At 44.2% G+C, this 144,179-nt stretch overlaps 2 protein-coding genes across 3 annotated transcripts; both read left to right on the forward strand.

Annotated features, from left to right (window-relative positions):
* Positions 1-14,785: 14,785 nt before the first annotated feature.
* ppcdc (phosphopantothenoylcysteine decarboxylase) lies at positions 14,786-104,850 on the forward strand. Of its 2 annotated transcripts, none has more exons than XM_043680630.2 (5): positions 14,786-15,040; positions 30,966-31,061; positions 33,368-33,496; positions 53,554-53,722; positions 104,647-104,850. In XM_043680630.2, exons 1-5 carry the CDS (start codon positions 14,933-14,935, stop codon positions 104,715-104,717), a joined length of 573 nt encoding a protein of 190 aa, XP_043536565.1. In that variant the 5' UTR covers positions 14,786-14,932; the 3' UTR covers positions 104,718-104,850. The 2 variants fall into 2 exon arrangements, with proteins under 2 accessions (XP_043536565.1, XP_087838166.1); XM_087982040.1 differs by lacking the exon at positions 14,786-15,040 and adding an exon at positions 30,725-30,836.
* LOC148137559 (uncharacterized) lies at positions 16,317-24,601 on the forward strand (the record flags this gene model as incomplete). Its single annotated transcript, XM_087982011.1, has 3 exons — positions 16,317-16,659; positions 17,481-17,889; positions 24,493-24,601. Coding segments are annotated over 3 exons (861 nt in total), but the record flags the coding sequence as incomplete, so codon positions are not given.
* Positions 104,851-144,179: the final 39,329 nt, after the last annotated feature.

Genomic DNA, 144,179 nt, shown 5'->3' on the forward strand with positions numbered 1-144,179 from the left:
GTTTTGGGCATGAGCCCTTCTTCAGGAATCAGGAATTCCTGAAGAAGGGCTCATGCCCGAAACGTCGATTCTCCTGCTCCTTGGATGCTGCCTGACCTGCTGCCCTTTTCCAGCAACACATTTTCAGCTCTGATCTCCAGCATATGCAGTCCTCACTTTCTCCTCACTAGAGAGATAAAAGGAAGGGTGGTGAGACTGGGGGTGGAAGGTAGCTGACAGTGCAATAGGTAGATGAAGGTGTGGGTAATGGTGATAGGTCAGAGAGGATGGCAGAGCGGATAGGTGGGAAGGGAAATGGACAGGTCATGAGGCCGGTGCAGAGTTGGAAGGTTGAAGCTGGGATAAGGTGGGGGAGGAGAAATGAGGAAACTGGTGAAATCCACATTGATCCTGTGTTTTTGGAGGGTCCCAAAGCAGAAGATGAGGTGTTCTTCCTCCAGGCATCAGGTGGTTAGGGTTTGACAATGGAAGAGGCCGAAGAATGAGAGGTGATCTTGTCAACATACAGGATCTTAGGGAACTGGATAAGGTGAATACCTGGAGGATGTTTTCACTTGTGGGGAGATACAAACTAGGGGCCATGGTTTAAGAATGATAGATTTCCCTTCTAAGACAGTGATGAGATTATTTTCTCTGAGGGTCTTTATCTTCCCTAAAAGTTGGTGGAGTCTGCATCATTAAATTTATTCAAAGCTAAGTTAGAATTTTGAGGGACAAAGGGAGTGGAGGGTGATGGGGTGTAGAAAGTGGAGTTGAGACCCCATCCTGATCAGTGTTGACCTTATTTGAATGGTGGAGTAATCTCAAAGGGTTGAATGACCCAGCCCTGATCTTAAATCCTATGTAACCCCTGCGAATCTCCATGATAGAAATTATGAAGGCAAAAAGCTTGGGAAATTCTGACAGCAGCTAATGGTCCTGCACCTCCATTATTATTCTAGCTGTCTCTCAGTTTTGACTGACAGCTGACAGTTTGCTATCACCTCAGGGATTTGGGTCTACAGTTGGGATTGGTGCTGTCATATACTGTTGCAAGCTATTCTTCCTCGGTCATCACCTGATGTAACTAAACACATCCTAGCCTATTTTCCCATCCTTTAGATGCTAAACTGTGGTGCCAGTGCTTTGTATTCCCCTTGTTCCTGTGCTCCCAACTCCTTCAGTTAGACCTGCAGTCCAGTTCTCCAGATCTTCAAGCTTTTGTACTCTCCTAGCCGAATGAGGGAGTAATTCCAGTCTCCCAAAAAGCCAGAAAATTGATTTCAAAGGGCAAATGGGATACTGGCTTTTATCTGCAAGGAGTTTAGTAAAGTGCAAGAAAATTATACTTCATTTTGGCACAGTTTTATTCAAATCTCATCTGGAATGTTGCATTTAATTTTGAGAACTGCAATTCAAAAGTATACAACAGCATAGGGCAAGGCGCAGTGCAGATTCACATAAAGATGCTGAGGATACATTGAAGAAATGTGGTTTATATCCCCTTTAGAAGGTTAAGGGGCAATGTAATCAAGACAGTTATAAATGATAAATGAATTCAAAACAAAGAAAATAAATGTGAGAGTTTTCACCTGAAGTCATTGCATGATGAAGTGTTTACAGTATTTCTGCATCACAGTAGCTGTTCAAATGGAACCCATTTCGCATGTTTTATGACCTCAGGACAAAAAGGCAATGTTCCAGCTTAACATCTATCTTCACCTCCTGGTGGTTCCGTGGATAAATGCATCCTTTTAGTATCTCGCCAAGTGTCACTGAAACATGACAGTTCAAGAGAATTGAATCTAACACTAATTTGGAGCCCCATGTTATGCCTTTATCAGAGTTTTTAACTGCAACCATTTAGAATTTACTTCTCAAGGGATGGAATTAAAAAAACAGACATTCCAAAATGAATTTCAGATCTCCCATCCACACTAAGGTTGGACATATTTGAAATAAACATTCAAGACTAGTGTTTTTTTTTCATTCGTTCACAGGATGTGGGCACCTCTGATTAGGGATAAGCAATCAAAACTGGCCTAATTACCCAGAGGACAGTTAAGAGACGCCTACATTGCTGTGCATTTGTAGGCCAGACGAAGTAAGAAAGGCTGATTTCCTTCTCTGAAGGGGACAAGTGAAGCAGGTGGATATTTCCCCAAGAATCGTCAATGGTCATGATCATCATTACACCCCCTAATTCCAGTTGAAATTATTGAACCCAAATCCCACTATCTGCCATCGCAGGATTTGAACGATGACCTTGGAATATTTGCTGAGTTTTTGAACGTATTGTCTGGTGCTGATAACAATAGGCCACTGATAAGTGTCTTCTATTGAAGTGAAGTAATAATTGGTGAGTTATTTGGAAGGTATTTCTATCATATGTTTTTATAAGTGTTATTTGAGCAATGAAAAACTATCGGCAAGCCAAGATCAAATGGTGGAGCAGACTCGATGGGCTGAATGGCCCAACTCTGCTCCTAAATTTTATGGTCTAAGTAACACTATTATGAACGTGTGGCTAGAAAGAGTAACTAATACAGACAGAATTCATATACAGATAACCAGAATTTCATGCAATATTCCAACAGTGGCCTAACCAATGTCCTGTAGAGCCACAACATGTTCTCCCAACTCCTGTACTCAATACTCTGACCAATAAAGGAAAGCATACCAAACGCCTTCTTCACTATCCTATCTACCCATGACTCCACTTTCAAGGAGCTATGAACCTGCACTCCAAGGTCTCTTTGTTCAGCAACACTCCCTAGGACCTTATCATTAAGTTTATAAGTCCTGCTAAGATTTGTTTTCCCAAAATGCAGCACCTTGCATTTATCTGAATTAAACTCCATCTGCCACTTCTCAGCTCATTGGCCCATCTGGTCCAGATCCTGTTGTAATCTGAGGTAACCCTCTTCACTGTCCATTACACCTCCAATTTTGGTGTCATCTGCAAACTTACTAACTGTACCTCCTTCCTATTGGAAAGATGTTGTGAAACTTGAAAGGGTTCAGAAAAGACTTACAAGGATGTTGTTAGGGTTGGAGGATCTGAGCTGCAGGGAGAGGCTGAACAGGCTGGGGCTGTTTTCCCTGGAGCATCGGAGGCTGAGGGGTGACCTTATAGAGATTTACAAAATTATGAGGGGCATGGATGGATAAATAGACAAAGTCTTTTCGCTGGGATGGGGGAGTCCAGAACTAGAGGGCATAGGTTTAGGGTGAGAGGGGAAAGATGTAAAAGAGACCTAAGGGGCACCTTTTTCACATAGAGGGTGATACGTGTATGGAATGAGCTGCCAGAGGATGTGGTGGAGGCTGGTACAATTGCAACATTTAAGAGCCATTTGGATGGGTATATGAATAGGAAGGGTTTGAAAGGATACAGGCCGGGTGCTGGTAGGTGGAACTAGATTGGGTTGGGATATCTGGTCGGCATGGATGGCTTGGACCGAAGGGTCTGTTTCCATGCTTACATCTCTATGACTCTATGTTATGGGGATAAGCTACCTTTGATAAGATTTTGTAACTTGTGGTTCATTTCCAAATCAGTTCAAACTGCACTCAAACGTAATGCAAAGTAAAAGAGAACATAGCACCAAGAACGGTGCAGCACAAGATTAAGCCCTTCAGCCTGTCATGTGTGTGGGGACCATGATGCCATTCTAAACTAATTCCATCTGCCTGCACATGATCCATCTCCCACTATTCCCTGCCTGTTCATGCATTTGTCTAAATGCTTATTTATCATTGCTAATTACCTGCTTCTACCACTTCCCTGGCAGCACATTCCAGTCACCTATCACTTTCTGTTGTTATGGACCAGACCAAACTGCCTCGAAATGTGTTAAGATTGTCTAGACCCCAACTTTTCCTTATTTTAAAAGGTAGCTGTAAGGTGTTGTGTTCCGGATACAAATCCATTGGTCAAACTATCTGGTTGAAAGCAAAACAAATTTTCTTCTTATAAAGTTAAAAATCACACAACACGAGGTTACAGTTTATTTGGAAGCACTAGCTTTCGGAGCGCTGCTCCTTCATCAGGTGATTGTGGAGTATAAGATCGTACCACACAATTTATAGCAAAGATTTACAGTGTGATGCAACTGAAATGATACAAAAAACACCTGGATTGTTTGTAAAGTCTCTCATCTTTTGGAATGACCAAGTTGGTTTCAGTTCTTTCTTATGTAAATCCCAGAACAATTTTTAAAGTTACATTCTCAAAAAAACTTTGACAATAAGTGCCAAGTCAGCTCAGATAATGCATTGAAGGTGTAAGGTTAAAGTCTGTCTGTCTGTGCCCTAATGTTCAGATCAATTCTATTTCTAAAAAAATGGATTTACAGAATTTTGCAGTATGGATTCATGCAGTTTTTGAGCAAAATAAAATGTAATTCTACAAGTACAAATTCACCCCTGTGGTGTAAAATTATGTCCCAATACATGTGTGAATCATAATGTAACACATGTATTGGGCCAAGCAGTGGAATGTGGTGTAAAATTCCAAGCAGTGGAATGTGGTGAAACGGTTAAAAATTATGTCCCAATACATGTGTGAATCTAACCGGAATGGAGGTGTTGCTTAGTCCCGTGTGAATCTTCTTATCTGTATGTAACCAGAATGGAATGTGTTTTTTAGCCTTGCTCTGCTGTTCACATGAATGTTTATATCTGGAAAAGAGTATATCAGGCGGAAAAGTCTCCAGTTCGGTGAGTCTGCTCCGGGGTTACGTTTAACCGCCGAGCGTGGGTTGTTGGCAACCGCTCTACGAGAACTGACGGCTCCCAGTTCCGGTAACATGTAGAGTGAGTATAAGCCAGACCCGGGAGTCTGCTCCGGGGTTACGTTTAACCGCCGAGCGTGGGTTGTTGGCAACCGCTCTACGAGAACTGACGGCTCCCAGTTCCGGTAACATGTAGAGTGAGTATAAGCCAGACCCGTTGTAAGATGAGACCTGGTTTTGGCGACGCTGCGGGGAATAAAATGCTCATATTCTAGCAGACTCGCCTCTTGGTCGTTTGTTCTGTGTCAGACTACTCTCCTACGAACCTGACCTTGAGAATTTTTTAAAACAACCCCCACAAACTAAAATGTTTGCGTGCATGTGGGTATGTGTTTGTGAGGGGGATGTGTGTCTGTGAGAGAGTGTGTATGTGTATGTGCAAGTGCAAGAGTGTAAAGGGGTTTAATTCTGTGAGAGGGTGTGTGTATGGGTGTGAGTGTGGGGGGTGTGTCTGTGTCAGCATGTGAGAGAGCTTGTGTATGGGTCTGTAAGAGTGAGTGTGCACTTGTGTGCACATGTGTGAAAGTGTGTAATCCAGTGGTTTCACCTGTAGTGTGACATGAACCCAAGTTCCAGTTGAGGCCATCCTCATGGGTATCGAACTTGGCTATCAGCCTCTGCTCAGCCACTTTGTGTTGTTGCCAATCCTGAAGTCCGCCTTGGAGGATGGTCACCCGAAGGTCCGAGGCCGAATGTCCCGGACTGCTGAAGTGTTCCCCAACTGGGAGGAAACACAACTGGCTGATGATTGTTGTGTGGTATCTATTAATCCATTGCTGTAGCCTCTGCTCAGTCTTGCCAATGTACCATGCCTCAGGGCATCCTTGCCTGCAGCGTGTGAAATAGACAATGCTGGCCGAGTCACATGAATACCTGCTGCATGCATAGTGGATGATGTCCCCACTTGTAATCTGTGTCAACACTGTGTTTTTAATTTTAGTTAAAATACAAACAAAAGAAAGAAGAATTGGAGTAACAACTCTATTGGAAAACTTAATAAAATAATAGATGATTTAACTACAAAACAGCAACTGTTCTAATATAGTAACATCCCATAAACACAGTCTTGGCAAAAGGCAAAATCAATAAAATAGATTGTCTCACATGTAATTCTCCAGTCCAGGAGGAAGGTTCAAGAGAAAGAACTCAGGCATTTTGCTGGAGCAGGAAGAGATTTATAGCAGCTTTCAAACCCTAACAGCTACTGAAAGTTAAACTAAACTCTTGGTTCTGTGGGAGCCTGACTCACTCCTTCATGTTCCTTCTATTGTTACAACTTTAAAAAATAAACCCGAGGGCTCACGAGCTGTTTACTTTATAGGTTGGGAACAGACCACTCATCATCTTTGTCATGATTTGGAGATGCCGGTGTTGGACTGGGGTGGACAAAGTTAAAAATCACACAACACCAAGTTATAGTCCAACAGGTTTATTTGGAAGCACGAGCTTTCGGAGTGCTCACCTGATCAAACATCTGATGAAGGAGCAGCGCTCCAAAAGCTAGTGCTTCCAAATAAACCTGTTGGACTATAACCTGGTGTTGTGTGATTTTTAACAATAGACAATAGGTGCAGGAGTAGGCCATTCTGCCCTTCGAGCCTGCACCACCATTCAATATGATCATGGCTGATCATCCTTAATCAGTATCCTGTTCCTGCCTTATCTCCATAACCCTTGATTCCACTATCCTTGAGAGCTCTATCCAACTCTTTCTTAAATGAATCCAGAGACTGGGCCTCCACTGCCCTCTGGGGCAGAGCATTCCACACAGCCACCACTCTCTGGGTGAAGAAGTTTCTCCTCATCTCTGTCCTAAATGGTCTACCCGTATTTTTAAACTGTGTCCTCTGGTTCGGATTGTACATCTATGTCTCAGCCTCTTCATAAAAAAAAGCCAGGACAAAATACACCTCTTAAAACCATACTATCATCACATGGCGCAAAAGAAACATTCCTCGCACATCTCCATTAAATTTTGAGTCCCTTGCTGAGACCCCAGCAGCTTCTTCCATTGCGTCAACCTTCACAGCGTTTGTAACTAGGATACACTTCAGGTAAATATGACATGAGTGGTTTGTGAAAATCCAGTTTGAAACTGAATGTGTTTTCTGCTCATGTTGGAAGCAGTGCTGCACACAAGTGAGAATGTGGCATTCTCACAGATTTAAGTAAAACTGCTAACCTGGCCTGTAGCAGATTACTTAGCAAACAAAGTACTGGGATTCTTTGGATCAATGCTTCAAGCAGCCTCTATTTGCACAATCTTATACTCATCACTCCAAAAGACTTTTCCAGCAATTCAGAGTTTCAAGCAGTATCTATACCATTATAATTGTATTACAACCATAGCACCGCCTCCAACAGTACTGATACTAGAAAGAAGAACTGCAATTAAGGACATCAAAACAACACTGCAGGATAATCATCATTAATTAAGAAATAGAGGAAGTCAGTGTCACAAATAAATGGCTCCACAGAACATTCATTCCCCCCTGTCACTGAGGGAGAGAAATCCTCCACATAAAGATCAGTCTTGGAGACAGGGTTAGGGTTAGCTTCCATGACTTTCAGTGGTAAAATAACATGAGCACTGTGTGTCTGCCCAGAACAGATTAGCAGGACCAAAGAGGATGCTAAGCACCAATCATCGTTCAGGATGTCCTCAGGTGATGTTTATGGCATTGTTTACTGGAACACACAGTATGACTCACCAGTCTGCAATAAAGTTGCTTTGCACTTTTTGTACCTTGTAAACTTAGCGCTCAAGAATCATTTTACCTCCATAACTGCTGTACAGCTCAGAAGCCCTACTTCACACACAAATGTTAAAACTGTCTAATTTCACTTCCATAGCTTTACCCAACTCCATCCCTGCCTTAGCTCATTTATGATTAAAATGTTCATCCACATCTTTGCTTGTTCTGGATTGGACCATTTCAATGTAGTCATGGGACTTACATTATACCATCCGGAAACTTGATGCCATCCAAATCTTTATTCCTCATCTCCCGGCTCACACAAGTCTCTGTTTCTCTAGGATCTCTGTGCTACTTGACTGCAATTAACTCCGAGTTAGTAAACATCTTGACAACGCATTCCTCATGCTCGTCTTCAAATCCCCTCACAGCCTCACTCCCTACCTTTCTTTTTAGTCTCTTCCACATTCATAACCCTCTGAGATATCTGTGTTTCTCTCGTTATGACATTTCCAATCTTAGTCATTCCACCATTGTTGGCCCTGTCTTCAACTGTTTAGCCCATGAACTCTGGAAATCCCTGCTAAAATTTCTATGCACCTTTATCCGACTTCCCTCCTTGCAGAGATTACTTGACCAAGCTTTTGACCTAACTTAGGAAAGGATGGTAGCATAGTCACTGGATGAGAAAATGTAGAGACCCACATGATGCTCTGGGGGCATGGGTTTAATGTTCTCTCAGCATTATTATAATTTCAATATGGTAATGGTGACTGTAAAACTGTCATTGAATGTTGTACAAAGCTGTCTGTTTCATTGATGTACTTTGGGAAAAGAAATAGAACATAGAACATTACAGCATGATACAGGCCCTTCAGCCCTCGATGTTGCGCCGACCTGTGCAACCAATCTGAAGCCTATCTATCCTACACTGTTCCATTTTTATCCATATGTTTATCCAATGACCATTTAAATGCCCTTAAAGTTGGTGAGTCTATTACTGTTGCAGGCAATGCGTTCCACGCCCCTACTACTCTCTGAGTAAAGGAACTACCTCTGACATCTGTCCTATATCTATCACCCCTCAATTTAAAGCTTTGTCCCCTCATGCTAGCCATCACCATCAGAGAAAAAGGGCTCTTACAGTCCACCCTATCTAACCCTCTGATTATCTTGTATGTCTCAATTAAGTTACCTTTCAACTTACTTCTAACGAAAACAGCTTCAAGTCCCTCAGCCTTTCCTCATATAAACCTCCCTCCATACCAGGCAACATCCTAGTAAATCTCCTCTGAACCCTCTCCAAAGCTTCCACATCCTTCCCATAATGCGGTGACCAGAACTGTATGCAATAAGTCTGCCATACTTACTTGTTCTGGCCTATGCATGACTCCAGATCCACAGCAATGTGATGACTCAACTGCTATCTCAAGGTTAATTAAGGATTAACAGCAAATACTGCCATAGCAGTGACACAAAAGTAAGCATCGAAAAAAAAACATTTCCACTGTTAATTCCCCAGTCACGATTTGGCTCTCCAACCTGATCTCACACAGAGGAATGCGAAGTTTCTGATAATCTATTCCACAAATTATCACACTCTCGGTTGGCATTGTCAGAAAGAGAGCAAATACGTTCATCTCTTACTATTAGAGACTGACCAGAACCCATATCTCTTAAGATTAAAACCTCTTTCCCTTCTCCCCCTGTTCTTCCTGAGTAAACTTTGCCCACTAAAGTGAAGTATTTTTTGAGATCAGGCATGAATTCAATACCCAGTTGCTGCCTAGGCTGTGCACATTCCTGCAGCTCCCCTTGATTTTTCTTCGGGTTTCCTTTACTACTTTCACTAATCCCACTGGTTTAGCCTCTTTTACCACACCTTTTCCCAAAGTGCCTTTCTTCAATGACCAGCACTGTGACCTTACCACAATGGAAACACCTGAGGCCTCTCACCTCCTTTCACCCCATTGGACTTCTTTTTTTCCCCCTGTGGTAAACTATTTCTGAGATGATTTTTTTTTGTTTTGTCGTGAAGGATCTCCCCTTCTCCCGATTTCTATCCCTCCTGTCTGAAACTAAATTTTGCCTTATGCCCCAATGCATGTTCATTTGACATCTTTGTCGCTCCTATTATTTCTTGAACTTTATGTTTATCCACATAAGTTCTTAGCATCTCTGGAAGTGAGTTTTTAAACTCCAGGAGAGTAATCTCTTTTCCAGCCTCCTATGTCTTATCTATTTTTAAGGCCCACATGCATCCATTAAAATTGCTATGTTTAAACATAAGTCTAACCTGGTTCCTTGTTTATGTTTCTGAACTGTTTAACAGACTACAATCAAGAGAGGTAGTATTATTGCTGGACTATTAATCCAGAAGCCCAGGTAATCTTCTGGGTACCTGTGTTCAAATCCCAATGTGGTAGATGTGGGATTTGAATTCAATGGAAATCTAGAATTAAGAGACTGATGACTGTCAGGAAAAACCTATCCAGTTTACTCATACTCTCTGGGGAAAGAAACTGCCCTCTTTACCCCGTCTGGCCTAAACATGACTCCTGACCCACAATAACGTGGTTGGTTCTCAACTACCCTTCTCAACTGAAATTAGAGATGGATAATAAATGTTGATCTAATCAACAATGCCCACAACCTGTGAATGAATTAAAAATAAACTTTTTAATATAGATGGTGCTCCTCTATATTTCCCATATTAGTTATGGGAAAGTTTTGAGTGTCAGACAGCAGCCATTTAAGAGGGGGTGGGGTTTGTCTGCTCCTTTCCGTTTTCTTTCTCTGTTTGTTTTACCCCTTTTTGTTTTTGTTTTCTGTTTTTCCTTTGCTTTGGGCCTCCAGTGGCAGTGGCGGCAGCGGTAGTGCTGGGACAGGCAGGACCCGGCTCCACCTCACCCCGGGTTCCCCCAGCGAGCGAGGAACAGGTCCTGAGCTGACTCTCCCAGCCTAGTCTCGAAGGCTAGGCCAAGACTCCAGGTCCACAGCTAGGCCCGGGTGCCTGAAGGAGGAGAAGGCAACTTCTAGGTGTGGCAGTCTCTAGCTGCAATGGTCTTGTCCCAGTGTGGATGTCTCTTTCGCACGTGAAGGTTGTCTGTGTTTTCAGGATCCATCTTTACCAGCAGCCCGGTAGATGTACTCGTACAGGAGTCACAATCTCGACCTGGCATGGTGATCTTCTTTGATGGAGGCTTTTGGCCCAGTAGCCCAGCATGGCGGTCTCATCCTGGCTAGGTTATCAGGATATTCCATCATTCCTAAATCAGTTTTCCCCGAGCCCAGGAGCCATTACCTGAACTGTGATGATTCTTGTCTTAATTTTTTTTATATTATGTATGACTTCTTTTGTTGATGTAGGCATTGACGTGGGGTGACTTATGAAACCTTTTTCTTTTAAAAGGATATGTGACAATAGATTTCTATTCTCTTCTATTCCAGTCTATTCTGTTCCAATCAACCCCATCCTCATTAGAACAGAATAGAATAGAAGTAGGACTTGTGGTAACCCTTCCAGGAATAGGACCAACCCAAGTTGGCAATGGGAGTCTCAAAATCAGAGAGAGCCAGAATGAAATCAGAAGGTTTTGTAGATCTGCTACAGGTGAGTGTGTTGTGTTGGAAGATTTCACAACGATGAGGAAATGTTTGTCTCCAATGTCAGATAGATTAAATAAAACTAGCACTGGAAAGCAATTTTAATCCTCTGTATTTTTTAAAACTGCCTGATATTCTTTATTTCCAATTTAACCCCCACCTTCAAATTCCCTTTCCCTTCTCCTGACACTATCAACTGAAACTGGGAGAATGGTGAGGACCCACATGAAGATCTATTTTACAAGTTCATGTTGGCCATTGAACCTGGTCATTAAAGTCAGTGGAAGCTCTTGACGTTGACACTTTGCATTGTAATTTAATGCTGGTGGTATCAGGGCTGGGCTATTGCTTGACTTGCTTGTCAGAGTTGGTCATGCAGTTTCAAGGATGACATATGATTGTGGTCAGAGACTTGAAACCTGATGAGTCCAATTGTCTTGTGAACATCCTCCCAAAATCACGACCCATAAACTTAAGTTCACCTAAAATTCATCTAATTCTAACATGCACCAAGTCCTGTTCATCTGTCACTCTTGTTCTCACTGGTCTATCTTGGTTCCTGATCAGCCATATTTTCAAATTTCTCCCTGGTCTTGCCCACCTATCTATCTCTGAACCCCCCCCCCCCCCCCCCCAAGTTCTCCTCTAAGTCTGACTACTTGGGAGTGTCCAATTTCAATCTCTCTCTTGTTTGTGGTTCGAGAATTTCTCCCAGCCCCTCTCTATATCATAAACACTCCTTATACCCGATCTATTTGGCCTAACCTTTATTCAGTTCACCTCATTATAGAGTGTGGCTTAGTATCAAGTTTTGTTTGATAAACAACAAAAACATGCATTCATAGTGTATAATTGTCAGACAACAGCAGGTCCTGTAGCATCAATGAAAAGAAAACGGAGTTAACATTTAGAGATCCTTCTGCAGAACTGGATGTGGATTGACTTGAAGCTACCTCACTGAGATGGAAGCTCTTCATAAAATTAAGTATTTTGTAGCTTTAATTACATCAGCCAAGCTTGTTACTGGGACAAAAGACCACTCTGTGAAATGCACAAATGTTATAAAGTAGTTTACCATTGAATTAATACTCTCTGATGGAAGTGCACATATTTCTGAGTTGTGTCTTCTTCACTTGTTTCTAAGAAAACAAACCTTGCAGCTTCAATCTAATCCTCTATTTTATTCTAAACAAAGTATCAAATATGTTCTGGATGTAAGTTTGCTCACTAAGCTGGAAGTTCATTTTCAGACGTTTTGTCACCATACTAGGTAACATCATCAATGTGCCACTGGTAAAGTACTGGTGTTACGTCCTACTTTCTATTTATGTGTTTAGGTTTCCTTGGGTTGGTGATGTCATTTCCTGTTCTATTTCTCAGAGGGTAATAGATGTGTTTGTTGATAGACTTCTGGTTGGAATGCCATGCTTGAAGTAATTCTCGTGCGACTCTCTGTTTGGTTTGTCTTAGGATGCATGTGTTGTCTCAATCAAAGCGGTGTCTTTCCTCATCTGTATGTAAGGATACTAGTGATAGTGAGTCATGTCTTTTTGTGGCTAGTTGATGTTCACGTATCCTTTGGCTAGTTTCCGCCTGTTAATCCAACATAGTGCTTGTTACAATTCTTGCAAGGTATTTTGTAAATTATGAGGAGAAAGTGAGGTCTGCAGATGCTGGAGATCAGAGCTGAAAATGTGTTGCTGGAAAAGCGCAGCAGGTTAGGCAGCATCCAGGGAACAGGAGAATCGACGTTTCGGGCATAAGCCCTTCTTCAGGAATGAGGAAAGTTTGTCCAGCAGGCTAAGATAAAAGATAGGGAGGAGGGACTTGGGGGAGGGGCGTCGGAAATGCGATAGGTGGAAAGAGGTCAAGGTGAGGGTGATAGGTCAGACTGGGGTGGGGGCAGAGAGGTCAGGAAGAAGATTGCAGGTTAGGAAGGCAGTGCTGAGTTCGATGGATTTGAGTGAGACAAGGTGGGGGGAGGGGAAATGAGGAAACTGGTGAAATCCGAGTTCATCCCTTGTGGTTGGAGGGTTCCTAGGCGGAAGATGAGGCGCTCTTCCTCCAACCGTCGTGTAGTTGTGGTCTGGCGATGGAGGAGTCCAAAGACCTGCATATCCTTGGTGGAATGGGAGGGGGAGTTGAAGTGTTGAGCCACAGGGTGGTTGGGTTGGTTGGTCCGGGTGTCCCAGAGGTGTTCTCTGAAACGCTCCGCAAGTAGGCAGCCTGTCTCCCCAATATAGAGGAGGCCACATCGGGTGCAGAGGATGCAATAGATGTGTGTGGAGGTGCAGGTGAATCTGTGGCGGATATGGAAGTTTCCTTTGGGGCCTTGGAGGGAGGTGTGGGCGCAAGTCTTGCACCTCCTGCGGTTGCAGGGGAAGGTGCCGGGAGTGGAGGTTGGGTTGGTGGGGGGTGTGGATCTGACGAGGGAGTCACAGAGGGAGTGGTCTTTATAGAATGCTGATAGGGGACGGAAATATATCCTTGGTGGTGGGGTCCGTTTGGAGGTGGCGGAAATGACGGCGGATGATGCGCTGTACATGGAGATTGGTGGGGTGGTAGGTGAGGACCACTCGAGGACAAACCAAACAGAGACACACACAATTTCTAGAAGCATGGCATTGCAACCGGAACTCTACCAAAGAACAGATTGACTTGAACCCCATCTACCACCCTCTGAGAAAAAGAACAAGAAATGGCATCACAAGAGGAAGTGACATCACCTCTTGATGATGTCCTCCTTCTTCAGTGAAGGTGCTTTGTAAATGCAAGTTGGTTTTTGTGAGCTATTGTGCTTGTGGCCCAAGTAAAAAGTAGTATTCTGTAGATGACCAAATCCTTTCAATGACTCCTTGTGTATTTATCTCTCATTACACACAGCCTGAATAATCTGAGGGTTTTTTTCTTCCAGGCTTCAAGTTATATTTATTACATTCCTCTACATTACAAGGCAACAATCTGTAAATATTTAAGGGGAACCCTCCCCCAAAAAAATTTCCATTGCCAATTTATACAGAAAGCAGAGCATACACAAATGAATATTTCATTCGTTGAGGCTGCATTGAAGTTTTCTCAGCATGTCTGGCTGCCTTTTTAATCTTTAAAGGATAATTATGGTATTTGAGCTAACCTTCCAATTTATTCGATTGGGCAGGGATTAATTAAAATCTAATGCTGGATAAACTGAAGTGTATTGACTCTTTTAAACCTTAGTTGAAGCCAAAAAATTACTATTGTTCTTTGCTGTGCTCTGCACGCATTAATACCCTAATTTTCGCAAACCAAATCAAGCTTCCACATTAGGATAGCAACCTGGCGATTATAATAGAGGGATTTCACGGAGCGCATTGCACGTCGGGATAATCCAGGCGCCATTGCAGGTGGTTGTTCCTTCACGTTGAGAGGCGACGAACAGTTAAGGAAGTAGTATTTGGACACGGTCAGATTAGGAGGGACATTAGCAATCACCGCTTACTCCCTCACCCCACTTGCCCTGTCTTTATGCCACCTTTGCAAAGGAGGCGGGGTGAGGAATGGCGATTGGCGACTCTACCACATGACAGTGCGGTAGGGAATGTCGCATGCGCCTGGTGTTGCGCAAGGAATGCCGGGTAGTGCAGTTCACTCGGGGAGGGTACAAACTCAATTTCCCAAAAGGCCAAGGGTGTAAAGTTGAAGGTGATACCAAGTGCGGGGGGAACAACAATATCCATTTACTTAAGGAAATCCATCTTACTGAACTAGGACGCTGCTATTGCCTGTATTACTACTTGACTAACTTAAAAAAAGAAGGGGACGATGGGGTGGGTGTGGTGATCACGTCAGTTTCCCACCAGTGATCATTCTGTGCTGATGGAATACCCCGGGGTCGCCATGCGGCGCGTGCTGCTGGCGGTTAGTGGGAGCGTGGCGGCGGTTAAACTGCCGGAGTTGGCGGCGGGAATCGCCTGTCTGCCCGAGGTGAGGCCTTCGCATTGTTATGGGGGAGGGGCTCCTACCAGCCGTACACAAATGCACAGTGACCGGCACTATCCGGGTCTCAGTCTCTTCCGTCCGAAGGCGGAAACGCTCAGAACTGAACCTGAGTGCAGTGCTGAGGGAGTGAGGCACTGTCGGAGGGTCGGCGCTCAGGGAGTGAGGCACTGTCGGAGGGTCAGTGCTGAGGGAGTGGGCACTGTCGGAGGGTCAGTGCTCAGGGAGTGCCGCATTGTCGGAGGGTCAGTGCTGAAGGAGTGAGGCACTGTCGGAGGGTCAGTGCTGAGGGAGCGCCGCTCTGTCGGAGGGTCAGTGCTGAGGGAGTGGGCACTGTCGGAGGGTCAGTGCTGAGGGAGCGCCGCACTGTCGGAGGGTCAGTGCTGAGGGAGCGCCGCACTGTCGGAGGGTCAGTGCTGAGGGAGCGCCGCACTGTCGGAGGGTCAGTGCTGAGGGAGCGCCGCACTGTCGGAGGGTCAGTGCTGAGGGAGCGCCGCACTGTCGGAGGGTCAGTGCTGAGGGAGCGCCGCACTGTCGGAGGGTCAGTGCTGAGGGAGTGGGCACTGTCGGAGGGTCAGTGCTGAGGGAGCGCCGCTCTGTCGGAGGGTCAGTGCTGAGGGAGCGCCGCACTGTCGGAGGGTCAGTGCTGAGGGAGTGGGCACTGTCGGAGGGTCAGCGCTGAGGGAGTGCCGCACTGTCGGAGGGTCAGCGCTGAGGGAGTGGGCACTGTCGGAGGGTCAGTGCTGAGGGAGTGGGCACTGTCGGAGGGTCAGTGCTGAGGGAGCGGGCACTGTCGGAGGGTCAGTGCTGAGGGAGTGCCGCACTGTCGGAGGGTCAGTGCAGAAGGAGTGAGGCACTGTCAGAGGGTCAGTGCTGAGGGACCGCCGCACTGTCGGAGGGTCAGTGCTGAGGGAGTGGGCACTGTCGGAGGGTCAGTGCTGAGGGACCGCCGCACTGTCGGAGGGTCAGTGCTGAGGGAGTGGGCACTGTCGGAGGGTCAGTGCTGAGGGAGTGGGCACTGTCGGAGGGTCAGTGCTGAGGTAGTGGGCCCTGTCGGAGGGTCAGTGCTGAGGGAGTGGGGCACTGTCGGAGGGTCAGTGCTGAGGGAGTGGGCACTGTCGGAGGGTCAGTGCTGAGGGAGCGCCGCACTGTCGGAGGGTCGGCGCTGAGGGAGTGAGGCACTGTCGGAGGGTCGGCGCTGAGGGAGTGAGGCACTGTCGGAGGGTCGGCGCTGAGGGAGTGAGGCACTGTCGGAGGGTCAGTGCTGAGGGAGCGCCGCACTGTCGGAGGGTCAGTGCTGAGGGAGCGCCGCACTGTCGGAGGGTCAGTGCTGAGGGAGCGCCGCACTGTCGGAGGGTCAGTGCTGAGGGAGCGCCGCACTGTCGGAGGGTCAGTGCTGAGGGAGCGCCGCACTGTCGGAGGGTCAGTGCTGAGGGAGCGCCGCACTGTCGGAGGGTCAGTGCTGAGGGAGCGCCGCACTGTCGGAGGGTCAGTGCTGAGGGAGCGCCGCACTGTCGGAGGGTCAGTGCTGAGGGAGCGCCGCACTGTCGGAGGGTCAGTGCTGAGGGAGCGCCGCACTGTCGGAGGGTCAGTGCTGAGGGAGCGCCGCACTGTCGGAGGGTCAGTGCTGAGGGAGCGCCGCACTGTCGGAGGGTCAGTGCTGAGGGAGCGCCGCACTGTCGGAGGGTCGGCGCTGAGGGAGTGAGGCACTGTCGGAGGGTCAGCGCTGAGGGAGCGCCGCACTGTCGGAGGGTCAGTGCTGAGGGAGCGCCGCACTGTCGGAGGGTCAGTGCTGAAGGAGTGAGGCACTGTCGGAGGGTCAGTGCTGAAGGAGTGAGGCACTGTCGGAGGGTCAGTGCTGAGGGAGTGGGCACTGTCGGAGGGTCAGTGCTGAGGGAGCGTCGCACTGTCGGAGGGTCGGCGCTGAATGAGTGAGGCACTGTCGGAGGGTCAGTGCTGAGGGAGTGGGCCCTGTCGGAGGGTCAGTGCTGAAGGAGTGAGGCACTGTCGGAGGGTCAGTGCTGAGGGAGTGAGGCACTGTCGGAGGGTCGGTGCTGAGGGAGTGAGGCACTGTCGGAGGGTCAGTGCTGAGGGAGTGAGGCACTGTCGGAGGGTCGGTGCTGAAGGAGTGAGGCACTGTCGGAGGGTCGGTGCTGAAGGAGTGAGGCACTGTCGGAGGGTCGGTGCTGAAGGAGTGAGGCACTGTCGGAGGGTCAGTGCTGAGGGAGCGTCGCTCTGTCGGAGGGTCGGTGCTGAGGGAGTGAGGCACTGTCGGAGGGTCAGTGCTGAAGGAGTGAGGCACTGTCGGAGGGTCAGTGCTGAGGGAGTGGGCACTGTCGGAGGGTCAGTGCTGAGGGAGTGGGCACTGTCGGAAGGTCAGTGCTGAGGGAGTGAGGCACTGTCGGAGGGTCAGTGCTGAAGGAGTGAGGCACTGTCGGAGGGTCGGTGCTGAGGGAGCGCCGCACTGTCGGAGGGTCGGTGCTGAGGGAGCGCCGCACTGTCGGAGGGTCGGTGCTGAGGGAGCGCCGCTCTGTCGGAGGGTCGGTGCTGAGGGAGCGCCGCTCTGTCGGAGGGTCGGTGCTGAGGGAGCGCCGCTCTGTCGGAGGGTCGGTGCTGAGGGAGCGCCGCTCTGTCGGAGGGTCGGCGCTGAGGGAGCGCCGCTCTGTCGGAGGGTCGGCGCTGAGGGAGCGCCGCTCTGTCGGAGGGTCGGCGCTGAGGGAGCGCCGCACTGTCGGAGGGTCGGCGCTGAGGGAGCGCCGCTCTGTCGGAGTATTGGCGCTGAAGGGGCGCCGCTCTGTCGGAGGTTCGGCGCTGAGGGAGAGCCGCACTGTCGGAAGGTACGGCGCTGAGGGAGCGCCGCACTGTCGGAGGGTCGGCGCTGAGGGAGCGCCGCACTGTCGGAGGGTCGGCGCTGAGGGAGCGCCGCTCTGTCGGATGGTCGGCGTTGAGGGAGAGCCGCACTGTCGGAGGGTACGGCGCTGAGGGAGCGCCGCACTGTCGGAGGGTCGGCGCTGAGGGAGCGCCGCACTGTCGGAGGGTCGGCGCTGAGGGAGCGCCGCACTGTCGGAGGGTCGGCGCTGAGGGAGCGCCGCACTGTCGGAGGGTCGGCGCTGAGGGAGCGCCGCACTGTCGGAGGGTCGGCGCTGAGGGAGCGCCGCACTGTCGGAGGGTCGGCGCTGAGGGAGCGCCGCACTGTCGGAGGGTCGGCGCTGAGGGAGCGCCGCACTGTCGGAGGGTCGGCGCTGAGGGAGCGCCGCTCTGTCGGAGGGTCGGCGCTGAGGGAGCGCCGCTCTGTCGGAGGGTCGACGCTGAAGGGGCGCCGCTCTGTCGGAGGGTACGGCGCTGAAGGGGCGCCGCTCTGTCGGAGGGTACGGCGCTGAAGGAGTGAGGCACTGTCGGAGGGTCAGTGCTGAATGAGTGAGGCACTGTCGGAGGGTCAGTGCTGAGGGAGTGGGCACTGTCGGAGGGTCAGTGCTGAGGGAGTGAGGCACTGTCGGAGGGTCAGTGCTGAGGGAGTGAGGCACTGTCGGAGGGTCAGTGCTGAATGAGTGAGGCACTGTCGGAGGGTCAGTGCTGAGGGAGTGGGCACTGTCGGAGGGTCAGTGCTGAGGGAGTGAGGCACTGTCGGAGGGTCAGTGCTGAAGGAGTGAGGCACTGTCGGAGGGTCAGTGCTGAGGGAGCGCCGCACTGTCGGAGGGTCAGTGCTGAGAGAGCGCCGCACTGTCGGAGGTTCAGTGCTGAGCGGGCGCCGCACTGTCGGAGGGTCAGTGCTGAAGGAGTGAGGCACTGTCGGAGGGTCAGTGCTGAGGGAGTGGGCACTGTCGGAGGGTCAGTGCTGAGGGAGCGTCGCACTGTCGGAGGGTCGGCGCTGAATGAGTGAGGCACTGTCGGAGGGTCAGTGCTGAATGAGTGAGGCACTGTCGGAGGGTCAGTGCTGAGGGAGTGGGCACTGTCGGAAGGTCAGTGCTGAGGGAGTGAGGCACTGTCGGAGGGTCAGTGCTGAAGGAGTGAGGCACTGTCGGAGGGTCAGTGCTGAGGGAGCGCCGCATTGTCGGAGGTTCAGTGCTGAGGGAGCGCCGCTCTGTCGGAGGGTCGGTGCTGAGGGAGCGCCGCTCTGTCGGGGGGTCGGTGCTGAGGGAGCGCCGCTCTGTCGGAGGGTCGGCGCTGAGGGAGCGCCGCACTGTCGGAGGGTCGGCGCTGAGGGAGCGTCGCTCTGTCGGAGTATTGGCGCTGAAGGGGCGCCGCTCTGTCGGAGGTTCGGCGTTGAGGGAGAGCCGCACTGTCGGAGGGTACGGCGCTGAAGGAGCGCCGCATTGTCGGAGGGTCGGCGCTGAGGGAGCGCCGCACTGTCGGAGGGTCGGCGCTGAGGGAGCGCCGCTCTGTCGGAGGGTCGTCACTGAAGGGGCGCCGCTCTGTCGGTGGGTCGGCGCTGAAGGGGCGCCGCTCTGTCGGAGGGTCGGCGTTGAGGGAGCGCCGCACTGTCGGAGGGCCGGCGCTGAGGGAGCGCCGCACTGTCGGAGGGCCGGCGCTGAGGGAGCGCCGCACTGTCGGAGGGCCGGCGCTGAGGGAGCGCCGCACTGTCGGAGGGCCGGCGCTGAGGGAGCGCCGCACTGTCGGAGGGCCGGCGCTGAGGGAGCGCCGCACTGTCGGAGGGCCGGCGCTGAGGGAGCGCCGCACTGTCGGAGGGCCGGCGCTGAGGGAGCGCCGCACTGTCGGAGGGCCGGCGCTGAGGGAGCGCCGCACTGTCGGAGGGCCGGCGCTGAGGGAGCGCCGCACTGTCGGAGGGCCGGCGCTGAGGGAGCGCCGCACTGTCGGAGGGCCGGCGCTGAGGGAGCGCCGCACTGTCGGAGGGCCGGCGCTGAGGGAGCGCCGCACTGTCGGAGGGCCGGCGCTGAGGGAGCGCCGCACTGTCGGAGGGCCGGCGCTGAGGGAGCGCCGCACTGTCGGAGGGCCGGCGCTGAGGGAGCGCCGCACTGTCGGAGGGCCGGCGCTGAGGGAGCGCCGCACTGTCGGAGGGCCGGCGCTGAGGGAGCGCCGCACTGTCGGAGGGCCGGCGCTGAGGGAGCGCCGCACTGTCGGAGGGCCGGCGCTGAGGGAGCGCCGCACTGTCGGAGGGCCGGCGCTGAGGGAGCGCCGCACTGTCGGAGGGCCGGCGCTGAGGGAGCGCCGCACTGTCGGAGGGCCGGCGCTGAGGGAGCGCCGCACTGTCGGAGGGCCGGCGCTGAGGGAGCGCCGCACTGTCGGAGGGCCGGCGCTGAGGGAGCGCCGCACTGTCGGAGGGCCGGCGCTGAGGGAGCGCCGCACTGTCGGAGGGCCGGCGCTGAGGGAGCGCCGCACTGTCGGAGGGCCGGCGCTGAGGGAGCGCCGCACTGTCGGAGGGCCGGCGCTGAGGGAGCGCCGCACTGTCGGAGGGCCGGCGCTGAGGGAGCGCCGCACTGTCGGAGGGCCGGCGCTGAGGGAGCGCCGCACTGTCGGAGGGCCGGCGCTGAGGGAGCGCCGCACTGTCGGAGGGCCGGCGCTGAGGGAGCGCCGCACTGTCGGAGGGCCGGCGCTGAGGGAGCGCCGCACTGTCGGAGGGCCGGCGCTGAGGGAGCGCCGCACTGTCGGAGGGCCGGCGCTGAGGGAGCGCCGCACTGTCGGAGGGCCGGCGCTGAGGGAGCGCCGCACTGTCGGAGGGCCGGCGCTGAGGGAGCGCCGCACTGTCGGAGGGCCGGCGCTGAGGGAGCGCCGCACTGTCGGAGGGCCGGCGCTGAGGGAGCGCCGCACTGTCGGAGGGCCGGCGCTGAGGGAGCGCCGCACTGTCGGAGGGCCGGCGCTGAGGGAGCGCCGCACTGTCGGAGGGCCGGCGCTGAGGGAGCGCCGCTCTGTCGGAGGGCCGGCGCTGAAGGAGAGCCGCACTGTCGGAGGGTACGGCGCTGAAGGAGCGCCGCACTGTCGGAGGGCCGGCGCTGAGGGAGCGCCGCACTGTCGGAGGGTCGGCGCTGAGGGAGCGCCGCACTGTCGGAGGGTCGGCGCTGAGGGAGCGCCGCACTGTCGGAGGGTCGGCGCTGAGGGAGCGCCGCACTGTCGGAGGGTCGGCGCTGAGGGAGCGCCGCACTGTCGGAGGGTCGGCGCTGAGGGAGCGCCGCACTGTCGGAGGGTCAGCGCTGAGGGAGCGCCGCACTGTCGGAGGGTCAGCGCTGAGGGAGCGCCGCACTGTCGCAGGGTCGGTGCCGAGGGTATGCAATGTCCCGGGAATGGGTGGCTGAATTGCTCCGAGGGAGCGCTGCATCTTGCCGCCAGGGGGTTTGCACCGAGCCAGCACTGCTTTTCATGTTGTGTCTACAAAATATACCATAAGTGGTCTTCTGGCAATTGTGTTTTCACTTTTCTATTGTCCTTGTTTTTCTGTCAATGGATGCTGCCAGACCTGCTGTGTTTCTGCAGCACTCTGTTTTTGTTTAAGATTTCCATGCAATTATTTGCTTATCTTCAGATTAGAAATTTGTTTTACTATCAGTCAATAGACTTTTGTGCCTGGTGATTTTATCTTAGGAATGGCATTGGTGGAATGATAATATCACTAGACTAATAATCCGGAGGCCTTGGTCGATACTGTCGAGGCATGGCTTGACGTCCCATCACCACAAATGGTACAATTTAGATTCACAGCTAGCCTCTGCATTATCCTAGCAAGCCCCTCCGTTCAAAGGCAATCAGGGATGGGTAATAGATGCTTGTCTTACCAGTGATCATCCCAATCCATGAAAGAATTAACAAAAGAAAATATACAGTTAGATGCAAAAGATCAATTGACGTTTTAAGACAAACCGAAGAGTTTTCTTTGATATCCTGGCCAGTTTTTACCCCTCAATCAACATGACTGAAAGAGATTTCGTGGTCACTTTAACATTGCTGCTCCTGCGTGTTTGCTTCGCACCAACTATCACATTTCCTTGTAACAACGGTGACTACACTTTAAAAAGGACTTCATTGTCTGTAAAATATTTTGGGATGTCCTAAGGTTAGGTCAGCCCCTATGAAAATAAAGCTTTTTGTTTTCATTGAGAGAAAGTGAGGGCTGCAGATGCTGGAGATCAGAGCTGAAAATGTGACCTGTTGTGCTTTTCCAGCAACACATTTTCAGTTTTTGTTTTCATTACCTAGAGGTAAAGTCAATGAGCATTGCGGGTGGTGATGCTTTTCTGTATGTTGCATTGAGGATTTTGTCAAAGGTTTGTGTCAGATTGGAACTTGAGGATGGAATGAAGTTCTGTAAGGGAGGGCTGTAGTGATTGTTTTATTTTGTCTCCTAAGGTTATTGAGCCAGGACTGGGCTAGCTGTCTGCTTTGTTGAATCGCCATCCAAGAAGTAAGCACTAGATGGTGCTATATACAAACAGATAATATACAGAAACAATATGAATCAAATATAATTTTCTTCCTCAACATTGGTTCTGGTTATGGCTTCTTGACAGTCCTGATTTTCCACACACTACAGGTGATTGTGTTGTTGTCATAGTCTAGACCATTTGCTCTGCAATTTCCTCCTTTAAAAATCTTTCTTTTTACTGCCCAATAACCTAGTGTTATGAAACAGACCAAATGGTCTCAAAATATTCAAAAGATAGTCTAGGCCATAACTACTTTTTAATTTAAAGGTGTTGCATTCCAGATGCAATTCGATTGATTAAACTACTGAATTTAAAGCATAATACTTTTCTACTATATTTAAAATACAACAAAAGAAAGAAGGAATTAGAAGAACTCTGTTGGGAAACTTAACAGGATAATAGATACAGTAAGTATTACTAATAACTGTTCCAGTATAGTAACATCCCATAAACACAACCTTGACAAGGGCAAATCACAAACAGATTATCTCTCATGCAATATGCCTGGGGGGAAACAAACATTAAGAGAAAATTCTGAGAGAATAGCAGCTGCGAGAGACTTATTGAAGCTTCCATCCCTGCTGAAACCCCAGCAATTACTGCTGCTATTGAAAAATGAAAAAAAACTGAAAATGCTGGATCTGTGAGAGTGTGACCACACCCATTCAGGCTGCTTCTATTGTTTCAACTTTTAAAAAAAACCAAGACCTCGCCCGCTGTTTACTGGCTCTGGTGGACTACCATTTACTTCTGCCTTAAAATCAGTCTTCAAAAAAGAACCAGGACAAAATACACCTCTTAAAGCCACAGTGTTTTCACACTATCTCTTTGATCAACTAATCTTCTTGTAGCTAAGTATCCAATCCTGTTTTATAAAACACAGATTAATATTTACTGATACCTCAATATAAGTTGATGCTTTTCTTAAAAACACTTGGAATAAACAGCACTTCTTATTGGTATTTATAAAATATCAGACTGATTCTCTTAGCTTTAATACAAGCTTTTTTCAAAAAAAAAATCAGATGTCCTCTAGTCATCTCAAGACATTTGGCCTTACATTATGTCCTTGAGTGCTCTCTATGGGTCTTCTCTGACTCAGTGCAGTTACTTTTCCAAACAAGAAAATGAAACCAGATGTACTCAAAGTGGATTACATATGCTTAAGATTTTGGTTCTCCTCGTTCTCTCTTGTGTGATCTTAACTTAATAGGAAGATTGTCAAATGATTTTGAAGCCTCTGTTAATTCAATCTGTTCCTAGCTGTTGGCTGTCATCTGTTTCTCCCTGTTTTTCTTCAAGGGGAAAAGGGCTCACTTTTGTCTTTTCCTACATAATATTCCCAACTTCAACGGACAGTTTGTCAAATACTTGTTAAATGTGTTTATATATGCCTTCTCACTTCGCAAAACTCACCAAATATTTTAAGTTATACATTCTAATTCCAAAAATTTCCAAATTTTAGTTTTTTTCTGAATTTAGGAAGTTGGGAGTTAAATTAAAATATAGGACCTCAAAGGTAGTAATCTGGGAATTGCTACCAATGCCACATGCTGGTCACAGTAGGAATGGCAATATAATTAAGATGAATTCTTGGCTTGAATGATGGTGCATTATGGAGGGATTCAAATTCCTAGGTCATTGGAATTGATTCTGGGGGAGTTGAGACGACTACAAACCAGACCGTCTGACTGGGCAGGACTAGAACCAATGTCTGCTCATGCTGTTCGGAGAAGTTTAATTTAATTTGGCGGGGGGATGGGAACCAATGTAGGAAGTTGGAGGGAAGTAAAGTATGAAAATAAACAAAAGACAGTAAGGGGGAAAGTGAAAATGGAAGGCCGAGAAACCAAAGATAAAAATCAAAAACGGGCATATTACACCATGATTCTAAAAGGGCAATACATGTCAAAACAAAAGAGCTGGAAGACTCTGTGTCTTTAAGTGAGGAGCATTTGTAATAAGGTGGATGAATTAACTGCGCTGACAGTTATTAGTGGATATGTTGGAATTAGGACAGGGTGACTAAGGATGGGAACTCAACATCCAGGATTATTCAATTTTCAGAAAAGATAGACGGAAAAGAAAGGGAGGTGAGGTGCCGTTGCTGGTTAAGGAGGCGATTAACACAACAGTAAGGGAGGACATCAGCCTGGACGATGTGGAATCTATATGAGTGGAGCTGCAGCTCACCAAAGGGAAAAAGGCATTAGTGGGAGTTGCATACAGACCACCAAACAGTGGTTGTGAGGTTGGAGATTGCATAAAACAGGAAATTAGAGATGCATGCAGTAAGGATACAGCAGTTATTATGAGTGACTTCAAGCTACATATTGGTTGCACTGACCAAACTGATAACAATGCGATCGAGGAGGATTTCCTGGAATGTATGAGCAATGGATTCCTTGACAAAAGTGTCGAGGAGCCAAGTAGAGAGCAAGCCATCCTAGACCTGGTATTGTGTAATGAGAAAGGATTAATTAGCAACATTGTGACGTGAGATCCTTTGGGAAGAATCACCATAATATCGTAGAATTCTTCAATAAGTTGAAGAGTGGCACAAATAAATCTGAAACTAAGGTCCTGAACTTAAAGCTAACTTCAATGGTATGAGACATACATTGGTTAGGATAAGCTGGCAAAGGATACTTATGGGGTTGATGGTGGATAGGCAATGACAGACATTTAAAGAACACATGGATGAACTTCAACAATTGTATTTCCCTGTCTATCATAAAGGTAAACAGGGAAGGTGGCTCAATCATGGCTAACAGGGGAAATCAGGGATAGTGTTAAAGCCAAAGAGGAGGCATATAAATTAGTACCACATGCTTACAATATACATGACAATTTGGATGAAGGAATTGAATGCAAATTTGCAGATGATACTAAGCTTGTGCTGTGAGGAGGATGCTAAGAGGCTGCAGGATGACTTGGGCAGACTAACTAAGTGGGCAAATACTTGGCAAATGTAATATAATGTGCATAAATATGAGGTTATCCACTTTGGTTGCAAAAACAGGAAGGCAGGTTATTATCTAAATGGTAGCAGTTTAGAAAAAGGGGATGTGCAATGAGATCCATGTGTCATGGTGGAACAGTCGCTAAAGGTTGGCATGCAGGTGCAGCAGGCAGTGAGGAAAGCAAATAGCATGCTGGCCTTCATCGTGAGGATTTCAGTAAAGATGTCTTGCTGCAGTTATGCAGGCCTTGGTGAGGCCACACCTTGAGTATTGTGTGCAGTTTTGGTCTCCATCTGAGGGCAATTGATGGCGAAAGTGAAGTCCGAGTGTACTTGGTAGATGGATAGAGAACTGACTGGGCAACAGGAGACAGAGACTAGTAGTGGAAGGGAGTTTCTCAAAATGGAGCACTGTGACCAGCAGTGTTCCACAGGGATCCATGTTGGGACCACTGTTGTTTGTGATATGCATAAATGATCTGGAGGAAGGTATAGGTAGTCTGATTAGCAAGTTTGCAGATGACACTAAGATTGGTGGAGTAGCAGATAATGAAAGGGACTGTCAGAGAATGCAGTAGAATAAAGATAGATTGGAGAGTTGGGCAGCGAAATGACAAATGGAGTTCAACCCGGGCAAATGCGAGGTGATGCATTTTGGAAGATCCAATTCAAGAGCAAAATATAGTAAATGGAAAAGACCTGGGGAAAATTGATAGACAGAGAGATCTGAGTGTTCAGGTCCATTTCACCCTGAAGGTGGAAACGCAGGTCAATTGAGTGGCCAAGAAGGCATACAGCATGCTTTCCTTCATTAGACAGGATATTGAGTACAAGAGTAGGCAGGTCATATTACAGTTGTATAGGACTTTGGTTTGGTCACATTTGGAATACTGCGTACAGTTCTGGTTGCCATATTATCAAAAGGATGTGGATGCTTGAGAGAGGGTGCAGAGGAGGTTCATCAGGATATTGCCTGGTATGGAGGGCGCTAGCTATGAAGAGAGGTTGAGTAGATTAGGATTATTTTCATTAGATTGAGGGGGGACCTGATTGAGGTCTACAAAATCATGAGAGGGGTGGATAGCAAGAAGCTTTTTCCCCCAGAGTGGGTAACTCAATTACTAGAGGTCACGAGTTCAAGGTGAGAGGGGAAAGGTTTAAGGGAGATACATGTGTAAAGTTCTTTACGCAGAGGTTGGTGGGTGCTTGGAACATGTTGCCAGCGGAGGTGGTAGAGGCGGGCACAATAGTGTCATTTGAGATGTATCTAGACAGATACATGAATGAGCATGGAGCAGAGGGATTCAGATCCTTAAAAAATAGGTGACAAGTTTAGATAGAGGATATGGATCTGCGCAGGCTTGGAGGGCTAAGGGCCTGTTCCTGTGCTGTAATTTTCTTTGTTTTTTTTTTAGGGAGCCCAGCGAAGGTTCACCAGACTAATTCCTGGGATGGTAGGACTGACATATGAGGAAAAACTGGATCGACTGGGCTTGTACTCACTAGATTTTAGAAGAGGGGGGATCTCATAGAAACATATAAAATCCTGATGGGACTGGAGAAGCTAGATGCGAGAAGAATGTTCCCGATATTGAGGAAGACCAGAACTAGGGGGTTACAGTCCAAGAGAAAGGGTAAGCCATTCAGGACTGAGATGAGAAAGAATTTCTTCACGTGTAGAATTCTCTCCCACAGGAAGCTGTTGGAGCCAGTTCATTAAATATATTCGAGGGATCTGGACTTTGCTCTTGCCTCTAAGGGGATCAAAGGGTTTGAAGAGAAAGTGGGAATGGGATACTGAGATTGCATGATTAGCCATGATCATATTGAATGGTGGTGCAGCCGCAAAGGTCCGAATGGTCTACCTCTGCTCCTATTTTCTATGGTTCTATCAGTGTCCCCGCTCTTGGCAGGCAATCCCAGGTCCATTTGAATACTGAGTTTTACACTACATTTGGGTCCTGAGTTTTGTCCTTATGGTTAGAAATGTGGTTAAAAGAGCCTGACCCCAACCATAACTTTCCTTAGCCAGAAACAGTTTCATGCTAAGATTGCTGTTGGTTTGTTGGGCTAAATGAGCATGTCCAATGGGCTAACTGGTTCACTCTGCTCCTTCATTCATATAGTTTTGCTTAACCTTTATGCATCACTGATTGTGTTCCAGCTGGGGTATTCTCTTCAGTCCTGGTCACTACACTTTAGAATGAATGTCAAGCTCTCTAAGAAAGTGTAGATTTTATGGAGTAATTCTCTGGAAGAGGGACTTAAATTATGTGGAACCTTTAGAATTTACTCTCCTTGGAGCAGAGTAGGGTATACTTATGGGGAGATCTACCTAAGCTGTTCACAATCTTGAAATGTTTTGATTGAATAAGTAAGAACTATTTCCAGTGGCAGAATGGGCAGCAACCCAAAGAGAACATTTTATGCAGATAGGCAGAAGAACCAGAGGGGATCTGGGAATGTTTATTGGGCTACAGGTTGTTGTGATCCAGAAGTGCTTGCAAGAAAGACATCACTGCTCTTTGATGTTTGATGCACATTGATACACAAGAATAGGGAGATGGGAGCATTCCATCTCGTTCACAGAGCCCCACTTTTCAATTAGCTAGCATTTCCTCATTACTGCACCGGTCAGAATAGCTTATGTGTTGAAATTCTTGGAATGGGATCAAGTTTGAACATTATTTGGACATGTTCCTGGAGCTGTTGTCACATGACCTGTCACCAACCATCCCAATCCCCCATACTTGCCAGTAGTTGCCATTATGTCCATCCTCTTGTCACCTCATCTCCCATGTCAATGGAAATTAATATACTCTTTCATCATCCAATTGGAAAATCCTTGACTGTCCACCATTTAGTTGCTGTACCATTGCTAATACTTCTAAACATTGGCAATGCATTAGAGTGACTCTCTTATTGCTCTCCCTGTTGTTGTTACTTGCAAGAATGACCTGGGAATTTGATCTTCAGTTTTAGAGAGTTGGTACCCCAAACTGAATTTTCTGCCTCTAGAAAGTGATAAAAGTGCCAACAAAAGTGCTAAACCAGGTTCGAAGCCAGCTTAAGTAAGAATTTTCTCTCATCATTTCTTCTGATTAGTAAGTTATAGCTGGGGCTAATTGCAACAATTTCCATCCCAATCCTACCTGCTCTTCCGCAATGTCCCAACCGTTCCATCCCGAAACTAGTTTGATCTAAACGGCTCAGGGTGACACTGTTAGTAAAAACAAAAGACAATAGACAATAGGTGCAGGAGTAGGCCATTCTGCCCTTCGAGCCTGCACTACCATTCAATTTGATCATGGCTGATCATCCTTAATCAGTATCCTGTTCCTGCCTTATCTCCATAATCCTTGATTCCACAATCCTTGAGAGCTCTATTCAACTCTTTTTAAATGAATCAAGAGACTGGGCCTCCGCTGCCCTCTGGGGCAGAGCATTCCACACAGCCACCACTCTCTGGGTGAAGAAATTTCTCCTCATCTCTGTCCTAAATGGTCTACCCCGTATTTTTAAGCTGTGTCCTCTGGTTCGGCACTGACCCATCAGCGGAAACATGTTTCCTGCCTCCAGAGTGTCCAATCTTTTAATAATCTTATATGTCTCGATCATATCCCCTCTCAGTCTTCTAAACTCAAGGGTATACAAGCCCAGTCGCTCCAGTCTTTCAGTGTAAGGTAATCCCGCCTTTCCAGGAATTGACCTCGTGAACCTACGCTGCACTCCCTCAATAGCCAGAATGTCTTTCCTCAAATTTGGAGACCAGAACTGCACACAGTACTCCAGGTGTGATCTTACCAGAGCCCTGTACAGCTGCAGAAGAACCTCTTTGCTTCTATACTCAATCCCTCTTGTTATGAAGGCCAGCATGCTTTTAGCCTTCTTCACTACCTGCTGTACCTGCATGCTTACCTTCATTGACTGGTGTACAAGAACACCCAGATCTCTCTGTATTGCCCCTTTACCTAAATGGATTCCATTTAGGTAGTAATCTGTCTTACTGTTCTTGCCAAGTTTACATCAGCAAATTTACTAATGTTTTTACTAATACCATCTTCTTTATCATTAACATATATTGGAAAAACCTGCGGTACCCCACTGGTCACTGCCTGCCATTCCGAAATGGAGCCGTTTATCACTACTCTTTGTTTCCTATCAGCCAACCAACTTTCAATCCAAGTTAGTACTTTGCCCCCAATACCATGCGCCCTAATTTTGCTCACTAACCTCCTATGTGGGACTTTATCAAAAGCTTTCTGAAAGTCCAGGTACACTACATCTACTGGATCTCTCTCGTCCATCTTCAGAGTTACATCCTCAAAGAATTCCAGAAGATTAGTCAAGCATGATTTCCCCTTCATAAATCCATGCTGACTCTGACCTATCCTGTTACTATTACTATCCAGATGTGTCGTAATTTCATCCTTTATAATAGACTCCAGCATCTTTCCCACCACTGAGGTCAGAGAAGGCAAAGAACGGCAGCTGCTGGAAATCAGAAACAAAACCAGAAATTGCTAGAGAAATTCAGTATGTCTGGCAGCAAGTGTGGAAAGAAAGCAGAATTAATGTTTCTGGTTTAGTGACCCTCCTTCCAATCGTTGTGAAGAAGGGTCACCGAACCCGAAACATTAGGTCTGCTCTCTCTGTAATTGTTACCAGACCTGCTGAGGTTTTCCAGGAATTTATGATTTTGACACTCTCAGCATATTTTCACTGTGGCAAGTGCTGTACTTGAACATGTTGAGCTGTGCAATTCTGAATCGCTCTTCGCCTGTGGCAAAGATCTCACAGTTACAGTGGAAATGTGCTTGATCTGTGATAATAAAGTGCTTTTTATTTCTACTGCTGAGGTGGTAAAGCAATATTCTTGCAACTTTTCATGCCATCTGGAGATCAGTAAGATAACAGCTGTGGGAAAAATAATGTGTGGCAAGAGGGAGGACGGCTACGTGCTAAGATAAAGCTGTCACTTGTTTCACTGAATTTTCTCAGACCCTGAAATCTAATGTAACGTTTTGCTTTTAGTATGTGCTACTTCATTATCTCCAGTTGTTTAAGTGGAATTTGAACTCATACAGGTCATTAGTCCATGCTTCTGGAGTATTAGTCACAGCATAACCACTATGTTTTTCCAACCCAGCAGAGAGTTAGTAATTTTCACTTAAAGCAAAAACAGAATTGTAAAAATGTTGGTTGGTGAAGTGGATTTTTTTTTTTGAAAGAAATAAATATACTTCTGTCTCTTGACAATGCTGTGTTTTCAAGGAGGCTAAGTAAGCCAATTCCAATTATAGTGTTTGTGAATAAGATTTATCTTAGCAATCTTGGTACTGTCAATTACAGTCTTCTATTAAAGAAGCATGGTAAATACATGTTCTTCCTGTGCAAAACCACTCTGAAAGCGACTCATACTAGCTCCTGCGATGGAATATATGCCAACGTAGGTTCATTGGTCTTGAAGTGAAACCCCAATTATTTACCATAGAACCAATTACTTGTGGTCTTTCTTTCTATTGCAGTACAACTCTGTACAATAATGTATGTTTCACTGTGTTTCTTTATTTTATAGGTTGAATTAATAGTGGTGACCACAGAACATGCCAAACACTTTTATGACTCCAAAGATGTCTCTGCTAAAATATATAGTGATTCAGATGAATGGGAGGTAACATATTCTATATTCATTGTTTAAGAAATAAAGCAAGTGAAATGAGTTAAATAGCTCAGTTTGTATTCAAATTGCATTTTTCTTAGGTAAATAATTCTGTAAATACATGAATAGAACATCATTAATATGTGTTATAATTCTAGATGATCTCTGTTTTTCTGTCATATTTTGGAATTTCAGACTACATTTTAACTTGGGGTCTTTGATGTAATACATTCGTAAGCTATCAGTGAAGTGCTTGTGATTTGCAAATTAAATGGGGCATCCCAACCACGTGCTGAAGACAGTGAAAGTTATTTTGAAATTTGTGATAATTTACACTTGGTGTTTTTACAGCAGATCTGTTCACTTTTGCTTCACTCGGCCTAGTGGATTCTGTTCTGGGGGAAAGTAAGGTCGTTAGTGTTGATTTAAAAATTGATACCACTCTCAGGGATTTCTTTAAATTTAAAAGAAATGTGGTCAAAATGGACGGAAAATAGGAAAGTTAAGTGTGAGAATTGACTTTATCTCAAATACTCTGAAGTGAGGTCGCCATATACTGACTTTTTTATTATTACTTCATGAGTTTAGTATTGCAATAGTGGAACATGATCATAGCTGATTTCTAAATAAAGCAGCATGATCATCTTGTCACACTAAAGTTTTGTTAAGTATGCCTGTTAAATTCAGGACATATACAACTACTGAATACAAATTACACAAGACTGTGATTATTACATTCTGGGGTCATGTTGTTGCAGTAGACGCAGGACAGTCTCCGATCACTTCCATGGAATAAGACGTCCAACCCCATTAAGGCAGTGACTATTCCCAATCATGTACCTCTGATGCATCTGAATTTGAAACATGTGTCATCACGTACTAATGTCATCATTTCACAAGCAATAACATTTTCCTCTCTTGACAGAGCCAGTTTTCTACGAGGAGCAATGTGATATGAAATGGGGGAAAAAAAATCCCACTATTTTGCCTCCATTTTCAAAGTGAATATGTTTTATTCATTTGGTTGTTTAACCTAGTGAATGAAAGATGATAGGAAACACATCTTAATTTACAATTTTGATTGTTTTAGAATTATTTTCATCACAATTGATTTTGTTAAACTGTCTAACCTTCAGTAACAACAACTAGATAAAATCTATGAAAAAGGATGAACTTACATTCAAAGAAATCTTTCTTGCTTAATCATAAGTAACTAAATGCTATGTCTGGCAACTGAGACTCTGGGATGTTCCTCACAATTCTCGTATGTACTGAATAGCCCACAGCTTTTCTGGGAGTATTGTTAGTTTTTCATCTATCAACACTCCTTACTTACATTGCTCGACAATGTCAGCAGTGGTTAGGGAATAAAACATAGCCTGTCTAGTCCTGTTTTTTTTTAGATTAGATTACTTACAGTGTGGAAACAGGCCCTTCGGCCCAACAAGTCCACACCGCCCCGCCGAAGCGCAACCCACCCATACCCCTACATTTACCCCTTACCTACCACTATGGGCAATTTAGCATGGCCAATTCACCTGACCTGCACATCTTTGGACTGTGGGAGGAAACCGGAGCACCCGGAGGAAACCACACAGACACGGGGAGAACGTGCAAACTCCACACAGTCAGTCGCCTGAGGCGGGAATTGAACCCGGGTCTCTGGCGCTGTGAGGCAGCAGTGCTAACCACTGTGTCACCGTGCCGCCCACCACCGTGTTCTTCTCTCTCTTCTCTCCTGCTATAATACTGGCTTCATTTCTTACTTAATATGGAACTTGAGCAGGCAACAAGGCCTCCCACAGATTGCGTTTTGTGTAAATGTTCATGAGTGCTAATCTAGATGTCCTATGAGAACTGTTCAGATGGTGACTGTCCATGATTTCATCAGATTTGACGCTAATTGTAAAGTAGTTCAGAGTCCACAAGTAGTGGTGTTTTTGTCCACCCAAATTTTCTGCATATACAATATGAATAATTAGAATTATTTTCATTATTTTGTTTCTGTTTGTTATTTCGTAATTGAGGGAGGTACAGAAGGATATGAAGGATAATTATCCTCATCTGTATCATCACCAGGTCTTTCATTCAAGGTGGGGCTGCGCCATTCTGAAATTCTACGCAGTTTTGGTCCACTTGCGATCTGCTGCCCCCGCTCCAAATAATATTGTGCACTTCCTCATACTCATCGTACCTTAACTTGGCTGTGATATTCTTCACGAATGACCGTAATAAAAGCAAATATACTTAGCTCCATGCTGTGTTTTGGCAATTACTGTACAGTACTGATTATTTGTGATCTATTTTGCTCCCTTTAGATGTGGAAGCAGAGGTCAGATCCTGTCCTACATATAGATTTGAGGAGATGGGCAGATCTAATGGTGATAGCACCTTTGGATGCCAATACGCTAGGAAAAATAGCCACTGGAATCTGTGATAATTTATTGGTAAGTTAACTTGATCAGTTTTTCCCAGTTGAGGTTGTTAGTAGGTTTCTTTCCTAAATTTGAAGCAAAAAAGACTTGCATATACATGGCACATTACCTGAGGTCAGTATGCTCCAGAGAATGTTTTGAAGTGTAGTCAATGATGCAATTTTGGAAGTCAGGCTATCAATTTATGCTTAGCAAGCTCTCACAAAATGCAGAAACCAGATAACCTTTATTTGTGATGTTGATTAAAGGATGTTATTTACAAAAAAAACAATTAACTCCTTTGCTCACTTGAAAATTGTGGTACAGAATCTTTGATGTGACCTAGAAAGCAGACAGGATCTCAGCTTTAATGTCTCCTCTGAAATATGGCGTTGCTTTGATTTTGTACTTTCTGGACATTTTGTACTTTCTGATTCTGGACATGGGACTTGGACCCACAAGCTTTTAACTCATAGGCAAGAGTACTGTATCATAGTTATCATGCATTTAGCAGAATGAAAATCTGTAAATATGCAATTAACAACAGACTTTACAACAACATCCTCTCAATCCAGATTTCTTTTCAAAATGGTTGTACTGGAAAGAATAAATTTACTTGTCAGTAAATTAAATGTTGCAGTAAGCTTAATGTAATCTTCTCTTCTCCCTAAGTATCTTGTTCCTTGAAAATAAATTACTCAAATTTTACTTCTGGGGACAAGATGAACACTTTTGAACAACTGTTCTTTGGAGATTGTTCAGTAAATACTTTTTTTCCTCCCAAACAGCCCTGTTTTTTTTTATTTTCATGTTTCGGACAATAAGAGCTTGTATCTGAATTTATTTTTGTTGCTCGATCTAAATCACCTTTTTAATGTTAAAAAATGTAATCTTCCAAGGGAAGAGTAGTGTACTAAATCATTTTGCCATTTAAGTTTATGGAATATTGCTTCCAAAATATACTTATTGAAATATTACTAAATTTAAGCAGCTTTTCAATTCCAATATTCTGTTCTGAAATATATTGGAAATTTGGTGTAAAAGCTGTATCTATGCTATTGTCTGAATTACTGTTCAGCTGTCTGATTTGTATCTTCTTAACTTTATCCAAACAACTAACCGCTGCTTTTGTTGCTTTGAGATGAAACATAGTTTATCTATTCTTACCGTTAAGCTCTAGATGGAACTTGTTTTTCTGATTGGTAACAAATTACATTCTTGTTATCTATAAGTTCCTGTCTTGAGATCAATAGACCATGTCATTTATAAACACAAACATAATGCTTTCTTTCCTTTGGGTACATTAGGGCTTTTAGGCCTGATATTTGGGCAGAAATTCAACCTGTTTACCAGAAGCAATAAGAACAGATGGCTTTGGGGTTCTCTAAATATTTTAAAAGAAATCAAAGTTCAGAAAATTTCAATACAGAAATTTGAATCCCTGTACCTCAGATCAGTTACAGGATTATGAGGTGCAGGCCCCACTAAACCAGTGTTGCCTCTTGGCTGCACTTTCGTGGAGTTTAAATGCTGTGCAACTTTATGGGATTCCTGTGAAAATTACAGGAAATGGTAGAAATCTGGTGTAGCTGGTTTCTTTCCTTTTTCCTCTCCTCTGTGTTTAGGGACTCAGTTTATTTGGTGGAACAGAATAGTGCCTCCAAAGCAACAATTTAAATTTAATGTTTGTTTTCCTCCACCAATACTTTGGGATATTTTCCATTGTAAGTGTACTGGTTTATTGCCACTTGCTATGAAAGCAAATATATAACTAAAAGGTTTTCAGGGCTGAATATTTGTGCAAATTAGCCACACAGTTCTTTTTGAGACGGTATGAAACTGCAGTTCACTTTAACACAACTTATTTAATTGACCCACCTTTGTGGTAGTTTGAAAACAATCATCGCAGCCATACCAGCAGAGATATTTTGGAACTTATCCTTAAGGTCTTCAGCTGTTGGCTACACAAATCTAGTTCTCAATTGGATCAGGTCTCAGGTTCTCTTTCATTTCAGAGCTTTGTTCCAATAATAAGCTATTAGTTACCACAACTGAAGTTTTCTCTTTTACTGTACGCTGAGATAATTTGCTAAAACCTTGTCCATTTTGTAAAGGTATAAAGGTTTTTTGCAGCCTGTCAGCTTGTATTCCTTAGATTGCAATCTAAAGTAATGGATTGTACTTTTGGCAGAAACTACCTTTTGTGTTTTTGCACTATTTATTTTACTGTTTCCTTCCCCATTTCAGTTCTCATTTCCTTTTACTAACATCTCCTATCATTTGGCTTCATTTATCAGTCTCTTCATTCCTTCCTTTTTTTTTGCAATGTAATTTTCTAGTTTTGCTAATTATTCCTGTCAGTTCTTTATTTTTGGCTTTGCATCATTTCTTCTTTTCCATTTCTCTGGCATGTGTTTTTTTACTACTGCATAAAATTTTAATTATGGTGTAGCCTTTGAAACTAAATTATTTATAACAGACCACTAATAATACAGTTAGTGATTTTTGTTTTTAAAAAGAATACTGTAGTATTCCTTCCTCAACTGTCTGCAGAGTCGGGTGTGTTCAACAATATAATTCTTTGCTGCCTGTCCACTTGCCTTACTTTGTAATACTATTTTTATGGAGTATCATTTTAATTCATCCAACAAGATCTCCATCTTCCTCCAATCTCGCATTGTAGCTTTGAGCTACACACACAGATCTATCATATACATGCTCCACTTTCTCATCAGTGCCCTTCATTGATGGCATCTGTAGACACTAAGTAATTTTTCGTATGTATACTGACATTCTGAATCTCTTGTCAACAGAACACATTGGAATTAAAAGCAGGATGATCAATATTGTGACATTTGAGGCACTTTAAATTTCACTCCTTTACTTCTAATTCCACCCTTCTTCCGACCATACTTTGGTTGGAAAAGACCGTTAAGTGTGTTACTATCTTCTTCAACCCACAGCTGAGCTTACTCATCATTAAGAAATAAAGCCTATATACAGGATTTTGTTTCAACACATCTTCCACCGGACCAGTGTTTTCCTCACTAACTTCATAAGCTCGAGACTTTGTAGATGCTCACTGATTCAAAATTTTGGTATTCTTTGTGCCATCGTGTTTATCGCTTGTTCCTGCCCTTGGAAAGCTACATTAATTCCCTGTTCTGCACACATCAAACTTAAGATTCTTATGCCGCATATGCTGTGCACTTGCATCCAGTTTTATGTCATTTTCCATATTCTTTCTTTAGTCCTGTCCTTTTGTACATTCTTTAGCCCTTTGCCTCAACATTGTTGCAGAGTTGCCAGCTACCCTCACCTTATTCTATTGAAACCCTTCTCTAACTCCATGGGTATTCATTCATTCTTCAAACATTTCTCAAAACCCGTTTTTCAAACACGTTCTTATTGTCCATTTCCATTGTCTCTTCATCTCCTTTTCTCTTCCTTCCCCTTAGGACAGTCACTACTTCAATATCATCAATATCAATATAGAATCAGAGAATCATATATTATGAAGAGGCCTTTTGGCCCATTGAGTTGCTACTACCAAAAATATACTTGCAATAATCTCATTTTACTGCATTAGGCCCATGGTCTTGAAAATTATGAAATTTGAAGTGCTCATCCAAGTACTTTAAAAACGTGAGGTTTCCTGCCTCAACTAGCTACTAGGCAGTACATTCAAGACCCCTCGCCAAACTCTAGGTGAAAAGGTTTTTCCTCCAATCCCCTCTAAAGCTACTGCCTTTTACTTTAAAAATGTTTCCTTGTTATTGACCCTCTGAATAAGGGGAACAGATGCTTTCTATCCACCTTGTCCATGCACCGCATAATCTTTTACACCTCTTGAGGATCCTTCCTCAACCTTTCTTGCTCTAAAGAAAACAATCTGAGCTTATCCAGCCTTTCTTTGTACCTGAAATGCTCTATTCGAGGCCACAGCTTGGTGAATATCCTTTGCATCCCCTCTAGTGCAATCATACCCTTTCTGTAGTTCGAAGATCAGAACTGCACACAGTACTCCAGCTATGGCTTAGCTATAGTTCTGTACATATGTTTCCTATGTAGCCCATCCCTGCTCCTACAATCTATGCTATGACAGAGAAAGGCAACTGTCCCTTATGTCTTAACTTCTTCTTAACCTGTTCTGCTGCCTTCAGGGATCTGTAGACAAGCATCTCAAGATCCCTCTGTTCCTCTGAGCTTCCTAGTAAATGAGTAGGGAAATCAAGAGCACAGGGTAAAGGCAGGAAAATGAATGTGAGGAATATCGGGTCAGCCACAATCTTATTGAATGGTGGATCAGGCTCAAGATGCTGAATGGTTTACTCCGGTTCCTATTTCTTATGATGTTCTATTGCCATTTGGGCAATCTGTAGGCTTAAGACAGGGCAAAGAATGTTTTGTTCATTTTCACCTCCAACATCTCCAGGTGTGCTGTTGGTCTTGAGGTCTCTTTGTTGCTTTTGCATTCCTGACCACCACAACTAGAAATACAGTTGTGGGTTTCTGAAGTCTGCACTGGTGTTCATGTTTCCAGACACATTTTCAAACTCATGGCCAACCTAGAGTCGAGCAGTTATCCCGGACCTCGAGTGAAATGTTTTCAATCATTAAAGCCAGATATTAATTTCTTTAGTTGAGCAGTTGAGTTTTAAATGAGGTGATTAGGACTACAGTTGCATCCCCACAAATGAAGCCTAGTATCCATTGTCACTGCAGAATTGATGTGAATAATGTTTCACTAATGTGTCAATTACCATGTAAATGTTGGAAGATCAAGACAAACCAGATGGAAGCCATAGGCAGAATGTTATCATGCCTTGAATGACCATTGGCTGTGGTGAGAAATTTGACAAAATTGCTTGAGAAGTCCAGGGAAGTCATCCTTGACATCAGGAGCAACTAGCTTTATTTTCTAGCAGATTTCTGTGCATTGAGATGGGATTATTGTGACAGACATCTGCCCAGAAAGGCCATTCCCTCTTTGGTATTAAACTACAATTCTTTCAGTTGATTCAATAAACTGGCTTGCTCAATTTTAAAATATGGTCCATTTGACACCATTCTGTCTGTGCCAGTCAGACCTTATAATTGCATCAGCTGCTGAACTTCCTTTACATGTACTGATATTTGAATTGTCTGTCTTCAGGTAAATGCTTAATTTGTGTGGCCTTCTGTGACTTAAATTTAAGCCAGCTACGAAGGTTTGTTTTTAAGGGAGATTAACTTTTCAAATGCAGGCATCTGAAAGAGAACGCTGCAGACAGAAACAGGCGGTTTGGTCTTCATAACTGTGCCAGCTCTCTTGAATTCATCCCCTGATCTTTCCCTACGAGTCCACAAGTATCTTTGAAAGGATTGGCCTTGTAGTGCAATAATGTTTGTGTCATACTGGAAAAGTACCACGTTAACAAAATTGCTATAAGTTTATTACTATATTACAATGGATTAAAACTGAGATTTTATAAATGCAGTCTTTGGGGTGGGAGAACCCATGCTGCCTACGCACTGTCACATATACCAACAATCATTCATTTTGTTAAATGGTAATCAATTTGTAAGACTCTTAACACAATCAAGCTATTTAATTTGGAGACATCAAGCTGGTGGACGCCTGATTCCTGATTAGTTCCAATCCAAGTTTGGAGGGAGTCACTGAGTTTAATAAACCTTCAACATTCATTCAACTATGGATAGCTGCTGGCTAACATAGCTTGTAATTTGCTTGAACTCCATAACAAGAATTCATGCATTCAAACTTGCATCAAATGGACCAAGAATTCTGTTGTTTCTCTTGTTTGATGACAGTTTTCGACGTCTTTGGGATATTTAACCTGATCTTTCATTCAGGTCCCATGTCTTATTTATCACACTGGAAGCAAAATCCCCTTAGTTGTTATAGATTCAAGAGCTAAACACCTGACTGATATGCACATCTTCATGTAAGCAGCGATTCTTTCTCTGTGTCAGAAGTTTGTACATTTGTTTTTATAAATCTAGTAAATTAAAGCAAAACATTTAACTCAAGACTCTCTCTACCTTTTCAAGCTGGGTTGTGCCTATTCTAGGGAAGGGGAAACCAGGCTATCATATTTGACAAGTTGGGTTGGGGTGAGGCTTTGTGAAATCTGACTGGGAGAGAGGCTGTCAGGTCTGGTGAGGGTGGGGCTGTTGGGTCTGGCAGGGAGAGCAAGGTGTCGAGTCTGGAATGTTAAGGTGTATGTTCAGTCTGATGGAGGTAGGTTAGATTGATCAGGTCTGAGAGTTTGACTATCATCTCACAGGTGGGGAGTAGTATGAGGTGAAATCACATTGGGTTGACAGGTCCTGGTAAGAAGTTGGTGGGACCCTGGTAAATTGAGGGTCAGTTTAATAGTTATCCAGGAGCTGGACAAGGTTTCTCTTTCCTCCTCCAATTTCTCCTAAAGTGGAATCCTCTGATTTCTCTGACTTTAATGGATTCTTCCAGACACGGGGGCTTGTCCATCAGAATCTTTAATTTCCTAGGCAATTTCCATGGAGTTTGCTATTTATGGGTTTCCACATTATCCTGAGCCATTGGGAGTAACATTGAGAGCTCCCCCATGTCCTGATCAATATTTATCCCTCAAAAAATGCCAAAAAAAATATTGCTGTTTCAGAGGACTAATTATGAACAAATTGGCTGCCTCATTTTTTACATTAGCAATGGTGACTACATTTCAGGAGTACTCTGGCTATGAAAGGTTGTGAAAGGTGCTTTACTAATGAAAGTCTTACTTATTCTAGTGTTGCTCTTACAGTATAATTGGAGCAGTTACATCAGTTGTGTTGTTTGATAGTTGCAACTCAAACCTATTGAATTGTGACAAAGACTGCTCCTACTCTATAAATTCCCTTACCGACTCATTTGCAGTCACATTCTCCTATCCCTGAACACTGAGCAAATCTGAAAACATATTCCAAGAGGTGTGACTGCCTCCTGGTACAAAGAGCTGAGGTATGTTGCCCGAATATGTCACAGTATCTGTAATTTAACCTACTGAAATTCTGAACTGAACCTTCTTGAATTTGAAATACTTGCTGCAGATCAGACTACCCTGGATCAAACTGACATCCAGGAATTCTCATATGATACATATAATGTCTTCTCTTAATTATTTCTTTCAATTTAAAAAATGTATATTTTGTTAATCCTAATGCCATTTGCTCTATTGTTTTGAACCTCAGGAATAGAATAAGCCTTAATTATTTACCAGATGCTTGCCAGGTAGCAAGCTGCTTTCCCTGTAACAGAAAGAGTCATCAGTTCATTTAGTAGGGGATTCAAGAGGATATCTTTAACCCAGTAGTTGAGAGAATGTGGAACTAGCTGCTAAAAGGAGAAAGTTGAGGTGAATAGCACAGATATAACATACATAATAGCAAAAGAAATCTAAGTAAGTGTGTGAAAGAGAAAGAAATAAAAAGTTATACTGATGGAGTTAGATAATGGATGGAAGGAGGCTCATGTGGAACATGAACAGCACTGGGCGGCACGGTGGCACAGTGGTTAGCACTGCTGCCTCACAGCGCCGGAGACCCGGGTTCAATTCCCGCCTCAGGCGACTGACTGTGTGGAGTTTGCACGTTTTCCCCGTGTTTGCGTGGGTTTCCTCCGGGTGCTCCGGTTTCCTCCCACAGTCCAAAAGATGTGCACGTCAGGTGAATTAGCCATGCTAAATTGCCCGTAGTGTTAGGTAAGGGGTAAATGTAGGGGAATGGGTGGGTTGCGCTTCGGCGGGGCGGTATGGGCTTGTTGGGCCAAAGGGCCTGTTTCCACACTGTAAGTAATCTAATCTATATAGGGATTAGACAAAATTGCTCATTTCTGGACAATGCATTTGACGTACTTCCTTACTCATCCTTCTTAATCAAAGTAGGGAAGAATCCCAATGTGGTTAATTCTTAATGTGCTCCGGTCAAGCAGTGCTTGTAACCTCCAGGCTTGCCCACATTCCAAGAAATGTTGAAATAATTTATAACATGGTGGGAATCTATTTCGTTCATTGTAGTTTTACCAGCTTTCTGGAATAATTTGGTTCAAGATCAGTGAAGTCTGCTTTATGTTTTGTTCTATAGATTCTGCAATAACCCACTACCTTCTTTTCGTCCCTCAAATAGGCCATCTTAGGATCTACACTTTTTTTTTACACCTTTCAGAATCTATATTCTTGAACTTTGCATGTATCTTTGATCCTCAAATCTGCTTATCTTGTATGACAGTAGATTCTTTTTTAAGTAATATGGGTAGTTACTACATGGCCTTGGATTTGGTTTAATAATTTTATTTGAGGTGTTTAAGTTTGAGCTTGTGCCTGCAAAATCATTGGACACAGCGATCAAAGATCAACTGGTAAGGTGTGAAGTTATTAAACAGCAATTAGCATGAAGTGTTTAGGTGGAGCCATTTGTTCTTATTAGATCATGTAGAAAAAAGTAGACTCCCATACAATGCAGGAGACTTGGCAGAACTGTGTGTACCTTACATAGCACACTGTCAGCCCCCAGGTCATCTGTTACATTCTAACAAAATTTACGACTGCATTCTTATTAACATTCTTCAGCCAGAAGTTATATTCACTTCAGTGATTCACTAATTGGAAAGATCCTTTAAAAATATTTATTACCATTAAGTTCAGTTGTTAAAACACAATCAAGAAGCTTGACTTACTTTTTCTCCCCTTCACTGTTTGGCTTCGAGACAGTGAAACCCAAGTTCCGAGGTTAAATGCCAAACCATGTTACATCTTCTGGGAAGACCATGATTTGTGAAATCCTTTGCTGTCCTAAAAAGGAATCTGGCAAGACTCGAGATTATCTGTCTAACATCATTTCTCAATTGTTCCGCTTTCTACAAAGGGCAATGCAGGGAACACTGTGTTTTTGAGGTTTTTGACTGGATTTTCCTTTCAACTTTAATATGCTTTGTAACAGTTGTTTATTCAGCCTCTTCTTACAGACAAAGACTAAATGGGCTGATACTCATCCGTTTTTGGCGAAGTCTGTGTTTAGCCTAATTATGTAATTAAAATTAATTCTGTTTTCATTAAAGACTTGTTAATGTTTACGTTGTTGATGCTTCAAACTTTCCCCCAACCATTTTTGTTTGCTTTTATTAGGGAGAAAAGGTGCTTAATCTAGCAGATTAAATCTACTATGAGTTGAAAGCTTTAAATGGAATTTGAACAGCTGAGAACAGGCAAGAGCATAGTAGATGGAATGTAACGTGGATAGGTGTGAGGTTATCCACTTTGGTAGGAGGAACAGGCTACTCCAAAGATGGCAGATAGATGGGTGACAGTGAGGGGGACTGGGAGGAAGCAGCCAGTGCAGGGACCCCCTGTGGCCGTTCCCCTCAAGAACAAGTATACCGTTTTGGATACTTGTGGGGGGGATGACTTACCAGGGGTAAGTAACGGGGCTCAGGTCTCTGGCACGGAGCCTGTCCCCGTTACTCAGAAGGGAAGGGTGGAGAAGAGCAGAGCAGTAGTAATTGGGGACTCGATAGTTAGGGGCACAGATAGGCGGTTTTGTGGGAACGAGAGAGACTCACGTTTGGTATGTTGCCTCCCAGGTGCAAGGGTACGTGATGTCTCTGATCGTGTTTTCCGGGTCCTGGAGGGGGAGGGGGAGCAGCCTGAAGTCGTGGTCCATATTGGCACCAACGACATAGGTAGGAGGAGTGCCGAGGATGTTAGACAGGCTTTCAGGGAGCTAGGTTGGAAGCTCAGAGTTAGAACGAACAGAGTTGTTGTCTCTGGTTTGTTACCCGTGCCACGTGATAGAGATTCGAGGAATAGGGAAAGAGAACACTTAAATGCGTGGCTACAGGGATGGTGCAGGAAGGAGGGATTCCGGTTTTTGGATAACTGGGGTTCTTTCTGGGGACGGTGGGACCTCTATAAACAGGATGGTCTACACCTGAACCTGAGGGGCACCAGTATCCTTGGGGGGAGGTTTGCTAGTGCTCTTGGGGGGGGTTTAAACTAACTCTGCAGGGGCATGGGAACCCAGATTGTAGCTTCAGGGTGCAGGGCCTGGAGTGTAGGGAGGTTAGGAACATGGCATCAATTTCCAAGGAGGGTGTCTGTAAACAGGAAAGTGGCTTGAAGTGTGTATACTTCAATGCAAGAAGTATACGAAATAAGGTAGGTGAACTTGCAGCGTGGGTTGGTACCTGGGACTTCGATGTTGTGACTATTACGGAGACATGGCTAGAACAGGGACAGGATTGGCTGTTGCAGGTTCCAGGATTTAAATGTTTTAGTAGGGTCAGAGGTGGGGGTAAAAGAGGGGGAGGTGTGGCATTGCTTGTCAAAGATAGTATTACAGTGGTGGAAAGGACGATGGATGAGGACTTGCCATCTGAGGTAGTTTGGGCTGAGGTTAGGAATAGGAAAGGTGAGGTCACCCTGTTAGGAGTCTTTTACAGGCCTCCTAATAGTCCTAGAATCATTGAAGAAAGGATAGGGAAGGTGATTCAGGAGATGAGTGACAGTAATAGGGTGGTTGTTATGGGGGACTTTAACTTTCCTGATATTGATTGGGAAAGCTATAGCTCAAGTTCGTTAGATGGGTCAGTGTTTGTTCAATGTGTGCAGGAGAGTTTCCTGACACAATATGTAGACAGGCCAACAAGAGGTGAGGCCATACTGGATTTGGTTCTGGGTAACGAACCAGGCCAGGTGTTAGAATTAGAGGTAGGTGAGCACTTTGGGGATAGTGACCATAATTCGGTGATTTTTACACTCGTGATGGAGAGGGATAAGTGTGTACTACAGGGCAAGAGTTATAGCTGGGGTCAGGGAAATTATGATGCGGTGAGGCATGACTTAGGATGTGTGGCTTGGAAAAGTAGACTCCAAGGCAAGAGTGTAAATGATATGTGGAGCTTGTTCAAGGAGCAACTATTGAGTGTCCTTGATAATTATGTACCTGTCAGGCAGGGAGGAAAGGGTCGTGCGAGGGAGCCGTGGTTTAATAAGGAATTGGAATCCCTTGTTAAATGGAAGAGGGCGGCCTATCTCAAGATGAGACGTGAAGGTTCAATTGGGGCGATTGAGAGTTATAGGGTAGCCAGGAAGGACCTGAAGAGAGAGCTAAGAGCAGCAAGGAGGGGACATGAAAGGTCCTTAGTCGGTAGGATTAGGGAAAACCCTAAGGCTTTCTATAGGTATGTTAGGAATAAAAGAATGACGAGGGTAGGAATAGGTCCAGTCAAGGATAGTAGTGGGAAGTTGCGTGTGGAGGCGGAAGAGATTGGGGAGACACTGAATGAATACTTTTCTTCAGTATTTACTCAGGAACAGGGCATTGTCGTCGATGTGAATACTGAGTCACAAATAAGTAGAATGGATGGCTTTGAGGTATGTAGAGAAGAGGTGTTGGAAATCCTGGAAAAGGTGAAAATAGATAAGTCCCCTGGGCCTGATGGCATTTATCCTAGGATTCTCTGGGAAGCAAGGGAGGAGATTGCAGAGCCATTGGCCTTGATTTTTATGTCCTCTTTGTCTACTGGAGTAGTGCCAGAAGACTGGAGGATAGCAAATGTGGTTCCCTTGTTCAAAAAGGGGAGTAGGGATAACCCTAGTAACTATAGGCCGGTGAGTCTCACTTCTGTTGTGGGCAAAGTCTTAGAGAGAATTGTAAGGGATAGGATTTATGCACATCTGGATAGGAATAATGTGATCAAGGATAGTCAGCATGGTTTTGTGAAGGGCAGGTCGTGCCTCACAAACCTTATTGAATTCTTTGAAAAGGTGATGAAGGAGGTTGATGAGGGGAAAGCGGTAGATGTGGTATATATGGATTTTAGTAAGGCGTTTGATAAGGTTCCCCATGGTAGGCTACTGCAGAAAATACGGAGATATGGCATTGAGGGTGAGTTGGAGGTTTGGATTAGGAATTGGCTGGATGGAAGAAGACAGAGGGTAGTAGTTGATGGCAAAGTTTCTTCATGGAGTGCCGTCACTAGCGGTGTTCCGCAAGGATCTGTTTTGGGACCATTGCTGTTTGTCATTTTTATAAATGACCTGGAAGAGGGGTTAGAAGGTTGGGTGAGCAAGTTTGCGGATGATACGAAAGTCGGAGGAGTTGTTGACAGTGAGGAAGGATGTGGCAGGTTACAGCAGGATATAGAGAAGCTGCAGAGCTGGGCAGAAAGGTGGCAAATGGAATTCAATGTAGCTAAGTGTGAGGTGATTCACTTTGGGAAGAATAACAAAAAGATGGGGTACTGGGCTAATGGTCGGATACTTGGTAGTGTGGATGAGCAGAGGGATCTTGGTGTCCATGTACACAGATCTCTGAAAGTTGCCACCCAGGTAAATAGTGCAGTGAGGAAGGCATATGGCGTACTGGCTTTTATTGGTAGAGGAATTGAGTTCCGGAGTCCTGAGGTCATGATGCAGTTGTATAAGACTCTGGTGCGGCCGCATCTGGAATATTGTGTGCAGTTTTGGTCGCCATACTATAGGAAGGATGTGGAGGCACTGGAACGGGTGCAGAGGAGGTTTACCAGGATGTTGCCTGGTATGGAAGGAAGATCGTATGAGGAAAGATTGAGACACTTGGGGCTGTTTTCATTAGAGAAAAGAAGGTTTAGGGGTGACTTGATTGAGGTGTACAAGATGATTAGGGGGTTAGATAGGGTTGACAGTGTGAACCTTTTCCCGCGTATGGAGTCGGGTATTACAAGGGGGCATAGCTTTAAATTAAGGGGGGGTAGATATAGGACTGAAGTTAGGGGTAGGTTCTTCACTCAGCGAGTCGTAAGTTCATGGAATGCCCTGCCAGTAGCAGTGGTGGACTCCCCCTCTTTATGGGCATTTAAGCGGGCATTGGATAGGTATATGGAGGATAGTGGGTTAGTATAGGTTAGGTGGGCTTGGATCGGCGCAACATCGAGGGCCAAAGGGCCTGTACTGCGCTGTATTCTTCTATGTTCTATGTTCTATTTCCTAAATGGGGAGATATTAGGTTTTTGATGTGCATAGGGACCTGAATGTCCTTGTTCATACATCGCTGAAGACTAATATGTAGATGCAGTAAACAATTAGGAATCTTAAAAAAAAATCTAGCAATCTAAAAAAAAATTCATGGCGTGTTACTGGCAAAGCTCGTATTTATTACCCACCATTAGCAGCCCTTGACATAAGTGGCTTGCTTGGACCATTTAAGAGTGAACCACATTGCTGAGAGTCTGGAGTCAGAGGTAGGCTAAGCAGAGTAGGGGTGACATATTTTCTTTCCTAAAAATCATTAGTTTGTTTTTTAATGAAAATTAATGTGAGTTGTCATGGTCATCATCATCAAGAGTAGCTTTCAATTCCAAATTTATTCAAGTGCTTAAAAATCCACAAACTGCTGTGATGGAATTTGAACCATGTCCCAAAGCATTAGCCCAGGCCACTGGATTACAAGCCAGTGGTATGTTAGCCTTCGATGTAAGAGGATTTGAGTGATGGAGGAAAGATGCCTTAGTTTAGTGTACATAGTCTTGGTGTGATAGTATCTCAGGTACAGTGTGTAGTTTTCATCCCTAACCTAATGAAGGATACTTGCAATAAAGGAGTTGCAGTGGAGATTTACCATGCTAATTCTTTAGGTAGCAGTCTATTCTGTAGAGAGAGATTGAAGAGACTGGGCTTATCTTCTCTGGAATTTACAAAAATAAGAGATGATCTCATTAAAGTGGACAAAATTCTCCCGGACCCAAGAGGTTAGATGCAGGATGGATGTTTTTTTTTTTGGAGAAAGGGAGAGGAAGGCATAGAGTTACTGAAGGTCTGTAACCAGGTAACACTGTGTCAGAAAAAGAGGCTCACCACTTAAGACTAAGGTGAGTAGGAATGTCTTCATTCAGTGTATGGTGAAACTTTGGAATTTCCAACTGCAGAAAACTGTGGAAGCTCAAGTCATTGAGTATGTTCAAGACAGAAATCAATAGGTTTCTAAATAGTAATGATGTATGTGAGGGATATGGGCACAACATTGTGAAATGACATGCCTGTGCCAATATCAAGCCCCTATCTCCTGTAGTTCCATTTTCCAGCACCTGATCCATAACCTTGAGTCCAGTGACACTTCCGGTGGCCATCTAAGTAATACTCAGGTGTTATGATTGTTCCCACCTCTGTCATCCTTTCAGGCAGAGGGTTCCATATACCGATCACCTTCTGAGTGAAACAGTTCTTCCTTGAATGTTCTCTGAACCTTCTCCCACTTGCCTTAAGTCTATGCCCCTGGTGATCCCTCTGTTAAGAAGAAAGGTTTCTTTTTGTCTTGGCCCTTCATAATTTGTGTACGTAAATCTGTTTCTCCTTTATTCCCACTTTAGCCTTCTTGGATCTAAAGACTAGTGACCAGTTATTGATGACAAATGCTTTCTGGCTACTGAAAATGATGTGAATGATCAGATGGGCTAGTGGGCCAAGGAGTGGCAGATGGGGTTTAATTTAGATAAATGTGAGCTGCTGCACTTTGGAAAGGCAACTGAGAGCAGGACGTGTACACTTAATATTAAGATCCTGGGGGGAGTGTTGCCGAATAACGAGACCTTGGAGTGCAGGTTCATAGTTCCTTGAAAGAGGATTCACAGCTAGCTAGGATAGTGAAGGTGGTGTTCGGTATGCTTTCCTTTATTGGTCAGAGCATTGAGTATAGGAGTTAGGAAGTCATGTTGTAGCTGTACAGGACATTAGGTTAAGCTGCTTTCCATTTAAAATGGACTTAAGGGGCAACTTTTTCATGCAGAGGTGGTGCGTATATGGAATGAGCTGCCAGATGAAGTCATGGAGGCTGGTACAATTACCACACATTTAAAAGGCATCTGGGTGGGTCTTTGAATAGGAAGAGCTTAGAGGGATATGGGCTAAGTGCTGACAAATGGGATTTAGGATATCTGGTCAGCATGGAAGAGTTGGACCGAAGGGTCTGTTTCCGTGCTGTATATCTCCATGACTCTTAAGTCTTCATGGCTTCAGGTTAAACATAGGCAAGAAAACCTCCTGCTGATTACCAAATACCATCCTCCCTCAGCTAATCAATCAGTATTCCATGTTGAACAACACTTTGGAGGAAACACTGAGGATGACAGGGGTGCAAAATGTACTCTGCGTGGGGGATTTCAATGGCCATCATCAAGAGTGGCTCAGCAGCAGCACTACAAATCAAGCTGGTCATTTCCTAAAATACATAGTTGCTAGACAGGGTCTGCAGCAGGTGGTGAGGGAACCAACAAGAGGACAAAACATACTCACCCTCATCCTTGCTTATCTGTCAGCTGCCAATGCATCTGTCCATGACAGTATTGGAAAGAGTCACCACAGCAGTCCTTGTGGAGGCAAAGCCCTACCTTCAAATTGAGAATATCCTCTATCATGTTGTATGGCAATATGACCATGCTAAATGGGACAGATTGAGAAAAGATCTAGCAACTCAAGACTGGGCACTTGTGAGGCACTGCAAGCGATCAACAGTGGCAGAATTGTATCCCAGCACAATCTACAACCTCATGGCCCAGCATATCCTCACTCAATCATTATCATTGAACTAGTGGATCAACCCTGTTTCCATGGAGAGTGAAGGAGAGCACGTCAGGAGCAGCACCAGGCATACCTCAACCTGGTCAAATTACCCAACAGGACTACGTGCATCCCAAGCAATGTAGGAACCAAGTGATAAACAGTTGAAGCGTTTCCACAGCCAAAGGATCAGATCGAAGCTCTGTGGTCCTGCTCCATCCAGGCATGAATGGAGGTGGATAATTGAAGAACTCGCTGGAAGATGCTGCTTCACAAATATCCCCAATCTCAGTGATGGAAGAGCCCAGCACATCAGTGCAAAAAACAAGGCTGATGCATTCACAGCCATCTTCAGCCAAAAGTGCCAAGTGGTTGATCCATCTTGGCCTCCTCCAGTGGAAGCCAGCATCACAGATACCAGTCTTCAGTCAATTTGATTCACTCCATGTGACATCAAGAAACAGTTGGAGGCACTGGATTATGAAAAGGCTATGAGCCCTGACAACATTCTGACAATAGTACTGAAGACCTGTGCTCAAAACTTACTGTTCCCCTAGCCAAACTCTTCTAATACAATTACACACTGACGTCTACCTGACGACACCCCAGGGTTCGAAGGGAGATAGCTAAAGAGATAGTGGAGGCGTTAGTGGTGATCTTGCAGGAATCGCTGGAATCAGGAAGGGTCCCAGAGGACTGGAAATTTGCGAACTGACATACCTGTTTAAAAAGGGAGTAGGCAAAAGATAAAATTGCAGACCAATTAGCCTAAACTCGGTCGGGGGTAAGATCCTGGAATCCATTGTGAAGGATGAGATTTCTGAATATTTAGAAGTGTATGATAAAATAGGACAAAGTCAGAGTGGTTTCATCAAGGGGAAGTAACAACTCTTCTAGAATTCTGTTGAGGAAATAATAAACAGGTTAGACCAAGGGGAGCCAATGGATGTTATCTATCTGGACATCAAGAAGGCCTTTGACAAGGTGCTGCACAGGAGCCTACCAAGTAAGATAAGAGCCCATAGTGTTGGAGGAAAGGTGCTAGATTGGATAGAAGTTTCACCATCTGGCAGAAAGCAGAGAATGGGGATAAAAGAGTCCTTCTCAGGTTGGCAGCTGGTGACAAGTGGTGTTCCGCAACACTCAGTGTTGGGACCACAACTTTTCTCGATATGCATTAACAATCCAGATGACGGAACTGAGGGCATTCTGGCTAAGTTTGCAGATGATACAAAGATAGAGGGACAGTTGACATTGAGGAGGCGGGGGGCCTGCAGAAACACTTGGACAGGCTAGGGGAGTGGGCAAAGAAGTGACATGGAGTACAATATGGGAAAGTGTGAGGTTATGCACTTTCGGAGACGGAGCAGTCTCCTCTACACTGGGGAGACTGGACGCCTCTTAGCAGAGCGCTTTAGGGAACATCTCTGGGACACCTGCACCAATCAACCACACCGCCCTGTGGCCCAACATTTCAACTCCCCCTCCCACTCTGCCGAGGACACGGAGGTCCTGGGCCTCCTTCACCGCCACTCCCTCACCACCTGACGCCTGGAGGAAGAACGCTCATCTTCCGCCACAGAACACTTCAACCCCAGGGAATCAATGTGGACTTCAACAGTTTCCTCATTTCCCCTTCCCCCACCTCACCCCAGTTCCAAACTTCCAGCTCAGCACTGTCCCCAAGACTTGTCCTACCTGCCTATCTTCTTTTCCACCTATCCACTCCACCCTCCTCCCTGACCTATCACCTTCATCCCCACCCCACCTTCCTCGCATTTATCTCTCCACCCTTCAGGCACTCTGCCTATATTCCTGATGAAGAGCTTTTGCCCGAAACGTCAATTTTACTGCTCCTCGGATGCTGCCTGAACAGCTGTGCTTTTCCAGCACCACTAATCCAGAATCTGGTTTCCAGCATCTGCAGTCATTGTTTTTACCTAGACAAAATAGAGGCATGGACTATTTTCCAAATTGGAAGAAAATTTAGAAGTCAGAAGTACAAAGAGTCTTGGGAGTTCTAGTCCAGGATTCTCTTAAGGTAAACTTGTAGGTTGGGTCAGTAGTTAGGAAGCCAAATGCAATGATGGCATTTATTTTAAGAGGACTTGAATATAAAAGCAGGGATGTATTACTGGGGCTCTATGAGGCTCTGGTCAGACCACATTTGTAGGATTGTGTGCAGTTTTGGGCTCCATATCTCAGGGAGGATGTACTGGCCTTAGAGTGTGTTCAGAAGAGGTTCACAAGAATGGGCCCAGGAATGAATAGCTTAACATATGAGGAATGTTTGAGAACTCTGGATCTATGCTTGATTGAGTTTAGAAGGGGGGATCAAATTGAAACATGCAGAATACTGAATGTAGACGTTGGGAAGATGTTTCCATTGGTCTGCGAGACTAGGACCCAAGGGTACAGGCTGAGAGTAAAGGGAAGACCTTTTAGAATGGAGATAAGGAGAAACTTCTTTAGCCAGAGAGTGGTGAATATATGGAATTCATTGCCACAGAAGGCTGTTAAGGCCAAGTCATTGAGTATGTAAGACTGAGATCGATGTGTTCTTGAATATCAAAGGGATCAAGGGTTATGGGGAGAAATGAGAAATTTATCAACTGTGATTGAATGGCAGAGTAGACTCTGGGTTGAATGGCCTCATTTCTGCACCAATGTCTTACGGTCTTATAATGTAGAAAATTGCCCAGGTACGTCCGGTACACAAAAAGCAGAACAAAATAAATCCAACCCAGCAAATTACCAACCACCAGTCTACACTCAATCATTAATAATGGACGTTGTCATTAACAGTGCTATCATGCAGCACCTGCTCAGTGACATTCAGTTTGGATTCTGCCAGGGCCACTCAGCTCCTGACCTCTTTACAGCCATGGTTCAAGCATGGACAAAAGAAATAAGGTGCAACTGAGGTGTGACATCATGGAGCCCTAGCAAAACTGAAATCTGTGGGTATTGGGGGCAAATGTTCTGCTGGGAATTTATACTTGGTGCATAGGAAGATGGTTGTGGTTATTGGAGGGCAGTCATGTCTGCTCCAGAATATCTCTGTAGGAGTTCCTCAGGGTAGTATCCTATGCCCAACCATCCTCAATTGCTTTATTAATTACTTTCCCTCCATTATAAAGTAAGAAGTAGGGATGTTCGTTGATGATTGCACAATGTTCAGCACCTTTCACAACTCCTGAACTACTGAAGCAAATGCAACAAGATTTAGATAGTATCCAGCTTGGGCTAACAACTAACACTTGAACTACAAAAATGCCAAGCAATGACCATCTCAAATAAGAGACAATCTAACCATCACTCCTTGACATTCAATAGTGTTACCATCACTGAATTCCCCACTATGAACATCTTGAAAGTTGCCATTGACCAGAAACTCAATTGGACTCACCACATAAACATAGCGGCTACAAGAGCAAGTCAGTTCCTAAGAATACTGCAGCAAGTAACTCACCACCTGACTTGCCAAAGCCTGTCCATCATCTGTGAGGCATAAGTCACGAGTGTGATGTGGACTATTCTCCACTTGCTTGGATGGGTTCTGTTCCAACAACACACAAGAAACTGGACACCATCCAGGACAAAGCAGCCCTCTTGATTAGCACCACATTCACAAATATCCACCCTCGCCACCATTGATGTTCAGTAGTAGCAGTATATACTATCCACAAGATGCATTGCAGTAATTCACTAATGGTCCTTAGACAGCATCTTCCATGCCCATGACCACTTCCATCTAGAAGGACAAGGGCTGAAAATACATAGGAACACTCATCATCCTGGCACATGGAATGCAGTGGCTCCAGAAGGCAGCTCACCACCAGCCCCTTAAGACCAATTAGGGACAGACAATAAATGCTGGCCAGCCACTGAAGTCCACGTCCCACTAATGAATAAACAAAAAACTGGCTGAAATCTACCTTCTCCTTTCTCGTTTTCATAGAGTTGTCAAGTTGGTGAGCAGGTACTAAATGCAAGTAGTTTTGAATTTTTGGCTAAAAATTGGGTATCGACTGATGCATGAGATATTTGAAAAATAAATATTCTTTTTGATCAGAGGTCAACTTTTACACCAGTTGGACCATAATCGAGTATATGCAACAATGAAGAGACAATCAATTGAATGAAATTAAGAAATACAATTACAATGTATTTTGTTAAATGCTGTATTGAGTTGACACCTTAAACCATCCAGATAAGGAAAAATTTGTGATATTGTGGATCTCATCTGAATACCTGCATTGCGTTCCAGAGCGATACCATAGTGTCAATCCAGCATGAGGGGAGTTGAACTGGCTACCCTCCTTTATTGATTCACCACTTCACTTAGTCAAAATGAAGTTAATTTTAAAAAGTATTACTTTCTCCCAAACCTAATTAAAATCATGTCTCTAAGGGAGCAAATTTTGCTAGGCTTTCTTAATTTAACTAAAGGTCTGAAGTAACTCCCAAGAAATTACAGTTCAGTTTGAAGTGCATTTCTCCCTTATAAGAATGCTATTTATTTTCTCTCTGAGCCAGACTTGCATAGTTAGAGCCTGGGATCTTAAGAAGCCACTACTCTTCTGCCCAGCCATGAACACTGTAATGTGGGAGCATCCGATTACAGCAACACAGGTCCAAACACTGAAGAGCTTTGGTTATATTGAAGTTCCTTGCATTGTAAAGACGTTGGTGTGTGGAGACAAAGGTGAGTGAATTCTCTCTTTCCTTTGAGAAACTATATATATTATAGTTTTGCCTGCTTCATATTGATAGTTCAGATACTAAGCTTGCATTTATATCCCATATTTCAGAACTTTTGAAGTGTAAGAAATGTTGTCGCCAAACTGCACATAGCAAGCTGTGACACAATAACAAATTGATAATATCCAGAAAACTTGTTTTGGTGGTACTGGTCATGACACTGGTGAAAATTCCCCTCAAATCCAATCTTTCTTTGAAAAAGCAGCATGCAATCTTTCACCTTCACTTAGTAAACCTCAGTTTGTTATATTCATCCACAGATGTTTAGGAAAATTATTGCTTGAAGAATTTTAAAACTTGAAATCCCAGATGTGAATGCACTTTATTGCAAAAACAGTCTGAAGTATAGTTAACTACTGTTAGCACGGCCCTGTGCTGATAATAGGATTTTGGTTTTCTATGTGGAATTATTTGTTAGTTCAATCCAGTCCCTACTGGGCTTGGGACTGCTTATCTTTCCATGACAGTGCACTAATCCATTAATCATTATTGTTAGGTTTCCAGAGAAAGCTTTTCCTTGTAAACAAAGTCAACGTAGTCCCAGAGGGCCACAGTGCTACACTCTCATTTGAGTTTAACCTGAGGGTCTTGAGTGAGGTGTGAGGTTGAAAAGGCAGGATCTTTGTGATGCTAGCTGGAATGGGTAGACAGCAGGGGGAAACAGTTTAAGGGCAGAATATGAAGGCTACTGGGAGAAAGTATCAGGGCAATTTGAAGCTAGAAGACAGGGGGCTTGTCAACAGTTGGAAAGCTTGTGGGACCCCACTTTGCTTTTTCTGAGGGTGGATTGTCACATTAGTTGCCACTGTCCAATTTTGGCCCCAAACTACATTGGCCCACAGCCAAAGAAATCCAGCCTGACAGAAAACTGGCCAAATTAAGCAGCAGCAAACTGCTTCAGAGAACAGTGCAAACCAAGATCAACGAGGTTACAAATGTTCAAAGTTATCCAGTTACAACCAACCCAATGGTCGAGTATTGGAGAAGTGTTGACTGCTTGAGTATGAGCACTTCACACCTGGCATGGCAACAATGAAGAATGTTGGCGCAATCCCATTGAATGATTGAACCCAGCTTGTGACCCTATTGGCCAAAGAATAACAACTCACCTGGGCACCACAACCTCAGTGAAGACTGAGCAAGGACTCATGGGGAAGATTTGCAGCAAGACTCGTGGCAGAAGACTGTTTGACAACCCAAAAGATTCACCCTGACCTGTGAGAGCCACCTTTGTGGAAGAGAGCCAGCCTTATGTTGAAGAGATTCTAATGCCCCAACTCAAACATGTGGATCGTCGCAAGTAATATCCTTTCTCAGACAGTACTAGAGAGAGAGAGAGTAAATATTGTAGGAATCTGGGAAGTGCTCGTACGGTGTTTTTTTAATAAGTAATATTTTGTGAATAAAATAGAGTTGAATTGGAAACCAAATTTTGTGTCCCCTTGTTCGCCTAATCCACAATATCTGCCTAAGGAACAAGAGGCTTGGGTAAAGTGTTTTTAATAAGTAAACTGGTTGAAGTGTCCAACGCATGGCCAACACTTTCATGGTGACTTCAGCCAGTATGGAAATTAAGATATGCTTTGATGTCATTCTTTAGTGCAAGCCAGGAATGCTAGCTGGAATGGATAGACAGGAGGGGCAAACAGTTAGAGTAGCATATGGAAGTTGCTGAGAGAAAGTATTAGGGCAAATTGGAGCTAGATGGCAGGGAGCTCACCAACAGTTGGAGAGCTTGTAGGAGCCCTACACTTTGAGGATGGCCCGTCACATTACTTATCACTGGCAGACCTTTTCTGGATCAAGGACCCGAGAGGTGAGCAGCTTCTCCTTGCCTTCAGTGCCACTTGACAATGACAGTAACAGCCAATGATGTACTCAACAGAGGCCTAGGATTGGTGAAGTGCAAGGGCAGGGTGAGGGAGTTAGGGTAGGTCTCAGCAGGCCCATTCTCTTGATGCAGGGTGCTTCAGTCAGTTACTGAGAGCCTGATATTTTTCCTGGACTCACTGTATAGTAACTACCCTGCCCACCATTAATTGAATACCTGAAGTGACCAAATTAGGAGAGATGATGGTGGAGTGGTGATGTCACTGGGCGAGCGATCCAGAACCACAGGACAATGTCAGGGGACCTTGCATACATATCCCACAATGGCAGATAGTAAAGTTTGAGTTCAATAAAAATCTGGTATAAAGAGTTGGATTAATGACAACTGTGTAACCATAAATGCTAGCCTAGCCAGTGCCATCACATCCTGTGGGGAAAAAAAACAAAAATAATTGAGTCCTCAGGTGAGCATTAATTGTCCATTTGAAGACCTCGAATAGCAGTGAGGTGGTCTTCCTTGCCATGGAAGTAAATGGGGCAGAGGTAAGAAGAGAGCAGAAACTCTGCCTAGCACTGACTTACATGTTAATTGCCCACATCTACAAATAACCCAGAGGTGGACATTAAATTCTTCTATAGGTTTACTGAGTATTTTTAATCATTAAAAGTTTTAAATTGGAACAGAGATCAGGGCACAAGTCAGACAAAAAGAATTAATCTAAGGTTGGGTTAAATTTCGGAAACACTAGCTTATTGATGATGGCTAAAAAGTCATGTTGGCTTTTCTTGTAATGTTGATATTTTGCAGGAACTTTTATTTTGAGGATTGAATTTTCCCATTAAAAAAAACATTATTTATTCAAAGAGGAATTGATTCAGATTGATTTCTATTTAATGTTTCATTCATTTAAAGTCTGCCTTGTCCCACAGCAGCCCCCTGCAATTCCACCCCCCCTCCCCGCCAAAAAAACCCCACAGCATTAGCAGATGAACTCATTGGTGGTAAAATTTCTTTGTTTTCCCCTGTTTACCAAAAATTGAATGAGTGCCTCTCACACCAACTGTTGCTTATTGCATTCCAACTCTATGAAAAATTCGAGGCAAGATTTGCATTCAAGCAGTAACATCCTCCAGTTACTTGTCTGAGCTTAAATACAGTTCATGAATTATATTAAAAAGTTTGTTCTGGCTATTATTTAGTCAGAAACCAGAATTGTTAAAATAGGTTTGCCAGTAGCATTGCAATAAGAGGATAATGGACTAGACCCTACCTTCCATCTCATTTACAATCCTATAACATAATTTTGATGAAGGGCACAGGTTTTCACAATATCCTGGTCAACGTTTAATCTTGAGTTAACACTGAAAGCAGATGATCTGGTAATTTACTGCTGTTGTGGAAGCTTCTGCTATCACTGCTTGTTATGATTTCTCAATTGGTCCAATCATGGCACTTCAAAATCCTTTGTAGACTGCTGAACTTGTAGTTACATCCTGAGGTATGGAAAGACAGATGTAAAGCAAGTCTTTCTTGCAGTACAGACTTTTGAGGAACAGGAAAAGGGTAATCAAAAGTTAGAATACATACAACTGGTGAAATATAAAATTCAGTTACTGTTGGTATGTGGGCCACCAAATCAGCCAATCTGCGCATCATAGGATCTGCTGATAGAAATGGAATGAATGACCAATTTGTTGATTTTCACTGACTAATTGTTGCTGTTATTTGGTGACTGGATATGGGCATCACTGACCAGACCAGCATTTATTTAAGAAGATAATGGCAATGCATTGCTACAGTCAAAATGTAAGTACTATCCCAGTGCTGTTAGGATGGTAGTTCCAGGATGATGGAGGAGCAGTGATAATTTAAAGTCTGTCTGTAGTGGCTTGAAGGAGTAATTGCAAGTGCTAGTTTTGTCATGTACTTACTGCCTTTGTTCTTCAAGCTATTAAAGATTGTGGTTTCAAAGGGACTGTCAAAGTTAAGAAGAGAATATAGGTTAGGACAATGAGAGAGCTCCTTGCTCCTTTTTGTATAAAGATGTGTGATGCATCAGCCTGACATTTTTGAACAGTTCCTGCTCACTTGCCTTGTGAATCTTTCTCTCTGAAGCCATTTACAAGAGAGAAATTTGTACTCTTAAGATAGAAAGACCCCATATTTCAATTAGAAGTGGACTGTCAATCATTGCATCAAAATGATGGTGTGTGCCTGAGCAAATGTATCTTGGAAAAAATTGCTCTGGCCATTTTGTTCTGTGCCAGGAAAATTTAGTTGGCTGCTGCTTCTGCCTTATAATAAAAATCTAACTTACAGTAGCTGAGCTTGCAAAATATTGTCCTTTCCTTTTCAAATGCACTACTCAATATACTTAATTAATTAAAAAAGGTGATTCATTGCTCAGTGTTGACTGCCAATTCATCAAAACAGTGTAGAATGCATTTGCAATGAAACTACAGAGAAGTGTAAGAACTACAGAGTAGTTATAGCCTTTTAATTATTCAAACATAGGCTGGGGTCGTAGTAGTAGTAAGGTTATAGAGGGACAAGAATTCCTAGGGAGATAATTGTGACATGCTGAAGGATCATGAGGATTTTGCTTAATTCTGGGTCATGCTGAATGTTTTCTTTAAGGCAAAACCGATCCTGTGAAATAGGCATTTTTTCTTGGATTTAGCTTTTCAGAAAAAGATGTATCCATCACTTTGTCCCTCGAGATGACTTATTCCTGTCCCCAAGTCTGGACAGTAATGATAGTATTTTAGCACTGGAGTTCCTGGGCTGTTATTGATGTTCAGGTGTGTTGCTGCTGGAGTTGTCAATGAGCAGGGGAGTGGAGTGGCTGATACACACTGATTCCTCCACAGTTCGGGTGAAACCCGATGATAGAGATAGCTGACAAAATTGGAGATCACAATCCGCAGCATGCACAAGGAACTAGCATATACGTGTTGTTGCCTCAAATCCTATGAGCCCACAGTCCTCCTTGCTTGTGGCATGGCAATGAACAGAGAGGGTGCTCCAGGTCAGTCAGCCCCTGTGACCTCAGCAGACACATTACTGTGGCAGCAAACTAAATGCTTCCCAAAATGTCAATAAGATCCTCCCCTACTCATTGCTGCTTTTCATGCCTGATGTCACACTTCATTTTAATTTCTCCACATTGGTGAATATGTCTTCAGCTTCCTAGATTCTAAACTTTGGATTTCCTTCCCTAATTCCTCTGCCCCTCTACCTCCTGTTCTTCTGTAAGGTTCTTCTCAAAATCTACTTGTTTAACCAAACTTTTGGTTATTTGTCCTGATGTCTCTTTGAGGTACTGGACTTTATTTGGGAATACTGTTGTGAAATACTTGGAATCTTTTATTGTGATAAATGAGCTATCTAAATGCAACTTGTTCGTTGTGTGCCAAATGATTGGAACCTAAATCTGTAATCAGGTTGAATGTTCAAATTTCTGTAGATCACATCAGTTTTTTTGCGAGCTTGGAAAATGTTTAATTTGGTACTGCTTTTCTTTTCATGTTGCTTCATATCATTTTCTCAAGTTACAAAAGTATAGGAAAGGAAATGATTCTGTACAATCCAGGGATGTCTGGAGAGTTGCATATGTTGCTGAAAGGATCAAAGATAAGCCTTGAATGAAGCAAAAAGTGCAAATTTTAGATACAACCTGCCTGAATCCTAAGTCCAATAGGAGTGCCCAATCTTAGTGAGTATGCATTTGTTGTTTTGCTACATGTTCTGTTGTACCTAGTATCGTGGGGTGCTTCCACAGTCATCTGTTCTTAGTTTAAATTTTCATTTGAATTTGTTTCTGTTCATTTAACATTTAAATTTTGCCATCCTCAAGAATGCTATTGCACCAGGTAAATTGCTAAACAAATAGTTGTTGTCTTAATTGACTCACTTTACCTGAACACATGACTTACATATTTCAGCAAAATATACCTATTATTTGGTTTACCCCAAAGAAAAGTGTAACGGCAGAAAAGAAGTGTCTGTCAAGCCGCAAGTAAAGCAGCAGGATGATTTCAAGGCTGTTGCTGATTTCGTTCTGAGAGTGTGAAGGAAGCTGATTCAGTGATATATTGCAAAAAGGAATTGGAGCAATACTTGAGGGGATAAATCATATCTGACATTTGCAAAAGAGTTGGGCAGCGCACCTAATTGACATTGTTCTCCCAAAGAGCTGGCATTCACATGATAGGCTGAATAGTTTCCTGTGCTGCATGTATGATTCTGTATGGAATCATATTGGCATCAGGCATCACCAGTAACCCATGTGAGGAGTCATTCTTTACATTTGATCCAAGGCAATGGATTTCACTTATTTTTACAACTGCGAGGGTGGAGATGGTCATCATATCCTGCCATTCCTCCCGTCTGAATATTCCATTTTTGGCTATTCTTTCACGCCATCCTCCTGTAAATCTTGGGAATTGGGATTAAACAGAAAATGCTGGTGAAACTCAGGAGATCTGACAGCAACTATGTAGAGAGAAGCAGAGCTAGCATTTGGAATTGCATATGACTCTTCAAAATTAAACTTGGCAGCTTTCACACAGTAGCCCATTAAAGGAGTTTTGTAGCTGAGGCTTTTTTGATGCATTTTTATTGTGAGAGTAAACGAAAAGTGGTTTTCAGACTTGGTCTGTAAAAAGAATATTGGTCTCAACCTAAACTGTTTCACTTTTCACAGATGCTACTTTGGTTGCTGCATTTCTTCAGCAGTCGTCTTATTTCAGAGCTCCAGCATCTGCAAGCCTTTTGTCATATTTGTCTTGTGTTAGTCTCTGTCTTAGTATTCCCCTGATCCATTGATGCTTTGGGATCAGAATATTGCTTCATATTCCACCCCAAACTGTCACAATCCCAGTGAGAACAAAATTAGAAAATGTAGTGGGGCTGTTGGACTATCTTAACTTCCCTTGAAGGTCAAGAGCCCTTCAATATCATTCCAGAAAAATTGCAGAGAGGCTGATACAACCCAAACTTTAAATTTTGGTCTGCAATGTATATTGTCTCAAGAAAGGAGGATGGAGTATTGCTGATTTCTCGAAGGAATAATGCTGTAAAAGATGGTCTTGCATTGCAAAATCAGACTGTATTATTGTCCCAATCTTTCAATCAAGCAATCTTCCAATCAGAACAAAAATGCCCAGAGGATAGGTCATATCTGTAACATTAACCCAATTTTTCTTTACATACTATTAATTGAAAATAAAGATGTAAACATTTGCTCTTGGGGCTGGGACCTCCACTTCTGGTAAAAATTGATGGTGTGCCTTCATGCACTTGTTTGGTTTGTAACTCAGCCATTTAATAGCTGCTGGGCATTTAATTGGATCAAATCTAGAAATTTTCCTCCTTCCAAGAGGAAATCTCACCCCTAGGATCTGCCAGCTAATTGTCCCAACAGCATCACCAGGAGTGGTGAGCAATAAAGAGGAAACTCCAGTGAAGCCTGGGCTTGTCAGTAATTGTGAGGTCCTGATGGGACCAAGTTGAGGTGTCTAAAAGTGGGGCCAGGATCATCTGGGTTGGAGGGGAAGGGAATAAGAAGGAAATTCCCTTGGCATGAGAACCTGGAAGTGAGAAATGCCCTTTTTCTCAGCCACCTAGCCAGTTTCATCTTGCCAGTTAAAAACTTGACTTTGGACTCCATTAATTGGTCTCAGTAAACCATAGGTAATGAATTCCTCATCGCTTCCTTGGTAAAATTGCAGTGGGAAAAATAGGCTGTGGGAAGTCACCACTGCTGTTTTAAGGCCCCCATGCTCCGCATTTCTAAGCCTTGAATATTTGATTTGATTTATTATTGCTGTTAGATTTAACAGAGTTACAGTGAAAAGTGTTGTCTTATGTGATTTACAGGTAACAGAACAGAGTGCAGGATACAATGTTACAGCTGCTGAGAAAGTGAAGAGAGTGATCAAAATTAATTTCCATAACATTCTGAACCATGGCTGACACTTCATTTATAATATATTTGCAGTGTTTGAAGGGAACATCTCTGGGACACCCGCACCAATCAACCCCACCGGTTTCCTCATTTCCCCTCCCCCACCTTACCCCAGTTCCAAACTTCCACCTCAGCACCATCCTCATGACCTGTCCCATCTGTCAATCGTCCTTCCCACCTATCCGCTCCACCCTCCTCTCCGACCTATCAGCTGTACCCCTTCCTCCATTCACCTATTGCACGTCAACTACCTTCTCCCCAGCCCCACCCCCTCCCATTTATCTCTCCACCCCCGAGGCTTCCAGCCTCATTCCTGATGAAGGGCTCCTGCCCAAAATGTCAATTTTCCTGCTCTTCGGATGCTGTCTGACCTGCTGTGCTTTTCCAGCACCACACTAATCTTGACTCTAATCTCTAGCTTTTGCAGTCCTCACTTTCGTCTAAAGGCTTTTGAGACATGAGTTAAAATCCCACAACAGCTGGTGGAATTTAAATTCAACTTTTTAGTTTCAAACTAAAGACTATTCTGACTAACCGTGACCACGAAACTGCCGTTAATTGACATAAAAGCTCATCTGGTTCTCTATTGATTTTTAGTGAAGAAAATCTACCATCCTTAACTGATATCACTTAACTGATTCAAGACCCACAGTAATATATTTGCTTCTAACTGCCCTCTGAAATGGCCTGGCTGTTTTCAGTTCAAAAGATCATTAGGACAACAAATGCTGGCCTTGCTGGTAACATCCATATCCCATTAAAAAATGTTAGTTTTTATGTTTTTCAATTTGCTGGGTCCTTTTTTTTTAGAATAGAGGGACTTTAGGAAGATTGCAAGCAATGCAACAACTGAATCTAAACCAATTTTTTTGCAGATCCTAAGATGCAGGCAGTCAGATCCATGGGACTTTTGTAGGCCTTTAATCACAATGTTTTCCATGTTCTTTTTCCTTTACATTGATCTTTGTTTTAAGTTATTTTCTTCCTTTTGTCTTGATTTTAAATTATTTTGGCGATATATTTTTCTGCAGCAAAGACTGATGCAAAATTCATGTTCAACACTACTATTTTCCTTGCTTCCCATTATTAATTTAGGAGTTTCATGCTTTAAAGGACCAAAACTAATTTTGCTGCTAAGCTTTTTTTTCATATACCTTTAGCAACTCTTACTGTCTAATTTAATATTTTTAATAGTTTAATCTCTTATTCTAATTTTTCCCCATTTGTTAGACATTCATTATTGGTTTCTAAAATACTTTTCACCCACCATTAATCTGTGCAGTATTATACCTGTTTTCTTTCAATTTAGTGTTATCCTTAACTTCCTTAGTTGGCCACAGATGGTGCATCCTGCTCATTGCCTTTCTTTCTCAATGGAGTATATCTATGGTGAGAGTAATAAAAGATTCCCTTAAACCTCTGCCGCTACTTTGCACCAGTTTAATCTTTTCCAGTCTACTTTAGCCAACACTGTCTTCATACCCTTGTAATGACCTTTATTTAAGCTTATAACACTGAACCTGGTTCTATTTAATGATACAGTGGATAAATAGTTAGCACTGCTGCCTCATAACGCCAGGGACCCTGGTTTGATTCCACCCTCAAGCAAAAGTCTGTGTGGCACTTGCACATTCGGTCTGTGTCTGTATGGATTTCTTCCACTGCTCTGGTTTCCTCCCACAGTTCAAAGATCTGCAGGTTAGGTGGATTGGCCATGATAAATTGCCCATTGTGTCCAGGGATGTTCAGATAAGATGGATTAGCCTTGGGGAAAAAGTGAGGACTGCAGATGCTGGAAATCAGAGCTGAAAATGTGTTGCTGGAAAAGCACAGCAGGTCAGGCAGCATCCAGGGAACAGGAGAATCGACGTTTCGGGCATAAGCCCGAAGAAGGGCTTATGCCCGAAACGTCGATTCTCCTGCTCCCTGGATGCTGCCTGACCTGCTGCGCTTTTCCAGCAACACATTTTTAGCCTTGGGGAATGCAGGGTTACAAGCAAAGAGGGTGGGTCTGGATGGGATGCTCTTTGGAAGGTTTGTATGAATTCGATGGGCTGAATGGTCTGCTTCCACACTGTAGTGATTCTGTGATTCTCACCCCCTCCACCTCTTCCTCCGCTACATTGATGACTGCATTGGCGCCACCTTGTGCTCCCGCGAGGAGGTTGAGCAATTCATCAACTTCACCAACACATTCCACCCTGACCTTAAATTTATCTGGACCATCTCTGACACCTCCCTCCCCTTCCTGGACCTCTCTATCTCCATTAATGACGACCGACTTAACAATGACATTTTTTACAAACCTACCGACTCCCACAGCTACCTGGATTACAGCTCTTCCCACCCTACCTCTTGCAAAAATGCCATCCCGTATTCCCAATTCCTCCGCCTCCGCCAGATCTGCTCCCAGGAGGACCAGTTCCACCACAGAACACACCAGATGGCTTCCTTCTTTAGAGATCGCAATTTCCCTTCCCACATGGTTAAAGATGCCCTCCAACGCATCTCGTCTACATCCCACACCTCCGCCCTCAGACCCCACTCCTCCAACCGTAACAAGGACAGAACACCCCTGGTGCTCACCTTCCACCCTTCCAACCTTCGCATAAACCAAATCATCCACCGACATTTCTGCCACCTTCAAACAGACCCCACCACCAGGGATATATTTCCCTCCCCACCCCTTTCCGCCTTCCGCAAAGACCATTCCCTCCGTGACTACCTGGTCAGGTCCACGCCCCCCTACAACCCACCCTCCCATCCTGGCACTTTCCCCTGCCACCGCAGGAACTGTAAAACCTGCGCCCACACCTCCTCCCTCACCTCTATCCAAGGCCCTAAAAGAGTCTTCCAAATCCATCAAAGTTTTACTTGCACATCCACTAATATCATTTATTGTATCCGTTGCTCCCGATGCGGTCTCCTCTACATTAGGGAGACTGGGCGCCTCCTAGCAGAGCGCTTTCGGGAACATCTCCGGGACACCCGCACCAATCAACCACACTGCCCCAAGGCCCAACATTTCAACTCCCCCTCCCACTCTGCCGAGGACATGGAGGTCCTGGGCCTCCTTCACCGCCACTCCCTCACCACCAGACGCCTGGAGGAAGAACGCCTCATCTTCCGCCTCGGAACACTTAAACCCCAGGGCATCAATGTGGACTTCAACAGTTTCCTCATTTCCCCTTCCCCCACCTCACCCTAGTTCTAAACTTCCAGCTCAGCACTGTCCCCATGACTTGTCCTACCTGCCTATCTCCTTTTCCACCTATCCACTCCACCCTCTCCTCCCTGACCTATCACCTTCATCCCCTCCCCCACTCACCCATTGTACTCTATGCTACTTTCTCCCCACCCCCACCCTCCCCTAGCTTTTCTCTCCACACTCCAGGCTCACTGCCTTTATTCCTGATGAAGGGCTTTTGCCCGAAATGTCGATTTCGAAGCTCCTTGGATGCTGCCTGAACTGCTGTGCTCTTTCAGCACCACTAATCCAGAATGTGATTCTCACCGTTAAGCTATGACTTAATCTAGGTTTTCTGGCTTTCAGACTTTGAAGTTGAGGCTTTATTTGACTGACAATGCAGAACCAGAATTCTGGATGGGAATATATTCAGAATTCAGGGGTCAGCCTTATCTCAGTATAAGCACTCCAGCTTCTGATTTGAAGGGTTGTCAGAAGACTGAAGCACAAAGTCTAGGTTTATACTGCAATGACCTTAGCTGGAATGTTGCACTGTTGCTGGTCCTGTCTTTTGAATGAGACATCAAACTAAGGCCTTGTCTTCTGGCTCAGTTGGACATAGGAGATCCCATGACTTTGCTTCAATGAACAGTTGAATCTGTGATGTCCAGTGCAACATATTTATCTTCAAACTATCTTGAGCTAGTGAGAGTGCTGCAAGTGGTGGGACAATGTAATTATCGTATGAAATGTTCACATAGGAAATTTCTGTTATCAATATAGGAAATTCGTAATTAGAAATAGCTGACATAACTGTTATTTACATGGGAAATGTGTACAGGTGTAAAATCCTTAATGATAGCTGTCCAGTCTATTGTAAGAAAACATGCAAGGAATAATCCTGATTTAATGATCATTGGGGAGCAATTTTAACATGTACGTCTTGCAATTTCTGGTACACCACTGTTTTATAACCTTTATGAAATTATTCACATTGATAATAGCTCTGTAGATGCTTTGTGTCAGCAGCATTGTATCCTCTGGAAATATTGATCTTGCTCAGATGATCCAGGATGCATAGACTTGATATATATTGTAGATAGTGAGTCACCGGGCAGAATTGCATCACTTGTGACATTTGTGTAATCAAAAGTTCTATGTTAACTCCTACACATTCTTATAGAGAAGCTGGCCAAAAGCAATCTTGGTTGCAAAATGAGTTTTTTTTTTGTTCATTCTTTTAGAAATGAATAATAGACCAGAACAATGAGGTGCTAAAGGGCAAAAGTAGTGAAAGCATAATGTCTGTGGAGATCTATTTGGATTAAAGTAAATTATCCGATATCAGTAAATGTGTCTACTGGTTTATTATCATAAACAAATGAATTGCCTCAAAACATTCTTCCAAAAAGACAGCTACACAACTTAACAAAAACTTGTTCAGCTTCTAGCAGAATTTCAGATTGCACTGAGCCTGCTCTCAAAGGCATGTTGAATTCAAACTGAACCAGTTGTAGGAGAATTACCATATTGCAGGCAGGGAGATGGACAAAATTTAATTATTTCATTTTTCTCCCCACCATATGCTGAAATTTTTTTAAAAAAACATTGTTATTCCTCTTGCTTTTCAAATAGGCTGTGGTGTATTGTCCCAAACCTTCTCTGCAAGAATACTAAGCAATAGTTCAAAATGCCCATGTGTTTTTTCTTGGACTGAATCCAGAAAGTCAGTGACCAGTGAAGGTTTTTGTGTCCACTGTCGCACATCCAGGACAGAGATGTTAACACAGGAGCAAGATGGTTTATTGAAATGTTAAGCAATTGGAAGATCGGCCTCGTTCCTATAGACAGAGCAAAAGTGTTCCGCAGAGCCATCGCCCAGTCTGTTTGATCTCACCAATGTAAAGGAGATCACATTGTGAGCAGTAAATAAAGTAGACTAGATTGAAAGAAGTATGTGTAAAATGCTGCTTCACCTGTAAGGTGTGTTTGTGGTGCTGGATAGTGAGGGCAGAACAGGTGAGTGGCAAATGTTACACCTTCTATGATTGCATAGGAAGCAGCCATGGGAGGTGAGGAAATGTTATGAGTGATGGAGGAGTGGATAAGGGTGTCTCAGAGAGAATGGTCTCTGCAGAATGCTGACATGGAGGAGAGGGGGAAGATGTGTTTGGTAGTGGTATGCCACTAGAGGTGGTAGAAATGGCAGAGGATGATCCTTTGAATGTGAGGAGTGGTGATGTGGATACTGAGGACAAGGGCCACTTATAGTTCTATTGGGAAGGGTATCGGTGAGAATGTGAGTGCGAGATGGTTCTGACATGGTTGAAGGCCCTGTCAATCATGGTGTGGGGAAATCTTCGGTTGAGGAGAAAGGATGACATGTCCGAGATCACAAACACACAGATCAGACTGAGAACTGACAAGGATTTATTTAACAAACAGCGATATTGTGGAAGAGACTTGACCCCACTGAAACAGTCACTGACAGGCTGTTCAAAAGGAACCACAGCTTCTTCCCTGAACAGAAAATACAGTGGAGTTTTATACCCTTATAACAATGAAGTGTGAGTTGTTAGACAGTGGTGTGAGTTATACAACAAAGAGAAATAAAGGTCATTAATTGAAAAGATTCAAGTGTCTAGTTTCTGACAATGAGTTTCTTAATTGACTCAGGCGATTCCGATTCTTGGCTGGAGTAGGCGTTAGTGGGTTTCATCTTGGTATCAATGTGTTTGTATTGTTGAGGGGGCAAGCGAAATACCTTTTTGGTGCCTCCTTGTCTGGGTACCCTTTGTAAAGGCTTGACTCTTGGTGGGAGCAGCTGTGCCCTAAGGACATCAGAGGTGGCTGTGCTATTGTGAAGCAGGAGGCGCATTATCAGTTAATCTGAGGAAGTATATTCTCTTGGGCTGGGGCTAGATGAGTCATGTCCTGAGGTATGTGTGATGGATGGAGTGGCAGGTTTGGCTAATTTGAGGCATTGTGAGTAGGCTCAGTGGCTAAGTGCAGACATTTTGTGTTGTCTGTTTTGTAGCCATGTCATGGGGAGGCCGGGACCTGTATTTCCTCTCTCAGGTGGCATCATCACAACAGATGTGATGACAGTTACGCTGGGAGAATATAATGGAAATCTTGCAGGAACCAGGGTGTAAGGAATTGTAGTCGGGGTAACTATGGAGTCAGTGGAGTTTGAAGTGGATTCCAGAAATGGAAACTGTGAAGTCAAGGAAGGGAAGCATCAGAGATGGACATTTTGGAGGTGAGTCAAAAATGGAAATTAGAAGGAAAATAATGAGCTTTTCCAAAATGCAGCTGAGAGCAGGAAGCAGCACTGATGTACTTTCCAAATACCCCATAAAGACACATGCATTGCTGGGGCCCATGCCAGTCCCAAAGCCAAATCTTTGACTTAGTTTCTCCACTTCAGACAATGCAGCATTCTCTCAGGATTGCACTAGCATGTCAAGTTGGGTTACTTGATCAAGTATTTAGTATGGAATTTTAACTCTCAATTTTAATGAATCTGTGAGAAACAAGGCTCACTCACTTCAATAATTTCAGTCCGAGACAAGATCTGAATCAGTAGTGTCATTTATTTCACACTTGCAAGTGGGTGTGATGTACAGTGCCTATAAGGCAGAGGACATACACACACCAAATTCAATTCATACGCAATATTTATATAATTTGGTTTCTTTTGTTTTACATTGCTCCTCCCCTGTTTACACCCTCCACTTCCCTAAGACTGGCCCCATTACTCCTGTCCATCTCTTGCCTTATCCGGCCTTGTCTGTGACAAAATGCTTATATCTGGCCTCACAAGGCCATTTGACCCCATCCCACTGCAGGTCATTGTTAGGCATATTCTTTCTTCATCATTATCTACCCCCTCCATCTGGGCCTCTCCCGAGGCCATTCTGATCCCCATGACCTCTTTAATTGGGGTTTGTTCCTGTGTCTCTGTAAAAGTGGGAAACAGACGTTTATACCTACTGTTTGTACAGGCATATCTAGCTTAACTTCATCCCCTCACAACATCTTATCTATTTGCCCATAATATCTACCATTGTTTTGCAATCACGTTTCATGCTGGCATACAATTTTAGCTAATACAAAAACAATTATATATTTCCTCCACATCGTTTCCATTCTTGTTGACTCAGCTCTTGGCTAAAACAATTACACACTGGTGTGAGTTCATTTACTTTTATATAATCAATTAGAATTGCAGAAGTAACATTAATTTACCTATATCCCACATATCAGAGATAAGAGTTAATTGATGGCTTAGGCTAAGACATTACAAAGACACTTTCTAGCTAGAATGTTGGAACAATGCTGCCCTATTCAAGAATATCATCTCCAACTTAATTGTTAGACAACTCGAAGACCTTTTTGGAAATTAAATTCAGATTGGAAGGTAAAATTTCTGATGTCTGATAGGCTGATATAATAATCTAAAACTCATCAGCATGAATTGTGGTTTTGTCTGCATATTGATAACAAGTACAGCTGTGCTGAGGGAGGATATTCCTGGAAATACATCCAGGGAAGTTATTTGGGTGGAACTAAGAAATAAGAAAGGGATGATCACCTTATTGGGATTGTATTATAGACCCCCCAATAGTCAGAGGGAAATTGAGAAACAAACTTGTTAGGAGGTCTCAGCTATCTGTAAGAATAATAGGGTAGTCATGGTAGGGGATTTTAACTTTCCAAACATCGACTGGGACTGCCATAGTGTTAAAGGTTTAGATGGAGAGGAATTTGTTAAGTGTGTACAAGAAAAGTTTCTGATTCAGAATGTGGATGTACCCACTAGAGAAGGTGCAAAACATGACCTACTCTTGGGAAATAAGGCAGGGCAGGTGACTGAGGTGTCAGTGGGGGAGCACTTTGGGGCCAGCGACCATAATTCTATTCATTTTAAAATAGTAATGGAAAAGGATAGACAAGATCTAAAAGTTGAAGTTCCAAGTTGGAGAAAGGACAATTTTGACGGTATTAGGCAAGAACTTTCGAAAGCTGATTGGATGCAGATATTCGCAGGTAAAGGGTTGGCTGGAAAATGGGAAGCCTTCTGGAATGAGATATCAAGAATCCAGAGAATGTATATTCCTGTCAGGGTGAAAGGGAAGGCTGGTAGGTATAGGGAATGCTAGATGACTAAAGAAATTCAGTGTTTGGTTAAGTAAAAGAAGGAAGCATATGCCAGGTATAGACAGGATAGATTGAGTGAATCCTTAGAAGAGTATAAAGAAAGTAGGAGTATACTTAAGAGGGAAATCAGGAGGGCAAAACAGGGACATGAGATAGCGTTGGCAAATAGAATTAAGGAGAATCCAAAGGGTTTTTACAAATGCATTAAGGACAAAAGGGTAACTAAGGAGAGAATAGGGCCCTTCGAAGATCAGCAAGGCGGCCTTTGTGTGGAGCCACAGAAAATGGGGGAGATACTAAATGAATATTTTGCATCAGTATTTACTGTGGAAAAGGATATGGAAGATATAGACTGTAGGGAAATAGATGGTGACATCTTGCAAAATGTCCAGATTACAGAGGAGGAAGTGCTGGATGCCGTGAAATGGTTAAAAGTGGATAAATCCCCAGGACCTGATCAGGTGTACCCGAGAACTCTGTGGGAAGCTAGAGAAGTGATTGCTGGGCCTCTTGCTGAGATATTTGTATCATCGATAGTCACAGGTGAGGTGCCGGAAGACTGGAGGTTGGCAAACGTCGTGCCACTATTTAAGAAAGGCAGTAAAGACAAGCCAGGGAACTATAGACTGGTGAGCCTGACCTCAGAGGTGTGCAAGTTGTTGGAAGGAATCTTGAGGGACAGGATGTACATGTATTTGGAAAGGCAAGGACTGATTCGGGATAGTCAACATGGCAACATGGGAAATCATGTCTCACAAACTTGATTGAGTTTTTTGAAGAAGTAACATAGAAGATTGATGAGGGCAGAGCAGTAGATGTGATCTACATGGACTTCAGTAAGGCATTCGACAAGGTTCCCCATGGGAGACTGATTAGCAAGGTTAGATCTCATGGAATACAGGGAGAACTCATTTGGATACAGAACTGGCTCAAAGATACAAGACAGAGGGTGGTGGTGGAGGGTTGTTTTTCAGACTGGAGGCCTGTGACCAGTGGAGTGCCACAAGGATCGGTGCTGGCCCTCTAGTTTTTGTCATTTACATAAATGATTTGGATGCAAGCATAAGAGGTACAATTAGTAAGTTTGCAGATGACACCAAAATTGGAGGTGTAGTGGACAGCGAAGAGGGTTACCTCAGATTACAACAGGATCTTGGCCAATGGGCTGAGAAGTGGCAGATGGAGTTTAATTCCGATAAATGTGAGGTGCTGCATTTTGGGAAAGTAAATCTTAGCAGGACTTATACACTTAATGGTAAGGTCCTTGGGAGTGTTGCTGAACAAAGAGACCTTGAAGTGCAGGTTCATAGCTCCTTGAAAGTGGAGTCACAGGTAGATAGGATAGTGAAGAAGGCGTTTGGTATGCTTTCCTTTATTGGTCAGAGTATTGAGTACAGGAGTTGGGAGGTCATGTTGCGGCTGTACAGGACATTGGTTCGGCCACTTGGAATATTGCGTGCAATTCTGGTCTCTTTCCTATTGAAAAGATGTTGTGAAACATGTAAGGGTTCAGAAAAGATTTACAAGGATGTTGCCAGGGTTGGTGGATCTGAGCTACAGGGAGAGGCTGAACAGGCTGGAGCTGTTTTCCCTGGAGCGTCGGAGGCTGAGGTGTGACCTTATAGAGGTTTACAAAATTATGAGGGGCATGGTTAGGATAAATAGACAAAGTATTTTCCCTGGGATCGGGGAGCCCAGAACTTGAGGGCATAGGTTTAGGGTGAGAGGGGAAAGAGGGCAACTTTTTCACGTAGAGGGTGGTACGTGTATGGAATGAGCTGCCAGAGGATGTGGTGGAGGCTGGTACAATTGCACCATTTAAGAGGCATGTGGATGGGTGTATGAATAGGAAGGGTTTGGAGGGATATGGGCCAGGTGCTGGCAGGTGAGACTAGATTGGGTTGGGATATCTGGTTGGCATGGACGGGTTGGACCAAAGGGTCTGGATCCATGCTGTACATCTCTATGACTCTAAGTGATTAATGTGCCATATGGTAAGATAATATCCCTTCTCATTTTTTCTGGTAATTCTGCAATGTCTGAGCAAAAGTTTTTTTTAAACCACTGATTTAGTAAAGTTCGTAAGTATTAAACTGCCAACTGGATCAAGAACTTGAGACAAATGGTACCCAGTGTATGAGTGAAAGGCTATCTTGAAAATTCTAAAATCAGTATAATTGTATTGCGGCTTTTGTGACTTTAGCATGTCTCTGTGCATTTTGCAAGCAATTAAGTGCTTTTGAAATGCAGCCACTATTGTAATGTAGGAAATGCAGTAGCCAATTTGCACTTAGCAAACTCTGTCAAGCAAAATGAAATCCTTACCAAGTCATCTGTTTTTCAAGTAGTTAAGTGATAAGTATTAGCCAGGACACTTGGCAGAACTTCTATTTTCCAAATAGGACCAAGTGATCTTTTATCTTACAGAACAACCACTCCCTTAGTTTAATGCACCATCTAAAAAATCGTATCTTGACTTTGCAACATTCCTTCAGTACTGGACTGGAATGTTAACCAGGATTTTTCACTTATGGTTCTAGAGAGAAAAATGAACCACCATCTTCTGACTGTAAGGTGATAATGTTGCCAAAGACTAATACTTGAAGCTGCTCCAAATTCTGTTACAATATCATCCTAAGTTTAATTCTGCAGCACCCATTAAACAGAGGAAAACCCCAAGTACTGATGCCAAAAATGTCTATTGTAGGAATTAATCCATGTAATTTTGAAGTTCAGATTCTTACTGATTTAATTTGCCATCAACTTAACCTTTTTTTAATGTTAGGCCAAACTACAGCAATGAGTAATAGCATAATCACACACATCTTTTAGTTACATATACAGAATTTTGGCATCTGATGGCAGTTTGTTTGGCAGCTATCTTATTATTGTAAAAAGAAAGGACTGCCTTATAAAGCTTGACCATTATTAAAGCATTTGTTGCTCAAGGTTCATGGCACAGAGCAAGTATAAATGAGCTACAAGATTTTGTTTCCATTGTTGGTATTGAATGCCTTTTAGTTTAAATATTAATTCATTTGCTGCCTGCTTGGGCAAGATTGTACAAAGTACAGAAACAAGTTAGAATAAGAAAATTTGCAGGCGTGGATATTTGTTACATATTTGCAGACTTTATGTTACTCATTCATAGAGAATTGTAAGTGAAATCATTTTCTTCCTTTTAATCATGTCCTTGATTAGGTAGCTATTAATGATCTTCAAACACCTGCAGCAAAAAAAGTACAGTTTACACTGTATGAATTGACTTGCTTCGGTTGTGTTGGCTAGGACACAGGTTTTTCTGTCTAATGGCCATTAATAACCAACAACGGTAATCTTAATTGTTAGTAGTCTATATTTAGACATGGCCTGTTTTTCTTCCAAAACTATCAGTATCTCCTCCCTCATAAATCTACCCTTGACCCATCTATTTCCTGCAGATTCCAACAATTCCTTTGCCATCCCTCCTTGTCTGTGACCCTTGAATGCCTGCATCTCTCACCTCCCAGAATGTTTCTTTTCACATCTAGTTTTGACATGCCTACAGTTTTTAGAGCGCCTTGGCCAGAATTGCCAAACATAGTGTCAATGTCTGTTGCTGTGGCACTTTATCACCTTGACCATGCTGTCACCATGGCAAATCATGTCATTACCTCCACCCCTTCTCTATTCAGTCATACTCCCTTGCATGGCTGCTTCCTACATTCCCTGAACATCTATCTTCGGGGCTTCCATCCAGTAGCTACATGCAGCCCATTGGTGCCATAATTTGCCGATCTGAAGTCAGCTTTCCCATGTGTCCAGGGTCCAAATTTTCTACTTCTCATGCTCGTATACTGTTTGATTGATGGAAGTCTAATGGACTACTAATGTTCTTCAAGGCAGGAAACCACCTGTCCTCACTGTCTGGCGTCTATGTTACTCCAAACATACAACAATATGCCAGATCTTAATTGTCCTTTTACATAGCTTAGCAAGCCACTTAAAACCATTCAAGGCTTCCTGTTTGATATTAGTTTGTGGAAGTGGACTTTTCTACAGTGGATGTTGGAAGAACAAAGGTGTTGTTCTAAGACAATTGAAAACATCATGCTATCTCCCTTTATTTGCATTCTGTTTGACCTTCTAGTTCTATACCTGACCCATCGCCAGGCCAGTCCACCTTGGCAAAACTGCTAACCTTGAATTTTGCCTCACCACCATACCCTCTCCTGACTTGCACACATCCATATCCTTATCTTAATTAGATTGACTTCTTTATGGTCTTTATTGTCGATATTCTCAGCACATTTAAAATTGACACTGCATTCAGACTTGATAGGCACATCTAAATGGCAAGCAAGGCATTGTAAATAAGATGAGCATAAAGTAAAATTTTACTTTTTTAACAGCCAGTTGGATAGCTACGTGATGAGCCCAACCTTAATAGCTCTCTTTCAGTTGCTAGAGCTGTAGGCCATTTGATTACCTGGAACTATACCAATAACCTGAAAACACATTTGAATATCATTTCTTTGTTCATTATAAACAAGTAGCGGCTGTCCATCTGCATGAAACTATGCTAAAAATAGCTTTTGTTAAAAAAATATATTGAAGAATTGCTAAAAATAAGAAAAATAACTTGCTTATGTGGACTTATATCCTACAAGGGAACCAAAACTATATCAGTTCCATATGAACTTCGGATAATATTCAGATATGTCAGGCCATCACTTTAGGTGCTTGTTATACTTTTCAAAATGTTATTTTGCGGGCTAAATTTAATGCTCCCCTGGAGTTTGTCTGCATTGAGCTAAACACATGTTAAGGGATCCACTGTGCTACTATGGACCATTGTTCATGAGCTCAACCACCTTTGATTTGTTTCTCTTTCCATTCATTCCTGCATTCATTTCCCCACTTTAAAACTGAGCTTGGAGCAACTGTGGGCAGGTAAGTGATCTAAATCAGATAGAGCTATGTGGGCACTTTGCCTCTGGAAGTCCCTGCAGTTCATCCTGATTGTTAAAATGAGCCTAAGGTCCTATTTCTTTGCGGCTTCTGATAATCTGTTCAATCAATGGATCATTTAATGAGAGCAATTTATACCCTCAGTTTTGCACGCATATTTCTATTCCTGACCACTAAGAGGTTTTGGATGTTGTCTGTTTTTCTTTTATTATTAAGAAGAATTTTCACCATAAAAAAAAATTTATCAGGATAAGAAATTCCAATTATGAACAATGTCTTTTTTGAGAGAATTTACTTTTTTTAGATATCTTGCTGTTTTCCCTAATTCGGTTAAGTGAAAATGATGTTGTCAGGAAATTGTTGGAGGAGTTGCAGTGCCTGCCTGTGCAAGGGAGTTGATTCTGTGCCATACATCAGAAGTAACATTCTTAATATTTGGCAGACATTTCAAATTTCATCATTTCAGCTGTAAACTCCCTCACTCTGGCTAGCACAGTAACTTATTCTAACCAATTATTCCCTAGCTGTAATATCAGCCCTTATTTTTGTTAAACAAATAGTACTGAAAACATACCAAAGTAAAGAAAATGTCAAATCTGAAATTAGCTGAAATTAAGCCTGAAAGATCTGTCAATGTCTAAATAGCTGAGTTAATTGCCTTTGCACATTGAATTCACTTTCATGACATTCCTTAGTCCATTAATTAAACAGGACCATTAACTCATATATTTAAACTTGGTAAATACATTAGTTACGTGGAAGGTGAGGAAATTTCATGGGACCACTGTTTGCGCATGGATTAGTTACCTGAGAGAAGATAGTTTTGTTATGCAGTATGTTATTAAAATCTAGAATACAGTATCTAAAAAAGGGTGGAACCCTATTCAGTAATAACTTTCAAAGTAAAATTGACTAAATATTTGAAAAGGAGAAAAAATTAGAGCTATGGGGAAGGAGTAAGGGAGTAGGATTAATTCAAAAGCTGTTTTCCATCTGTTGCTCGAGTTTAGTACTACTGAAGTTATTTGAAAGAGATTTAATAGGCAACTATTAAAATTTATTTCTTTTCTAGGACATTTAATTTTCTACATTTCTCTGCAGAGATAAATCCAGAAATTTAGGGGTCTTATCAGTACAGATGCAAACAAGATAGCAAAGTTCCAAAGGAAAATCACTCCTGAATAATGTAAACTGTGGTTTTTGCACCGAGTTTGGGCTGAAATAAATTGTCTTTGTTATATAGTTGACAAGAGTGTACTTTGGTTGGGAAGAGAGTGTGTTCCTCCCAACTTGTTTATTTGGTTTGAACAGCAATCTACTTCAAGAAATCCTATACTGCTGTATCTAAATAGCCATGATGTGGAGGTGCTAGTGTTGGACTGGGTGAACAAGGTCAGATATCATAAAGTCATACAGTCATAGAGATGTACCCCACGGAAAAAATCCAGTCGTCCATGTCGACCAGATATCCTAACCTAATCTAGTCCCATTTGCCAGCACTTGGTCCATATCCCTCTAAACTCTTCTTATTCATGTACCCATCCAGATGTTTTTTTAAATGCTGTAATTATACCAGCCTCCACCAATTCCTCTGGCAGTTCATTCAATACATGCACCACCCACTGCGTGAAAAAATTGCCCCTTAGGCCCCTTTTAAATTTTTCCCTTCTCATCCTAAACCTATGCCCTCTATTTCTGGACTCACCCACTCCAGGGAAAAGACCTTGTCTATTTACCCTACCCATGCCCTTCATGATTTTCTAAACCTGTACAAGGTCACCCCCCAGCCTCCAACGCTCCAGGGAAAACAGCCCCAGTCTAATCAGCACCTCCCTGTAGATTAATTCCTCCAACCCTGGCAACATCCTTGTAAATCTTTTCTGAACCCTTTCGAGTTTCACAACATCTTTCCGATGAGGAGAACAGAATTGCACACAATATTCCAAATGCGGCCTAACCTAATGTCCTGTACAGCCGCAACATGACTTCCCAACTCCTATGCTCAATGTACTGACCAATAAAGGCAAGCATAACCAACACCACCTTCACTATCCTATATACCTGCGACTCCACTTCCAAGGAACTATGAACCTGCATTCCAAGGTTTTGTTGTTTAGCAACACCCCCTATGACCTTACCATTAAGTGTATAAGTCCTGCCCTGATTTGCCTTTCCAAAATGCAGCACCTCACATTCATCTAAATTCAACTCCATCTGCCATTCCTCAACCCATTGGCCCATCTGATCAAGATCCTGTTGTACCCTGAGATAGTCTTCTTCGCTTGTCCACTATACCCCTAAATTTGGTGTCATCTGCAAACTTACTGACTCTCCCTCCTGTGTGCACATCCAAATAATTTATAAAGAATGAAAAGCGGTTGACCCAGCACCGAGCCTCATGGCACACAACTGATCACAGGCCTCCAGTGTGAAAAGCAACCATCCACCACCACCCTCCTCTGTCTTCTACCTTCAAACCAGTTCTCTATCCAAATGACAAGTTCTCTCTGTATTGCATGAAATCTAACTTTGCTGACCAGTCTACGATGAGGAACCTTGTCGAATGCCTGACTGAAGTCCATATAGATTAGATTAGATTAGATTACTTACAGTGTGGAAACAGGCCCTTCGGCCCAACAAGTCCACACCGACCCGCCGAAGCGCAACCCACCCATACCCATACATTTACCCAACACTACGGGCAATTTAGCATGGCCAATTCACCTGACTTGCACATCTTTGGACTGTGGGAGGAAACCGGAGCCCCCGGTGGAAACCCACGCAGACACGGGGAGAACGTGCAAACTCCACACAGTCAGTCGCCTGAGTCGGGAATTGAACCCGGGTCTCTGGCGCTGCGAGGCAGCAGTGCTAACCACTGTGCCACCGTGCCGCCCACATAGATCACGTCCACCGCTTTGCCCTCATCAGTCTTTTTTGTTACTTCAAAAAACTCAATCAAGTTTGTGAGACATGATTTCCCACGCACAAAGCCATGTTCACTATCCCTAATCAGTTCTTGCCTTTCCAAATAAATGTAAATCCTGTCCCTCAGGATTCCCTCCAACAACGTGCCCACCACTGACATCAGGCTCACCATTCTATAGTTCCCTGGCTTTTCCTTCCCATCTTCTTTCATAAATAATGGCACCATGTTAGCCAACCTTCAGTCTTCCGGCATTCCACCTGTGACTATCGATGATACAAATATCTCAGCCAGGGGCCTAGTAATCATTTCTCGAGCTTCCCACAGAGTTCTATGGTACACCTGATCGGGTCCTAGAGTTTATCCACTTTTATGCATTTCAAGACATTCAGCACCACCACCTCTGAAATATGGACATTTTTTAAGATGTCACCATCTATTTACCCACATTCTATACCTCCCATGACCTTCTCCACAGTAAACACTGATGCAAAATACTCATTTAGTATCGACCCCCATCTCTTGTGGTTCCACACATATGCCGCTTTGCTGACCTTTGAGGGGACATAATCTCTCCCTAGTTACCCTTAATATATTTATAAAATCCCTTTGGATTCTCCTTAACCCTATTTGCTAAATGTCTCTCATGTCCCCTTTCTGCCCTCCTGATTTCCCTCTTAAGTATACTCCTACCGTCTTGATACTTTTCTAAGAATTCACTCAATCTCTGCTGTCTATACCTGACACATGCTTTCCTCTTTTTCTTAACAAAAATCTCAATTTCTCTAGTCATCCAGCATTCCCTACACCTACCAGCCTTGCCTTTCACCCTAACAGGAATATACTTTCTCTGGACTCTTGTTATCTCTTTTTGAAGGCTTCCCATTTTCCATCTGTCCCTTTACCTGTGAACATCTGCCCCCAATCAACTTTTGAAAGTTCTTGCCTAATACCATCAAAATTAGCCTTCCTCCAATTTATAACTTTAACTTTTAGATCTGGTCTATCCTTTCTCATCACTATTTTAAAACTAATAGAATTATGCTCGCTGGCCCCAAAAGTGCCCCCCACTGACACCTCAGTCACCTGCCCTGTCTTATTTCACAAGAATAGGGAAGTTTTGCAGCTTTTCTAGTAGGTACACCACATACTGAATCAGAAAATTTTCTTGTGCACACTTAACAAATTCCTCTCCATTTAAACCCTTAACACCATGGCAATCCCAGTCTATGTTTGGTAAGTTAAAATCCCCTACCATAACCACCCTATTATTCTTACAGATAACTGAGATCTTCTTACAAATTTGTTTATCAATTTCCTGTTGATTATTTGGTGGTCTATAATACAATCCCAATAAGGTGATCATCCATTTCCTGTTTCTCCGTTCCATCCAAATAACTTCCCTGGCTGTATTCCCAGGAATAGCCTCCCTAAGTACAGCCATAATGCTCTCCCTGAGCAAAAACACTACTCCCCCTCCTCTCTTGCACTCCCTTTTTATCCTTTGAAGGCAGCATGGTGGCTCAATGGTTAACACTGCTGCCTCATAGCGCCAGAGATCCAGGTTCAATTCCAGCCACTGGCGACTGTCTGTATGGAGTTTGCACATTTTCCCTGTGTCTGTGTAGGTTTGCTCTGGTTTCCTCCCACAATTCAAAGAGTGCAAGTTAGGTGAATTGGCCATTCTAAATTGAGCAGTGTTCAGGGATGTGTAGGTTGGTGCATTAGTCAGGGGTAAAGAGAGGGTAGGGTAATGGGTCTGGGTGGGTTACACTTCGGAGGGTCAGTGTGAACCTGTTGGCCGAAGGGCTTGTTTCCACACTGTAAGAATTCTAATTCTAATTCTTCCTATAGCTTTTGTACCCTGGAACATTACGCTGCCAGTCCTGTCCATCCCTGAGCCAGGTCTCTGCAATTGCTATGATATCCCAGTCCCCTGGTCCTAACCATGCCCTGAGTTCGTCTGCCTTCCCTATTAGGCCTCTTGCATTGAAGTAAATGCAGTTTAATTTATCAATCCTACATTATTCTCTGCTTTGTTCCTGGCTGCCCTGACTTTTTGACTCCTTTTCCCAGCTGTACCAGTCTCAGATTAATCCCTTTCCTCTGTATTTCCCTAAACCCATCCCATCCATCTTACTAGTTTAAATCCACCCAAACCGTTCTAGCAAATCTTCCTGCCAGTATGTTAGTCCCCTTCCAAGCCAGGTACAATCTGCCCTTCTTGTACAGGTCACCTCTACCCCAGAAGAGATTCCAGTGATCCAAAAAGGTGAACCCTTCTCTCCTGCACCAGCTCCTCAGCCATGCATTCAACCTTGAGGACCTTTTTAAATTCCTGCTGAACTTTCTATTTTCTCCCTTCAGAATCTCATCCTTTTTCCTTCCTATGTCATTGGTTCCAATGTATACAATGACTTCCTGCTGGTCTCTCTCCCATTTGAGAATATCCTGCACCCTTTCCAAGATATCCTTGATCTTGGCATCAGGGAGGCAACACACTATTCTGATTTTCGCTTCCGGCTGCAGAAGCGTCTGTCTGTGTCTCTGACTAGAGAATCCCTTATTATAATCGATCACTTATAACCCAACAAAGCTTTCATTACATTGGATCCATTCTGGTACCTGAAACTTGGCTGTTTGTGCTACGTTCCCCTGACAGTCAATCACACCCTACATTTTCCAAAACAACACACTTGTTTGAGATGGGGATAGCCACAGGAAACCCCTGCACTACCTGCCTGCCCCTCCTATCTTTCCTGGAGTTAACCCATCTTCCTGACTGTATCTACAGCTTTTCTCCCTTTCCGTAAATGCCATCCTTCACACCCCCAGCTCCTGTAAATTCCTCATTGCCTCTAACTGCCGGTCCAACCAATCCATGCGATCTGAGAACATTCGCAGCCAAAGACACTTTCTGCAGACATAATCATTAGTAATGTGGAATTTCTCCCTCAACTCTCACATCTGACAGCAAGAGCATTTAAGTCTACTAAAGGCCATATTTGCTCCTTCACAATGCACAGACCCAAAAAATGGAACCGTCTTGCTGTTCTACAAAAAAGTCAAAGGCAGTAACTGCAGATTCACTGCTGCGTCAGACAGCAGTGTAGGTTTTTTCTCTGACCATGCGATCGCTGCCTTTGTCTGTCTGTCTTCCTTTTTAAAGTGCCATTGTTTTGATTTTTTTGTCCTCCAAAGTTTGAAAATAATGCAACAGCATATAAAATAGTTATTGTTCCTCCTCGACTTTGAGGAAGTCATCTACAACACCCAAAATACCTCAAAAAAAGAGCAGCTTTTGCAGCCACAATCTTTTCCCGTCCTCCATCTTGGAGTCACATGACACCAGGTTATAGTCCAGCAGATTTATTTGAAATCTCAAGATTTTGGAACGCTTGACCCTTCATCAGGTGATAAAGGAGCAGCACTCTGAAAGTTTGTGATTTCAAATAAACCCTGTTCAACTTCCACCTGTTGGTGTGTGACTTATGACTGTATCTAAATAGGACAGCTGTGAAAGAGAGTTTTTGTACTGAGTAGAGCTGCAGGGTAATATGTCTAAATATGATGCCTTTTTAATTGATCTGTTCATGGGATGTAGACATCACTGGAAGGTTGCACATGTCTAATTCACTTTGAAAATGTGGTGATGAGCTACTGCCTTGAACTACCGCAATCCGCGTGGGGAAAGTAACCTCGCAATTTTATTAGAAAGGGAATCCCAGGATTTTGGTTCAGTGACAGTGCAAGAATGGCAAAATAGCTCCAAAATTAGGGTGGATGCCAGTTGTCCTTGACCTTCTAAGTGGCAAAGACACACAAGATGCTGTGAAAGAACCTTGGTGAGTTGCCACAATGTATTGATGGTGAAGGGAATGAACACTGATCGAGTACCAATAAAGCAACCCACTTTGACCTAGATGGTATCAAATTTTTAAGTTTTGTTGATGCCAACTCTGTTTCAATTTTGATGTTTCAATTGCCACTTCGTTGGTGTTTGCAAAGACCCAAAGCTCTGGAATTCTGTACCTAAGCACCTCCGTCTTTCTAGCTCTCCTTCTTTTAAGTTGCTCCTTAAGACCTACTGCTATGATCAAATTCTGGATTACCTGTTTCCTGTAACTTATTGCCTAGTTTTGTCTGTCAAAACGTCAATTTTGTATGGATATGAGAATTGAGTAAATTTACCAGAAAGCTAATTGATTTCAATTGACAGTTTAGTAGAATTTGTAAATACAAACCAGGATTTTATTATAAATCTGTTGCATTTCAAAACATTTTAAGGATTATGCTCTGCAAGACATTTTTATAAGTTTTGGTTTAGTCCCTGTGAATACTGCAGGTCCCACTTTGACTCTTGAAGTCAAAGAGAAGTACAATGAAATTCAGTACATTGACCTAAATGATACATTTTAATATTAGATGGCCAATGATATACTTGGATCTTTATTGGTGTTAAATAGTTCACAGTATTTAAAATCCAATTTGCTGCAGTTACGCTTATAATTTTTTGTCACTTTGGATTACTGTATGAGTGCTTAAGGAGTAAAGGGTTATGAGAATGCTGAATGAATGAATGATTTATTGTCACATATATCCAGGGAGATAAAATGAAAAGTGTTCAGTGTATCTCCCGAGACATATGTGACAATAAATCATTCAGTCGCCACAATCCGGCTCCATTTTGAGGTACAAAAGAATAAAAAGAAAGTATTTAAATAGAGTTCATCAGCTGGGGTCCCAAACCAAGTTCCTGGAGTTCTGCAAGGTCCCCGCTCTGGGCCTTCTGCACTCAGGAACTTCCGTTCCGGACACCACCCGTGCTCCGAGCCTACTGCAGCCGAGAATCCCTACTCCCCATTGCTGCAGCTAATGCCCTGCTGCTGTTCCAGGATGCCATGCAACAGGCCTATGTGCCAAGAGTCCACTACTGACACCACTCCAGCCAACTTGATTCCAGTGAAACATCCACAAAGAAAATGTAGTCAAAATTCAGCCATGAACCTTTCTTATACTTATTTTGCAAATTTGAATTATTACTTCAAATTTAATTTATCTAATTAATTTAATTCATACACAAATTCAATTGAACGCTTAAAAATGATTTCATTTTTGAACTGTTTATGGATGTAACTTAGTCCAAATAAATTAAGCACCATACATTAGATTCTCAATATCCTGTAGTCAGCAACATAAAACTTTGCTTAAGTGTATAGAAGATATAGCAAATATTGAATATCTGAAGATATAGTGAATGTCTCAAGGGAGATAATAGATCAAAGCTAGAATGTTGTCATTAAATTGAAATTTTGAGTGGTTTCTGCTAGTCAATCATTCTTTGATTGCTCATTAGTAGCATTCTTTGAGTCAGACATCTGTAGATTCAAGACCTAGTTCACAAGCTTGAGCCCATAATCCAGAATCATATTATTGCTTGAGCCCATAATCCAGAATCCAGAAACTGCAGTATTGAAGGAATATTGCATTATTGGAGAGGTTAAATCTGAGTTGCCATCTTGTAGAAGATAAGGTCTCTGCTTTGTTTCTGCTTGTATTTATTCCTTAACCACTATCGCTAAAAGGTTATTATCTGACCGTTATCACCTTTTCTACATTGGCAATAAATTGATTACATTGGCTATAGATACTTTGACGTTGATCGATGCACTAATAATTTGCTCATGCTAATAAGACCACAGTATTCTGTTGTTGTCAGCTGTTGAAAATTATAAGTATGAAAGACCAGAGAAACAGAATGTTCATAGCGCAGGAGACTATTTGATCTGTTTGTCAGTGCTGGACCTGATTGAGCGATTAATGCCACTCCCCTATCTCCTCCCAATGTTTTGCAAATTCTTCATTTTTAGATATGAATCTAATTACCCCTTGAATGTCTCAGTTGAACTTGCCTCTCGGTGTATTCAAGATCTTAGCCAACATCACATGAAAAAGATTTTCCTCGTGCTTAATGACTTTAAATCTGTGTCCTTTGTTTCTCAATGTTCCCACCAATGGGAATAATGTCTCTATTTATTCGTTCAGCTGCTCATGATTTCAATACTATTAAATCAATAAAGAATGCATGAGGGCAAGTTAAGTGCTGCACCAGGCATACCTAAGTGTGATTTTGTCAACCTGGTGAAGCTGCAAAATAGGATTATCTGAATGCCAAGCAGCAAGACAAAGCTAAGTAATTCCATAACCAGTGGATCAGATCTAGGCTCTGCAGTCCTTCCTTATCCAGTTATGTGTGGTAGTGGACAATTAAACAATTCACTAGAGGAAGAAACTGTAAAAATATTCTTATCCTTAATCATCCATGAATACAACACATCAATGGATGATCAATTTCAGCATGTTCTAGAGGTTCTGTTCACTTCATCTGCTATCAAGAAACAGCTGGGGACTCTAGATAATGCAAATACTGTGGCCCCTTGCAATATTCAACCAATAACACTAAAGATCTGTTCCCCAGAACTAGCTGTACCCCAAGCTGTTCCAATACAGCTACAACACTGGCATCTGTGTGACAGTGTGGAAAATTACCCAGTAATGTCCTATATGCAAAATGTGGGACAAATCCAGCATCATCAGTAAAGTGATGGAATGTATTATTGACAATGCTATCAAACAGCATGTGCTTAGCGATAACCTGCTCACCCAGTACTAGTTTTGGATTCTGCAAGGGCTATTCAGCCCCTGAGCTGATTACAGCCATATTTTAAATATGGACAAAAGAACTAAATTCGAGGATTGAGATGAGAGTGACTGCTCTGGTCATCAAGGCCATCAAAGAGTCCTAGTAAAACTGGAGTCAGAGAGAACCAGGGAAAATATGCTTTCAGGTTGGAGCAATATCTGGCACAAAAGAAGATGGCTATGGTTGTTGGAGTTCAGCTCTTCCTCAATGACTTTCACTCTATCATAAGGTCAGAAATGTGAATGTTCACTGATGTTTGCATAATATTCAATGCCATTACAGCTACTTAGATACTGAAGCAGTCCATGGCCAAGTTCTGAACAATATCCAGATTTGGGCAAATATGTGACAAGTGACCTTTGTACCACACAACTGGTAGATAATAACTGTTTACTGCTAGAGAGATTCTGACCATTGTCCCTTGACATTCAATGGCATTATTATCACTGCTCCATTAACAACATCTTGGGAATTAGCATTGACTAGAAAGTGAAATGGGCTAGCCTTATGAATAATCTGGATATAAGAGCAAGTTGGAAGCTAGGAATACTGAAGTGAGTACTGACTTCCCAAAACCTATCCATGATCTGCAAGGCACAAGTCAGGAGCATGATGGAAATCTCCCTATTTGCCCAAATGAGTGCAATTCCAGCAACACCCAAGCATGATACCAGTCAAGACAAAGCATTCCATTTGACATTCATAAACGTTCACTCTTTCCACCACTGACACTCCGTAGTACCAGTGTGTACCACTACTGTTGAGAATTACAAGTGCAGTAGATGCAATGGAATATCACCACTTGCATGTTCCCCTCCAAAGCACACTCCAATCTTAGTCAGAACTGTATCATCATTCCTTCAGTGTCACTAGGTCAAAATCCTGGAACTCCTTATCTGACATCATGGTGGATCTACCTAAAAGAAATGGACTACAGCAGTTCAAGAAAGCAGCTCACTTATACCTTCTCAAGGGCATAAAGGAATGGGCAGTAAATGCTGGTCCAGCTGGTGATGCCCACATTACATGAATAAATTTTAAAGAATCTCCTTCCAACCATTGTTCCAAGAAATTCAGTTACAACTATATCAACTCTATATAATCTATTGACATATCTGAAATTCTTTATCAAAAAAAATGTTCTTGTAAATATTTTCTGCATTCTTTGTAATGTCTTCACATCCTTCCTCGAGTGCAATGCCCAGACTGGATGCAACATTCTGGTTGAGGTCAAACCAGTATTTTGTGCAAGTTCAATATAATTTCCTTGCTTTTCTACACTCTGTCCCTATTAAGAAAAACTCTGTCTATCATTTAATCAAGTGTGATTTATACACTCTGCACCCACATTCCTCTGCTCCTACACCTCATCTCCAGTTATACTCTTCATCTTATATTGTCTGTCCACATTTTGTTTCCCCAAAAACATTCGCTTTGACACTTTTCTGCATTAAATTTCATTGTCTACTTGCCAGTCATTTCACCAACCTGTCTATGTCCATTTCATATTTCATGCTACCCTCTTCACAGTTCACAATATGCCCAAGTATTTTTATATCATCTGCTGAGTCTAACATTGGGCCCTGTGATCAAATGTCTGGGTTGTTGGTCTTAACAGTGACCCCTGGGAAACTCCGTGATAAACCTTCCTCCAGTCAGAATAACAATCATTCACCACTATTCTTCATTGCTAGTCAATTGGCAAATTTCATATTCATGTTGTTAACTATTCTTTTATTCCATTAACTCTATCTTGCAGTCTACCGTACAATATGTTATCAAATGTCTTTTTGAAGTCCATGTAACAACATCAACTGCATGTCTTTTTTCAACCCTCTGTTATCAAAAAGCTCAAAAGATTTATTAAACATGACTTCCCTTTTTTTTATTCATTCACTGGATGAGGATGTCTTTGGCCAAGCCAGCATTTATTCCTTATCCCTAATTGCCGAGAGGCAATATTGCTCTGCAGTCATATGTAGGCCAGATCAGGCAAGGATGGCAGATTCTTTGCCTAAAGGGCATTAGTGAACCAGGTGGATTTTTTCAAACAATCAACAATGGATTCACGATCATCATTAGACTGTTACTTCCAGGTTTTACTCGGTTCAAATTACACCATCTGCTGTGAACCCAGGTTCACGGAACAGTACCTGGGTCTCTGGATTAACAGTCTTGCGATAATACCACAATGCCATTGTCTATCCTATAATCTGTGCTAGTTTTCCGTCATTTATCCACATTTGCCCAAGTGTCTAGTAATTTTGATCTGAATGAAAGCTTCTTCACCATTGAGGTTTAACTGACTGGCTTGTAGATGGTCAGCTTATCTTTACTGTTTTTGAACAAAGATATAACATTTGCTGAAGACAACAAATACTAGAGATCACAGCCAGTTAGACAGCATCCATGGAGAGAGAGCAAGCTAACATTTCCAGTCTAGAGAAGAGTCATACAGATTTGAAATGTTAGCTTACTGTCTCTCCATGGATGCTGTCTGACCCGCAGTGATCTCCAACATTTGTCTTCAGTACAGATTCCAGCATCTGCAGTAACTTGTTCCTATAACATTTGCTATTCATCTGTCCCATTACCACCCCTAAGTGTGCAGAAAATTATAGTGCCTTCTTAATTTCCATTCTCACTATCCTCCATATCCTTGCATGCATCGCATCTAGTCCTGTTATCTTATCCACTTTAATTACAGAAGGTTTATTTGACATGTCCCCTTTATCAATTTTAAACCTTTCAAGTGACTGAACTCTTTTTTTTAAACCAAGACCTGTGCAACAACAACTTCCTTGGTAAAGACAGATGCATGTCCTCCTGCCTGCACTTTCTGGTGCACATTCAGCTTCACTCCTTTTACTACCCTTTTATATGCCTATTGAAGACTTTTAGATTCTCTTTTATAATAGCTCTGTTTCTTCAAATCCTCTTTCTTCGTCTTTCTTATTTGCTTCTGTCTTTGAGTGTTGTTCTGGTAATTCTGGTTTCTGATGGTGTATGATAAGGATCTTTGACATTGTTATCAGTGAAATGTTCCTGTCTTCTCTTGAAATTGCTATTTCATTTTCATGCCCAAGTAGGATGTTGCTGTATGTCTTTTCAGGCCTCCCTTTAAGTGATAAAGCGATTCTTTATATCTTGTTGTTTATGCTGTACACCAATTTAATTAATAGCATATAAGTGTCATGTCCATGTCCCCTTTCAGGCATATCTTTTTCCTGCCAGCTGCTATGGTGTCATTCATAAATCTTTATCTTTTAATATCCATGTGCATTCGACCTCACTAGTTATTTTTATTTCTCAACCAAATCTATATTTCTAACCAGGCATTCATGACAGTGTAACCATTGTCAATTGTCATAAAAACTCATCTGATTCACTATGTTTTAGCAGAGATCTCTTCTTACCTGTCTGGCCTAGAAGTGACCCAAGGCCCACAATAATGTGGTTGACTCTTAATGATCCTCAAACATAGTTTACCATGTCATTTAGTTGTAAAGAATGCATTGAAACCAGACGGACCACCTAGCTTTGGTCTAGGCAGCAGATATGACAACTGCGAACCCAATAGTTCAAGAAGGCAGCACGTTATCAACATTCAGAACTAGTTTAAAAATCACACAACAGGTTATAGTCCAACAGGTTTAATTGGAAGCATTAGCTTTCGGATCGCCGCTCCTTCATCAGGTGATAGTGGAGGACACAATTCTAAGGCACAGAATTTATAGCAAACATTTACAGTGTGATGTAACTGAAATTATACATTGAAAAATACCTTGATTGTCTGTTGAGTCGTTCATCTGTTCAAATACCATGAAAGTTTCACTTCTTTCATGTGTAAATCACAAAATCTTTTTTTAAAAGTTGCATTCTCAGGTTTGCTGTAACAATGGGCATTAGCTAGACAATATGTTGAAGGTGTTAGCCCCGTGTGTCCTCTGTCTATGTCATGATGTTTAGATTGATTTTAATCTAAAAAGTGAGAAAACAGTTTTACATGAATTCATGCAGTTTTTGAGCAAAGCACAATGTAACTCTGCAAGTACAAATTCACCCCACAAAATATGTGTGTGCATGTGGGTCTTTGTCTGTCTGTGTGTGTCTGGGGTGGTGAGAGAGAGTGTACATGTGTGTGCATGAGTGTAGAGTGATCTAAGTCTCAGGCTGCCTGTGTGGGTGTGGGAGTGTGTGTGTGTCTGTAAGGGTGTGTGTGAGTGTCTGTGTATGTGTGTGTGTGTGTAGGAGTGTCTGTGTGTGTGTATAGTGCAATGGTGGGCACCTGTAATGTGACATGAACCCAAGGTCCCGGTTGAGGCCCTCCCTATGGGTACCGAACTTAGCTATCAGCGTCAGCTCGGCCACATTTCGCTGCTGCCTGTTCCGAAGTCTGCCTTGGAGGATGGTCGTCCGAGGTCGAATGTCCTGGACCACTGAAGTATTCCCCAACTGGGAGGGAACACTGCTGCCTGTTGATTGTTGTGCGGTGCCCATTCATCTGTTGTCATAGCCTTTGCTCGGTTTCCCCAATGTACCAGGCCTCAGGGCATCCTTGCCCACAACGTATAAGATAGACAATGTTGGCTGAGTCACATGAGTACCTGCCACATACAAGGTGGGAGGTGTCCTCACGTGTAATGGTGGTATCTATGTCCACACTCTGACACGTCTTGCAGTGCCTACCGTGACAGTATGGAGTTGTCCTGAGAGCCGGGCAACTTGCTATGAACAATGATTTGTGGTTTGGTGGTTGTTTAAAGGCAAGCAGTGGAGGAATGGGGAAGATCTTGGTGAGGTGCTCATCCTCATTGATAATGTGTTGCAGGTCACGAAGAACATGGCGTAGTTTTTCAGCTCCTGAACAATGAGGGGTACACTGTTGGTTGCAGCACGTGTCTGTCTCCTGACGAGGTCATTACGGTTTCTTGCTGTGGCATGTCGGAACTGGTGGTCGATGAGTTGGGCATTGTACCCGGTTCTTGTGAGGGCATCCCTGAGTACTTCCAGGTGCCCGTCCCGTTCCTCCTCATCTGAGCAGATCCGGTGTACGCCTAGGGCTTGACCATAGGGGAAGGCTGTTTTAATAAGTTTTGGGTGGAAGCTGGCAAAGTGTAGCATTGTGAGGTTGTCTGCAGGTTTGCGGTAGAGTGTGGCGCTGAGGTGTCCATCCTTGATGTCGAAGATAGTCGAGAGTAGTCCATGGTGAGTTTGATGGTGGGATGAAACTTGTTGATGTCACTGTGTAGTTTTATCAGTGACATGGGTATTAAAACAGCCATCCCCTATGGATAAGCCCTACATATACATCAGATCTGCTCAGATGAGGAGGAACGGAACGGGCACCATGTTCTTCGCCATGTTCTTCGTGACCAGCAACACATTATCAAAGAGGATGAGCACCTCGCCAAGACCTTCCCCACTCCTGCACTGCTTGCTTTTAAACAACTGCCAAATCATTGTTCGTAGCAAGCTGCCCAGCTCTCAGGACTACTCCATACAACCCTGTCACGGTCGGCTCTGTCAGAGTGTGGACGTGGATATTGCCATTACCCGTGGGGACACCTCCCACCTTGTAAGTGGCAGGTACTCATGTGACTCAGCTAACGTTGTCTATCTTATACGTTGTGGGCAAGGATGCCCTGAGGCATGGTACTTTGGGGAAACCGAGCAAAGGCTATGACAACAGATGAATGGGCACCGCACAACAATCAACAGACAGGAGTGTTCCCTCCCAGTTGGGGGAAACACTTCAGTGGTCCAGGACATTTGACCTCGGACCTTCGGGTGACCATCCTCCAAGGCGGACTGCGGGACAGGCAGCAGCGAAAAGTGGCTGAGCAGAGGCTGATAGCTAAGTTCAGTATCAATAGGGAGGGCCTCAACCGGGACCTTGGGTTCATGTCACATTACAGGTGACCACCATTTTTTTTCTCTCTCTCTGTCTGTCTGTCTGTCTGTCTGTCTGTCTGTCTGTGTCTGTGTCTCTCTCTCACGCTATACACAGAGACATGCACACACGCACTCCCACACCCACACAGGCATCCTCTCAGTGACTTAGACCACTCTACACTCGTGCGCACACACATATACACTCTCTCTCACAGATATTCTCAACCCCCCCACCCCAGACACACATAGACAGACAAAGACCCACATGCACACATATATTTTGTGGGGTGAATTTGTACTTGCAGAGTTACATTGTACTGCATGAATTCATGTAAAATTCTGTTTTCTCACTTTTTAGATTAGAAACTATGATGCGATTAGACATGTTAGGAAGCATGGACTGGGAGCAATTGTTCCATGGTAAAGGCACTATAGACATGTGGAGACTGTTTAAGGAACAGTTGTTGTGAGTGATGAATAAATATGTCCCTCTGAGACAGGCAAGAAGGGGTAAGATAAAGGAACCTTGGATGAGTAGAGCGGTGGAGCTTCTTGTCAAAAGGAAGAAGGTAGCTTACATAAGGTGGAGGAAGCTAGGGTCAAGCTCAGCTCTAGAGGATTACAGGCAGGTGAGGAAGGAGCTCAGAAATGGTCTAAGGAGAGCCAGGAGGGGGCACGAGAAAGGCTTGGTAGAACGGATTAGGGAGAACACAAAGGCATTTTACACTTATGTGAGGAATAAGAGTATGATCAAAGAAAGAGTAGGGCCGATCAGGGATAGCATAGGCAACTTGTGTGTGGAGTCTGAGGAGGTAGGGGAAGCCCTAAATGAGTTTTTTGCTTCTGTCTTTATGAAAGAAACGAACTTTGTGGTGAATGAAACCTTTGAAGAGCAGGTGTGCATGCTGGAATGGATAGAGATAGAGGAAGCTGATGTGCTGAAAATTTTGTCAAACATTAAGATTGACAAGTCGCCAGACCCGGACCAGATTTGTCCTTGGCTGCTTTGGGAAATGAGAAATGCAATTGCTTCGCTACTTGCAAAGATCTTTGCATCTTCGCTCTCCATTGGAGTCGTACCTGAGGACTGGAGAGAGGCAAATGTAATTCCTCTGTTCAAGAAAGGAAATAGGGAAATCCCTGGCAATTACAGACCAGTAAGTCTCACATCTGTCATCTGCAAGGTGTTAGAAAGGATTCTGACGGATAGGATTTATGACCATCTGGAAGACCATGGCTTGATTAAATGCAGTCAACACGGCTTTGTGAGGGGCAGGTCATGCCTCACAAACCTTATCGAGTTATTTGAGGCTGTGACTAGAAAAGATGATGAGGGTCGAGCTGTGGATATGTGTATATGGACTTCAGCAAGACATTTGATAAGGTTCCCCATGGTAGGCTCATTCAGAAGGTCAGGAGGAATGGGATACAGGGGAACTTAGCTGTCTGGATACAGAATTGGCTAGCTAACAGAAGACAGCGAGTGGTAGTAGAAGGAAAATATTCTGCCTGGAAGTCAGTGGTGAGTGGTGTTCCACAGGGCTCTGTCCTTGGGCCTCTACTGTTTGAAAGTTTTTATTAATGACTTGGATGAGGGGATTGAAGGATGGGTCAGCAAGTTTGCAGATGACACAAAGGTTGGAGGTGTCATTGACAGTATAGAGGACTGTTGTAGGCTGCAGCGGAACATTGACAGGATGCAGAGATGGGCTGAGAGGTGACAGATGGAGTTCATCCTGGATAAATGAGAGGTGATGCATTTTGGAAGGTTGAATTTGAAAGCTGAATGCAGGATTAAGGATAGGATTCTTGGCAGTGTGGAGGAACAGAGGGATCTTGGTGTGCAGGTACATAGATCCCTTAAAATGGCCACCCAAGTGAACAGGGTTGTTAAGAAAGCATATGGTGTTTTAGCTTTTGTTAACAGGGGGATTGAGCTTAAGAGTCATGAGATCTTGTTGTAGGTCTATAAAACTTTGGTTAGACCGCACTTGGAATACTGCGTCCAGTTCTGGTCGCCCTATTATAGGAAAGATGTGGATGCTTTGGAGAGGGTTCAGAGGAGGTTTACCAGGATGCTGCCTGGACTGGAGGGCTTATCTTATGAAGAGAGGTTGACTGCGCTCAGACTTTTTTCATTGGAGAAAAGAAGGAGGAGAGGGGACCTAATTGAGGTATACAAGATAATGAGAGGCATAGATAGAGTTGATAGCCAGAGACTATTTCCCAGGGCAGAAATGGCTACCACGAGGGGTAATAGTTTTAAGCTGGTTGGAGGAAAGTATGAGGGGATGTCAGAGGTGGGTTCTTTACACAGAGTTGTGAGAGCATGGAATGCGTTGCCAGCAGCAGTTGTGGAAGCAAGGTCATTGGGGACATTTAAGAGACTGCTGGACATGCATATGGTCACAGAAATTTGAGGGTGCATACATGAGGATCAGTGGTCGGCACAACATCGTGGGTTGTAGGGCCTGTTCTGTGCTGTACTGTTCTATGTTCTATGTTCTAATCAATCTAAGCATCATGACATAGACAGAGAACACAGGGGCTAACATCTTCAACATATTGTCTAGCTAATGCCCATTGTTACAGCTAACCTGAGAATGCAACTTTTAAAAAAAGGTTTTGTGACCTTCGCATGAAAGAAATGAAACTATCATGGTATTTGAACAGATGAATGACTCAACAGACAATCAAGGTATTTTTCAATGTATAATTTCAGTTACATCACACTGTAAATTTTTGCTATAAATTCTGTGCCTTAGAATTGTGTCCTCCACTATCACCTGATGAAGGAGCGGCACTCCGAAAGCTAGTGTGCTTCCAATTAAACCTGTTGAACTAGAACCTGGTGTTGTGTGATTTTTAACTTTGTACACCCCAGTCCAACACCGGCATCTCCAAATCATAACATTCAGAACAGTTTGGAGAATGTGATGCATTCAGTGGATTCTTGCAATATCTGCCTATGCCATCTTGAGTACCTCATGTTCACCTATTCTCTCATTGTCTGCATATGCGTATGCTGTAACCATGTCTACAAGCATAATTTTTTTTTTATTTCAAAAATATACTTTATTCATATATAATTTAATCTATGCAATTGGACATGTCATCATTCTGTAAACATTCCATTTCTTTGCGTATCGAAACAATACATTCGTATTCACAGGTTGGTGCGATTACATTGAGCTGAGGCGCCAGCGGAGCCCAAATGACTGCGTGTGCCCCCTGTTCTTCTTAGGCAGGCAGATGTTAGACGGTGGTCTTTCCCCACCGCGCCTTGGCGGCAGCTGCCCCAAGCTTCAGCGCGTCCCTCAACATGTCCCCCATGGTAGACTACTGCAAAAAATACGGAGGTATGGCATTGAGGGTGAGTTGGAGGTTTGGATTAGGAGTTGGCTGGATGGAAGAAGACAGAGGGTAGTAGTTGATGGCAAAGGTTCATCTTGGAGTGCCGTCACTAGCGGTGTTCCGCAAGGATCTGTTTTGGGACCATTGTTGTTTGTCATTTTTATAAATGACCTGGAGGAGGGGTTAGAAGGTTGGGTGAGTAAGTTTGCGGATGATACGAAAGTCGGAGGAGTTGTAGACAGTGAGGAAGGATGTGGCAGGTTACAGCGGGATATAGATAAGCTGCAGAACTGGGCAGAAAGGTGGCAAATGGAGTTCAATGTAGCTAAGTGTGAGGTGATTCACTTTGGTAAGGGTAATAAAAAGATGGGGTACTGGGCTAACGGTCGGATACTTGGTAGTGTGGATGAGCAGAGGGATCTTGATGTCCATGTATACAAATCTTTGAAAGTTGCCACCCAGGTAAATAGTGCGGTGAAGAAGGCATATGGCGTACTGGCTTTTTTTGGTAGAGGAATTGAGTTCCGGAGTACTGAGGTCATGTTGCAGTTGTATAAGACTCTGGTGCGGCCACATCTGGAGTATTGTGTGCAGTTTTGGTCGCCATACTATAGGAAGGATGTGGAGGCACTGGAATGGGGGCAGAGGAGGTTTACCAGGATGTTGCCTGGTATGGTAGAAAGATCGTATGAGGAAAGGCTGAGGCACTTGGGGTTGTTTTCATTGGAGAAAAGAAGGTTTAGAGGTGACTTGATAGAGGTGTATAAGATGATTAGGGGTTTAGATAGGGTCGACAGTGAGAATCTTTTTCCACGTATGGAGTCAGCTATTACAAGGGGGCATAGCTTTAAATTAAGGGGGGTTAGGTATAGGACAGATGTTAAGGGTAGGTTCTTTACTCAGCGAGTCGTGAGTTCATGGAATGCCCTGCCAGTAGCAGTGGTGGACTCTCCCTCTTTATGGGCATTTAAGCGGGCATTGGATAGGCATATGGAGGATAGTGGGCTAGTGTAGGTTAGGTGGGCTTGGATCGGCGCAGCATCGAGGGCCGAAGGGCCTGTACTGCGCTGTATTCTTCTATGTTCTATGTAGTCTTGGACCTTGGAATGTGCCAGTGTGCAACACTCAGTCGGGGTCAACTCCTTCAGCTGGAAGATCAACAGGTTTCGGACCACCCAGAGAGCGTCCTTCACCGAGTTGATGATCCTCCAGGCACAGTTGATGTTCGTCTCGGTGTGCGTCCCGGAGAACAGGCCGTAGAGCACGGAGTCCCGCGTCATGGCGCTGCTCAGGACAAACCTCGACAAACACCACTGCATTCCTCTCCAGACTTCCTCTGCATAGGCACATTCCAGAAGGAGGTGTGTGACAGTCTCGTCCCCCCCGCAGCCGCTTCGAGGGCAGCGTGTGGTGCGGCAGAGAGTCCGGGCGTGCATAAAGGATCTCACAGGCAGAGCCCTTCTCACCACCAGCCAAGCCATGTCTTGGTGCTTGTTGGAAAGTTCTGGCGATGAGGCATTCTGCCAAATGGCTTTGACAGTCTGCTCAGGGAACCGCTCGACAGGATCTGCCCCCTCCTTTTCCCGAAGGGTCTCAAGGACACTATGTGCTGACCACTTCCTGATGGACTTGTGGTCAAAGGTGTTTTTCTTGATAAATTTCTCCACGAAGGACAGGTGGTACGGAACGGTCCAACTACTCTGAGCGTTCCGCGGCAGCGAGGCCAGGCCCATCCTTCGCAACACTGGGGACAGGTAGAACCTCAGTACGTAGTGACACTTGGTGTTTGCACAGCTTGATGCAGCCACACACAAAGGTGGCCATCAGGGTGAGGGTTGCATTGGGTGTGTTTTTTCCCCCATTGCACTGGTCTTTGTACATTACATCTCTTCGGACCCGGTCCATCTTTGATCTCCACACGAAGTGGAAGATGGCCCGGGTGACTGCGGCGGCACAGGTTCTGGGGATAGGCCAGACCTGTGCCACGTATAACAATACCTCACACCTGATGACCAGGTTTTTACCCGCGATGGAGAGCGACTGTTACTCCCATCTGCCCAGTTTCTGTCTCACCTTCCTGATCTGCTCCTCCCAGGTCTTGGCGCACGCCCCAGCCCCCCCGAACCAAATACCCAGCACCTTCAGGTGGTCAGTCCTGACGGTGAAGGGGATAGAGGATTGGTCGGCCCAGTTCCCGAAGAGCATGGCTTCGTTCTTGCCTCGGTTTACCTTGGCCCCCGAGGCCCGTTCGAACTGGTCACAGATGCACATGAGTCTGTGCACGGACAGCGGATCCGAGCAGAAAACGGCAACGTCATCCATGTACAGGGAGGCCTTAACCTGCAGAACCCCGCTGCCAGGAATAGTCACCCCTCTCAGGCTCGCATCCTTCCTGATGGACTCGGCAAATGGCTCTATGCAACACACAAACAAGGCAGGAGAGAGAGGGCAGCCCTGCCTGACTCCAATTCCCACCCATTGATTGAGACTGCACTGACAATGTTGGTGTAGAGCAGTCTGATCCAATTAGCGATTCCCTCCCCGAAGCCCATTTTGGAGAGGACATCCCTCATATATGTATGCGATATCCTGTCAAAGGCTTTCTCCTGGTCCAGGCTGATGAGGCAGGTGTCCACCCCCCTGTCCTGCACGTAGGCGATCGTATCTCTGAGGAGTGCGAGACTCTCAGCGATCTTCCTGCCCGGTACAGCACAGGTTTGGTCAGGGTGGATCACCGATCCCAGAGCAGACCTGACCCGGTTGACGATGACCTTTGACAAGATTTTGTAGTCTGTGTTTAACAGTGAGATCGGTCCAATTTCTAATTTCTTCCCTCTCCCCCTTCTGCTTGTAGATGAGGGTGATGATGCCTTTCCTCATGGATTCACTCATGGTACCTGCCCGAAGCATACTGACATACACCTCCAGCAGGTCCCGACCAATCAAGTCCCAAAGAGTGGAATAGAGCTCGACCGGTAAGCCGTCGCTTCCGGGAGTTTTATTCTTTTCGAAGGACTCGAGGGCCTTGGTCAGCTCATCCAGAGATAGCGGCTGGTCCAGCCTCTCTCGTGTTCCGTCGTCTAGGATCTCCGTGATAGAGGACAGGAACGACTTGGAGGCCGCGCTGTCGGTTGGCTTCGAGTCATACAAACTGGCATAGAAGGATTTGCTGATCCTCATGATGTCAGCCTGAGATGACGTTACCGAGCCATCTTCTTCCTTCAGGCTGCTGAGCCCAGAGCTCTCTTTGTGCACCTTCTGGAAGAAGAAACGTGAGCACGTCTCGTCCTGCTCCACCGAGCGGACCCTGGACCGGAAGATTATCTTGGAGGCTTCCGAGGCAAAGAGCGAGGCTTGCTGGCCCTTCACCTCCTTGAGGTCCTCCGTGACATCGACCCCCAACGTCTGCAGCAGCAGCAGGTTCTGCATACTTTCCTGGAGCTGGGACAGTTTTCTCCGCCTCTCTCTCTTGCCTCCTGAACACCTTTGAGGATGAAGAACCTCTTGATGTTCCCTTTTACTGTTTCCCACCAGTCCGCTGGAGACTCAAAGAGGGGCTTCATGGTTCTCCAACCTGCGTAATCCCTCTTGAGCTCCTCGATGTTTCCCGGGGTCAACAGCTTGGTGTTCAGTTTCCACGTTCCCTTACCAGCCCGCTGCTCGTCCTGTAGGTGACAGTCGGCCAGCAGGAGGCAGTGGTCAGAGAAGAACAGTGCCTTGACGTCGGTGAATCTGACCGAGAGCGTTCGGGACACAAACAGGTAATCTATCCTTGAGCGGATAGACCCGTCTGCCCGTGACCATGTATATCTACGCTGCGCTCCGTCTGCAGGGGTCCTGAAGATGTCGTGCAGCTTGGCGTCTTTGACCGTGTCCATCAGGGCTCTGGACGTGGCGTCCAGTTTACTGTCCCCCCCGCCGGATCGTCCGTCTGCATCGATGATACAGTTGAAGTCTCCGGCCAGAATGACCGGCCTGGACGTAGCCAGCAACAGTGGAAGCTGTTGCAGGATGGCCAACCGTTCACTCTTACCCGCTGGGGCGTACACGTTGATTAGTCTCACGGGAGCGTTTCTGTATGTAACATCAGCGACGAGGAGGCGCCCGCCCACCACCACCTCAACCTCGGAGATGGTGAAGTTGCCTCCCCGTAACAGAATACCCAGGCCCGAGGAGCGGTTATCGTTACCCCCCGACCACACTGACGGCCCATGGGCCCACAAGCTCGACCATCTCCTGTAACTGCTGAGGTGTGGTATCCCACACTCCTGCAGAAACAGGACTTCTGCTTTCACGTTGGCCAGGAAGGCCAGTGTTGAAACACATCGCGCAGCAGATTTTATGCTGCGCACATTGATAGTTGCAATTTTAAACCCCATTTTGTTAACAGGTTGTAAGGTTACCCATGTTCGATTGTCACTGGTCCTGCCCCTCTGGGGTAGCTGTCTGCATCCCCACGCAGCACGCAAACTGCTGGACCCTCACAGGGCTGATTTAGCTGTCCAGTTCCTCACTCGGCCCATTTGCCCGCTTCGGTGTCATCGGGCCGAGACCAGGGTCCACGCTGTCTGTTTCTATATCTGACAGCGGGGCTGTCAGAGGGTGGCTGCTCCCAGTGACCTGGAGCTGTGTGGCGGCGGGGCCCTCCTGGCTTTCACCTGGTAGGGGGTGGTGGTTTCCCATTTCCTCAGGAGGTTTGTCCCTTGGTTGGCAGTTGCTGCTCTCCTTTCTCCTCGCAGCGCTCTGCCTCTTCTTTTGGTGACGACCCTCCTTACGTCCGTCCTCACCCTCCGAAGAGCTGTCCGTGTCTTCCACCTGCAGCTGCCTTTTCCCCTTTTTTTGGGAGGTCTTGGTGACCGGGTGGGTTTTCCTCTTCCTGTTTTTCACCACGGTCCATTCCTCTGCCTCCTTCTTTCCCTTCTCCGCCTCCTCCTCCTGTCCTGTCGGAGCTTCGCTCGGCAGCTGTACCTCTCCGGTAACTGTCATCTGCTCTGCTCCGGCCTGTCCTTCCTGTCGCATGCCCCCTGACACCATTCCCTTGCCGGTTTGCGGTGCCTTGTCTACAAGCATAAAATGCTGCATTATCACAGCTGCAGTGATGCCAACTGCTGTTCAGGTTTTGAAATCCAAAGCTCGAGCATTTGCAACTGTGATGCTTTCTAGTTAGTGTTACCAGGGTAAGTGCCCTTGAGTTCCCACATAGCATAAAATGTGAGCTCGAGAAGTTGGGACTTTCCTACTATTTTACCTGTTAGATTTAAAAAAAAAACCTTTGTGCTACTAATAAATCTTAATATTTTTTAAAAAGAAAGACTCATCAGCTGTTCACTGTCTTTATTTTGACAGCACTTAGATATAGGATAAGTGGGGGAATACTTAACCCTGCATTGCAGTTAATGTAAGAAGGTATAGTAGTCCCACCCATACCTGTGGGGGATGCGTTCCAGGACCTACCGCAGAAGCCTGAAACCACGGATAGGAGCCAAGCCATTCATTTCAATGGGAAACGTACCTTCCTGACAGCCTCCTGATTCCCTATAATATGTTCGGTGCGCGGTAATCTGCGGGTAACTTTAGCTGCGAAAAATGATCCCGCAGGTACAGTGATTGCCTTGTAGCTTTGTTCTGTAAGAAGTGTGGCAAAGATTAAGCATACTGGTGTGTGATTTATCTTCTTTCTTTTAGGCATGTTATATATTGGGTCATTTAGGTAAAGTGGCAAACTTCTTTTAATGTTCAGTATCCCCTTAACAGCTATTATGTTTGCAAGCTGTTGGGGCTATATTGTCCAATTCAAATTTAAGCATCTTGGGGGCTTGTTTAAAAATGATCATAAAACATTACAATTAGAACAAGTTTATCTTTGTATCTACCAAGCTATGTATGAAAATAGAATCAGAGTGGGAATTTTTTCAGGAGCTATTTAACTTTCTCCCATGAGGCATTCTGAACTTATCTTAGTCATAAACTTTTACAGCGGTGGTGGTCTCTTGCGAGATAGGTTTAATATTAGACTGAGATGGAAATGTGTTGCTGGAAAAGCGCAGCAGGTCAGGCAGCATCTAGGGAACAGGAGAATCGACGTTTCGGGCATTAGCCCTTCTTCAGGAATGAGGGAAGTTGGTCCAGCAGGCTAAGATAAAAGATAGGGAGGAGGGACTTGGGGGAGGGGCGTCGGAAATGTGATAGGTGGAAAGAGGTCAAGGTGAGGGTGATAGGTCAGACTGGGGTGGGGGCGGAGAGGTCGGGAAGAAGATTGCAGGTTAGGAAGGCGGTGCTGAATTTGATGGATTTGACTGAGACAGGCTGGGGGGAGGGGAAATGAGGAAACTGGTGAAATCCGAGTTCATCCCTTGTGGTTGGAGGGTTCCTAGCCGGAAGATGAGGCATTCTTCCTCCAACCGTCGTTTCGCTGTGGTCTGACGATGGAGGAGTCCAAAGACCTGCATATCCTTGGTGGAGTGGGAGGGGGAATTGAAATGTTGAGCTACAGGGTGGTTGGGTTGGTTGGTCCGGGTGTCCCAGAGGTGTTCTCTGAAACGCTCCGCAAGTAGGCGGCCTGTCTCCCCAATATAGAGGAGGCCGCATCGGGTGCAAAGGATGCAATAGATGATATGTGTGGAGGTACAGGTGAATCTGTGGCGGATATGGAAGTTTCCTTTGGGACCTTGGAGGGAGATGAGGGGGGAGGTGTGGGCGCAAGTCTTGCACCTCCTGCGGTTGCAGGGGAAGGTGCCGGGAGTGGAGGTTGGGTTGGTGGGGGGTGTGGATCTGACGAGGGAGTCACGGAGGGAGTGGTCTTTACGGAATGCTGATAGGGGAGGGGAGGGAAATATATCCTTGGTGGTGGGGTCCGTTTGGAGGTGGCGGAAATGATGGCGGATGATGCACTGTACATGGAGGTTAGTGGGGTGGTAGGTGAGGACCAGTGGGGTTCTGTCCTGGTGGCGGTTGGAGGGGCGGGGTTCAAGGGCGGAGGATCGGGAAGTGGAAGAGATGCGGTGGAGGGCATCGTCGACCACGTCGGGGGGGAAATTGCGGTCCTTGAAGAAGGAGGCCATCTGGGATGTGCGTTTTTGGAACTGGTCCTCCTGGGAGCAGATGCGGTGGAGTCGAAGGAATTGGGAGAATGGGATGGCGTTTTTACAGGGGGCAGGATGGGAGGAGGTGTAGTCCAGGTAGCTGTGGGAGTCGGTTGGTTTGTAGTAGATGTCAGTGTTGATTCGGTCGCCTGAGATAGAAATAGAAAGGTCGAGGAAGGGGAGGGAGGAATCTGAGACTGTCCAGGTGAATTTGAGGTCGGGGTGGAAGGTGTTGGTGAAGTGGATGAACTGTTCAACCTCCTCGTGGGAGCACGAGGCGGCGCCGATACAGTCATCGATGTCGCGGAGGAAAAGGTGGGGGGTGGGGCCAGTGTAGTTGCGGAAGATGGATTGTTCCACATATCCTACGAAGAGGCAGGCATAGCTGGGGCCCATGCGGGTGCCCATGGCTACTCCTTTCGTTTGGAGGAAGTGGGAGGATTGGAAAGAGAAGTTGTTCAGGGTGAGGACCAGTTCAGTCAGTCGAAGGAGGGTGTCTGTGGAAGGGTACTGGTCGGTACGGCGTGAAAGAAAGAAGCGGAGGGCTTTGAGTACTTCCTGATGGGGGATGGAGGTGTACAGGGACTGGATGTCCATGGTGAAAATAAGGCGTTGGGGACCGGGGAAGCGAAAATCATGGAGCAGGTGGAGGGCATGGGTGGTGTCCCGAACGTAGGTGGGGAGTTCTTGGACTAAGGGGGACAGGACGGTGTCAAGGTATGCGGAGATGAGTTCGGTGGGGCAGGAGCAGGCGGAGACAATGGGTCGGCCGGGCAGTCAGGTTTGTGGATTTTGGGCAGGAGGTAGAAGCGGGAGGTGCAGGGTTGTGGGACTATGAGGTTGGAGGCGGTGGATGGGAGATCCCCCGAGGTGATGAGGTTATGGACGGTCTGGGAGATGATGGTTTGGTGGTGGGGGGTGGGGTCATGGTCAAGGGGGCAGTAGGAGGAGGTATCTGCGAGCTGGCGTTTGGCCTCAGCGGTGTAGAGGTCTGTGCGCCAAACTACTACCGCGCCTCCCTTGTCTGCTGGTTTGATAGTGAGGTTGGGGTTGCAACGGAGTGAGTGGAGGGCTGCGCGTTCCGAGGGTGAGAGGTTGGAGTGGGTGAGAGGGGTCGGGGAGTTCAGGTGGCGGTTAATATTGCGGCGGCAGTTGGCTATGCAGAGGTCGAGGGCAGGTAGGAGGCCAGCACGGGGTGTCCAGGTGGATGGGGTGTGTTGGAGGCGGGAGAAGGGGTCGTCAGAGGGTGGGCGGGAGTCTTGGTTAATCCAGGTGGATAGGGTGTGTTGGAGGCTCCAGGTGGATGGGGTGTGTTGGAGGCTCACCCACTCCAACCTCTCACCCTCGGACTCACCCACTCCAACCTCTCACCCTCGGACTCACCCACTCCAACCTCTCACCCTCGGACTCACCCACTCTAACCTCTCACCCTCGGAACGCGCAGCCCTCCACTCACTCCGTTGCAACCCCAACCTCACTATCAAACTAGCAGACAAGGGAGGCGCGGTAGTAGTTTGGCGCACAGACCTCTACACCGCTGAGGCCAAACGCCAGCTCGCAGATACCTCCTCCTACTGCCCCCTTGACCATGACCCCACCCCCCACCACCAAACCATCATCTCCCAGACCGTCCATAACCTTATCACCTCGGGGGATCTCCCATCCACCGCCTCCAACCTCATAGTCCCACAACCCCGCACCTCCGGCTTCTACCTCCTGCCCAAAATCCACAAACCTGACTGCCCCGGCCGACCCATTGTCTCCGCCTGCTCCTGCCCCACCGAACTCATCTCCGCATACCTTGACACCGTCCTGTCCCCCTTAGTCCAAGAACTCCCCACCTACGTTCGGGACACCATCCATGCCCTCCACCTGCTCCATGATTTTCGCTTCCCCGGTCCCCAACGCCTTATTTTCACCATGGACATCCAGTCCCTGTACACCTCCATCCCCCATCAGGAAGGACTCAAAGCCCTCCGCTTCTTTCTTTCCCGCCGTACCGACCAGTACCCTTCCACAGACACCCTCCTTCGACTGACTGAACTGGTCCTCACCCTGAACAACTTCTCTTTCCAATCCTCCCACTTCCTCCAAACGAAAGGAGTAGCCATGGGCACCCGCATGGGCCCCAGCTATGCCTGCCTCTTCGTAGGATATGTGGAACAATCCATCTTCCGCAACTACACTGGCCCCACCCCCCACCTTTTCCTCCGCGACATCGATGATTGTATCGGCGCCGCCTCGTGCTCCCACGAGGAGGTTGAACAGTTCATCCACTTCACCAACACCTTCCACCCCGACCTCAAATTCACCTGGACAGTCTCAGATTCCTCCCTCCCCTTCCTCGACCTTTCTATTTCTATCTCAGGCGACCGAATCAACACGGACATCTACTACAAACCAACCGACTCCCACAGCTACCTGGACTACACCTCCTCCCATCCTGCCCCCTGTAAAAACGCCATCCCATTCTCCCAATTCCTTCGACTCCGCCGCATCTGCTCCCAGGAGGACCAGTTCCAAAAACGCACATCCCAGATGGCCTTCTTCTTCAAGGACCGCAATTTCCCCCCCGACGTGGTCGACGATGCCCTCCACCGTATCTCTTCCACTTCCCGATCCTCCGCCCTTGAACCCCGCCCCTCCAACCGCCACCAGGACAGAACCCCACTGGTCCTCACCTACCACCCCACTAACCTCCATGTACAGCGCATCATCCGCCGCCATTTCCGCCACCTCCAAACGGACCCCACCACCAAGGATATATTTCCCTCCCCTCCCCTATCAGCATTCTGTAAAGACCACTCCCTCCGTGACTCCCTCGTCAGATCCACACCCCCCACCAACCCAACCTCCACTCCCGGCACCTTCCCCTGCAACCGCAGGAGATGCAAGACTTGCGCCCACACCTCCCCCCTCACCGCCCTCCAAGGCCCCAAAGGAAACTTCCATATCCGCCACAGATTCACCTGTACCTCCACACATATCATCTATTGCATCCTTTGCACCCGATGTGGCCTCCTCTATATTGGGGAGACAGGCCGCCTACTTGCGGAGCGTTTCAGAGAACACCTCTGGGACACCCCGACCAACCAACCCAACCACCCTGTAGCTCAACATTTCAATTCCCCCTCCCACTCCACCAAGGATATGCAGGTCTTTGGACTCCTCCATCGTCAGACCACAGCGAAACGACGGTTGGAGGAAGAACGCCTCATCTTCCGGCTAGGAACCCTCCAACCACAAGGGATGAACTCGGATTTCACCAGTTTCCTCATTTCCCCTCCCCCCAGCCTGTCTCAGTCAAATCCATCAAATTCAGCACCGCCTTCCTAACCTGCAATCTTCTTCCCGACCTCTCCGTCCCCACCCCAGTCTGACCTATCACCCTCACCTTGACCTCTTTCCACCTATCACATTTCCGACGCCCCTCCCCCAAGTCCCTCCTCCCTATCTTTTATCTTAGCCTGCTGGACCAACTTCCCTCATTCCTGAAGAAGGGCTAATGCCCGAAACGTCGATTCTCCTGTTCCCTAGATGCTGCCTGACCTGCTGCACTTTTCCAGCAACACATTTCCATCTCTGATCTCCAGCATCTGCAGACCTCACTTTCTCCTTCATGTTAGACTGAAGCTTGAGAGCTTGCTTTAAACCTGCTCACTTGACATGGGACAACAGGCAAGGTGGCAGTTCCAGATATGACCTCAGCTGCTTTTAAACATCCCTGCAATAAATGTTTGAAATTGCCATTCATTTGCAGGTTACTTTGCAGGTACTGTGTAACTGCTGTGTTTTGTTGTCTGTTGCAGGTTATGGGGCAATGGCAGAGATATCAACAATCGTGGAAAAGGTAAAAGAGTGTTTGGAACAGTCTCCATAGCTGCTGATGATGGGAGAAGCAGAGCCAACTTTCAAACATCCACAATCTTTCACTTCATTTTATTTAGAACTTTGTTCTGAATGTAAACCACTTCAACATTGGGATTATAAATAACAAACTGATTCCAATCAAATTATGCAAGCCTTGTTATTACTCAAACTAAAGTGATGTTGTAAATTGTTTTGCTGCTGCTGGGAAACCGTCTGCACTGTCTCAAAAATTCACCAGAAATCTGTTAGCTTCTGTGAATGCTCCTCCCTGACGTGAGATGTTGCCACAGGTGCCTGCCCATGTTTTGACTTCACCTGTAAAAGAAGCATACTTCAGACTGACACCATGTAGCAGTGAACATCATAACTGCTGCACCCTTGAATTGTTGGACAATTTGGGCATATGTGACGCCAGGTTTATGCCAGTAGAAGAAGGCATCAGCAGTTTAATACAATGGATTAATGCATTCAGTCTTATTTATAGAATGACACTTTTTTATAAGTATTATTTACAGAGGAATCTTGATTATCCGAATATCGAAGGGGATCTCGAGGCCCCGATAGAAACATTATGTCAAAGAGCTGTTGTAACCCTGATCTCGTCTTTTGTTTACAGGTACAATGATTAAAAACGAACTTGACTCACTGAAATGCTGCCAAGAACAGTCCTGGACAGTCCAGGCACTGTCTCCAAATGACTGACCTCCTGCCCTCTCTCTCTCTCTCTCTCTCTCTCTCTCTCTCTCTCGGTCTCTTTCCCCCCCACCCCCCCCACCCTCCACACTTTCCCTGGAGTTCCACACAGGGGTGAACCCTAAACCCCCTTTCCCCAGAAAATCTCTCCAGCATTGTCCTGTACAGGCAAAGTGGAACCTGTCAAAAAGGTGTGTGTGTGTGATATTTGGAGACTTAGCCCACAAAGGCAGCAGCAGTCTTACTATTGGTGTCCAGTCCAGCTGCCCTGGAGAGCTGGGTGGGAGCGGATGGGGTCAGGGGTGGGCAGGGTGGGAGCAGACAGGGGTGGGGGGCAGGGTCTCATATGCAGTGTGCTTTTGCCTAGTCTTCTGAACGGAGAACAGACTTCACAGAAAACTCCAAGCACCAGAGGAAATCAATTAACTGAATAATCAATTATCCGAATGAAATAACGCCCGCCTATCTTGTTCGGATAATCGAGATTCCTCTGTATTATGTGAGGCATTCACTGTGTATTGTTAGATCAGACACTTGTTCATGTGCTCCAATTCTATCTTTCATTACCTTAACACAAGTACTTCATTTTATAATGGTCTCATGCATGTGAGACAGTTTGCCTGATGCTAAAGTATTTTAAAATAAAAAGTAGATTTTCCAGTTGATGCCAATGGCAGGCTCCCACAAACAACTGTGAAAAAGTTTCCAAGTGGTCTGTTATAATGATGCTTGTTGAGGGATAAATTTTGGCCAGGACACCTTTGGTGGATGGTGAAGAAGATTGCTTTGTGTTCTTCCCAGTGGTGCAGCACTTTTTTTTTCATTCAACATGCGGCATGGGCCAGCATTTATTGACTATCTTTAATTGCCCTGTAGGGGTGGTGGTAAGCTGCCTCCTTGAACTGCTACATTAAGGGGGTGAGGAAATGGCCTTGTGGTGTTATCATTGGACTGTTAATGCAGAGGGAAAAAATGTAGATTTCTCCAGCTTCCTCATTCCCCCCCCCCCCATCTCAGTCCCAACCCCCGGATTCAGCACCGCCCTCTTGACCTGCAATCTACTTCCCGACCTCTCCACCCCTACCCCCTCTCCGGCCTATCACCCTCACCCTCACCTCCTTCCACCTATCGTATTCTCAGTGCCCCTCCCCCAAATCCCCTCCCCCCCACCCTTTTATCTCAGCCCGCCTGGCACACCAGCCTCATTCCTGAAGAAGGGCTTATGCCCGAAACGTCGATTCTCCTGCTCCTTGGATGCTGTCTGGCCTGCTGTGTTTTTCCAGCATCACATTTTTCAACTGTTAATGCAGAGATCTAGTGTCGGAGAATTGTCCAATTACAAATAGAGGCCACACACAGATTGTGAAATTGACGAGCACTGTTTATTTCTCATGATATAGCAGGGAAGAGAAACTGACTGGACTGATACAAAATGGACACTTAGCACAGTTAAGTCAAGGATTCTCTTCCCTGAGCTTCAGATACAGGCAGTTCTTAAAGGATTACACTAGTGACATGCTAATTACAAGACAATGCAGTTTCAATTACAGTTAATAGAAAACAATTGCTTGTCCAGCAGTATCCATCAGTTAACAATTGTAACATGAGGTTTAGCTAATGTGCAGAAACGGGTGCTAACGGCTAACATCCTGGCTTTAATGGGTCCCTAGGGTAGTGTTCATTCTTGTCAGGTATCTTGGTGCCACCTAGTCTGTGTCGGCTTTGTGGGGATTGAGTGTCTGGGGAGACAGGGAATGCCCTTAGGGCTTCAGAAGCAGTGATATTATTTTAAGATAGGAAAACCAGTTAGCAGATCATCTAGGTAATGTATTCCTTCAGTCGTGAAACTGTTTAGGAAATGTCTTATTTCACTGTTAGCTTCTGAGCTGAGTGTGGTCTAGTTGATGTGCCAATGGCATTCTGGGTAGGCTCACTTTGGCTAAAATTGACATGGTTTCTGTGAGCAAGTGGTGGGCAGGCAAAGTGGTTTGTTTTTCTCCCACACCTACATAATGTTCTGGGGACCTGAGTTCAAACCCACCAAGGCGGATGGTGGAATTTGAATTCAATTTTTAAAAATCTGGATTTAAGGATCTAATTTGACTGTGAAACCATTGTCAATTGTTGGAAAGCCCACTTGGTTCACTAATGGCCTTTAAGAAGGAAACTACCATCCTTATCTGGTCTGGCGTACATGTGACTCCAGACCCACAGCAATGGAGCTGATTCTTACTGCCCTCTGGGCGATTAGGGATGGGCAGTAAATGTGACCTAGCCAACGATGCCCTCATCCCATGAATAAATAAGTCCTTGGGGTGTAGGAACACCTACATTTTGTAGTGCCCAGTACAATTAACCAGTATAGGAGCGATATCCACAGTCAGAGTTGAACATACTCGAATAATGGAATGCACCCTCAGTACTGCACAACAGGTTGGGTGTTTATGTTCATGTATCTGTAGTGGCACGGTTTTCTTCCAATTTAAAGTTAGGTGCTTAAATATAACACTAAATGTCTTTTGAATTGCCTCTTGCACAGTTTCCTATCCCGATAGGACTGGAATAGGTTGTGTTCACCACTCTGTAATGAAGGAAATTGAGTTTGAAGGAGTTAAAGTTCCTGTTTTATATGAATTTTTTTTTCATTTACATTGCATCATTTATTTTTAAGGGCTAATGGAAGGAATCATGACAGAGTATCAAAACATGTTGGATTCTGCAGGATGGCTTGAAAGTAATGTTTTACAGGTTTGGCAGAACTAGATCATTATTAATCATTAGTGTACAGGCAAATAGCTAATTACAGCACAACCTTTCACTGTTGCTTGGGGTGATATAGAGTTCCAGTCTGGATGCTGAGCCCAAGCCCAAAGTTAATGGGATGGGCTTGCATTTAAAACTTCCACAATTCCTCAATAAATGGTTGAGGTGGTATGAGGTGAAAACAAATCAGGAATATTTACTAGCATTTCAGGAACATTTTCAAAAATCCAAAAACTGTAATTAACAGCTAATTATTATTCAACATTTTTAAACTGAGACAAGTTCAGAAAAGATGTTGCCGGGATTGGAGGGTTTGAGCAATAGGGAGAAGCTAAATAGACTTGGGCTGAGCACTTTAGGGAACATCTCCGGGACACCCACACCAATCAACCCCACCGCCCTGTGGCCCAACTTTTCAACTCCCCCTCCCACTCTGCCGAGGACATGCAGGTCCTGGGCCTCCTCCACCACCGCTCCCTCACCCCCCGATGCCTGGAGGAAGAACGCCTCATCTTCCGCCTCAGAACACTTCAACCCCAGGGCATCAATGTGGATTTCACCAGGTTCCTCATTTCCCTTTTCCCCACCTCACCCCAGCTCCAACCTTCCAGCTCAGCACTGTCCCCATGACCTGTCCTAATCTAGAACCTGTCCTAGCTGCCTATCTTCCTTTCTACCTATCCACTCCACTCCACTCTCCTCTCTGACCTTCCATCCCTATCCCCATTCACCTATTGTACTCTATGTTACTTTCTCCCCACTCCCACCCCCCTCTCATTTATATCTCCACTCTGCAGGCACCCTGCCTCTATTCCTGATGAAGGGCTTTTGCCCGAAATGTCGATTTTTCTGCTCCTCGGCTGCTGCCTGACTTGCTGTGCTTTTCCAGCACCACTCTCATCTAGACTTGGGCTATTTTCCCTAGGGCGTTGGAGGCTTAGGGGTGACCTTATAATAGAAGTTTATAAAATAATGAGGGGCATGGATATGGTAAATAGACAAGGTCTTTTCCCCAAGAGTGGGGGTGTCCAAAACTATAGGGCTTCGGTTTAAGGTGAGAGAGGGAATATTTAAAAGGGACCTAAGGGCCAACTTTTTCATGCAGAGGGTGATGCCTGCATGGAATGCGCAGCCAGAGGAAGTGGTTTAGTCTGATACAATTGCAAAATTTAAAAGGCATCTGGACATGTATGTCAACAGGAAGAGTTTAGAGGGATATGGACTAAATGCTGGCAAATGGGACCAGATTTATTTCAGATATCTGGTTGACATGGATGGTTTGGAGCAAAGGGTTTGTTTTTGTGCTGTATATCTCTATGACTCTATCTCAGAATTGCTACTCTGGAGAAGGAAGGCATTCAGCACATTGTGCAGCAGCAAAGTTGACTTTAATCTTCTTCATTTGGGATTTGTCGTCACATTTTCTTAGACTTCCAACAGAGACCATGCAAGCTGCAATGTTCATCCTAATGAGATGAAGCAGAAATGATAATGTCTCATGATGTTTAAATTTTTGTTGGACCCCTCTCTATGATGGAAAGTTTATTGCACAGATGGATTTTTTTTTAAAGTGGATTTAATGGTAGTGGTTTTGAACGGGGATGACCGTATCTGACCAACATGAACCATTTACAACTACTTCGAAATTGCTGGCAAAGTTCAGTTCTCAGGAAGGATCACTCGACCTGAAATGTTAACTCCGATTTCTCTCCTTTGTGGGTGGCATGGTGGCACAGTGGTTAGTACTGCTGCCTCACAGTGCCAGAGACCCGGGTTCAATTCCCATCTCGGGCGACTCTGTGTGGAGTTTGCACATTCTCCCGTGCTGGCGTGGGTTTCCTCCGGGTGCTCTGGTTTCCTCCCACAATCCAAAAATGTGCAGGTTAGGTGAATTGGCCTGGCTAAATTGCCCGTAGTGTTAGGTGAAGGGGTAAATGTAGGGGAATGGATCTGGGTGGGTTGCTCTTCGGAGGGTCGGTGTGGATTAGTTGGGTCGAAGGGCCTGTTTCCATACTAAGTAATCTAATCTAATCTTTGAATGCTGCCAGACCTGCTGAACTTTTCCAGCAATTTCAGTTTTTATTTCTGATTTACAGTTCTTTGTTTTTAAGAATCATTTACAACACCAGCTTGCAAAGGAGGAGGACAGGAAATTGAGTGAGCGACAGTTTAATGGGAATAGAGTCAACATAGGAGGTGGTTCCCCACATAATAGGAGGCTTGAAATCGACAGATGTCCTGGTTTTGAGGGTTGGAGAAGATAGCAGAGGCAGCTGAAGAAGGAATCACAATCTCAAAACGATGTTCAAGGAATCTTCAACTGGAAGTGGCAATAACAAAGGGTTTAAAGAGATGGTTTACAATAAAGCAAGGAAGCTAGGGCTTAGGTTGCTTTTGAGGATTGAATTGTGAATGACTGGCAGAGAAAAGCAAAGTCCAATGGCACAAGCTATAGTTCTAATGGATATGATGATGGACGGCTAAATTCATGTGCCAGATTGGTGGGCGGCACGGTGGCACAGTGGTTAGCACTGCTGCCTCACAGCGCCAGAGACCCGAGTTCAATTCCCGACTCAGGCGACTGACTGTGTGGAGTTTGCACATTCTCCCTGTGTCTGCGTGGGTTTCCTCCGGGTGCTCCGGTTTCCTCCCACAGTCACAAAGATGTGCGGGTCAGGTGAATTGGCCATGCTAAATTGCCCGTGGTGTTAGGTTAAAGGAGTAAATGTAGGGGTATGGGTGGGTTGCGCTTCGGCGGGTCGGTGTGGACTTGTTGGGCCGAAGGGCCTGTTTCCACACTGTAAGTAATCTAATCTAATCTAATCTAATTAGCTCATATCCTCTACCTTGCAACTGAGAACTGAAGATAGGCAAGAATGAGAGAATATTGCTTGAGACAAGGTTATTTTCAGAACATAAGAACCAGAAACAGGAGTAGGTAAGTTCAACCCCTTGAGCCTATTCCATCATTTAATACATTCTTGGCTGGTCTCATCACAGCCTCAACTCCATTTTTCTGCCTGCTGTCCATAACCCTTCAACCCATTATTAATTAAAAATATGCCTATCTTCTTAAATTTATTTAATGTCTCAGTGTTCATGGCCCTCTGGTGATGGTGAATTCCACAGATTTTGTGAGGGAACTGTGTATTTTCCCAAGTTTATTACCTCATGATGCTGAAATAACTCCACAGAGGCTGGTATCCCATCACCAAGTTACCCTTTATTTACCCGTGGCAAGTTCTTGATACTGGTCCAGCTTTCTCAGAGCCAGCTCTCAGGGTGAACAGGATGTGTGACACTTTTCTTTAACAGAATCTCTGACATTCCTGTTTTTTTCCCTTTTTTTTGTCATCACACTACCACCTAACTCCGGTAGTGCTTATTTTCCCCAGCACCCATGTCGTGTGTGCAGGTGTCGGACACAGTGGAGAATAACAGGCGTATAAATCTTTGTTTATATTTCACCAGCATGAAGAAAGGAAACACCCGAGTGGCAAGCAGTGTCCTTCTCAGAGGGCAATGCTGTGTGATCAAACTGTGAAGGGGAGGGCAGGGATTAAATCAAAATAGAGTTGGAGGGGAAATAATACACTCCACTCCCTGTGGTGCCCACCTCTCCCTGAACAACTCCAGGGTGTTTAGACATTCCTTTTTATTTTTTTTTCTCATGCATTGGCTTTGGGCCAGCCAATCCCAGAATCAGTCCCCCTTCTCCTGAAACAATCAAGAGGAGAGTCCTTGACACTGGTCCAGCTCCCTCAGAGCCAGCTCTCGGAGCAAGGGTCTTTTATCTCTTTTTTTTCTTAAAATTTTTTTTATACCCCCACACTACCACCTAACTGCGGTAGTGTTTATTTTCCCCAGCACTCGTGTGTGTGCAGGTGTGAGACACAGTGAAAGACACAAGGTGCACAAATCTTTATTCAAATTTCCATGACCAGGAAGAAAAGAAACACCCGAGTGGTCAGTGACAAGCAGTATCCTTCTCAGAGGGCAATGCTGTGTGATCAAACAGTGAAGGGGAAGGCAGGGATTAAATCAAAATAAAGTTGGAGGGGAAATAATACACTCAACTCCCTGCGGTGCCCACCTCTCCCTGAACAGATCTAGGATGTTTAGACATTCCTTTTTATTTATTTATTTTCTTTTTTTCTTCTCTACCGCCTAACTGCGGTAGTGCTTATTTTTTCCCCCAGCACCCATGTTGTGTGTGTGCAGGTGTGAGACACAGTGAAAGACACAAGGTGCACATATCTTTATTTGGTTTCCACCACCAGGAAGAAAGGAAACACCCGAGTGGCCAGTGACAAGCAATGCCCTTCACATCAAAGGGCAATGCTGTGTGATCAGACAGTGAAGGGGAGGGCAGGGACTAAATCCCTGTGGCCAGGGAGGGGGAAATAATGCACTCCACTCCCTGCGGGGCCCACCTCTCCCTGAACAGCTCCAGGATGTTTAGACATTGCTTTTTATTTTTTTTTACATATGGGGCAGCCCTGGCATTGATCTAGCTCCTTCAGAGCCAGTTCTCAGAGTGAACATAATGTTTGACACTCCTGTTCTTTTTTTACACACTGGTCCAGCTCCCTCAGAGCCAGCTCTCAGTGCACATGATGTCTGACACTCCTGTTCTTTTTTTTTCTTTTCTCCCCCCCCCCCCTTTTTACCCCCACACTACCGCCTAATTGCGGTAGTGCTTATTTTTTTCCCCAGCACCACGTGTGTGTGCGCAGGTGTGAGACACAGTGAGAGACACAAGGTGTACGAATCTTTATTCAATTTCCACCACCAGGAAGAAAGGAAACACCTGAGTGGCCAGTGACAAGCAATGCCCTTCACATCAAAGGGCAGTGCTGTGTGATCAAACAGTGAAGGGGAGGGCAGGGATTAAATCAAAATAGAATTGGAAGGGGAAATAATGCACTCCACTCCCTGCGGCGTCCACCTCTCCCTGAATAGCTCCCGGGTGTTTAGACATTGCTTTTTATTTTTTTTTCTGACACTCTTTTTTTTATTAACCCCCACACTACTGCCTAACTGCAATAGTGCTTATTTTTCCCCAGCACCCATGTTGTGTGTGCGCACAGGTGAGAGACACAAGGTGTACGAATCTTTATTCAATTTCCTCCACCAGGAAGAAAGGAAAACACCCAAGTGGCCAAGTGCGGTAGTGCTTATTTGATGTCCTCTTTTATTTTTTTATTTTTTTTCTAACTGTGGTAGTGCTCCTCTCCTGATTTTTTTTTTAATTTAACCCCCCCACACTACCACCTAACTGCGGTAGTGCTTATTTTTTCCCCAGCACCCATGGTGTGTGTGTATACGTGTGAGACACAGTGAAAGACACAAAGTGCACAAATCTTTATTCAAATTCCACCACCAGGAAGAAAGGAAAACACCCGGGTGGCCAGTGACAAACACTGCCCTTCACATAAAAGGACAATGCTGTGTGATCAAAACAGTGAGGGGGAGGGTAGGGACTAAATCAAAATAGAGTTGGAGGGGGAAATAATGCACTCCACTCCCTGCGGCGCCCACCTTTCCCTGAACAACTCCAGGATGTTTAGACATGCCTTTTTATTTTTTTTTATTTTATTAAACAAATTAGAAAAACAGTTTACAACAAACAGTTACATTTACAGCTCCATACAAGAGTCAGCAATTTTACAAGGGAGAGGAGCAGCAAAGCCAGGCCCCAAACCCTACCGTTCAAACAGTTCACAGGGACAGGAGGACAAACCTCAAATCCCAGTTTCACAACATTCCTTTTTAATCTGTCAGCCAAGTCTCCCTGATTGGACCAGATTAACAGCCTTGGTCAAGAAACCCATGCTATGAGATCCACCTAGCTGACCTCGTTACAATCACTACAGTCACTTAAATCTCCATGCAATTGGATATCAAGAAATCGATAATGAGAATGTTTTCATCGGAGCAAATTACTGCAGATGCTCGAGTCTGTACTAAAAACAACAAATACTGGAGATCACAGTGGGTTAGGTAACATCCATGGAGAGAGAGCTCTGATGAAGAGTCATCTAGACTTGAAACATTAACTTGCTCTGTCTCCAATGGATGTTGCCTGATCTCCAGTATTTGTAGTTTCAGCTTTTCTCAGCCATAGATATTAAAGCTGGATCCGCCTAATGAGATATGTCAGCAGCACTGCTTCAGTGTCTGAATTGTAGTTCAACCTGCTCCCTTCTCAGGAGTGTGTGTGTGTGTGTGTGTATATATCCATCTTTATCCAAGGACTTCACAACTCAACTCAAAATAAAACAAAAGAAAAATCTATCTGAGCTGAGTGTTCGCCTTAAGCTTCAAAGAAGCTGTCCTAATTTTCTAGATTGATGTATGGATATATTGTTGACTTGTAAAGCGCTAACCATGTATACAAAAATATATTAATTGTAAAACTAGGACTCAAGATTTAAAATAAGTCACAATGGCGACAGAAATATTCACAAGTTGATCATTAACTTCAGACACAAGCAAAATCCCATGTGTCTCACTAATCTAGAATCCAAGAAATCAAACTTACAACATTTAATATTAAAGATACATGTAAATCAGAACATTTCAGAGGATACTGAATCTTGCTTCACCTGAAATCAAGACTTTGTATTCAAAACTGAATTGTACATTAAAATAGAACCAGTTTTAAATAGAACTATAACTAACGTCATGCTCTCTTTTACAGCCATTTACAAGGAGACAGGAAAGAAGAAAAACTGGTATTTTCTGAAAGGAGTTATGAGATTAGCATTCAGTGGGAAGAGTGATGCAACATTGCAAGGAAAGAGTCACCAACTAGAAAACATCTCTCTTTATTGATCATTCCATGGCAAGGCAACTATTATAATCAAGTACCTTGCTGGGTCAGGAGGTAGACATAAGCCAGACCAGATAAGGCAGGCAGATTTCCTTCCCTAAAGGATACATGTGAACGTTTAGTGAGCTGATGACCTGGTGGTATTATCTCTGGATTGTTACTCCAGAGACCCAGCTAATGTTCTGGGGATCTGGGTTTGAATCCTGTCATGGTGGATGGTGCAATTTGAATTCAATAAAAATCTGGAATTATCTCACAAACTTGATTGAGTTTTTTGAAGAAGTAACAAAGAAGATTGATGAGGGCAGAGCAGTGGATGTGATCTACATGGGTTTCAGTAAGGCATTCGACAAGGTTCCCCGTGGGAGACTGATTAGCAAGGTTAGATCTCATGGATCCACTTCACCAACACCTTCCACCCCGACCTCAAATTCACCTGGACAGTCTCAGATTCCTCCCTCCCCTTCCTCGACCTTTCTATTTCCATCTCAGGCGACCGAATCAACACGGACATCTACTACAAACCGACCGACTCCCACAGCTACCTGGACTACACCTCCTCCCATCCTGCCCCCTGCAAAAACGCCATCCCATTCTCCCAATTCCTTCGACTCCGCCGCATCTGCTCCCAGGAGGACCAGTTCCAAAAACGCACATCCCAGATGGCCTCCTTCTTCAAGGACCGCAATTTCCCCCCCGACGTGATCGACGATGCCCTCCACCGCATCTCTTCCACTTCCCGATCCTCCGCCCTTGAACCCCGCCCCTCCAACCGCCACCAGGACAGAACCCCACTGGTCCTCACCTACCACCCCACTAACCTCCATGTACAGCGCATCATCCGCCGTCATTTCCGCCACCTCCAAACGGACCCCACCACCAAGGATATATTTCCCTCCCCTCCCCTATCAGCATTCCGTAAAGACCACTCCCTCCGTGACTCCCTCGTCAGATCCACACCCCCCCACCAACCCAACCTCCACTCCCGGCACCTTCCCCTGCAACCGCAGGAGGTGCAAGACTTGCGCCCACACCTGCCCTCTCACCTCCCTCCAAGGCCCCAAAGGAACTCAACTCCGCCACAGATTCACCTGTACCTCCACACATATCATCTATTGCATCCTCTGTACCCGATGTGGTCTCCTCTATATTGGGGAGACAGGCCGCCTACTTGCGGAGCGTTTCAGAGAACACCTCTGGGACACCCGGACCAACCAACCCAACCCCCTGTAGCTCAACATTTCAATTCCCCCTCCCACTCCACCAAGGATATGCAGGTCTTTGGACTCCTCCATCGTCAGACCACAGCGAAACGACGGTTGGAGGAAGAACGCCTCATCTTCCGGCTAGGAACCCTCCAACCACAAGGGATGAACTCGGATTTCACCAGTTTCCTCATTTCCCCTCCCCCCAGCCTGTCTCAGTCAAATCCATCAAATTCAGCACCGCCTCCCTAACGTGCAATCTTCTTCCCGACCTCTCCGCCCCCACCCCAATCTGTCCTATCACCCTCACCTTGACCTTTTTCCACCTATCACATTTCCGACGCCCCTCCCCCAAGTCCCTCCTCCCTATCTTTTATCTTAGCCTGCTGGACAAACTTCCCTCATTCCTGAAGAAGGGCTAATGCCCGAAACGTCGATTCTCCTGTTCCCTAGATGCTGCCTGACCTGCTGCGCTTCTCCAGCAACACATTTCCATCTCTGATCTCCAGCATCTGCAGACCTCATTTTCTCTTCATAGATCTCATGGAATACAAGGGGAACTAGCCATTTGGATACAAAACTGGCTCAAAGGTAGAAGACAGAGGGTGGTGGTGGAGGGTTGTTTTTCAGACTGGAGGCCTATGACCAGTCGAGTGCCACAAGGATCAGTGCTGGGCCCTCTACTTTTTGTCATTGACATAAATGATCTGGATGTGAGCATAAGAGGTACAGTTAGTAAGTTTGCAGATGACACCAAAATTGGAGGTGTAGTGGACAGCGAAGAGGGTTACCTCAGATTACAACAGGATCTGGACCAGGTGGACCAATGGGCTAAAAAGTGGCAGATGGAGTTTAATTCAGATAAATGTGAGGTGCTGCATTTTGGGAAAGCAAATCTTAGCAGGACTTATACACTTAATGGTAAGGTCCAAGGGAGTGTTGATGAACAAAGAGACCTTGGAGTACAGGTTCATAGCTCCTTGAAAGTGGAGTTGCAGGTAGATAGGATAGTGAAGAAGGTGTTTGGTATGCTTTCCTTTATTGGTCAGAGTACTGAGTACAAGAGTTGGGAGGTCATGTTGCGGCTGTACAGGACATTGGTTAGGCCACTGTTGGAATATTGCATGCAAATCTGGTCTCCTTCCTATTGGAAAGATGTTGTGAAACTTGAAAGGGTTCAGAAAAGATTTACAATGACATTGCCAAGGTTGAAGGATCTGAGCTACAAGGCATGGTAGCAGTGTAAAATAAAACTTGTATAACAGAGTGTGCATCGGTCCAAAGGATCGCAATAAAGCATCAAAGAGATCTCAACAATCCATTGCAAACTGTTGAAGAAATTAGGCCACAACTCACTTAGGCAAAGGTCTTTATTACCTTTGATACAAACAATAGATACTGCTACATGAAGCTGGATGAAAACAGTAGCTTTTTAACTATATTCTTGACAAAATTTGGGAGTTACAGGTGGTTCAGCAAGTCATTGGGTACTTCCACTGCCCTTGAAGAGTATCGATGCAGGCAGCACAAGATAGTCTGTGATCATCCTGAAGTGGAAGCTACTGTGGAAGATCTGTTGGTCTATGGATGTGGAAGAAGCCATGACAGCTCATAATATAGTGTGTTTCTCCAAACAAAAAAAAAGCTACAATCAAAGGTACCTTAAACCAAGCACATAGTCATGTATGTAGATGGCAACAAAGAGTTTGGTCAGATCCTGCCAAGGTGAGAGCTGAAGCAGAGATGTAGTGGCTAACAGATATTAAAATAATGGATTTGTGACTATTGTGCAAAGTTCTTACCTTACTTGTCATCACAGTGTGGACTTCTGTGCAAGTTCACAATACAGTGTTATTGGGGCACGAAGAAATCAAACAGTAGAATCAAACAACAATGATGCCAAGGTCTGCGTTGAGGTGCTATAACATCAATGATAAAATCATCTTGTGAGGACAGCAAGACAGGACTCAGAGCAACCACTATGCTGCAAGGATAGCCAGTTACATTTAGGATTTGAATGTAAACTCAACATCACTGGACTCAGATAGAGAAAGAGTGACTGACTATTGTCTTTCTTTATAAGCATTTTAAACAGTTTCTTTTTGGGAGAGACTAAGTGACAATGGAGTCTAACCTCAAAGCACATCAAAACATCTTCCTCAAATCACTTTTATCAGCTCCAAAGCATCTACAAATAGCATCACTTAGCTTGCTCTGTACATGGCATACATTCAAGGGAAACAGATGTATCTTTCCCACATACGGTTGAGACAGCTCTTTACGAAGTAAGCTGAGGATGCTGAGACGGGGTGTGAAATCTTCCGGATCCAATGATAAGCAACAGCTCAGTATACTCTGAAAGTCATCAAGTCACCAATCCAGCAAAGTTATTCAACCAGAAAGGCAGGTGTCTCAATTAGACAAACACGGCAACAAGATGCAACTCTTTAAGTACCGCAGCTGTAAGGATGAATGAAAAGGGCATGAAAGCATTAAGGAAATAGCTGCTGCAACATAGCATTGGTCATATAGAGGTGAAGTCATAGCCCAAGACAGCATTTTGAATAGGGGATTTAGAGGCATTAAGCCTAAGGAAATGAGAAAAGGGGATGCTGATTTGCATCCTCACAAGCCATCAATGAATTCAGTCCAGTCTGAGGAAGCCAAGAGAAGTCTGTACTGGCCAAACATCATTCAGAGCAACATCAGTCAGTACATTGCTTGGAATAAATACCAGGCTAAACAAGCTGAAGAGTTGCTTCTGACACATGGCATCCTCAACAGACCATGAATAAAGGTTAGAATAGACTTCTTCACTCTCATAGGAACTGCTTAACTTGTAATTGTTGACTACTATTCTGACTGCTGGGAGTTTGGTAAACTCATGTCACCATCTACAGGAGAAATTACAGAATGCCTTAAAACACACTTCCGTCAGTACTGAACTCAAACATTAAGGGAGTGACAATGTACCTCAATGAACGAGAGGAAAATTCAGCCCATTCATCATGATCTGAGGAATTCAAGACTATCCATCCCAGTCAAATGAGGCAGCAGTGCATATCACCAATGGTATCATATTCAGCAAATCCAGATTTGACTTGTACAAGGAATCTGTGAGTGGAGACACACATCTATGTATGAATTGAGAGTAGGCCAATCCAACGACTGATATAATGTCGCATGCAAACTATTAACAAAAACCTACCAAAGCCAGGATCAGTGCCAAAATCAATGCAAAAAGACAAAAAGCAAAATGTCATTTTCATAAAACTGCCACAAAATAACTGTCAGCCCACATGACAAGTTGGGATCTGTGTTGAGCAGTTGCCACCTCAATTGTATGCAGTGACTGGCCAGATGGATCACCACAACTGCATGCATCTATGTGCAACGAAAGAAGCTGTTCCGTCACTGCAGGCAGCTGATCAGGAAGATGTGATCTCACCTTTGGCATGGAGTACAGAACCAGCATCAATCCCAGAGGTCCACTGATCCCCAGCAACGGAAATGAACCAGCAACAACAGTTAATGTGGCAACATCACTTTGCATGGGAATGACATTCCCTGGAGGATTAAAACATCACCCTCGGAATGAACAGATACTAGACGAACAGACAATGGGGAATGTGCATATATTCCATTTAAAGGCGTGTGCCATTTAAAAACTGCATATGCAGAAGTTGACAGAAATAGACTGACAAGAGTTAATACAGCATTCTGGTAATAAAGGATAATTTTCTTTGAGACCGTGAGAAACTAGTAACTTCTGCACATGTATTGCACGCAACCTTTAAATCACTCACGCCTTTAAATGGTTTGCATTTCCCATTGTCTGTACTTTTTAATACAAAGGAGAAGTTTGGAAAAATGCAGTTTTAGATAGTTCTAATCAACCTGTTCAGAAATAATATAATGCAAATTTGGAGCAGGTAGGACTTGAAACCTGGTTTTCTGGTCGGAAGAATAACACAGCACCAAAAGATCACTTTACTAAGATACAATTTCTGAGTATACTGGCTGGCTTGCTGTAATCAGAAAGCACCTATCACTGTTGCAAATACCTTTTTGTGCAATCTGGGGCAGCCATTAAGTACACATCACTTGAAACATGTTTGGCGCTGCAGGATGTTGTTGGAGAGACTGGAATTATAGAACACATTTTAAAAACTAGAGCTTCTCATTTAAGATTGAGATGAGGGGGATTTTTTTTTTCTCTCAGAGAATTGAGAGGTTCTTTCCCATACAGCAGTGGAGGGGCAGGATCATTGAATATGCTTAAGGCTGAGGGAGATAAGATTCTTGCTTAAAAAGGGACTGAATGATTATCAGAGGTAAGCAAGAATATAGCTTGGAGGTCACAATAACATCAGCACCTCTTGTAGAATATGCAAGTAGGCATGGGAGGACCAAATGGTCTACTCCTGCTATTAATTTGTACCTTCATACTTTTGTATAAAGTAATTAAAACTTTTGTCAAAGCTATTCCTGAGAGGCTTAAACACAACTGAGAAGTGGAGAAGTTTCTGGAGGGAATTGCAGAGCAACAGTATGTGACGGGTGGCAGTTATAGGAAGGGGGGAAAGTCTCAGATACAGTCACATAGATGGGTTAACTCCAGGAAGGGTGAGAGAGGTCGGCACCTAGGGCAGGAGCTTTTTGTGGATATACCCATTTCAAACAGGGTATGCTGTTTTGGAAAATGTAGGGGGTGATGGATTCTCAGGGGAACGTAGCACGAACAGCCAAGTTTCTGGTATTGAGACTGGCTCTAATGCAACGAGGAGTATGTTGGCTTCCGAGAGATCAATTGTATTAGGGCATTCTGTAGTCAGAGGTACAGACAGACGTTTCTGTGGCCAGCAGAGAAAAAGCAGAATGGTGTGTTGTTTCCCTGGTGCCAGGATCAAGGATGTCTCAGAGAGGGTGCAGAATGTTCTCACGGAGGAGAGGGGCCAGCAAGAGGTCATTGTCCACATTGGAACCAATGACATTGGAAGGGAAAAGGTTGAGACTCTGAAGGGAGATTACAGAGAGTTAGGCAGAAATTTAAAAAGGAGGTCCTCAAGGGTAGTAATATCTGGATTACTCCCAGTGCTACGAGCTAGTGAGGACAAGAATAGGAGGATAGAGCAGATAAATGCATGGCTGAGGAGCTGATGTATGGGAGAAGGATTCACATTTTTGGATCATTGGAATCTCTTTTGGGGTAGAGGTGACCTGTACAAGAAGAACGGATTGCACCTAAATTGGAAGGGGACTAATATACTGACAGGGAAATTTGCTAGGATTGCTTGGGAGGATTTAAACTAGTAAGGTGGGGGGTGGGACCCAGGGAGATAGTGAGGAAAGAGATCGATCTGAGACGGGTACAGCTGAGAACAGAAGTGAGTCAAACAGTCAGGGCAGGCAGGGACAAGGTAGGACTAATAAATTAAACTGCATTTATTTCAATGCAAGGGGCCTAACAGGGAAGGCAGATTAACTCAGGGCATGGTTAGGAACATGGGACTGGGATATCATAGTAATTACGGAAACATGGCTCAGGGATGGGCAGGACTGGTAGCTTAATGTTCCAGGATACAAATGTTACAGGAAGGATAGAAAGGGAGGCAAGAGAGGAGGGGGGAGTGGCATTTTTGATAAGGGATAGCAGTACAGCTGTGCTGAGGGAGGATATTCCCGGAAATACATCCAGGGAAGTTATTTGGGTGGAACTGAGAAATAAGAAAGGGATGATCACCTTATTGGAATTGTATTATAGACCCCCGAATAATCAGGGGGAAATTGCAAAACAAACTTGTATGGAGATCTCAGCTATCTGTAAGAATAATAGAGTAGTTATAGTAGGGGATTTTAACTTTCTAAACATCGACTGAGACTGCCATAGTGTTAAAGGTTTAGATGGAGAGGAATCTGTTAAGTGTGTACAAGACAATTTTCTGATTCAGTATGTGGATGTACCCACTAGAGAAGGTGCAAAACATGACCTACTCTTGGGAAATAAGGCAGGGCAGGTGACTGAGGTGTCAGTGGGGGAGCACTTTGGGGCCAGCGACCATAATTCTATTCGTTTTAAAATAGTGGTGGAAAAGGATTGACTAGATCTAAAAGTTGAAGTTCTAAATTGGAGAAAGGACAATTTTGACGGTATTAGGCAAGAACTTTCGAAAGCTGATTGGGGGCAGATGTTTGCAGGTAAAGGGACGGCTGGAAAATGGGAAGCCTTCAGAAATGAGATAACAAGAATCCAGAGAAAGTGTATTCCTGTCAGGGTGAAAGGGAAGGCTGGTAGGTATAGGGAATGCTGGATGACTAAAGAAATTGAGTGTTTAGTTAAGAAAAAGAAGGAAGCATATGTCAGGTATAGACAGGATAGATCGAGTGAATCCTTAGAAGAGTATAAAGAAAATAGGAGTATACTTAAGAGGGAAATCAGGAGGGCAAAACGGGGACATGAATAGCTTTGGCAAACAGAATTAAGGAGAATCCAAAGGGTTTTTACAAAAGCATTAAGGACAAAAGGGTAACTAGGGAGAGAATAGGGCCCCTCAAAGATCAGCAAGGCGGCCTTTGTGCAGAGCCACAGAAAATGGGGGAGATACTAAATGAATATTTTGAATCAGTATTTACTGTGGAAAAGGATATGGAAGATATAGACTGTAGGGAAATAAATAGTGACAGCTTGCAAAATGTCCAGATTACAGAGGAGGAAGTGCTGGATGTCTTGAAACGGTTAAAGGTGGATAAATCCCCAGGACCTGATCTCTGTGGGAAGCTAGAGAAGTGATTGTTTGGCCTCTGGCTGAGATATTTGTATTATCGATAGTCACAGGTGAGGTGCCGGAAGACTAGAGGTTGGCAAACGTGGTGCCACTGTTTAAGAAAGATGGTAAAGACAAGCCAGGGAACTATAGACCGGCGAGCCTGACCTCGGTGGTGGGCAAGTTTTTGGAGGGAATCCTGAGAGACAGGATGTACATGTATTTGGAAAGGCAAGGACTGATTCGGGATAGTCAACATGGCTTTGTGCATGGGAAATCATGTCTCACAAACTTGATTGAGTTTTTGAAGAAGTAACAAAGAAGATTGATGAGGGCAGAGCAGTACATGTGATCCATATGGACTTCAGTAAGGCGTTCGACAAGGTTCCCCATGGTAGACTGATTAGCAAGGTTAGATCTCATGGAATACAGGGAGAACTCATTTGGATACAGAACTGGCTCAAAGGTAGAAGACAGAGGGTGGTGGTGGGTTGTTTTTCAGACTGGAGGCCTGTGACCAGTGGAGTGCCACAAGGATTGGTGCTGGGCCCTCTAGTTTTTGTCATTTACTTAAATGATTTGGATGCGAACATAAGAGGTACAGTTAGTAAGTTTGCAGATGACACCAAAATTGGAGGTGTAGTGGACAGTGAAGAGGGTTACGTCAGATTACAACAGGATCTGTAGCAGATGGGCCAATGGGCTGAGAAGTGACAGATGGAGTTTAATTCAGATAAATGCGAGGTGCTGCATTTTGGGAAAGCAAATCTTAGCAGGACTTATACACTTAATGGTAAGGTCCTAGGCAGTGTTGCTGAACAAAGAGACCTTGGAGTGTAGGTTATAGCTCCTTGAAAGTGGAGTCGCAAGTAGATAGGATAGTGAAGAAGGCGTTTGGTATGCTTTCCTTTATTGGTCAGTGTATTGAGTACAGGAGTTGGGAGGTCATGTTGAGGCTGTACAGGACATTGGTTAGGCCACTGTTGGAATATTGCATGCAAATCTGGTCTCCTTCCTATCGGAAAGATGTTATGGAACTTGAAAGGGTTCATAAAAATTTACAATGATGTTGCCAGGGTTGGAGGATCTGAGCTACAGGGAAAGGCTGAATAGGCTGGGGCTGTTTTCCCTGGAGTGTCGGAGGTTGAGGGGTGACCTTATAGAGGTTTACAAAATTATGAGTAGCATGGATAGGATAAATAGGCAAACTCTTTTCCCTGGGGTCGGGGAGTCCAGAACTAGAGGGCATAGGTTTAGGGTGAGAGGGGAAAGATATAAAAGAGAGCTAAGGGGCAACCTTTTCATGCAGAGGGTGGTACATGTATGGAATGGGCTGCCAGAGGGTGTGGTGGAGGTTGGTACAATTGCAACATTTAAGAGGCATTTGGATGGGTATAGGAATAGGAAGGGTTTGGAGGGATATGGGCCGGGTGCTGGCAGGTGGGACTAGATTGGGTTGGGATATCTGGTCGGCATGGACGGGTTGGACCGAAGGGTCTGTTTCCATGCTGTACATCTCTATGACTCTATAACTTTGGTAGCCAACTCAAGACACAGTGACAAACACTTGTAGGTGCATAAAGGAAATTGAAGGTATCTCAGTGACCATAATATGATTCAACTTTACATTCAGTTTCAGGGAGAATAGAGGTGGGGGGGGGGGGGGTGGGGGGGTCTGAGGCCACTGTTAAAAACAAGGGCAAGAAAGCAAAGTTGTCTAAAGTGAATGATTAAATTAGGGTGCCTGAAAAATTAATAGAGATGAAGCAGCAGATATTTTAGTATACACATGATATACACATATACAAAGAAGAAGAAAAATTCTCAGGAATAGACCCACCATCTGTGGTTAACTACAAAGGTCAAACAAAGTATCAAACCTAAAGAATATTTATGCAGAATGGGCTCTTCTAATACAGTGGTAGTGACCCAATTGTTGAGCCAAGAGGCCCAGGTTCAATAGCCACCTGTTCCAAAGTTGTATAATGGTATTTCTGAACAGGTTGATTAAAAAATACAGATATTTGAGCAGACAGGTAGCAAGTCAGAAGAATTACAGTTCTTTTTTTGAAAAAGCCAAGAATGACCAAGAAAATTAACAAGGAGAAAATTAGAATATGGTAGAAAACAAGCCAGAAATATAAAAGCAGATTGTAAGAGTTTCTATTATTGTTGGAAGTGAGTGTAGAGAATTAATAATGGAATGGAATGAAATGGCAGGTGAAAGAAACAAGTATTTTGCATCAGTCTTCTCTATAGAGGATATAAATAAGATTCCAGAGCAGGTATAAATCAAGACATTGAAGAAATGGAGGAATCCAGGAAAATTACAATCACCAAAGAATCAGAATTGAGTAACTTATTAGGTTGACAAATAATTGGTTCCTGATGGACTTTAAAGGAAGTGACTAGTGAGATAGTTGGTTTTAATTTTTAAAACTCTTTTGATTTGGCGAAAGTCCCATTAGATTAGGAGTTAGGAAAAGTGATTTTTTTATTGAAAAGGGGAGGAGACAGAAGGCAGGAAACTACAGGCCAGTTAATTTAACATCTGTCACAGGGTAAATGATTGAAGCTATAGTTAAAGAAGTTAAAGCAGAACACTTACATAAGTTCACAATAATCAGGAGAAGTCAGCATGGTTTTGTGAAAGGGAAATCATGTTTGACCAATCTATTGGAGTTTTCTGAGGCAATACCATGTGCCATGGATAACGTAGACTGGGCTGGATTTACTGTACTCTTATATCTTGATCCTGAGATAATAGTCTTAGAATAAAAGAATGCCAATTTAATACTGAGATGAGGAGGAATTTCTTCTCTCAGAAGGTTCAGAGTCTTTGGATTTCCTTGCTACAGAGAGCTGTAGGGGCAGAGTGATTGTATATAGTTAAGACTGAGATGGATAGATTCTTGATCAGTTGGGGAATCAAGGGTTACTGGGAAAAGGCAGGAAAGTGGATGTGAGGAATTTCAGATCAACCATGATCCTATTGTATGGCAGAGCAGGCTTGTAGGGACGAATGGCCTATTCTTGTTCCTATCTCTTGTGATCTTATTGCCTTAGGGCATTTGAAAAGTTTCATTATGAAAAGGTTATGACAGAAATAATGTTTGTGGCATAGGCAGCATATTAGCGTGGACAGGAGATTGATTAGTAAACACAAAGCAAAGAAAAAGCATAAATGGGTCTTTTCATGTTGGCGAACTGTATTGAATGGTGTTCCCCAAGGATCAATGTTGGGATCTTGACTCTTCTCAATGCCCTGAATGAAGGGATAGACGGTATGGTTACCAAATTTGCTGATGACACAAAGGTAAGTTGGAAAGTTGTAAAGAGGATGTATGAAGGCCACAAAAGGATACATATTATGTAAGTCAATGGATAAAGGTCTAGCAAATGGAGTATGACATGGGAAAGAGTGAAATTGTCTATTCAGGCAGGAAGAATAAAAAACACTTTTTTCTCAATGGTGAGACATTGCAAAGTTCTGAGTTACAGAGGTCTGAGTATCGTGGTGCATGAATCCCAAAAGGCTGGTATTCAGGAAGAGTCATTGATCCATACATGGAGTCATAGATGGAAATAAACCCTTTGGTCCAACCAGTCCATGCCAGTGATAACTGAACTAGTCTTATCTACCTGCACTTGGCCCATGTCCCTCCAAACATTTCTTATTTATGTACTTATCCAAAAAACTTTAAAATCTTCTAACTGTACCCACATACACCACTGGAAGTTCATTTCACAAACGAACTACTCACTATCTAAAATAAAATGTACCTCCATTTGTTTTTAAAATCTTTCTTCTCTCATCTTAAAAATGTGCCCCCCAGTCTTGAAATCCCCCACCTTAGGGAAAAGACGCCTGCCATTCATCTTATCTATGCTCCTCATTATTTTCTAAACCACTAAATGGTAACTTCTTAACCTCCTAAGCTTGAGTGAAAGAAGGTCAGGTACAGATGTCCAAGAGATCTAACAAAGTGTTATAATTTACTATGAAGACAATTTAATCCATAACTAGGGAGTTTATGCTTCAAATATACAAGATATTGGAATGCCCTGTACAGTACTGATCACCTGATTTAAGGAAGGATACAAACACACTGTAAGCATTTCTAAGAAGGTTTCCCAGATGAATACCTATGTTGGGTCAATTTTCTTATGAGGGAAGGTTGACCAAGAGACAGGTTTGTATCTGCTGCATCTTAGATGAAGAGGAGATGATTTGATTGAAATATATAAGAGCCTGAGGGGCTTGACAGGAAGATGTGGAGAAGATGTTTCCACATATAGGAGCATTAATAGCTAGTGCTCACTGCATAATTTAATACATTTAAAACAGAGATCAGACAAACTTATTTGTCCCAGAATCATAAATCTTTAAATACTCTTCCTGAAAAGGTGGTGGAAATTGAATCACAGAGTCATACAGCACAGAAATAGATCCTTTGGTCCAACCAGTCCATGCTGAACATAATTCCAAACTAAACTAGTCCCACCTGCCTGCTCCTGGCCCATATTCCTCCAAACCTTTCCTATTCATGTACTTATCCAAATGTCTTTTGTTATGACATGGGGTAAACCCCTCTACTAATTTAAACCTGACCACGGAGAAGCTCACCTCGGGCCACAATCTGTTAAATTTTGAGAGGCAAAGAACTATCCCCAGAGGTCACTATTTAAAGTAAAAATAAACAATTTTATTCTTTAAGTCCAAAAGACAACACTAGACAACTATTTACAACTCCTTTCTCTTAAACCTACTTTTTCCCTCCCACTCTGCAAAACTGGTCAGATAGAAATCCCCATTAACATTTTTTTAAAAATTCAAAATTTCAAAACCAGCCAAATGTTGAATGTTCTCTTTGTATTTTCTTCTGTAAAATTTTCCTATGTTTTTTTTTTGTTCAATATTCTGCTTCCCAGGTCTTTCATACGCACTGATACCTTTCACAGAGCTCTTCGGCTAGCAGTCTATACTTGTTGGTTTTCTTGGCCGTTCTCCGCCAGCTGTTCAAAATGTCCAGCTTTATACCCCAAACCCCAGATCATTTCATTGGTTTGATGTTGTCAAAATACTAAATTCAAATTTGATTGGATTTTGGTATCTGGGGCATAATTTAAAATGGCCAAATTTGAATTTGTTTTTGTATCATACCAACTCAGCTGTACTATTGATTTCACAGCCAAATGTTACATTTTAAATTCTTTCAGCACACTCGGTGCCTCTCTAAGTCTGTGCCAGTTTACAGTCTCTCTTAAAGGTACAGTATACACATACACCTTCAAAACATTTTTAAATGTTGTAATTGTACCCATATCCATCATTTCCTGAGAAGGTTCATTCCACACAAGAACCACTCTGTGTAAAAAATTTGCCTCTCATGTCTTTTTTAAATCTCTCTCCTCTCAGCTTAAAAATGTACCCCCAGTTTTGAAATCCCCGCATTCTAGGGAAAAGATAACTACCATTAACTGTATCGCTACCACTCATTATTGAGTTCTTGTATATTTTTATGGTAGAGGTGGATAGATTCTTAGTACACAATGGGGTGAAGGTTGTCAGCATTAGGCGGAAATGTGAGCTCGAGATTTTAAATCTGATTAATCATGATGTTTTTGAATGGCAAAATAGATTTGATATGGTGAATGGCATACCCTTGCACCTGTTTGCACATTTATGAGGATACACAAGGTAGTAAAATTGGAGAAGCACAGTACAGAGATCAGAACAGTAACAATCCTGTTCTTAATTCCTGACTCATGTTTTGGACACACATCTTAGAACATGGTATCAATTACTATCCAGTCCACATCCGGGCAGCTGTTTATTTCTAACCAGACTGTGGTTAAAGTCTAAGCACATCACTGAATCACAGGAAGACCTATTTAAAATAAACAGTGATAACCACACAGATCCTGCTCCATTGTTCTCCATCTGACCTATTTATTTAAAACCACTGGTTTCCCTTACATTCCATCATGTATCAAGCAATCCTCCTGGAGTTATTTCTCTTAACAGTAATGCAAAAAGAAATTCGGCAATATGCTTTTAAAATCTTCCCAGCAACAAAGAGGAACAATGGTGCAGTATCATAGGAACAGAAAGTCAGAGGCCCAAGCTAATACTCACATGGGTTAAAATGGACCAGGAGTCACATGTAAGCCAGACCAGGTAAGGACAGTAGATTTCCTTCCCTAAAGGACATTAGTGAATCAGATCTTTCTTTTCTGACAATAGATTCACAGTCACCATTAGACTCTTAGAGTCATAGAGATGTACAGCATGGAAACAGACCCTTCGGTCCAACCCGTCCATGCCCGTCCATCTAAACTTCAACTTTTAGATCTAGTCAATCCTTTTCCACCACTATTTTAAAACGAATAGAATTATGGTCGCTGGCCCCAAAGTGCTCCCCCACTGACACCTCAGTCACCTGCCCTGCCTTATTTCCCAAGAGTAGGTCATGTTTTGCACCTTCTCTAGTGGGTACATCCACATACTGAATCAGAAAATTGTCTTGTACACACTTAACAGATTCCTCTCCATCTAAACCTTTAACACTATGGCAGTCTCAGTCGATGTTTAGAAAGTTAAAATCCCCTACTATAACTACTCTATTATTCTTACAGATAGCTGAGATCTCCATACAAGTTTGTTTTGCAATTTCCCCCTGATTATTCGGGGGTCTATAATACAATTCCAATAAGGTGATCATCCCTTTCTTATTTCTCAGTTCCACCCAAATAACTTCCCTGGATGTATTTCCGGGAATATCCTCCCTCAGCACAGCTGTACTGCTATCCCTTATCAAAAATGCCACTCCCCCCTCCTCTCTTGCCTCCCTTTCTATCCTTCCTGTAACATTTGTATCCTGGAACATTAAGCTACCAGTCCTGCCCATCCCTGAGCCATGTTTCCGTAATTACTATGATATCCCAGTCCCATGTTCCTAACCATGCCCTGAGTTAATCTGCCTTCCCTGTTAGGCCCCTTGCATTGAAATAAATGCAGTTTAATTTATTAGTCCTACCTTGTCCCTGCCTGCCCTGACTGTTTGACTCACTTCTGTTCTCAGCTGTACCCGTCTCAGATCGATCTCTTTCCTCACTATCTCCCTGGGTCCCACCCCCCACCTTACTAGTTTAAATCCTCCCAAGCAATCCTAGCAAATTTCCCTGTCAGTATATTAGTCCCCTTCCAATTTAGGTGCAATCCGTTCTTCTTGTACAGGTCACCTCTACCCCAAAAGAGATTCCAATGATCCAAAAATGTGAATCCTTCTCCCATACATCAGCTCCTCAGCCATGCATTTATCTGCTCTATCCTCCTATTCTTGTCCTCACTAGCTCGTAGCACTGGGAGTAATCCAGATATTACTACCCTTGAGGACCTCCTTTTTAAATTTCTGCCTAACTCTCTGTAATCTCCCTTCAGAGTCTCAACCTTTTCCCTTCCAATGTCATTGGTTCCAATGTGGACAATGACCTCTTGCTGGCCCCTCTCCTCCGTGAGAACATTCTGCACCCTCTCTGAGACATCCTTGATCCTGGCACCAGGGAAACAACACACCATTCTGCTTTTTCTCTGCTGGCCACAGAAACGTCTGTCTGTACCTCTGACTACAGAATGCCCTAATACAATTGATCTCTCGGAAGCCAACATACTCCTCGTTGCATTAGAGCCAGTCTCAATACCAGAAACTTGGCTGTTCGTGCTACGTTCCCCTGAGAATCCATCACCCCCTACATTTTCCAAAACAGCATACCCTGTTTGAAATGGGTATATCCACAAAAAGCTCCTGCCCTAGGTGCCGACCTCTCTCACCCTTCCTGGAGTTAACCCATCTATGTGACTGTATCTGAGACTTTCCCCCCTTCCTATAACTGCCACCCGTCACATACTGTTGCTCTGCAATTCCCTCCAGAAACTTCTCCACTTCTCAGTTGTGTTTAAGCCTCTCAGGAATAGCTTTGACAAAAGTTTTAATTACTTTATACAAAAGTATGAAGGTACAAATTAATAGCAGGAGTAGACCATTTGGTCCTCCCATGCCTACTTACATATTCTACAAGAGGTGCTGATGTTATTGTGACCTCCAAGCTATATTCTTGCTTACCTCTGATAATCATTCAGTCCCTTTTTAAGCAAGAATCTTATCTCCCTCAGCCTTAAGCATATTCAATGATCCTGCCCCTCCACTGCTGTATGGGAAAGAACCTCTCAATTCTCTGAGAGAAAAAAAAAATCCCCCTCATCTCAATCTTAAATGAGAAGCTCTAGTTTTTAAAATGTGTTCTATAATTCCAGTCTCTCCAACAACATCCTGCAGCGCCAAACATGTTTCAAGTGATGTGTACTTAATGGCTGCCCCAGATTGCACAAAAAGGTATTTGCAACAGTGATAGGTGCTTTCTGATTACAGTTGAAACTTTATTGCTGGAACAGCACAGCAGGTCAGGCAGCATCCAGGGAACAGGAGATTCGACGTTTCGGGCACAGGCCCTTCTTCGGCCTGTGCCCGAAACGTCGAATCTCCTGTTCCCTGGATGCTGCCTGACCTGCTGTGCTGTTCCAGCAATAAAGTTTCAACTTTGATCTCCAGCATCTGCAGACCTCACTTTCTCCTAGAAGCTTTCTGATTACAGCAAGCCAGCCAGTATACTCAGAAATTGTATCTTAGTAAAGTGATCTTTTGGTGCTGTGTTATTCTTCCGACCAGAAAACCAGGTTTCAAGTCCTACCTGCTCCAAATTTGCATTATATTATTTCTGAACAGGTTGATTAGAACTATCTAAAACTGCATTTTTCCAAACTTCTCCTTTGTATTAAAAAGTACAGACAATGGGAAATGCAAACCATTTAAAGGCGTGAGTGATTTAAAGGTTGCGTGCAATACATGTGCAGAAGTTACTAGTTTCTCACGGTCTCAAAGAAAATTATTCTTTATTACCAGAATGCTGTATTAACTCTTGTCAGTCTATTTCTGTCAACTTCTGCATATGCAGTTTTTAAATGGCACACGCCTTTAAATGGAATATATGCACATTCCCCATTGTCTGTTCGTCTAGTATCTGTTCATTCCGAGGGTGATGTTTTAATCCTCCAGGGAATGTCATTCCCATGCAAAGTGATGTTGCCACATTAACTGTTGTTGCTGGTTCATTTCCGTTGCTGGGGATCAGTGGACCTCTGGGATTGATGCTGGTTCTGTACTCCATGCCAAAGGTGAGATCACATCTTCCTGATCAGCTGCCTGCAGTGACGGAACAGCTTCTTTCGTTGCACATAGATGCATGCAGTTGTGGTGATCCATCTGGCCAGTCACTGCATACAATTGAGGTGGCAACTGCTCAACACAGATCCCAACTTGTCATGTGGGCTGACAGTTACTTTGTGGCAGTTTTATGAAAATGACATTTTGTTTTTTGTCTTTTTGCATTGATTTTGGCACTGATCCTGGCTTTGGTAGGTTTTTGTTAATAGTTTGCATGCGACATTATATCAGTCGTTGGATTGGCCTACTCTCAATTCATACATAGATGTGTGTCTCCACTCACAGATTCCTTGTACAAGTCAAATCTGGATTTGCTGAATATGATACCATTGGTGATATGCACTGCTGCCTCATTTGACTGGGATGGATAGTCTTGAATTCCTCAGACCATGATGAAGTAGCTGAATTTTCCTCTCGTTCATTGAGGTACATTGTCACTCCCTTAATGTTTGAGTTCAGTACTGACGGAAGTGTGTTTTAAGGCATTCCGTAATTTCTCCTGTAGATGGTGACATGAGTTTACCGAACTCCCAGCAGTCAGAATAGTAGTCAACAATTACAAGTTAAGCAGTTCCTATGAGAGTGAAGAAGTCTATTCTAACCTTTATTCATGGTCTGTTGAGGATGCCATGTGTCAGAAGCAACTCTTCAGTTTGTTTAGCCTGGTATTTATTCCAAGCAATGTACTGACTGATGTTGCTCTGAATGATGTTTGGCCAGTACAGACTTCTCTTGGCTTCCTCAGACTGGACTGAATTCATTGATGGCTTGTGAGGATGCAAATCAGCATCCCCTTTTCTCATTTCCTTAGACTTAATGCCTCTAAATCCCCTATTCAAAATGCTGTCTTGGGCTATGACTTCACCTCTATATGACCAATGCTATGTTGCAGCAGCTATTTCCTTAATGCTTTCATGCCCTTTTCATTCATCCTTACAGCTGCGGTACTTAAAGAGTTGCATCTTGTTGCCGTGTTTGTCTAATTGAGACACCTGCCTTTCTGGTTGAATAACTTTGCTGGATTGGTGACTTGATGACTTTCAGAGTATACTGAGCTGTTGCTTATCATTGGATCCGGAAGATTTCACACCCCGTCTCAGCATCCTCAGCTTACTTCGTAAAGAGCTGTCTCAACCGTATGTGGGAAAGATACATCTGTTTCCCTTGAATGTATGCCATGTACAGAGCAAGCTAAGTGATGCTATTTGTAGATGCTTTGGAGCTGATAAAAGTGATTTGAGGAAGATGTTTTGATATGCTTTGAGGTTAGACTCCATTGTCACTTAGTCTCTCCCAAAAAGAAACTGTTTAAAATGCTTATAAAGAAAGACAATAGTCAGTCACTCTTTCTCTATCTGAGTCCAGTGATGTTGAGTTTACATTCAAATCCTAAATGTAACTGGCTATCCTTGCAGCATAGTGGTTGCTCTGAGTCCTGTCTTGCTGTCCTCACAAGATGATTTTTATCATTGATGTTATAGCACCTCAACGCAGACCTTGGCATCATTGTTGTTTGATTCTACTGTTTGATTTCTTCGTGCCCCAATAACACTGTATTGTGAACTTGCACAGAAGTTCACACTGTGATGACAAGTAAGGTAAGAACTTTGCTCAATAGTCACAAATCCATTGTTTTAATATCTGTTAGCCACTACATCTCTGCTTCAGCTCTCACCTTGGCAGGATCTGACCAAACTCTTTGTTGCCATCTACATACATGACTATGTGCTTGGTTTAAGCTACGTTTGATTGTAGCTTTTTTTTTGTTTGGAGAAACACACTATATTATGAGCTGTCATGGCTTCTTCCACATCCATAGACCAACAGATCTTCCACAGTAGCTTCCACTTTAGGATGATCACAGACTATCTTGTGCTGCCTGCATCGATACTCTTCAAGGGCAGTGGAAGTACCCAATGGCTTGCTGAACCACCTGTAACTCCCAAATTTTGTCAAGAATATAGTTAAAAAGCTACTGTTTTCATCCAGCTTCATGTAGCAGTATCTATTGTTTGTATCAAAGGTAATAAAGACCTTTGCCTAAGTGAGTTGTGGCCAAATTTCTTCAACAGTTTGCAATGGATTGTTGAGATCTCTTTGATGCTTTATTGCGATCCTTTGGACCGATGCACACTCTGTTATACAAGTTTTTTTTTACACTGCTACCATGCCGCTCATCCAGTCTGTAGCAGTAATCACAGTTATTTACTCCCTTCATTTTCAGCTCTTGTCTTTCAGGCTGCTCTTGAGGATATCTGGAGCTTTCTTCAGCAGATGCTAAATTAGTCTCATTTTCATGAACTTCAAGGCAATATTCACTATGAAGACAGCCAAGATTGTAAAAACATATTTGGAGCCTTCTAGGATCTGTACAGTAGTCAATGGCTTCGTCGCTTGCAAAACCCTGAAAATCTCCTCTGGCATGTTAATGCAAGTCTCGAGCTGATAAAAGTGATTTGAGGAAGATGTTTTGATGTGCCTTGAGGTTAGACTCCATTGTCACTTAGTCTCTCACAAATAGAAATTGTTTAAAATGTTTATAAACAAAGACAATGGTCAGTCACTCTTTCTCTATCGTGCAAGCTCGAGACTTCCTTCCCCCACATTGATGTTATTTCCTCTATTTCCTCAGGATGCTCAGAAAATTCAGCATTTCCATAAAGGCGCTTCCTAAATTTGGGATGTCCATTCAAAAGTCTAATAACAACGCACTGGACCTATCAAATTTTTAAGTTTAATGTTGATCTTGCTCTTTGTGCATCTTCGCTGCTCCCATAAAAATTGTATTCATTGCTCTGTTCTATTACGCTGATGCACTTTGTATGGTACCTGCCTGTACTGCACGCCAAACAAAACTTTTCACTGTAGCTACGTACATTTGTCAATAATAGATCAATCAAAAATCAAAAGAGGTAAGTGGATTTTGCTTAAAATTTACTATCTGGAGCTCCCAATCTTCCTTTCCATTGTTTGAACACTCTACATCATTTGTCCTGTTGCAGTGAATTTTGTTTTGTCATGAGGGGTATGGATAGAGTTAATGGTAGGTGTCTTTTCCCTAGGATGGGAGACTTCAAGACTAGGGGTTACGTTTTTAAGGTGCGAGGTGAGAGATTTTAAAAAAGACATGAGGGGCAAAGATTTTGCACAGGGGGCGGGTTCATGTGTGGAATGAATTTCCTGAGGAAGTGGTGGATGATGGTACAATTACAATATTTAAAAGACATGTGGATAAGTACATAAATAGGAAAGGTTTGGAGGGATATGGTCAAGGAGCAGTCAGGTGGGACTAGTTTAGTTTGGGATTATGTTCGGCATGGCCTGGTTAGACCAAAGGGTCAATTCCCTTGCTGTAAGATTCTAGGACTCTAATAGCCTCAAGATTAACTTTGAAGGCTTCATATTTGGGTAATCATCTTGACTGACTCAACTGCCGTCCTACCCACTTCACTTCACATTCCAGGTATCAGTTAAGTGTACTTCTCTGAGCTGCTAACTCCATTCTTTCTTAAATAAGGAGACTTAAGCTACACAGCATTCCAGATGTGCCCTCACCAGTATTCTATACAACTGTAGTCAAGTATCCCTACTTATATAGTGTATTTCCTTTGCATGAGCAACAATATTTTATTTGTTTTCCTAATCACTTGTTGTATCTGCATGCTATCCTTTAGTGATTCATTTACCAGAAAACCCAGGTCCCTCTGCACCTCAGTGTTCTACAATCTCTCCCTATTTAAATAGAATCATAGAATTCCTACAGTGCGGAGATAGGCCATTCAGCTCATCAAGTCTGCACTGACCCTCTGAAGAGCATGCCATCCTATCCTCATAACCCCACATTTACCATAGTTAACCTACCTAGCCTGCACATCCTTGAATATTATGAGGCATTTTGGCACGGCCAATCCGCCTAACCTTCACATCTTTGGACTGTGGGAGGAAATCCATGGAGACACGGGGAGAACATGCAAACTCCACACAGACAGTCAATGAAGGCTAGAATTGAACCCACGTCCCTGGCGCTATGGTTCAGCAGTATGCTCTAATGCTGCCTCAATGTGCTGACCATAATATAAATAATATGCTGCTTTCCTGGTTATCTTGTAAACACTTTTACACATGCTTCTCCATTTGCAAAGTTCTTACCCGCTCACTTAAACAATCTACCTACCTTTGAGTCTCTTTATTTCCTCTTCACAGCTTACTTTCCTGTCCTTTGTATCATCAGCTAACATAGAAACCTCAGAATTGGTTCTTTCAATAAAGTTATTCATATAATTTATGAGGAATTGAGGTTCCGAAATTGATCTGTGTGGATGTCACTTAGTCATATCTGTCAACCTGAAAATGAGCCATTTATGTCCACCCTCTGTTTCCTATTATTCCTGATGAAGGGCTTATGCCCGAAACAGAGATTTTCCTGCTCCTCGGATGCTGCCTGACCGCTGTGCTTATCCAGCACCACACTCTCGACTCTGTATCCTATTAGCCAATACACCTTGGCTGCACGGCTGGTTTTGATTGCAGCATGTTGGCAACAGCATGGGTTCAATTCTCACATCTGCTTAGGTCACCATGAAGGACTGTCCTTCTTAATCTCTCCTTTCACCTGAGGTGTTGTGGAAGTAGTAAGAAATTGGCATACTGCTGCATGATGGGATACTTGACCAAGGTAAAAGCTATCTTGGCTCTCAGCCTCCCGCTTTAGTGGAAAAATACTGCTGGAAATAATGACTGAGGTTGTGTAATTATAATTTGACAAATATAAGGAGTATATCATAGTCTCATTAGTGGGGCTGCTTCCTGAGCTCGTTACCTTTTCTGTCCTTGAGCAACAAGGCGATAGCTGCTTATCTTTATCTTGAATTATTGTAAACTGTGGAATATAAGCAATATTGTTTGTATCATTGTATAAGTATAGGCTGACTGTTCAGCTCGAGCGAGTGCTGTTAGACAGTGGAGACTGTCTCTGCCTCTCCGTGAATTTACAAAATATAAAGCTTCTTGAAACAAGACTCGAAGTCTCAGACTAAGTAATTTCCTCAACAAGCATGGTGACCCGCAGGTTAAACCATCACCTCTCTCTGTAGTGAGCGAGCAGCCCTATTGAGCCAATCGATCCATAATTCATACCAATATATGGCTCAATATCATACTTTATGTCAAAGCTGAGTTGTTTTGGATTGAAAAATTATAGAATACCTACAGTGTGGAAGCAGGCCATACCAACTCTCCAAAGAATAGCCCACCCCCATACCCTTATATTTTCCCCATGGTTAACCCACACCACATCCTAGAGTAATTTAGCATGGCCAATTCACCTAGCCTGCACATCTTTGGACTGTGGGGGGGAGACCCACACAGACACAGGGAGAATGTGCAAACTCCACACAGGCAGTAGCCTGAGGTTGGAATTGAACCCAGGTCCCTGGTGCTGTGAAGCAGCAGTGCCAACCACTGAGCCACCATGTCAGCTGGGTTTGGTCCAGTATCCACTTTTTAACCAATGGGTTCCAATCATGCCACTGAAATTATATTTACATATTTAAATTTTGGATGTAGGTTTGCTCGCTGAGTTGTAAGGTTCATTTCCAGATGTTTCGTCACCCTACTAGGTAACATCTTCAGTGGGCTTCAGGCGAAGCAATGCTGAAAATTCCTGCTTAATATTTATATGTTTGGGTTTCTTTGGGTTGGTGATGTCATTTCCTGTGATTATGTTATTTCCTGTGGTGTTTGTTACAGTCCTTGCATGGTATTTTGTAAAAGACATTAGTATTGCTCATTTTCTGTATAGGGTCTTTCAAGTTCATTAGCTGCTGTTTTAGTGTGTTGGTGGGTTTGTGGGTTACCATGATATAGGGGAGAGTGGCTAAGGTTTCTGGACGTGTTTTGACTGCTTGTTTAGGTTTGTTGTTGAGAAATCGGCAGACTGTGTTCATTGTGTACCCATTCTTTTTGAATACATGGTATTTGGTGAGAATGGGTACCCAATGAACACCGTCCACCGATTTCTCAGCAACAAACCCAAACAAGCAGACAAAACACGTCCAAAAACCCTAGCCACTCTCCCCTACATAAAAGACATCTCAGAAATGACTGTCAGACTACTCAGACCCCTTGGCATCATGGTAGCCCACAAACCCATCAACACACTAAAACAGCAGCTAATGAACTTGAAAGACCCTCTATACAAACAACCAGCAAAACTAATGTCATTTACAAAATACCATGTAAGAACTGTAACAAACACTACATTGGACAAACTGACAGAAAACTAGCCACCAGGATACATGAACACCAACTAGCCACAAAAAAATGACCCTCTCTCACTAGTATCCTCACATGTAGGTAAGGAAGGACACCACTTTGACTGGGACTACACATCCATCCTAGGACAAGCCAAACAAAGACATGTACGAGAATTCCTAGAAGCGTGGCATTCCAACCGGAACTCTATCAATAAACACATCGAGTTAGACCCCATTTACCACCCCCTGAGAAAAGGAACAGAAAGGGACTTCACCACAGGAAATAACATCACCACAGGAAATGACATCACCAACCCAAAGAAACCCAAACATATAAATAGAAAACAGGAATTTTCAGCATTGCTTTGCCAGAGGCCCTCTGAAGATGTTACCTAGTAGGGTAATGAAACATCTGGAAATGAACCTTGCAGCTCAGTGAGCAAACCTACATCCAAAACCTCAACCTGAGTTACAAATCTTCTCAAAATTCGCTAACATATTTAAATAAGGAGCCTTCACCAATAAGGTGTTTACTCATAATTTAAAATGAGGTCAGAAGCTGATGTACTTTAGGAGCAAATTACTGTAGATGCGGGAATCTGTGCTGAAAACCGCAAATGCTGGAGATCACAGTGGGTCAGACAGCACCCATGGAGAGAGAGCAAGGTAATGTTTCGGGTCTAGACTCGAGCTCTCTCTCTGTCTGGATGCTGTCCGACTCACTGAGATCTCCAGCTGCTGTACCTTATCTACTCTTGTACCCCTCCCCCTTCCGTCTCTCTCCTTCTCGATCCTCCCAGTTTCTATGTCTAGCTCCTTAGTTGCTATGTGACATACCTCCCAAGCTGAACAGGCAGTTTGCCTGCCGGACGCACAAAGCCACCACAATCAAAACCAAGACTGAAGAGGAAGTCTGTAAGCCTCCAGTGAATATTGATTTCAACTGTAAGAGAGATAAAACAGATACAGAAAGTCCTGTGTCTCCTCCACATCCGTTTGACTTGTAAGAGTCAACGGTGTTAACAAAAAATAACAGACTTGTTTCCTTTTAACCTGGAGGTATAACAGCATAATCTGTAAACCCACTGTCTCAGCAAAATGCTAGGTTCTCACTGACTTCGGTTTTTGCAGGAATAAGATTGAAGGTTCAGGGAAATCTGCACATACCTTTGATTTAAAAGCTGAATGATAATTTGTCCATTAAATGATGCAACACATGGGTCATTATAAAAGCTTATCATCTGACCTCTGATGAGCAATACAAGGGGATCTCCACTAATCTGTGTGGTCATGTGATAACCTTCAACCTTGAGGAAACCCTTTGTTTAAAAATGCCCCAACTGACAGGTTTTACACCCTGATGGAAGAATACTTTGGCTAGAATAAATCTGTTGGACTGCAGGTTTATACACTACAGCACCTCGGGATGTGGGGGAAGGGTAACAAAGATAGAGGAAGTTAAAAATCACACAACACCAGGTTATAGTCCAACCTGGTGTTGTGAGATTTTTAACTTTGTCAACCCCAGTCCAACACCAGCACCTCCACATCAAATATAGAGGCGATTGTTAATCTCAGTGTCGAATCCTGAAAGCTGTAAGGTACCCAGGCAGAAGATGAGGCTGGGTCCTGTCCTGTATGGGAGACAAAAGCAGAAATTGCTAGAAAAGCTCAGCAGGTCTGGCTGCGTCTGTGGAGAGAAATCAGAGCTGACATTTCAGGTTGAATAACCCTTCCTCAGAATGGAGGAGGTAAGGGGTTTACCCCTCCACAGCCAACCTATTTTCAACCAGACCTCGTATTTATCTCCTCTCAGCTTTCATCAATAATCTCATTGCCTCCATCCTGACAAATGTGACAGCATTTCAAAATAGCAAGAACCACCCTCTTCATCCCATGCACCAAGCGCCAAATTCCAGTTGCTAGTGGCTAAATACTACAAAGAAAGTCTTACTTGCATTTTGTTAATTTATTTGCAGCTAGGTAATTCGATTTACGATTGGCAACTTTAGTTAAGTCATGATTTGGAGACACTGGTATTGGACTGGGGTGTACAAAGTTAAAAATCACACAACACCAGGTTATAGTCCAGAATATTCTCCACAGCCACCTGATAAAAGAGCAGCGCTCCGAAAGCTAGTGCTTCCAAATAAATCTGTTGGACTATAACCAGGTGTTGTGTGATTGAGTTAAGTGGCTATTCTAGCCAAGGTGTGGAGGTGCCAGTGTTGGACTGGGGTGGACAAAGTTAAAAATCACACAACACTAGGTTGGATTATAACCTGTTGTTGTGTAATTTTTAACTTCCTCAATCTTTGTTATCCTCCCCCCACACCGCGAGGTGCTGTCTTGTATCTGAGTGAAGCCCTCCATTAGGGGGAGCTGGAGCCTTAAGCCTTGGCAAAGTGGAAGCTGTCTCTGGTAAGTTTTTAATGACTGTACTGCAATGGATCCTTGATCTGAATTTCTATGTCAAATCCAATAACATTCATTGTAAAGTCCAGGATATAAAATGGGAAATGTACCAGATTTGTCATTGTAACTTGACATACTCAAAACTTTGAAAACCATTTCAAATCAACTGATCATAAATGAATCCCCCAGAGGAATAATAAAAATATTTGGAGTTGCAAGTCTGGAATTTGGCCTTGGTTCACATGATCACACCCACAAAAGTGGACCTCAACCTGGTTATGAGCCAAGAGTAGACTCGTAATGTTGCAACATCTGTAAGTCTGCTAGTGTAACAAATGAATAGGACAGTGAGACGGTATGTCCTTGTGTTGTTTAAAACCTTTCGCAGACAGAGAGAAGAGATAATGAATAAGGCAGAGACAAATGCTCAAGCTGTAATATGAAGTTCCCATAAATGCTGCAGTGTGCTTCTAACTCAGCGATATTCAACATCCCCCTCCTGCCTTATCTTATTTGATGATGAATCCCTTGTTCAAGCCTGGACTTGACTGTTACAACACACCACTGGCTAGGGTCCCATATTCCAATCTCTCTATACTTGAGGTCATCCGATACTCTGTTACTCATGAATCACTTCACACTAATTCCCATTCTACTGTAACTCCTGTACCCTCTGAATTGCATTGTCTGTCAGCATTGATTTTAAAAACCCATGATCTTGTTTTCACATCCTTCCATGGTCTCATCCTCCCAATCTCTCCATTATCCTCCAATCTCTCAATCCCTTCAGATGTCTGCACTCCTGTAGTTCTAGACTATTGTATGTGGCTATGTCTTCAGCTGCCTGTCTCCTAAACTCTGGAACACCTAATGTACAGAAGGAGATGATCAAAACAGAGACTGGCCAATAATATAAAGGAGGATAGTAAAAGTTTTTTTAGGTATGTGAAAGGCAAAAAAATGGTTAAAACTAAAATTGGGCCCTTGAAGACAGAAACAGGGGAATATATTACGGGGAACAAAGAAATGGCAGAAGAATTGAATAGGTACTTCAGATCTGTGTTCACTGGGGAATACACAAGCAATCTCCCTGAGGTAACAATGGCTGAAGGACCTGAATTTAAGGGAATTTATATTTGCCAGGAATTGGTGTTGGAGAGACTGTTAGGTCTGAAGGTTGATAAGTCTACATGATGGTCTACATCCCAGGGTACTGAAGGAGGTGGCTCGGGAAATCGTGGATGCGTTGGTAATTATTTTCCAGAGTTCGATAGATTCGGGATCAGTTCCTGCGGATTGGAGGGTGGTTAAAGTTGTACCATTTTTTAAGAAAGGTGGGAGAGAGAAAGCAGGAAATGATAGACCAGTTAGTCTGACCTCAGTGGTGGGAAAGATGCTGGAGTCTATTATAAAGGATGAAATTATGACACATCTGGTTAGTAGTAACAGGATAGGTCAGAGTCAGCATGGATTTATGAAAGGGAAATCATGCTTGACTAAGCTTCTGGAATCTTTTGAGGATGTAACTCTGAAGATGGACGAGGGAGATCCAGTAGATGTAGTGTACCTGGACTTTCAGAAAGATTTTGATAAAGTCCCACATAGGAGGTTAGTGAGCAAAATTAGGGCGCATGGTATTGGGGGCAAAGTACTGACTTGGATTGAAAATTGGTTGGCTGACAGGAAACAAAGAGTAGTGATAAACGGCTCCATTTCGGAATGGCAGGCAGTGACCAGTGGGGTACCGCAGGGATCCATGCTGGGACCATAGCTTTTTACAATATATGTTAATGATATAGAAGATGGTATTAGTAATAACATTAGCAAATTTGCTGATGATACTAAGCTGGGTAGCAGGGTGAAATGTGATGAGGATGTTAGGAGATTACAGGGTGACCTGGACAGGGTAGGTGAGTGGGCAGAGGCATGGCAGATGCAGTTTAATGTGGATAAATGTATGGTTATCCACTTTGGTGGCAAGAACAGGAAGGCAGATTACTACCTAAATGGAATCAATTTAGGTAAAGGGGCAGTACAGAGAGATCTGGGTGTTCTTGTACACCAGTCAATGAAGGTAAGCATGCAGGTACAGCAGGTAGTGAAGAAGGCTAATAGCTTGCTGGCCTTCATAACAAGAGAGATTGAGTATAGAAGCAAAGAGGTTCTGGCTATTGAGGGAGCGCAGCGTAGGTTCACGAGGTCAATTTCTGGAATGGCGGGATTACCTTACACTGAAAGACTGGAGCGACTGGGCTTGTATACCCTTGAGTTCAGAAGACTGAGAGGGGATCTAATTGAGACATATAAGATTATTAAAGGATTGGACACTCTGGAGGCAGGAAACATGTTTCCGCTGATGGGTGAGTGCCGAACCAGAAGACACAGCTTAAAAATACGGGGTAGACCATTTAGGACAGAGATGAGGAGAAACTTCTTCACCCAAAGAGTGGTGGCTGTGTGGAATGCTCTGCCCCAGAGGGCAGTGGAGGCCCAGTCTCTGGATTCATTTAAGAAAGAGTTGGATAGAGCTCTCAAGGATAGTGGAATCAAGGATTATGGAGATAAGGCAGGAACAGGATACTGATTAAGGATGATCAGCCGTGATCATATTGAATGGTGGTGCAGGCTCGAAGGGCAGAATGGCCTACTCCTGCACCTATTGTCTATTGTCTATTGAGACAATTAGTGAATGGATTTGACAGGAGAGGTTGTTTCCTTTATGGAGATGGGGGGCTGTGGGCATACCCTTAAGATGAGAGGTTGATCCATTCAAACTGAGATGAGGAGAAATGGCTTCATTCAAAGGGTTGTGAAACTTTAGAATTCTGTACACCAGTGGGTTGTGAATGCTCTACAAGAACATAAGAACTAGGAAACAGGAGTAGGCCATCTGGCCCATCGAGCCTGCTCCGCCATTCAATAGATCATGGCTGATCTTTATCATGGACTCAGCTCCACTTACCACCCGCTCACCATAACCCTTAATTCCTTTACTGTTCAAAAATCTATCTATTTTTGCCTTAAAAGCATTTGATGAGGCAGCTTCAGCTGCTTCCCTGGGCAGGGTATTCCACAGATTCACAACCCTTTGGGTGAAGAAGTTCCTCCTCAACTCAGTCCGAAATCTGCTCCCTTTTATTTTGAGGCTATGCCCCCTCGTACTACTTTCACCCGCCAGTGGAACTAACGTCCCTGCATCTATCCTATCTGTTCCCTTCATAACTTTATGTTTCTATAAAATACCTCTTCATTTTTCTAA

The sequence above is a fragment of the Chiloscyllium plagiosum genome, unplaced genomic scaffold (genome assembly GCF_037043375.1).
Source record: "Chiloscyllium plagiosum isolate Xiang-an unplaced genomic scaffold, Cpla_swu_hap1 HiC_scaffold_42, whole genome shotgun sequence".
Classification (NCBI taxonomy): domain Eukaryota; kingdom Metazoa; phylum Chordata; class Chondrichthyes; order Orectolobiformes; family Hemiscylliidae; genus Chiloscyllium; species Chiloscyllium plagiosum.

Bases quoted from the DNA above. Each gene is read 5' to 3' on its own strand.
- ppcdc (XM_043680630.2), top strand. From the start codon at position 14,933: ATGGAATACCCCGGGGTCGCCATGCGGCGCGTGCTGCTGGCGGTTAGT. The intron at 15,041-30,965 runs GTGAGGCCTTCG...TTTATTTTATAG, and splicing joins GAATCGCCTGTCTGCCCGAG to GTTGAATTAATAGTGGTGAC. The intron at 53,723-104,646 runs GTGAGTGAATTC...TGTCTGTTGCAG, and splicing joins GTTGGTGTGTGGAGACAAAG to GTTATGGGGCAATGGCAGAG.